Source organism: Colletotrichum orchidophilum (genome assembly GCF_001831195.1).
Source record: "Colletotrichum orchidophilum strain IMI 309357 chromosome Unknown Scaffold_97.1, whole genome shotgun sequence".
Lineage (NCBI taxonomy): Eukaryota > Fungi > Ascomycota > Sordariomycetes > Glomerellales > Glomerellaceae > Colletotrichum > Colletotrichum orchidophilum.
In genome coordinates, this window is record NW_019173053.1 from 46,635 (window position 1) to 178,436 (window position 131,802).

Genomic DNA, 131,802 nt, shown 5'->3' on the forward strand with positions numbered 1-131,802 from the left:
TCAAATCACCGAGTCAGACGCGCATATTGTCGTACACGACTTACTCGAGACACAGCTACTCGAAACATACACTACTTGAACGCCACGATCCAAGACTAGTTTCAGGCTGATGCAGCGACCTCGGTCAGTCTCGGTCAGTCTCGGTCAACTTAAAGCGTACATTGACGTCGTGGACAAGGTAGGGGAAGGATGGAAGCAAGGGAACGTGTGAAGAACCATTCATCAATCGACCTATTGAGTTCATGTACCTTACCGCGCGCCATGGATGTGCAAAGGTTGGTTTTACTTTTGTGAGTCACTAAGACTCAACCACCTGAAAAAGGTTTATACTCGACCTGGTCGTAGAAAGGGCAGGGCAGTAATATTCAAGGTATTCGAAAAAGGCTCTCGGTTCTTGAACAACAAGAGCAGGTCCTCAACCACTGTGATCATTTTGTGAACCTGCAACCCTGCCTATGACATGAATATTATCAATAAGATGCCCTGCTTCATCTACATCAACGGCTACCCAGGCGTCGGCAAGCTCACCGTCGCCAACGCCCTCTCCAACCTCATCCCGCGCAGCCGCGTCTTCCACAACCACCTGGTCATCGACCCCGTCGCCGCCATGCTCGACCGCGACGATGCCGACGCCGACGCCGGGGCCTACAACGACCTGAGGACCTCGTTCCGCAAACATGCCCTCGACGCCATCGCCACCCACCCGGCGCTGGCCGACAAGACTTTCATCTTTACAGATGCGCGCGAGTCAGGTCCCCTGGGCAGCGAAGCGGCGCGGGATCACAAGACGGCCGCCGATAGGAGGGGCGTGCCGTTCGTCTCGGTCGTGTTGCGTTGTGACGCGGATGAGAGTGTCAAGAGAATTGCAAGTCGGGTGGGTGTCGGGGATGGTGTGGCGGCTGGCAACACAAAGTTGACTGACGGCGAGGTTCTGCTAAGAATTCGGGACAAGGAGACCATCTTTCAGTTCGGTGATGAGAACGAAATGTGTTTGGATACCACGAGCCTAGGGTCGGAGGATGCTGCGCACTTGATTTTCCAACATGTCAACGCCGTTTACAGTCGTCTTGATAAAGACAGCCGAAGCTTATGCCTCGTTTCTGCCGCCAAGCTCCATCGTCTTAATCTCACCAGGCGTATACCAGATTAATCCTCTTGTCACCAAATGTGAAGAAGTCAGAAAAGGGACACATTATACCTCATCATTATTCAAGAAAAGACTCAAACAGCTAAGAAAAACTCTTTACTCATCAAGTCCACTTCCTCTCGCAGCTTCCAATCCACATACCCCAACCTAGAACTTTGCCTCGGACAGCTTCGGCGACCTGTTCCCTGGTAGCCCGTGCCTCCAGCATCTTCTTGTCCAGCGGCTCGCTCAAAGCCACGATTTGGAAGAAATCTGTCGATAGTCAGTCAATCCCGTCTGTCCGAAATAGAACAGAGATGAGACTCACATCTGTGGGTGCCGTGGTTCATGAGCGGCCGCGGAGGGACATACACGCCCTCCCTCCGCCCCTTGCCCCAATGAAAACCTCCCTTTAAGAGAGATTTGCTCTCATCTTCAATCTCAAAGTCTTTCGGGTTCACCTGCTTCTTCTCAGAAGCGATGCCGCCATATACTCTGCAAGAAACAACTCAGCATTTTTCTTCGGGATTCCAATCATCTTGTATTTGGACCACTCACCCGTGGCAGATGGGCGTCGGCAAGGGCGCATCCGGGTCCTCGACAACGATGAGCCACTCCTTCACCTTAGACTCGATGTCCAGCGGCGCGGTCCACGAGAGCGCGGGGATGCGGCCGCCGCCCTCTGTGATGTACTCTGGGCCCAGGGTCGCGGGAGACGCACCGCAGTCTGGGGACGTGACGGTGATGGTCTGCTCCGGGTGAGAGGCGAAGGCGGGGGATGTGTAGAAGGATTTAGCGTCGTGGGCGCGGGAGTTCTTGAGGAGCCAGCTCAGAGTCACTTCAACATACGGATTCATGCTGGCGGCTGTGAGAAGACTCTGATACGGAGCAAACAGTGATGACAGCTATGGTTGATTGATGGGTTGCTAGTGAGGTGATTGAGAAGCGTGATGATAATGACTACCAAGATGTGATCAGACGAGGAGGGGAAACATGGAGCTCTTTATCGACCGTTCTCAAGAACCATGTTTAAGCTTATTTCCGACTTCAGACGGTCTTACAGGCCTCAAGTCCGGGTGGCTTGATCTTGGTTGGTCTCGGTGCCGAATCGGTCACCATCCGGCCGATCAGTCAATCGTCAGGAATCTAGGCCTATGGAGTTAGTCGAATGACTTGCCAATATTTTTTCTTTTTCCTTTGTATTATGTTGAGACCTCTGTGTCGGCGATATGATATCGAGTGCTACGTCAACGCTACAACACGTTGAGTTGCTCAGAATGCGGCAGAGACGAGATAGGAGGGAGAGCATCACTGCAAGGATGCCCCCTCGCACGCCTCCGGCTTGGCGATGCTTAACGGCTTTTAGTGGCATACCACCCCTGCAGACGAACGCCACACACGCGTGGCTCAAAGTGGCCCAGGTACGGGCCATTTTTACCATTTTCCGAGATGGGAAAGAACATCATAATCATGCGGGAACCAACCGCAAGTGACCATCACCTTTCAACAACGTCGTCGGCAACAAACGCCATTTAACTATTGTATCATTAACAAAAGATGTTTCTACAAGCGACGAATCGCACCTTTTCACATAATATCAAGGGTGCTGCTTCTAGGCTGTCTATACTCTCCGCAAGCATGTCATCGACGCGTCCGTATTCGTCGCGGTCATTTCCCGCCCTATTCGTCCGCGGCGGGACGTCCAACGGCCTCGTCATCCACAGACACAACCTCCCACCAGAGAATGAATGGCACAAAGTACTGCCCGCCGCCATGGGCTCGCCGGACCCCTACGGCCGCCAGCTGAACGGAATGGGCTCGGGCATCTCATCAACGTCCAAAATCATTGTGCTATCTCCGCCCTCGCGCCCGGACGTCGACGTCGATTACACCTTTGTCCAAGTTGGCATCAAGGACGGCAGCCTCGACATGGCAGGCAACTGCGGAAACTTGTCGTCGGCAGTCGGTCCGATGAGCCTGGACGAGGGTCTCATCCCTAACCCTCGACTCGGACAAGACGACAAAGGCCAGACGTTCGCCATCGTGCGCATCTTCAACACGAACACGTCCAAAGTTATCTCATCGCGCTTCAGAGTCGGCGACGGGAGCCCCTCAAGATACTCCCCCGACGGCGACTACACCATGGACGGCGTCCCCGGCACCAACTCACCCATCACCCTCAGCTTCCTGGATCCCGCCGGCGCCAAGACGGGCAAGGCCCTCCCCACCGGCAACGCCTGCGACTGGCTCCTCCTCCCAGACGCGAGCACCATCCAGGCCTCGCTTGTCGACGTCAGCAACCCGGGCGTCTTTGTCCGCGCCGCCGACCTGGGGATCCCTTCGCCAGAGGACCTCACGCCGCAGGCCGTCGAGGCGGACACCGAGCTCAAGGCCAAGCTGGACGGCATCCGGCGCGCGGGGGCGTCTCTGATGGGGCTGAACCCGGACTTGGAGAGCGTGCCCAAGATCGTGCTGCTCTTCTCCGAGACGCGCTCTCCCGACGTCGATATTCGGTGTCTGGCGCTGTCCATGGGCCAGGCCCACAAAGCCGTGCCGTTGACTCTTGCGCTGTGCCTCGGCGCCGCCAGTCAGTTGCCGGGTACCATCCCGGCACAACTCGTGAATGGTCGCTCCAAAGAATCCGTCGTCATTGGGCACCCGAGCGGCAAGGTGGATATTGGGGCCACGTTTAACAATGGCGAAATCGTGTCTGCAGATCTCCACCGCACAGCTCGTGTCCTGATGAAGGGTGAGGTGTTCTACTAAGACCCCGGGAGATTGCTACAAGCGACGGCGAGCAATGGACGCGCAACAGCTCCTCCAGCCATTAATGGACAGACTCGACTCTCATACCCATTTGTTAGCTCGACGGCCAACGTGATCCCCCCGGCATCCCCATGCGTCCCGGAGGCGTAACGACCTCGGGTCAATGCATTTCCCCGCAAACACAAGTATTGGCCAGGGAAAGAAGATGCTATGTACCGCCTTAATCACTGGTTTCGTTGTGATGCCATCAATATCATGGTATTCAATGTATTAATATTGGCGCAGCCTCGGATAGACTCAGGAACCAAGGGTAAAAGTTCCAGCAACGCAGAATCTTCCCCCAAGGAGAGGAACAGCAGTCCAGGTCCTTCAGCCCAACCAAGCAGACCAGGTTGACAATCTCCCACGCACAGCTAGCGCTCTTGTCAAGTTCAGGCACGGATTTGCCCCGTCGGGTCGTCACACAAAGCTATCCGAAAATAAAATCTTATCACGCTGGGGATACGATTCTATGGCAACTGTTAGGGGCAATGCTCATTCGTCATTGTGGGATCGGGAGCCAGAGCAACATTGGCCTGCTGCTGTAGGACGCCAGATGCCGTCCTCTGCAAGCTTCTCGACGCCACTTAGGTGACGAATTGCGTACCACGACTTTATATGGACAAGACGAGAGGGCTCTTTTGGAAGCTTGACTGACGGAACACGTTTACAAAGTCCCGTTTCTGAAGTTGGCATACGCGTGAAAATGGAGAAGGTTTGAGGTGTTCACAGATCCATTCTGCAAAATCTAGGGGGTTTCAGGCGTGGACAGGACAACTCTAGGCGTTGCGGCCCGGCCACAGGAAACGGAATGGAGCACATGTCTCGACCAAGATGAATGCAAGGGTGCTCTCGGACCGCGGTTGGACATGCACGGAGCGACGACAAGCAATAAAAGTAGGTTGAGCTGTAGGGGTTGGTGACGAGTGCTACCGCCTAACGCTCGGCGGGACTTTTGCGTCCACTCCTGTCATAGAATGGCGGAAACCGGCCCGCCGTTAACCTTCAAGGCGTTGGTGCCGGGTCCCCGTTACGGGTGGCCCCCGTCCGTCTCATTAGGATTAGGCTGTATTGCTTGATGCGGGCCCTGCACTACTGTGTAAGAAGGCAAGGCACGTGGCAAGCATCCTAGATCGTTCAGCTTGGATACGGTGGACCGTTCCAGTATCAAAGTTGTAGAAGAGGCGGCTCAACATTGGGCCGATAAGTCATGATGGGCGGCTTTGTGCTAAAGAAAACCATATACGACAAAGCAGTCAACCCTCAAACCCCGATGCCTTACCGGACCCGGCCGCTCGGATCCGGAATGGCAACCAAAACAGGAAAGTGGAGAAAAGCAGCACGCCGCGCCGACGGGATGTACCTAGTAGACTTTCGATGGTTGCTTGGTCTGTTCATAGACCGCAGACGTCACGTTTCAGTCAACTTCATATGGGCTCACAGAGCCATTGGGTTCTCGGGATAGGCTTGATGATGACAGCCGCGGTGGAAAGGACGAAGACACGACGCCGACGCGAGTATTTGTCGATTTCACATGAAAGGTTATCACAACCCTTGTCACCCTCTTCTGCATAGGTAGGGCGGCAGTATGCACAGTTCAGCCGCACGTCTGCTTCGTATACGTCTGCTCGAGGCTTTGTGCTGCTGAGTCTTGTGTACTTGCACTCGTGACTTTCGATCTGCGAGCCGCACATCTCGCGACTCTAAAGGTAGCTTCAACCCCAACGCAAGCCATGTCGAACGATCTGATAAGTGGATAGATATATTGAAGCCGCCCATGGCGTAGTGCACCGTCGACGATAGTTTAACTAGGACGACAGTGGTACAGATCCTGGGACGGAGTAGCGGATGACCATGGATCCCGCTGACGTGAAAAAAACTAAGCTTAGTTCCCTTTCCCCCTGACCTCGCTCACAATGCTCGTCTTGCTCGTCACCAAGATCCCAACCTCGGAGCCCGAAGCATCATCCCCTCTCCCCTTGAAGTCCCTCACCACGCTGTCTTCCGACTGGTTCCCATTAGCCACCATAACCGCTACATCATGCCTCTTCTCCCGCAGCCTATCCAATTCCACGTCATCGTCGTCGCTGTAGGTCGAGGGCATCTGGCTGAACCTGCCTCCTCCTCCGCTACCGGCCGCGGCCCTGGAGAGCTTCGACCCGAGTAGCCCGGATTGGCCAATCGTCTGGAGAGTTGTCGGCTTCGCGGAGGCTGCCCCGGAGCCGCCGGATCTCGCCGTGGAGCCGCGGAGGGTCCAGAAGCGGCCAAAGGTGGCGTCGAATATCGGTTTCAGGAGGGGGCTGCTCGATACTATGATCGCGACGCCAGGCTCGAGGGTCCCCATCAGCACGACACCGACTTGGGAATAGGTCACGTCGGTGAAGTCCATTGACAGGACATTCTTCAGGCGTATGGCAGCGAAGATCATTGTTCTAGGAAATGTCACGGCTACTGTCAGCTTTCCATATCAAGGCATGGCATTTCGAGGGTGAGGAAAGGGGACTTCTTACAGAGCGCCGGCACCAAAGATGGCGTACAAAGCCACCTTGTGCGGCAATCGCAGTTGCAGATTGTAGACCATGGGGATCGGAAGCACGAGGATTATGAGGTCGGTCGCGAGGTCAAAGAAGCCCACGGCGGCGAAGCCGGCGTTCTGGTCACCGCACCAGCCACCGGGTGTCTCCGGGTCCCAGTTCATGGCCACGGGCTGGCAGATGAAGATGCCGATGAGGATCGTGAAGAGCATCCAGCAGACGCAGAGGCCCATGGTGATGCGGGCCGCGATCACGAACTTCCGCACGAAGAAGATGCGCTGGAGCATGATGGTGATGCCGATCTTGATGAAGCCGAGGCAGATGGCGAAGAGGGTCTGGACACCGTACGCGGCCTTTTTTTCCCGGGGGCATTTGTTAGTCGAGTCTCTATGGCAAGAGTCTTGGACGTTTTATGAGGAGGACTGGATGGACTGACCTTTGACATGCGTGTGATGTGGTAGGGCTGGAGGGTCAAGACATGATGCCCAGTTCCCCCTAGGTAAACCACTAGAACCACCTCCTTTAGTCCAGTTCAACGCTGTGGGACTTTTGAGATTCAACTTACTGACGAAATTACAGGCTACCAGCCCATAAAAGGCAATCTAGTATGTTGTCAGCAACTTTCGAAACGATTTTTCAACCGTGATCGTCACCTACCAGGGCAACAACAGTCATGTAATCTTCGACGGTGAAAGACTGTCCCTTCTTCCGCCGGCTGTAAAGCCGCATGCCCGTCCATACTCCTGTGAGCAACACGAGCAGCACGTTACAAACGACTATCGAAACCGCCCGGTCGGCGAGGGGCACGATCTCGGTCTGGATGACATCCTCTGGCCGAACAGTGCCATTCGTCGGCAGCGCCAGACGAGCGAAAAGTGCACCGTTGATTTTCATGATGGCTTGATTTGTCACAACGACAATTCAGTGGCTGCCATCCTGCTCACTAAGTACCGTGATTGCGCCACGCAACGGGAATTCTAACGGCTTAACAAGTCCGTCAACCTCCTTTCTGCAGCGGCACAGTAGCGGTTGATCCACATTCTTCAGGCGGACGGACTTATGCATGATCGAGTCAAGACACATGTGGGAGACGAGGGGAAAAGAGCAAAGACCTTCCTATCATGGGCCTCTTCCAGCGGACCAACCCGTCCTTGTTGGCTGTTGCTGCTGCTGCGGATGGCACCCAAGGCAACCCAGGTTCCAGCCATGGCTCAATATGGCAGGGAGAGTGCTCTGCGCTGGGATCCCGCGTGGCAATGATGAGATATCACAAGAACTCGAGAGGGAACGTGGAAACGGGCACGAGGAAATTCCACATGGTGATACGATTGGGTGGTGCAAGGGATGAGAGTCCCTCCTGTCCATTTACTCTACATGAAGCCGGGATGTCGAAATAGGGCCCGCTCCGAAAGGGCTATGGAGCCGCACTAGCCCGAGCGAAGACGACGGCATGCCGAGTTATCTCAAACGCACAAGAATACCTATCCCAAAAGAGAGTAAGCATAACCAATATTGGTTCTACCTGTCCGCTGGCAAAATCAATTATTTGCTACCGCGGCCGTGCGGTAGCAGTAGGCCCGCTTGACATGTTCAGTGACGGCGGACGGCGATCGCCAAGTCATATCACCACAATAACCTACCCGTGCAGTGGGGAACAGGGGATAATGGACCGCAGAACGAGTGGTCTCTGCTTTCGGAAATCTAGTCCGAAGTACTCCACAGCTCGGTATCCTTGAACACAGAACACTCAATCGATTCATGACTCGAGAACACAGAGGAGACCAAGAGTGCGAGAGCTTCGCCCGGAAACATTCCCCGTGGGAGGAAGATGGTGGAACCGTGAACGGGGGAGGGGGCCTCTTGGCATTTCAATATCGCTCACCCACCGTTCCCGAGCCACTTTCTGGCCCTGGCACACTGCCGACTGTGATATCAGATAATTAATCAGAATGCCCAAATTGCGCCGAGTTCCACATGGCAGTAGGTCCCGCAACGGCCGCATAACGGAGGGGCGATGCTGACCGACGATGCTTGCGTATGTGCCATGCGTCTGGCCTTAAAAAGAAGCGGTTGCAGCGTCTGGATGGTTTGCATGTGAGGTTTTCCCCCTTCCACCTACGCTCGGTTCTCTTTGCATTGCATCTTGCAACGGTCGTCACCCTTTCTGTCCCAGCCCCCCGGTTCCCGGCTGCAACGTCAATCATACCGCGCCAAGTTTCCCTCTCCACGTGCAGTATCAAGTCCTGTCCGTGCCATCACCCTGCATATGCCCATCGACACCATGCTGCCAACGGACGTCTGGGACTACATCGTCGTCGGCGGTGGCCTCGCCGGCTCCGTCGTCTCCAGCCGGCTCCTGGCGCTCAACAACACGGCCAAGATCCTGGTCATCGAGGCCGGCGCTAACGCTGCCGGCCGGACGGACATTCTCTATGTCAACTCGACCAATTTGATCCAGGGCGATTTCGATTGGAACTACTTCACGACGCCGCAGCCTCAGCTTAACAACCGTACCATTCAGAGTGCTGCTGGAAAGGGCCTCGGCGGCGGCTCCCTCATCAACACATGCAAGTTGTCCCATGGTCTGTGGTGAAATATGTCCAAAATGTTGACCAAAATTCAGGTGGATGGATGCGCGGTGCCCGTGTTGACTATGACGAGTGGGCCGAGCTGGTCAACGATTCCCGTTGGGGCTATGACGGCCAGCTGCCGTTCTTCAAGAGTTCCGAGGAGTTTTGGACCAAGGCGAACGCAGACGAGCACGGGTACGACGGTCCCCTGAAGGTCGAGGTCCCCTCGATCACGGGTCGTGTCTACCCCCTGAGAGACGCCGTCTACGCCTCGTACGAGTCTGTCGGCATCGAGGCCCTGCCAGGCCTGGACGCCAACTCTGGTCAAAATCTCGGCTTTGGTGAAATCGCAGAGAACCGCCGCAACGGTGCGCGTCAAATCGCCCCAAAGTACTACCCCCTCGACGGCGTCACGGTCATGACGAACACGCTCGTCGAGAAGATCCTGCTCCAAAGTGACAACAGCTCCGGCTCTGGTGACCTCGTCGCAACCGGTGTCCGTCTCGCCAACGGCACGGAGATCCTCGGCAAGGAGATCATCGCCGCCGCCGGTGCTTACCGCACGCCCCAACTCTTGATGCTTTCCGGCATCGGCCCGTCCGACGAACTGGCAAAGCACGGCATCGATATCAAGGTCGAATCACCCGACGTCGGCCAGAACTTTGCCGACCACGCCTTCTTCACCTACAACTGGCGACTCTCGCCCGAGTACCAAAACGTGACCGTCGACTCGGGCAACCCGCTCTTCTTCGAATCGCAGTACGGCCTGGGCCAGCCCAACAACTTTGTCGCCTCCTTCAACATCGAAGACAAGGCCGGCTTCATCGCCGCCATCACCGAAGAGGAAGGTGCTGCGCCCGACCCGGCGACGCACCCCCTCCTCAAGAACGAGCGCACCCTGATGGAAGGTTTCGTTCTCTACGTCAACACCGACCCCAGCCTCCCCTCCAACAGCACCTACCTCACGACCGCCAACGTCGCCCTCAACCCCACGTCCCGCGGTTCCGTGACTCTCAGCTCCGCGGACCCTGCCACTGCCCCGCTCATCAACCCCAACTTCTTCGCTTCCGGCGTCGACCGGTTCGTGTGGCGCGACTCGATCCGCCGCATGACTCGCATGATGATTGGGGGTGACTCGCCGCTGAGTCAGGGTATCGTCGAGGCCGAGGCGACGACGGGTGGCCTGAAGCCTTTCACACTCGAGTCGACTGATGAGGAGATTGAGGAGCGCATTCGCGCCTCCGTCATGTAAGTGAAACTACCACCACCCACATCTCCGATGCCATCCAAATTTTTTCCTCCAATCGACTGACACGTATTCTGTTTTTTTTCCAGCGGCACGTACCACCCCATGGGCACATGCGCCATGGGCAAGGTCGTCGACAGCAACCTGCGCGTCAAGGGCGTCAGCAACCTCCGCGTCGTGGATGCTTCCGTGTTCCCGACAATCATCACGGCTCACATCCAGGCTGCGGTGTATGCCCTCGCCGAGCAGGCTGCCGAGATCATTGCTTCGTCGTAGATCAACAACCCGGTCCTGGCGTTGACGACATGTTACAAGAGAAAATGAGAGAGGAGACTACATGAGTAATACGGTGGACGTGCATACCTAATAGTTAGATAATAGTTAATAATGACATGTTGAACTCTCCCCGTTTGTTTCTCGTGGCCTCTGGTGAACAGTTTCAAAGTTTGGTTCCGGCCGGACGTGAAAGGATTTCTCAACGTCGCCGAGAATGATCGGGCTGAGCTCATGTACACCAACTGCTGGGTTGCCTTTCTGGGCCTTGCTAAGGCAGGCTTAGCGTGTCAGCGTCGTTTGGTACCCGTGGCCCGCCTCGCACGCGGCCCCACTTTCGGCACCGTCCGTTGTCTCATGCTGGGCCCAGCCGACTCCGGGGAAAGAGATCCAGCTGCTGCGATTTTCAGGACCAAATTCCAAATTTGAAAGAGTGTCTTGGGGCTGGAGATTTAGAGACTGTCACTCGAGGGAATAGCAGCAACATGAAAGGTCGACCAAAAGGCCAGACCAGAGCAACGTTGTCCCGAGCGACTCAACAATTGTGGCCTACAAAGCGTAAGCAGAATCCACCAGTGCTTCCTTTCCCCCCGCATCTGAGCCCATCGATCGACCTGTGGCGGCCCGCTACCGAATCTCCAGGCACTTCACCATGTCTCGGGAAGTCGCGATTGTCGTGATGAGTAAGCTCATGCACAGAGAGCTTCGAGTCCGGCTTGTTCCCGAGCGCGTTTTGAAAGACATTCCACGACCTGCCAGAGACGGACACCTTGATAAAGGGGTTTCGGGATTCGTTCCTTGAGCGTTTGACAACCATTTATGTGAACGCTTTCAAATTCATCCAAACTGGCGATGAAGAAGATGATGCATGACAGGTTGTCCATATGGACCCCGATGAGTGTGAGCAAGGTCTCTGACTCAGACTGCCGCGGTGAACGTCAAGACCGCTCCCAAAGGTCTGGCATAAGTTTTGGGATAAGTGCGGGTTTCTGGGCTGATATGCCGAATAGAAGGGAACGCAACAGAGCTTCCAGTGACTGTTGAATCGGCACTCCGTAGATGGTGAAATAGTGGCCGACAACAAAGAGGTCCCGCGTTCCGGCCCACGTCTCCAGGCACTTCTTTGTCTCTTCACTGTTCGCGATGCATGTCGCAAAGGTCGAATTTCCAGATCCGGGCTTTTCAGAGACCCCAAAGAGTGTGTTATCATCCCTGAGCCAGTGCCTCAACTTGCCGTACTTGGCCTCTGTCTGCTCTATTTTTGCCAAGCTCCACTTGGAGGTTGTGAAATGGGTGTCGGTTATCTTTTCATGCCGGGTTGGTCGGTCCATGTAGTTGAGTTTGGTCAGCACCTGGACTTCCTTCTCGAATACTCGGGTTTCTAGCGACAGCTAAGAGATTCCGGAGCAGACGTTGGTGATATCTGCCGATATAACTATTTTCGTCTTGTCCTGTCCTTGAATATAGTCTTTAAGCCTCTTGATCTCTTCCATCATGAAATCCAACCGAGATTCGCTCTGGGGTGTCCAGATCCCTCTCCCGTGATCTCTGACGTGATTTTATAGGGCCAGTATGCTCTCGCTTTAGTCAAGATGAGCAAGCAGTCGCGAAATGAAGTGACCGGGACATTCTCACTTCGATACTGCGCACAGCAAAAGAGTCATTGTGCGCTGGCGGTCGGCGATCCGTATCCTGTATTCTCCGCTTTCACTCGATTGCCAGACTTCAGATAGGGCAGCTCGGAAGCTGCGCCAGTACTTCGGGTCATTGAACCCGATGACCTTGAGCTTGTTCATTTGTGAAGGAAGACTTTGTAGTCTTGCTTGCTGGTGGTCGCGAACTCGGCGAGCTGTTTACAATGTTTCGGCATATTTCTGCCGAAGCCCATCATCGAAGTTGCTTAAATTAGCCGTCAAAGTTGATAAGCATCCCGCAAATATCGTGGAAGTGGTTGTTGTAGCAACTGGTCCCTGTGTTGGATGCATGGAGTTTCCGGGCGTCATTAAAGACGAACTGGAGAAATTTCAGCAAGTTGCCAGTGGATGCCAACAGCCTTCGTGGGGTTGATGGCTGGAGATCATGAGAGACTTGAGTCTCAACGGTCTCGTAATCCCACAGGAGTATGGGGGCAAGATGAGATGGTTTAAAGTCATGATGGACATGGAAGCGAGAGGATCTAGGCAGCTCTTGGTTTCACAGAAGAGGTGCCCAATGAAAGAAGAGCATTGCCTGCAATTGGATTCAAAGGTGAAAATTCCACCCCGTGACACCAGGCGGACAACGTTGGTGGCCTCCATTGGCGGCGCCTCAATGTGGTGCAGGTAGCAGGACCATTCACCGCCACCACCACCACCTGCACCTCGAAAGCCAAAGAAAAAGAGCCCGGTTGTTTTTCTCAATGCTTGCAGTGTATTCATTAACAGTAGTCATATCATCACAGGAGCAAACTACTGAGTTACTCGGATACGTTAGCCGCGCAGCAGGCTCACCAAGCAAACGAGTAGGATGTAGCGTCATCGCACAGCCGTTTGGTGCTGCGACTTTGCGTAGAACGGCTGATACCAACAGAAAATGAACGCATCAGGTGGCTACTGATCCAGGAGTCTCAAGTATGTTGATATTACGTCTGGCCTGCGGGGAGTAGATTGATTTTCATAAAAATCAATGTTGCGATTCTAATACATAGGACCTATTATTGCTTTTTGAAACTGATGAAATATAAAAGCATTGGAAGACAAAACGTCCACCGTCCCATGTGCTGACGAAACCTCTGCATCTCATCACGCACATGGTCACACCGAAACGCCTCTCATTTCCCACTCTTTCTCTGCCAGCCCGACCATTTTGCCTCAAAAAGTTCTCACCGAATAAGAACGAATTTAACCCACGTCGACGAAGAGCCACTTGGCAAAACCAGGAATACCGCAATCGTAAAGATCGCCCGGTACCACAAAAATCCGCGAGAAACCCAACGAGTTCAATACTTGACTCACTTTCCAGCCCGAATCTCGGGATCTTCGTTAGTTGGTCTTATCAGTAGCCGCCGAGGCGCGCCCTGCATTCGCGATGCATCTGCCGCGCAAACGCGTGAAGGTGACCACCACTGGCACCCCCTGCCCCCCCCAACCCTTTCTGTGAGGCTGACGACTTGCCACCGGCCGGTCCCCCGCGCGCGGGGGTACATGTACCATGGACGCCAAATCAGATAGTTTGATGTCTCTGACCACTGACGATTGTGGCGCGGGCCGGACTTCACAGGGTTACCTCAATGTCTTGCGGAATGGGGTGGGTAGGAATGTTGAATCTATGAATAAAGATTGGGTTGAGAGTGAACACCATGTTTTGTTGAGCATCATCGTGCTATTTCGTAGAAATGATACTTCCGTACGTACTGCCAAATTAATCACAGAAAGGCAGACTCGGGGACTGGGAAATAGATTCGGTGTAGAATTTTGCAATTTTCATCTCGACCCGCTGTCTATATCAAGGTAAGACCTTTCTGAAAAAGGAATAGCTAAATAAAGGCTGGAAAAGGAAAAGAAAGACAAAAAAAGTAAAACTCCCTTTACAAGCCTGCACGCTTTCTATAGTGAGACCAAAATCTGAACAACCATTTTGATGAATCTCCAACCCATGCAGATATGGTGTCCGTAACAGAAACATGTCGGGGAAAGTGCATGTATACGTACACGGAACACCACGCGTCACAAGCAATCTTTAAAAAAAAAAAAAATAAAAAAACCCAAAAGGGGAAAAAGAGTAAAAAAACAAAAAAAAAACAACCAAAAAAAAAAAAATAAAAAAAAAAAAAAAAAAAAAAAAAAAAAAAAAAAAAACAAGACATATGCAAAGACGCCTCCATCCCACGCTAATCTCTCATAGTTCCGTCAAGAGCTCACCCGCTGACCTTGCTGATGCTGAGGCGGCGGCGGAGGCGGCATAGTGATTCCGTCGGGATAAACCTCAACCTCAAACTTGGGTATATCTTCCGCCTTGAAGTACATACCCAAGTGGTCCCCGCCGGCGCCCGAGATGGCGTACATGTCCTTGCCCAGTGCCACCTTTCGAACCTTGGCACCCAGCCCCCAAAGGCTGCCTGGCGTCACCTCGTGGGCTAACACGTTGTCAAACGTCTGCCACTGAGACCGTACGTGCGAGAGCGCCGTTCTCTGCAGGGCTCGGTGGCTCGGTTGGCAGTTCTCGATAATCTTTTTCTCGCCGTGGCCCCTCCAGCTGATGATGAGGCGGACGGGCTTAGAGGGCACCGTGGGAATGGCTGGGACGACGGCAGTGGTCACTGCCATGGGAGCCATACCTTGTGGTGGTTGTGGTGGTGAGGGACGCATGCCTGGTGGGCAGCTGGGGAGTGGGGGCGGCGGTGGTCCGCTGGCAGGTGCGCGAGGGAACATTCGTGCACGGTGGCCTGTCCAGCCTGGAGGCGGAGGGGGAGGTTGAGATACGGTGGCCATTGGGGGCGCGGGGATGTACGACGGGCGTGGCCCAGGGGCAGGGCGGCGCGTCCTCGTGGTATGTTCTGGTTGCGAGTCAATGTCATCTTCTTCAGAAGAGGACGCGGACTCGTTCTTGGTGGGCTTGCGAGACTTGCGCTTGGGGTTACGGCGAGAGCACTTTGTCTTTTTGCCCCTCCTGGATATGATGTCGTCGTCGTCACTGTCCGAGGAGACGGCGGAGAGGGAGATCACATCGGAGGCGTCCATGGTGGAGGCCTCACTGCCGGAGCTTCCAGAGTCTTCTGACCTCACGCTCGGGGGGAAGGCAAAGCCGTTGGCTTCGATGAACTCATAAACCTCCTGAGAGGATTTCGTGTGGAGGTTCTCAAAGGCATCCTCGAGATCGCGACCTGTTGCCGAGAGAACTTCCTGGCGTTTACCCCGGTGAACCTTGACGGCGTAGATGGTGTATGACTTATTAGGCTGGCGAGAGGTATAAATATCGATCAGAGCACTGCGGCCTGATATCAGGCGAAGATTATCTGAGAGGTGTGTTAGTCCCCTTATACTCTACGCGTCACGAGAGGAGGTGAAGATGCTGACCTATGATCTGCTCGCGCCACACGAGGCACAAGGGGTTGGGAGCCATTATCGTAGATGCAGGACGTCTTGACAATGTTGTGGAGTCGTTTGTATTGTTCAGCAGGACGAGCATGTGCCAAAAGAAGTGACAAGAGGCTTGAGAATTAAAGTTGATGGAAAGAGATGGTGAAGACGAAAGGCGAAGGGCACTTCTTATATATCTATCATGGCTGCATCTCCGGGTCATCGTCCAATGGGAAAAAAATTAAATTATAAGAGGACCCTGCATAACCCACGAGTTATGTTCTGGGACAGCATGGCAGGACACAGGAAGAAAATGAGGCGCGCACATTGGCGTGGAACGTGGTAGGAGTCTGTATGTATTTGAGATGTACCGAGTAATTCAGGAAGCAAGGAGCTTCAGCTCTTGTGCCCCATGCTCTTGGGATCATGCGGTCACCGGAAATGGAGAGGGAACAGGGTGAATATGGAAAAAAGAAACGTGTAAGGACAATCTTGTATTGGACTATAGCATTGAGAGCGGCCAAGCCCCTCGCTGGAAGGAGGAGGGTTAAAACCATGTAACCAAAAGAAAAAACAAAGACTTCGTTCAGGTCCAATACCTAGAAGAAGACCACCCCTTGGAGGCCACATTCGGCATCTGCCCTGTCTGAAGGAGACTTACTAATCGGTACTCATCTTCAACGCATGCCTCCTGGGCCGCCATGCATACCTACCTGGCTTTGTGGATGGGTGGCCAGTCAACTGGCGTGACTGGTTCCTACATCATAGACGCGACGTGCAGTCTTGCGCATTTTTTTCCTAGCCGTCCACTACTGACTGAGATGCGGCTCGAGGGATGACCACGACGACAGAACTCGTGGCTGACTAGACGACCTGCTTCCGGACCTGAAATAATATATAACAGCCAGCTGTTCAGGTTGCCCAGCGTTTTGTCTCGCTGGCACGAGTAGCGCAAGCAACCGAAGAACGAGGCCGAATGCCACGCAAGAGTCCTTTGTCTCTTGTCTGTTTTTCTCCTCGCACAAAACTTCAAACCCGAATACGCCGATTCGTTATCGTGGCCCGACTCGCGAGCCTCTTGTTGCTCTGATTGCACTACTTAAACTCTCATCAACAACGAAAAAGCCCGCTGCTTTGGCACACACACTGACCCACGCCCCGCCCTAGGCTCGTTGCTGGCGCGGACTGCTTCATGCTTGCCTGCCGTCATCGTTGCCCCCAGCGAGGGGATTTCTCTAGAATGCAGAAAAATATAAAGCTGAAACAGATGATTGGTGCTCGGATTTGCTGAGCGTTGAAGAAGCAGCCGTGAGCTCGCAACCCCACGACGACTATCGCACGGAGCTCTGGGGGAGAAACGAAACAAGAAAGAAAAGGGCTTTGCAATCCTCGCTCGTACGCGTAGACAGAATGGTACCAAACGGGACAACGTAAGACCTTCGCCTACTCTCTGTCGGCTTCATCTGAAGTTGGGAGATGCCGAATAGACGTGCGAGGAAGATGCCTGCCAAATATGCGCCCGATCCCCATGTGGTGAACGACTGGACCTGGCAGGGCAAGGTACGGCAGGGAGTGCCAGGCATTAGGTACGGTAGGTAGGCGCAATTCAACCCCATGCTGTGCGATGTGGAAAGTGGAACGTGGAAATCAGCAACCGCAACCACGTCGCATTCAAGCTTCGCCCACGAAGGCTCGACCGTTGTCGGGTACTGCCAAGAGCCACGATATCCGAAGCCCACATCAGGCACCCGATGGTCTTGAGAATTGGTGACGCTTTTCCAAACTCCCAATTAGATTCTCGTGTTCTGTCGGCAATTTTTCTTACACATAATGGTCGGGCACCCAGCCCTCGTAGATAATACTGGGCTTCGAGTGACGGGGATGAATTCCAAGTATCGCCTTTCTGATAGGTGAGATCTCCACGTATAGGTACCTAAGGAAAGTAAGGCTGTTTGATGATCACGTGCTTGATTGGATGACACTTGTACTATGTAGACCCACCAGCTTCGGGTACCATTTTTCGATTCTCTCACTGTTCTTGACTACCTTCATTTTCAAGGCTGAGTGATACCAGCATGTTCCTTGCCCAATGGCAACACCAAGACACGGTAAACGGGCACTAGGCGGCCCTAGAGGAAATCTTTTCCCGAATCTTTGATCCAACTTCGTATCATGCTACGGCGGCATTCTCGAAACATTTGTCTGTGACCCCCTATTATTTTTGTGTCGCCCTAAGCGCTGCAGCGCTGCGCTTGCTCTCGAGCCGATTGGCGCTTCCGTCCATTCGCCAACATGTATCCATCGCGCTCACAAGGCTCAAGAGCCAGAGTGATGGGCGCCTTTGTGTCGCTCTTGGGCATCAAGAGAGACGAGGCTTCAAGTACAAACTGCCTGATATCCTATCATCCCACCCTGTCTACCACAACTCCATCTTACTGCGTCTGGAGACGCTCCAGGCGCGAGGATACAGCCTCGACCAAAGCTGTCTCCCGTGAGAGAAGGGACATGACTTGTTGCAGCTTGGCCTTTCGGATCTCCGCCGGGATCTTGAGTTCGGATACCGAAGATGACGATAAGTCCTTCCCACCCTTGCCGTCTTCACTCTGTTTCTGTATCCGTTCCACTTGTACCACCAATTCGTCCTTGAGTCGTTGCACGTCCTCCAAACGTTTCCTCAGCTGCTTCTGCTGCTTCACCCCCGGGCTGTTCTCCGAGGATGATCCCAGGACGCTGGCCTCCATGTTCTTGACCTCTGCCACAAATGCCCTCTCCTTGGCACTAAGCTCTCTCGTCGCCGCCTTGCCAACATACTTGCGGACGCCTTCTAGCCTCTCATTGAGTCGTTTCTGTCGCTCTTGCGCCTCGGTGATACGCCTTTCGAATCTGACGTCGTCACTTTCGCCGTCTCCGGCCTTGTCGTTGCCCGCAATCTTGTCAATCTTCTCCTTGACCTCGTTTGCCTTCTTGATCTGATCCCTGAGCTCATCTTGGAGAGTCGCGCACCGGCGGAAAATCTCCGCCACCGCCGTGCCGAGCCGGTAGGTATCTTCGCCCAGGACGCGATGGGCGTCTGTGAGAATCTGCAGCGTGACTGGAGACAGACGAATCTCCTGGTTCAAAATGGTCTTGTGGCGGGAGCTGCGGAGTCTGTTGATTAGCTCGGGAAGGTCGGATTGCTGCTCGAATGCATGCGAGGGCTGGAAAGCTGGACGGGGCTCATAAAAGTCCAAAGGTTCCATTGTCGCAGGCTTCTCTTCAAAAGGCGTTTCGTGACGGACAGGCGAAAAGTCGTCCTCGGGCGTCTCGAAAGTCAAGGCAATCGGATCGTACGGAGTCGCCGACAGAAGGAAGTATCCCAAATCCGGATCGCGGATCGCGGCGCACGCGGCGAGCGGCACGTTGACATCGCTCGAAGATTGATTATATAGTCTTTCGCGGATAGAGTTCTGCCCATTGACCAGGAGGCCGAGACGGAAGTCAGAGCCCGCCTCCGACTCGCCCGAGAGCTCACCCTCTAGGCGGAAGACCCAGGGAGACAGGGAGAGGAACGTGACGCCAGCGTGCGAAGTGACAAAAAGCGAGTACCGTGACATGACATCCGACGAGAACGTCGGCCAAGCGTCGTCGTTCATTTCTCCTGCGGACATGGTGTCGATGCACTGGAACGTTAACAGTGAGGGTGGATCGGCAGCCGACAGGAGGCGTCCAAGCTTGGACTTGTTTCGTGGCGGCAACCATTGTGCTTCGACGCCCTCCATGTCCAAGTAGACGCGGACTTGGCCGGTGGTGGACAGGAGGCAGACGACGGATAGAGAGAGTCCCTCCTGATCACCTTCGTCAAAGTCTAGGTCTTCGTCCTCGCCCATCATCAGGTCGTCGGTATCCACCTTCTTCCCGATTACGAGTATGTCCGTCAGCAGGCTGTCCCCGACATCTTCGCTTTCGGGGTCGGCGTCGAACTCGAACGGGCCTTGCAGTCTTGGTATAACTCCCGGCCGGGAGGGTCGCGTGTAGACCTCCACGGTGTCTTCGCCCGGCGCTGTGTCGAGGACTTGGGGCTCCTGGGAATCCAAATCACCCATCCACTCGAGCTGCTGCTGAGCGAGGAGCTTATCCATTTCGGACACGGCAGGGTCATCCTCCAGGGCAGCCACCTTGGAGACGATGGACACGGAAAGCGACGGAATAAGAGTAGGAGGCGGTGCCCATTTTTGGGGCAGCAAGGGGCTCAATGCGTATACGTCGCCTTCCCTCATGGCAACCCAGAGAGTCATGGGGCTCCATCCTCCCGAGCCGCGGCCAGCGAAACAAGCCGAAGCCACCTGCATCTCCAGCGAATACTGCGAGAAGCTGGCATTCGTAGCAGCCGTGGATGCGCTGAAATCCTGGTCCAGCGTTGTACCATCTACAAGTTTCTTCAGGTCAACCGATAGTGTGGGAGAGTCGAATGACCACCGATCGGTGAGTGACAACTCCCAGATGCGTACAATAGCATCAGTCGTTACGGTAACAAGGCAAGAGCCCTTGACGCCGAGGGGATGCCATACAGCTGACGCAACTGAGGATCGCGAGGTGACGTGGGTCGTAGGTCCCAATGTCCAGATCTTGGGTCGCAGAGGTCCAGTGTCCTCGGCTGTGAGATGCGAAGAATCGGGGACTACACAAATATGAACGGTATGCGTCGTAAGAATAGCGAGGTAGTCGGAGTTTGGGGAGATGACGAGCTGCCGGATGTCATCTGCGACAGGCGTTTTGATTGTCTGGGAAAGTTGTTAGCATCCTGGTTCAGTCGTCCAATCTGAGGCCCGAACCTACCCTGAAGCCCTGGGCCGTAGCCGCCTCCTCCGTCGAGGGAACAGCTTCATCGTCGAACGATTGTGACGAGTCCTCCCGTTTGACACGGCTGCCCATGCGACGGTGTGCATGTTTCGTTGACCATTTCTCCTTCAGGTATGCCAAATCGCCCCATCGTAATTCCTTGCCAACAGCGACGAAAACCTCGGTCCCTCGTCTCGCAATCGTCCGTCTCGGGCCATGGATCTTCTTCTTCTTGGATCCATAAGGCGACGGCGCGCTCAACGCCTTGTTGGAGGCGTCGTTTGAGGGCGCAAACAAGCTGTGGCCGGGTCCATGCGAAAGCCAAGGGGCCGTATAACTCTTGACCTTGGGCATCGCGTCCCTCGTAGGCGGACAGGCTGTGCTTTTGAAGATCCTCAGCAGCGTCGCGGGTGATTCGATAGGTGCTGCAGGCTCAATCGAGCTCGAAAGTCGTTTGTGGAGATTTCGGTAGTGTTTGCTGGGTGAGCTTGTTGCTAGAATTATTCCTCGTCGAAAAACACGGCTGTTGGTAGCAGCCAACTCCGGACCCACTTCAAGCTTTCTGGGCGCTACCTGCTTTGTAGGCATGGGCGCTGCGCCAATCAGAATGGCTGGACAACCGACCATGTAAGTCTTCAGTTATTCGTGCTCAGAGCTTGAGCAATATTTTGGGCATTTTGGACGTCTGGGTTGCCAATTCCTTCCTCTCGCCGGAGCGATGCTTAGATTTCTGACATGAAATGTAGCGCTTATGTGAGTGTTTCGATGGACATGATATGGTTGATAGCCCATCGCAGCGCATAACTTGCCACCAGATCTGTCCAAAGGCTAAGACCTCAAACTACAAGTCATACCATCAATCTCAGGCTGAGAACATAACAATGACTTTTAAACTTGGCCCCAAACCACGAAAATCTCAAATTATTGTAACAGGATCGTGTGGCGAGAGTCATTAGCCCGGTCAAACGTAGCGGTATCGCAATAAGTGGTAGAATACTAATGCATTCCGATGCCAAGCCACTGATCCTCAGCTTCTGCCTGACTTACGTTGAATCTATCAACATTAATAAATTACAACAAGACTAAGACATCATGCCACTGACGGAAAAACAGCTCGACAGAAAATCTTAGCTACCTGTAAATTGAATGATCCGGGTTGATGTGAAAGCTATGCACAGACCATCAGGTTACCTGCAAGGTGCACCTGCCTGAGGTACCTAGGTACCTTCGGTCTCGATCTGCAGCCAGGCAAGTGCCGCTCCTCCAGACCCTCGCCCTTCAATTCACTTACACGATCGACGACGAACCAATTGTCCTCCAACACAAACCCCCAATTCCTCCATAATGCAGGTCCAACACAGGAACACAGTAGAGCGCCTCGATAGGCCGAGCGCATACTACCACAACCGGGTATGATCCCTAGCTCTGCTTCCCTCCAGCTTTCCCACCAAAGCTACTTATCCAACCCAATGTTCAAGCAAGAAGAAGCAATCCCAAAAGAAGCTAACCACCGACGCTTTCGTAGAACAAGCGCAGGAGAAATGACCACCGCGACGCGGCCCGTGACGCCCGCGACGCCGAAGACGAGGCCGCCTCCAAGAACGAGCCCCTCCCCGAGGACCCCCTCGCCAACGCGACGACGCTCTACGTCGGCAACCTCTCCTTCTACACCACCGAGGAGCAGGTCTACGAGCTCTTTAGCAAGTGCGGCGAGATCAAGCGCCTGGTCATGGGCCTCGACCGCTTCAACAAAACCCCCTGCGGCTTCTGCTTCGTCGAGTACTACACCCACCAGGACGCCCTCGACTGCATGAAGTACATTGGCGGCACCAAGCTCGACGAGCGCGTCATCCGCACCGACCTCGACCCTGGCTTCGAGGAAGGGCGGCAATACGGCCGCGGCAAGAGCGGTGGGCAGGTGCGCGACGAGTACCGCGAGGACTTTGACGAGGGTCGCGGCGGGCTAGGCAGGGCGATCCAGATGCAGAGGGATCGGGATGATCGAATGGGCGAGTACGAGGAGTCGCGATGAGCGTGGATATGTATGTGCAATGGGCTGGTAAATTTTACCCTCGTCTAAAAGAAGACGGCATCAAAAGTAAATGGGACGGACGTGCAGGGAGAGAAGGAAAGAGATTCAACGTTTGGGTGGTGGGAAACAATGCTTTTGCAACAACTAGGCAGGCTTTTGGGAATCGATACCCTCAATATTACATCATCAAGGACATTAAAAAGGGTAAACTTGGGTGCGTGATTGGAATTTTGTGCTTTTGGTTGATTTCACATTCAACATTCTATGCAGCTGTACGAAGAACTTGTCTCGTTAGCCCCCAACACAGATGCTATAATATACAGAGAAGCTGCTCTCATGTGCTCCTGTTGATTGCAGCGGCTTCAGCAGCAGCCGTCAATTGATAACCCTTCCCTCATCTTTGGGCCGCGTAGAGTACATATTCGTACAAGGGCCGGACTTCCCAACAAGGCCATCCCCTCTGCCCCGAGTATCTTGCTGTAAAGAGGCCCATCTGGTCAGTTAAAACCGTCTCTGACATGGCTCTGGTGGTTTAGTAACCCGGCGGGTTCAATCTCTGCGAAACTCTCGTCCACTTGGGAAGTTCTACAGGGACAAATTGTCAGCCGAAACCTCTTTACTTGGATGCTGCTCGTCTCCCTAAACAGACACATGGAAATTGAAAAAAGAGCGGAAAGACAGTAAATCAACATACTGTGAATGCCCTTGCGGTACTTCTTCTCCTTGCGGTCAAACATGGTATACTTGTCCCGCGGCAGCATCTCGGCCTCGGTGGGCATCTCGGCCTTCCACCGCTCCAGCGCCGCGACCGTCTCGCCCTTCTTCGTCAGCGCGGCGTCCACCGTGGCGATCACGTCGTCAACGGCGCGGAGGCGCTCGCGGTGGCGGCGCTTCTGGAACTTGGAGAGCCGCCAGGGGATCTTCCAGAGGAGACCGCCCGAGAGGGGCGAGGTCATGCGGAAGGCTCCGAACATTGTGTGTGCGTGGATGTGGATGTATTTGTCAAGGTGCGAGTTGAGTGGGAGTCGCCTGCGAAATTGGGCCGCTCCGTCCGTGGTAAGGGTAGCTGATCGTTCGGTTTCGATTCGGTATCTCGAATTCGGATGGATTTTGTTCGACGTTCCTTGATTATCTTCCTTCGACACGGGCCGTGGTCGTCGTGACTCACGGAACTTCGTCGCTTCGTCGCTTCGTCGTCAAGCAGAGGTCGTCGTCGGTTGTTGGCCCAGGAGCTTAGAAATCTCTCCTACCTTTCATTGACAAGCAAAACCGTTCGATGCGGTCGGGTGCTTCCCAGGGAAATTTTGGAGCTACGAAAGCCGGTCAAAGTGGGGACGTATCGGGCAGCTCAATTGGTTGACTCGTTGGATGGACGCCCGGCGCGCGAGTGCGGAATTTCCCATGCCCCGTCAGCTGGAGTGGCAGTGGACAGCAGCAGCCCGGGAGGAGTCTCCACCGCGTCCTGCAGGCCCGCCCGCCCGCCCCGCGGGCCCTGCGCTAAGGTTCCCAGAAAGGGTACCTTACCTTGCTGTCGCTGAGTGCGAGGTGCAGTGGGAACCCGGTGAGAGAGAGGCGCAACATCACCAACGAAAGCTCCAGCGATTCTCAAGATACCCCCCCGTCGTCCTCCCATAGCAACGAAGTCCGTCATCTCGGCGCAACGCTGCCGTGCCTCACGAAAGGCCCGACGCTCTCACCAGAATACCTCTTTACAGAGCCGCCTATCGTTTAGAACCCAACAACCGCACCCAAATCCCCGAAGCCGGATCCCCTCTTTCACAGCCCGCCGACTAATGTCGCGACGGTGAAGGGGGAAGTACCAGAAAGAGACAGGAAGAGACAGAGACAGAAGGAGGAACGCACATACAAACACACACGTGCGCAATGTCGTACTACTTCGCCATCGTCGGCACGCAAGACAATCCCCTCTTCGAGTATGAGTTCGGCACCTCAAAGCAGGGCGGCGACGGCCAGTCGCGCTTCAACGAGCAGGTCCGCCACATGAATCAGTTCATCCTGCACAGCAGCTTAGACATCGTGGAGGAAGTGCAATGGGCGCAGGGGCAAATGTAAACTCCCATAATATTCTTCCTCTCCAGCACCTTAGCACCACCCTATCGGTCCTTTACTCTTTTGACCTTTCAAGGTCAAGCTTGATCTACGTCAAACGGTCCAGCTCAACGCAGGACCTCGTAGGCATGTATGTAGCGTGCTGACACCGCTTTCCCCCTACACACAGGTACCTCAAGATCGTCGACAGGTTCTTCAACAACTATGTCTCCTGCTTCGTCACGGCCGGCAACGTGAAGTTCCTCCTCCTCCACCAACCCTCGGCGCCGTCAAACACGGCATCATCGCGCTCGTCGACGGCTATTGGCGCCAACCCCACGAGTCCCGCGACCGAGGAGGCCATCAAGAACTTCTTCCAAGAGGTTTACGAAAACTGGGTCAAGGCCATCATGAGCCCGTTCTACAGGGTCAACATGGAAGTCAGGAGTCCCGTGTTCAGGTCACGGGTGGCGGCGGCGGGCAGGAAATACCTCTAGATACTGGATGATGGACGGGCCGCTAGACTAATAGTCACACAACATCAAGCTGCAGCCTAGAGCTGCATCACTTCTTCATAGTGGATCATTTCATCGTCACAGTAAACAAAACACGCGTCACTAATCAGTCACGTTCAAATAATTTCATGTGTTCAAGTCACCATATCGGTGTGTTCCATTTCAGACAATGCGTCTTCCTGTCGACGCCATGAGAGCCCTATCATTCCCAGAGTCTCGTGATTCCCAAACGCCATAAATCAACGTGATGTATCCATATCCCCATTACCGTTGAAAAGACCAATGAATTCACAGCGAAAGCTCGCACATCGGCAACCAAGATGCCACGGCGCCATGGCATCCAAGCCGCGAAAAAGGCGAAGCCAACATTGAGAAACGCTTAACCACCGAAACCGTACAGGGTGCGGCCCTGGCGCTTGAGGGCGTAGACGACGTCCAGAGAGGTGACGGTCTTGCGCTTGGCGTGCTCAGTGTATGTGACGGCGTCACGGATGACACCCTCGAGGAAGGACTTAAGGACACCACGGGTCTCCTCGTAAATCACTGTGAGCATCATGTTAGCGAGCTGCGGATGACAGAGGCGTAGGTAGCTGTGCCAACTTACTGGCAGAAATACGCTTGACACCACCACGACGAGCGAGACGACGGATGGCGGGCTTAGTGATACCCTGAATGTTGTCACGCAAAATCTTGCGGTGACGCTTGGCGCCACCCTTTCCGAGGCCCTTGCCGCCCTTGCCACCTGGAGAATGTCAGTACAATAGTAACAACAGTGGAATGAAGACCTTGGGTGTTTGAGATGTGACCATAGTGAGACGCGCCTCCGCGATGGATGAGGTTGAGACGCGGTCTGAAGGCAGAGACGCGTGCCAACTGAGCCTCATCCAGGCCGCGGGGTTTCGCCACATTCAAGACACACCCCGACACCTCAACAAGGAACAGGGTTAGGTAAACGGAGGTTCAACTTACGTCCAGTCATTGTGAATGAGTTTGAAGTGGATGATTCTTGTGTGGGTTGGATAAGCGCGTCTTGATAGACGTGTCGTTGATGACGTTGGAAATTGTAGTGATGGATACGTTGGGTGTGGGAAAAGAGGAGAATCAGGATGGGGGGAAGAAGAGGTAGTTGAGGGGGTAAAGAATAAATAAGGCGGTGCAGCAAGTCCGGGGGGACGGTTACTGATTGTGTGGTGCAGGCGCTGATGGCTCGGATCAGTAGGCTAGTCCCGATTTGGCGAGTGCCTTTATTCCAAAGAAACGGCAATTGTCTTTATTTTCCGCCGGGGACTATGTGGCTGTTAACGAAGCGCTGTTTTGACAGGCGCGCGTTTTTGTTATGGGCTTATTGTTGGGTGGAGAGGTGGAACGTGCACGGCTTCTATTTTTCTAGATGGGAAAGGATTTGGAGCCTTGGAGGAAGGGGGCCAAGCAGAAAGAGCCGTTCTGAGCAGGGATGCGTGTTGGTTGCCAAAAGCAGAGGTCAAACTCAAGGCAAGTGCGGGTGAGTTGTGACTGGTCCGAGCTCTCTGTCCTCCCCTCAGAAGTCATTGTCGCGGTCACGCGTCAGCAAGTCTTTCTGCACTCCTGGTTTGCTGTCTGCTTTCGCCTTTTCCTTAGCCAGTCAGACTTAATTTTGATTGGCTGGGTTTCTCTTTAGCCCCCGCTGCCGGGTTTCTATGCAAGGGCTTAGGGGACCAACAAATCCCCATAAATCACCCTTCTTCTGCCGATTCACATGAGTTGTGGGCCTCCTCGAATTGCAACGACGGGAGAATCAATAAACGGCCCCATCTCCATCTCACGACCTGGGGTACTAGCGGCCGTTCTCAGAAGACTTTGGCGGCTCAAGACCACGAGTCCACAGTACGGATGGCGGTCGTCCCCGGTATCAATCTGACCCGATCTGACGCGACATGGATCATGGTCGACTCGGGTTAGACTTTGATGATCTGCCGTGGGTAGTGAGCCACTTGATAAACCTGGTTTGATTAGGAGCCTTGGATATATCTCGTCTCTTTACCTTTCGATTCGTTCCATCCAACATCAGACGTCATCAAGCATCGGCCAGTCCGATTAGGTGATGCATTACTTTTCATGACCAGCGATCTGTCGTACCAGTCACTACCGTGGCGCCTCACAGGGCGCTAATATACAAGAGGACCACCCGTTCAGCCCTCCCCAAGCCAATGTGCAACACTGCTTTGCTTTCCTAAACGCCGATGCCATGCAGCATGCAACATGAATCCGTATCATCGTGCTGTTATACCATGCCCAAATTCCAAGCTTGGCCAAACTCGCTGTCGTCTCGTCGTGGGTACTCGGACTTGTTACCAATTCTCGCACCGCCCACAGAAAATGCATATACAATTGCGGTTCCTCTCTGCTCCCATCGGCAGGCTCAAACAGCCTCAGTCGTAGACCATCCTTTTTCTCTTGCCATCCTATGTCATCATGGAGTCTTCCATGCCCATGTCATCCTCAATGCTCTCGATGGCGTCCTTGATCGACTGACTAGCCTGCTCAGACTGTTAGCTCAACCTCTACTTCTTTCACTGACCGACGCCATACCTTTGGATCTAGAGCAAGAGCATTACTGAATGAGCGCACCGCCATCTGCTTCTCATTCAGGCTTCTGTACAACTTGCCAAGAAGGAAGTGCACCATGGCCTCATCCGGCGCCACGTCCTTCAGAATGAGCAGTTCCTTCTCTGCGAGGTCGATCTTACCCAGACTCATCAGCGCCCGTGCCTTTTTGTACCGGACAATAGGCGCTCGTGGCGCCAGGTCTGTAGCTTTGGTGTAGAATTGCAGCGCGGCTATCATTTGCTTCTGCCTCTCCAGGATCGCCCCGATACGGCAGATGAGGACGGCATTAGTCGGGTTGATATCGGATGCCGTATGGAAGTGGACGTAGGCCTTTTCGTAGTTGCCTAGTTTCTCGAAAACCTGGCCAATGCCGTAATAGGCATTGTAATGACGCCGGTCGGCTGTGACAGCCTTGCGGAAGGCGCTGAGGGCCTTTTCGTACTCTTCGTTGGCGACGTGTTCGTGGCCTTGGAGCGTGAAAGCATAAGCAAACTTTGGATTCAGCTGTGTCGCTCGCTTAAAGCAGCGCAACGCCATTTCATGCTCTCGTGCCAACGACCAAGCGTTGCCGAGGGCGCACCAGGCTTGTGGCGATGTCCAGTCGGCGTCGACCAACTCATGAGCCAAGAAGGATAAGTCCGTCTCACGCTTGAGATGCCAGAGAATGGTGGAGTAAATTTCCATGTCGTCCATACGGGTAGGCGCCACGACACGGAGCTTTCTGAAATATTTCTCGGCGTCTTTGTACGACCCTTGTTCGTGATGCGCTCGGCCCATTTGCGCCAGTACCCATGGTGTATCTTGCTGGCTCCGCGGCAGAGAAGCGTAAAACTGTAGCGCCTCTTGACATCGGAATGCTTTGAGTGAGTAGTACCCAGAGGCGTATTTCTTGAGCAGCTCCATGACCCATCTCAAAGCCTCCTCAATCCTGACGATGTCAACTTCATGTGAGACGGCTTTCGGTACTGCGTGTTGCACCGTATGAGGCTCTCTCACACGGGTTGCCTCGGCGTGATCGACATCCATGCCGCCATCTTCGATTGGCTTACGATTGCCGCTCACAACCCTACCAACACTGGAGCCACTAGAACCAGGTCGCATTATCCGTGAGATCTGGGGTCTAGCCTTTTTCAGCTCGCGCGTTGCAGCGGCGCCGATGGTAGCAGCGCCAGAATTCGCTTTGGCAATCGAGGGTTTGTTAAACATGTTAAGCCTGGCACTTCTCCGTTGTGCAGGAGCATTCGCTTCTTCAGAGTGTTGCCTAGATACTGGATGACCCGAAACTGTCCTCTTCCGCTCCGTAGGTGCCATGGTCGACCGCAGAGTTCCGGTCCCAGTGTCGGAATGCAACTCGACATTATGCTGTTGATCCTTGTCTTGGCTTCTGGTGCTTCTTTTGGCGCCTAGTTTGTAGCTCATCTTCGGAGGGGCTTCTAGAAAGCCGGGGTCCACGGCCTGAGCTGTTCTAGTCCTCCGTGGCGGCGCCTGTGGTGGCTCCGCAGCGCCGAAAGCTGAACGCATAGTAGGTACCTCTGGCATGGACACTGGGCCGGTAGGTGTCTCCATGAGGTCAAGCTCACCGTTGCTCGTGGATGGTGGGGCTAGTCTTGATCTTGCTGCTGTAATTTTTGACATGAAATCATTTTCTTCTGCTTCTGCGGAAAAGACGTTTGCACTGTAAGGCATATCCTGATATGTAGAGGATCGGTGAAGGTTGAAGGGGTCGGATGAATCCGCCGTTGACCGAATCGGAGGCCGTTTGGGCTCGAAGGAGTTTGTCGAGCTCTCCTTAGGCTCTTGGGACAACCCTACCGGTTCCTGTTCGAAACAATGGACGAGGGGATCAGTGACCTGGAAGATATTTGGTACGCGCAATTTCACGCCCATGTCGCTAAGGGCCTGGAAGGCATCCCACATGAAAGGGTTGACTCTCACTGCAGTCTCGAAGCACTCGACTGCCCTCCGCTTGTCATCGTACGCACGGTACAGCTTGCCCAGCAGACACAGAACCGCAGCTTCATCTGGGTAGAGCGAACGAGTCGAAGTGGTGTGCTTGCCCATGTTCGTCTTGCCGATCCACTTCTCCCGTGCTTTTTCTAGGGCGTTGATGCCGTCCTTGTATCGTTCCATTTTTACGCATGCATGCGCAAAGACCCAGGCAGCGCCCAGGTTCGTTCCGCGGGAAGCTGATGGCCTGCTGACTTCGAATGCAGTCCTGTGGTCACCGAGACGGAGGTGGCATAGGGCCAAGAGATGTGCAGACTCGCTCGACTTGGGATCTTGGGCGCTTAGCCTTTCGGCGAAAAAGAGGGCGTTCTCGTAGGCATTATTGTCGACATGGTAGTAGACAACCTGCCGTAGCAGCCCTGTTATGGCCGCGCTGGTGGGTGCCATTCTCGGTGCGCGGTGAAAAGGTGTAGGCGGTTCGGTGGAGGAGGGTTAACGACCAAGGCAGTTTTTGGCCATGGGATCTCGCGGGTGGTGCACCAACTGCCGAACTCGAAGACTGGCAATCGCAGTTAACAGCAGTTTCCCGAGGCACTGGAAGTGCAGCCTTGGTAGGAAAGCGTTGGCTGAGCTCTGTCGAGCTTGGATATGGGATTGTGTGCCGGCGCAAAAAGTTGCGTCCGTGAATTTCGAGGTGGGCGGTTGCGCAAAGCCTGAGGCCGAGAGTGGCAAGGGTGCTGGAAGCGCGTTTGTACTGACTGATGGATGAGGATTAACAATTAAAGAGCAGCAGAAGGCGAGCGTGCAAGGTCGAATTGATCCGATAAATGCTGCAGAAAGCGACGGTGAGGATCGTAAGGTCGTTGAGGAGGTTCAATGGGCAGTTTGCTGATGGGTGCCTGTCGGAGAGACGAAGGCGTTCGTTGCGTTGTGGGTCCTCCCGTGGATTGTTGTTTGGGTTTGGGGAAACGTAGCGAGTGAACTCACTCAGGAAAGTGCAGCAGTATCGGCTCTTCGCAACAGCACAAGACAAAACTCGCAGCCCATCTGACAGGCTAAACAAAGCATGCCAGAAAATAGAGAAGAAGAAAAAAAGAGGCAACGTGGTCGCAACGAGAATGCAGCGAGACAGATACAGCATAGACTCCCAGGGAACGAGCGCATAGAAACGGAGTCGAATAGAGGGGAGGGGGCTGTCCAGAGGGAAGCAGCAAGACGGGAGGCGGGAGACGGACGAGATTGAGCGAGATGAGAATTCTCCGTAGCTCGTCAGGTCAACAGACGTCAGGCCAGGTCAGCCGTGCACTTTGCGTGGGATGGCAGGAGGGAAGGGGAAAGGCAGAGAGCGTCGTGAAAGCGTCACTTTAGGTCTAGATTTACGGCCATGTTGCGATTGTGCATGCCCAGTTAGTGTCTTCCTTCCAGGTCTGGGTGACGGCGTGTTGACCTGACTGCGGCGTTTCCTTCCTTAGGTCGCGCCTAGTATTGTGGTGCGGCAAGCCTGATTGGCTCATATGATGCCTCAGCGACCGCCCTCGCCTTTGCTCTGGTGCCCAGCAACCCGACAGACAGGATGAAGCGCTCACCTCTGCCTAGGTACCAACCCCCCCCCCCCCCCCCCCCCCCCCCCCCCCCCCCCCCCCCCCACGTTTGCCCCGGGGCCCGCGACCCCGCCCACCAGGGGGAGCCCCCTCCCCGCCCCTGCCCCAGGCCACCCCCCCCCCCCCCCCCCCTTGCCGCCAGCTCCCCTGCCTACCCGTCCACGGTTGCAGTCGCAACGCCTCCCCGTGCCTTCCACTTGTGCCAGAGACACCTACCCGCCACTTTTTGCTTCCATTCCCTGAGCTCCACTTCTCGCCGTCTGCCTGTTCCATTGGGCCCCGAGCACCTGAGCCACACCAGTAAGGTAAGGTAGCCATCCGCCTCAATTGCTTCGCTGGAATTTCGTCACCCTCGGTCCTTGCAGCCTCAACTCCCGCCAGGCCGCAACCTGTCTTTTACCTTCAGGAACGTTGGACTCCACCTTTGAAGACCGACATCATTGAGTTAATTCATTTGACCTCACCCACGTTCTTGGGCCCTTTGACCAGCATACCTTGTATCAACTGTTCCCCACGAATCAACCCTCAGGATCAGTAACAGCATGGCGCAAAAGGCAAAAAAGGACAGGGCCAAATCCAACGCCACCTCGTTAAACAACCTCCACATCGGTTCCGCCGTTGTCAATGTCGCCTTTCTCGTCTTCTACTTCAGCTTCAAGTCCCGCTCCATCTTCTGGTTCATTCTGCTCTCCGCCCCGGCCTTGATCTGCGAGTACGTGCTAGAGAAGTCTGGACGTCCCAAGTATGACGTGGGGGGAGGCCTCAAGACCTCTGGCGAGGACTTGGCCGCCGCCGGCTTGACTGAGTACATGTTCGACGTCGTGTGGGTAACCTGGGCCTCTGTCGTTCTCGTCATCTTGTTCGGCAATTGGGGTTGGTTCCTGTGGCTCGCCGTACCCGCCTACGGCGCCTACGCTGGATACGGCCTGCTCGGAGCCGGCAAGCGCATGGCCCAGATGGGCGCCGCGAACAACGACGAGCCCGCCCCGCCCGCCAACAGAAGGCAGCGTCGAGCCGCCTAGTCGCAATCACAGCATGCTTTGCCTAGGGCTCGGGTGGTCCAAGTCAAATGTCTATTTCTATCGAGACTGCGGCGACTAGGTCTTATCTGTGCCATGGATGCTCCTCAGACCACTTCCTGATGACTTCTGGGTCGACGTCTCGCACCAGTACGTGGATGTGCTCCAAGGCCCGGACGCTCTGAAGGGCGACCCAATTCTTGAACCAGACCACCCGGTCTGCTCCGCCCTCACCGAGACCTTTGACAAAATATCTGTCGATGAAATCCTGGACAATGCGTCTGCTCTCTGCGGTCATGTCCCCCGTCCCAGGATCTGTAGGGACGATAGTTCGCGACCAGACCACGATATGGGTGATGCCAGGGTCAAGTCCGTACGGCCAGTCGTTGACAAGAACCCGGTAGTCGGAGGGATCCTCAAAAGGCACGATGGACTTTGGGGTGAATGGCGGCTCACCCCAGTGCTTGGGCAGGCGATTAGTGAGGAGGAATTTGGTCATGGAACCATACTCGGCCTTGGTCTCGGCCGTCCATTTCATGTATCGACGAAGGTCTGAAGGCTTTCGCTTCAAAACTTCGAGCTTGTTTGTCTCTGGCATCTGATCAGGACATTGGAACAGAACATGTATAAAGACACAAGGCAAACGCGCTTACCAATGATCTTCTTGAGCTCCTTCCAGTCATGCTTCTTAAACTCCTCATCCGTCTGTGAGAGGACCCACTTATCAACGTCTGTGAGCGGGAAAGGGGCCTCCTCAGCTGGAACGTCACCCATATTAAATATCTACCTAGCCTGGGTGAAGTCGTAGGGTCTAGCTTGGGTAGGCGGGAAATGAGTGTTGAGGTAAGTGAGGCATTGATTACCTAGCGACGGGACGGGACCAAGTCTTTTTGGCGGATGGGAGTATCCGTACGGTTAAGCGTGTCACGAAGTCGAATAATTGGCTGCAAGGAGCGGCTGTCTGCTGCGGGCGGTCCCCGAGCAGCGGAAGATCAGCGGTCCGATTTCCCTTTTCGGATACGACCAGCCAAGGTGCCGTGGTATTAAGGTAGGGCAGGGCGGCCACTTCCACGTCACAGTTCATCCCATTTCTCGAGCATCGTTGTGGCGGCTTCCAGCTCATATCAGCTTCGTGGCCCTAATATGTTCGATGAAGAAATAGTTAGGAAGGAAGTCGCAAGTTTTCATTAGATGAGGCATCCACAAGTGCTTGCGACACAAGGGACTCGTGCATCTTGGGTCCCTAAGTTAGTTGAACGGGTCTTGACAGCTTCCGCACGAAGAAATAAGTAACAACGGGCCTTCTTCACGTTGGGTATCCTTGACTTCAAGATTTCATCTCCATCGCATAGAGTAATAGTTGGACGCCAGAAGTTGCTGTCTGATAATTGATAGAAGGTGCGTCCGGCCTTGGTCAGGCAGCTTCGACCCCGGTTCGGCAGTCGAGGCCGCTCAATCGTTTAGCGACCGCAGCTCTCTAAGAACGGAGAACACCATGCAATTTGAACCCAATTCAAACTCCAGCTCCTTACATGTAACCAACAAGACGACGACGACGACGACATTCCGGGTACGGTCGAAATAAAGTGTTACTCGACGCATGCAGACAGATATTCAACTCTAGGAAAATCGCATTGAGCGCCAACCCAACATGAATAATTCGACAGGCACCGCCGCCTTTGCGCATCCTTACTACCCGGTCACCGCCGCCCTACCTCACTACGTCGCCAACAAGACGTCCGTCTTCAGCCTTCTCGTATTCTTCGGGTCTATCATCTGCTCCGTTGTCTTTGCTGCCGTTGTGGGTGCTAGAAGTGCCTATCCCCAGCTGGCAGCCTCTGACCAACTTACCGTTGCTTGGTTTGCTCTTTGTGCGTGGTGCCCAGAACATCGCTCATCCGACTCTGACTAATAAAGTCGTCTACACAGGCGGATTCCTTCACTGTTTCTTCGAGGGTATTTTCCAACATCTCTAGTCCTTCTCATACTATATCTGATGTACGCATAGGATACTTCATCCTCAACCACAGACGCCTTGCTGGTGACCAATCTCTCTTCGGCCAGCTCTGGAAGGAGTATGCACTCTCCGACTCTCGCTACCTGACCTCCGATCCATTCATGCTCTGCGTTGAGTCCTTTACAGTAGTAAGTTGCGCAGCTCCTTGTCATTGCGAACGAGCCCAAGTTTAACAGAGAAGCCAGCTCGTATGGGGTCCCCTATGTTGGGCCATCGTCATCACCACTGCCAAGCGGGATCAGTTGCGCTATCCCCTACAGATCATCATGAGTATCGGGCACCTGTATGGCGTTGTGCTATACTACTCAACCAGCTTGATCGAGTTCTACTCCAACGGAGTGTCACACAGCAGACCCGAGTTCCTGTACTTCTGGGTTTACTACATAGGTCTCAATGCCCCTTGGGTCGTTGTACCTGCGAGTAAGTCAACGTGCTCCCACTCCTCTCATCCGATGTTACGTTCTTAAGGCCGGTCTACTCCAGTTATTCTCTACCAAACCACGATCCATATCAAGAAGAACCTCACAGATCGCGCGGACGTGGTGGCCAAGCTCAACAAGATTGATGGCATTATGGGTGACAAATCTTGGCAGACGTATGTGCCCAAGGACGACAAGAAGAAGACGAAGTGATTGTCTTGACAGCGGTATGGAAAGTGTTACACGCATGCCGGATAGTTTTGTTTCAAGATAGTTTGATGACGTTATGAGAATGATTTGATTGAAACTTTTTTGCGTCAACTTCGATACCCGTCGTATGAAGGACCTAAACGTACCCCTTGATCAAATAATGGATATGGCACACACACAGTCAGGTTTGACGCCAGGATGGAAATTGGAGAAATTGGAGAACCAGATTATTTGGAGAATAAAGCTAACCAATTAAGGTATGGAAGCAGCATAAATTCATCTGCCACCACCCAATCCCAATACTCTCTCACAGTTACTCCCAAGCTGCCCATCGTCACCAACCTCAACAAAATGATATTGTCTTCACAAAAGTTTCAAAAGACATACAACACCAGGTATTCGCTGGTCGTCACCGACCCAACTACTAATCCGGCCCTCATTAGCTTATCTAAGGGAGAGCGGACGGGATCCCGAGTTTTCCAATGGGTATGGTCGTATGTGAAGTTCATGGACAGGTGAAGTCGACTATGATGCAAAACAGTGGCCTTGAAGATGTTCCTCAGCCCTTCAAAATGACCATTGAGAGCTGAGACGTTAAGGAGATGCTGGTTTTACTCGGTCCCTATGTTTGTTTCAAAACTAAGGTGGTCTTGTTTAGGTGTTGTCACGATAGTCGAGAGGAGGTGGTCTGCGGTGACAGCCCCTCACCACGCCCGACGACAACCATATCTTTTGCAGTATATTTTCTCAGTAGTTTGTTGTAGGAGAGCACTGAATGAATCATAAAGGGGAAATGCCAGGTGGTAATGCAACCAGTCCCCATAGAGACTGTCCTCGACCCCTAATGACTTCCCTTCTCTTTGAGGCTTTGGGTCGGTAAATTTATCCATTGCGGATGGAACCACATTCTGGTGGTTCCTCCAAAGGGTTTCTCACTTACAGGCTCTTGGTGATACGAAACAAATCTCGGCGGCTATTCGAGGTTCTGAACAACGTATGTGTCCTATGGATTGTCGCCTTTGAGCCCGGTGCTTCATTTGGCGATTCTTGGCGAGGACGGGTAAAATCAGCCTTCTTCACATGATGCAGTGGTAATCTTTGTCCGTCGCGTTCAGCATCGTCTCCTCTTACCACAAACTTGGCAAGGAAACACTGAATAGTACCTCTTTCCGTGAGTATGATTACCGTTGCTCGAGCTATGCCCTGGATGGTCACACGGCTTAGGTGCCACCTTCAGAGATATCGACGATAGGTGAGGACTGAAATAAAAACTCTCTGACAGTTTGGGAAGTTTTACCGTCGAGGCATCCGTGACACAAACCACATTTCGCGCCAACATGACGGACCCGAGGTTTACGTGACCGGCGTTTGTGCAGCAAAGTATTTGGGACAAGACGCCAACTCGTTTTTTTGTTTTTTTTTTGGTCCACGTCCTGTTACGCATAGAAGAGCATCTTAAGTCTAATTAGTGTGGCCCTTGTCAAACTGATACTCCGGTCCGTTTTTCAACAATTGTCCCAAGATCAGCCTAAAGTATGACAACGGACTGATGATAATCGGCCTAACTTTCAAGTACCGGCTAAGATAAGACACTCAACCACGCATCGTTGGAATTGAAACTCCATTCAAACCTTACTCTTGGCTATCGAGGACTCGTTGCAGAGTTGTGCTGTTTTTGGAGAAGTCATAGTCCGGAGCCTGGCGACGTTGTGGCTACGGTACGTACACTCAATAAAACAACAATTGCCCGAAAAGCAAATGTTTTTGGACTGACGCTTCCCATTCCCCCTTCCCGTCATACGGTCATACGGACGCCGGGCAAGATGGGTTGTAACTGGCTAACACACAACTCTTCTTGTCGTCACGTATAATGCAAAGACCAAAGAACGTCTCCAGTCCCAGCAAGAAACGAAAGAGTGCAAGGCATTGCTCGCGGCTTTGCAGTCGTTGACCGTCCTGACGGAGACGCACCTACCGCAAGTCCTTAATGGCCCTGATCAACTAGCGAAACCATGTTTAAAGAGCCATCCGACTATTTGGTTCGAAAAGATTCAAATGATGGCCAACACTAACGCGCAGTCTGCATTACACATGTGTTGAAAAAGTCAGAAGAGTTTCCAACGATAAATATTATGGGTATCAATTGTATTTTCATTTATTCAGCTCGTGGTCCAGTCCTCACGAAGCCGGCTTCGGCTGGGGCTTGGCATAAGTCGCAGGATGCCCGTGCTTCTTGCCGTAATTCCTAATCCGCCTCAACAGGTCAGGCAGCATGAAGATCCAAACCAGGGACGAGAGGCAAATTCCCAACGTGTCGAGAACCCAGTTGTTGCGCATGGAACCGCCGAGGCCGCTCCACCTCATCAAGCTGCCCAGCCACGCCACCGTCACAAAGTAATCGCCTCGCTCGAGTCCCTTGATAGCTGCCCTGGCAACCTCGTCGGGGGACTGGACGGGGTCGAGCTCCTCCAGCTGGTGCGTGATCTGGGGCTTGGTCAAGTTCTCCTTCTCGAGGCCGGGGCTCGTGATGGTCCCCGGGAACACGACGTGGACCTTGACGTTTTGCGGGTAGAGCAGAACCTCCTGCGAGAGCGTGTCGGCCAGGCCACGGATGGCCCACTTGGACCCGGCGTAAGGCGCGTACCCGGCGACGGTGAAGAAGGCGACAACGCTGGTCGTCATGACCAGGTGCCGCGGCTCGTCCTCGACGGGGGCCGTGGGCGCGAGCCACACGCGCAGGATCGCGTGCGCCATCTCGGCGGTGCCATAAAAGTTGACGTCCATGTTCCTGCGGGTCTCGGAGAAGGGCACATCGGTGAAAAAGCCCGTGGAGGCCATGCCGGCGATGCACCAGACGACATCGGGGCTGCGGCCGCCGTTCCACTCGGTGGCCTCGGCGAGGAGGGGCGCGGCGTAGTCTTCCTTTGTAATGTCGGCGGTGATGTAGGTGAAGCGCTGCGCGTTCGGGTTCTTGGCGGCGGCCTTGCACTCGGCGACGAGCTCCTGGAGGCGGGCGGCGTTGCGGGCGATGAGGATGAGGTTTGCGCCCTTTGCGGCGAGTTGGAGGGCGACGCTGCGGCCCATGCCCTCGGAGGCGCCTGTCAAGAGGACGGTCTGGAGAGGTTTGCGGGTTAGTATCCGTGAGTGAGTGAGTGAGACGGGGTGTTGAAGGGATCGAGCTTACCTTGCCATCGACGGGCATGTGATTCTTCCAGTTGAACAGACCCATTGCGGATGCGAGAAGGGCAGCTGCGAGGGCGGGCAGGGCAATCCAGAGAGCTTGTGATGCGTAATCCATACCTCTCGGATCAGGAGGTGTAACGGGAAAAAGCAATTGGAAAGGGGGAGAGGGAGCCCTCGTGGCTTTACGTTCCGGCTTGGTCGGCGATGATTTGCTCGAAGCACGCGAGGCGCTCATACGGCACGCTACAAAGGTGATTCGGTCCAGTTGGGGCGCATACTTGTACGGTTTGGCTGGCGCCCTCGGGATCCAGGTCCCTGTTTCTGGTGGGGTATCTTGGGTCTTTTAGTGGCTATTGACGACCGTCCAGCTGGAATGGATGGCATGACTATTTGGTAAGCCTTGGTGAGCTCTCAGGATGCCAAAATTCTTTGCACTCTTCTGCAGCAGTGCTGACAGCGTCGAAATCTCGCAGGTCTTTGTGTTGCCACAACTTGTCTAATGCTTCTTTTCAATGAGTTGACCGGCTCTTCATCAATTGAACAGCTTGACCCAAGTAGAGCCGCTGAGAAAGTACCGAGTGTGACTTCATAGCTCAGCCAACCAGCTTGAGTCCAATTCACTTGCTTGATTTAAATCCATTATATACCTTAAAATTTTGAGCTGAGAGACTTGTTCTAATATCTCAACGCATGGTAGTAGCAACTAATTTGCCTTAGACGTCGTTGTTTGAGTGACATGTTGGTTGGCATCCATCGACAGTCTAACCGCCCCGTGGACTGCTCCGTGTGGACCCCACCGTTAGCTCGAGGCTCGCGACCAATGAGAACCACACCCGCCATGACATCTCCACTAAAAAGTTCTGCGTTCGACGGATGCAAGAACATTTTTCGTAGCCGTCAAAGTGCAGCGAGATTCCGCCCCATCCACCGCCCAATTCTCACCACCGATATCGATTTTCGTCCCAACCCTTTTCCGACACTTCGAGAGTCGACCAGTTCGGTCAAATTAGTCGGTCGCAATGGCAAAAAAGAGAAAGGCATCCGGCCAAAATGCGCGCACCGGTCCCAAGGACTTCGACCCCGCCGATGCCCGCCTCGGTCCCATCACCACCTACGAAGATGTCGCCGATTCTGAAGACGAGTACTTCCTGAACCGCGACAAGATCATGTTCGATGAGGGCCCCAAGTCCAAGAGGAGAAAGAAGGCCGAGGAGGAGGACAGGTTTCTGGAGCACTCGGACGAGGAGATTCTGGACCTCGACGACGGTGACGATTCCGACGAGGAGGAGACCAAGAAGCCCGCCCGCAAATCCAAGAAGGGCAAGGCTGCTGCGGCCGAAGCGGAGGAAGAGGGAGAGGGCGAAGTAGCGGAGGACGAGAACGATCCGAATTGGTGGGGTTCCTCAAAGAGGGAGTACTACGATGCCGACCAAATCGAGACCGAGGCCGATGCGCTCGAGGAGGAGGCCGAGGCCAAGCGCCTGCAGCAGAAGAAGCTGGCCAAAATGTCCGAGGAGGATTTCCTGTTCGACGAGGGCGAATGGCTGGCAGCCGCCAAGGACGACGACGAGGACCAAGACGTTGTCACAGAGGTTCTCAAGGACGTCGAGATCACAGACGACATGGGACCCGAACAACGCACAAAGCTCCTTCAAAGCAGATACCCCGAGTTCGAGCACCTTGTGAACGAGTTCCAGACTCTGCAACCGCAATTGGCTGTCCTGCAGAAAGACGCCCACGGCAAGTCGAGTCAATCGCTCGAGGCCGTCAAGTACTGGATCCTCGGCTGCTACGTCGCCGCTCTCGCGAGCTATTTCGCCATCCTCACATCTCCGGCACGCGACGGGTCAACAGCCCAAAGGACCCTCGATCCCGCGGAACTCCGCGACCACGATGTCATGGAGACGCTGCTAGAATGCCGCGACGCGTGGCAGCAGGTCAAGAACGCCGCGCCGGTGCGACCCGACGACTCGTTGGAGGTCTCCTCCGCCGAGGAGGATCTTAGTGCCGTCGCCGCCGATGCAGACGACGCCGCTTTCGCCGCAGCAAGAGACGAGATCAGGAGACAGAGGAGACTGGAGAAGGCGGCCAAGTCCAAGAACAAGCAGGCGCAGAAGAAGGCCGCAGCCATCGAAGAGTCGCTTGCCGACCTCGACGATCTCCTCAAGCAGCCCAAGAAGAGCAGCAAGAAGGCCAAGAAGGCCGCCGCCGCCAAGGCCGCGGTCGACGAGGGCGGCGACAACTCCGACTTTGGCGAGGAGGAGGCTCTCGACGCCCGGACGGCCGCGGACAAGGCGGCTCGCAAGAAGAGTCTGCGCTTCTACACCTCGCAAATCGTCCAAAAGGCCAACAAGCGCGCCGACGCGGGCGCCGCGGCCGGTGGCGACGTGGATATTCCCTACCGCGAGCGTCTCAGGGACCGGCAGGCCCGTCTCAACCGCGAAGCCGAGTCCCGCGGTCAAAAGTTTGGTGCCGATCTCGGCGACAACGGCGACAGCGACGGCGACGATGCCCAGACGGCGGCGGCGCTGCGCGAGGAAGGGGACGACGAGTACTACGACATGGTGTCCGCGTCGTCCAAGAAGAAGAAGGCGGACAAGGCGGCGTATAGCGCGGCGCTCGCGGCGGCCAGCAAAGCGGACCGCATCGTGGAACAGGAGGTGGTCGGGGAGGACGGCAAGCGCAAGATCACGTACGCGATTGAGAAGAACAAGGGCCTGACGCCGAAGCGCAAGAAGGAGGTGCGCAACCCGCGTGTTAAGAAGAGGATGAAGTACGAGGAGAAGCAGAAGAAGTTGAGGAGCATGAAGGCCGTCTGGAAGGGAGGCGAACCCAAGGGCGGCTATGGCGGTGAGATGTCGGGTATCACGACGGGCATTGTCAGGGCGAGGAAATTGTAAGGCTAAGAAGCTGCTGCTGTCGGGCTCCTCGAGTAATGCAATCGGATTTCAAAAGTTTCAAAATGAAGCGTTTATTCTTGAGGCTGTGTTCTCAATTACCTAGACTACCTACATCGATAAGTGATTGTGAGCGATACAACGTGAGGGAGTGAGACCGGCATTGTAAGTGAGATTGCTGTTAGCCGGGGATAAATTGCAGGGTCCCGAAGCTCAAGAAAGCCGGCCCCCACCAATTTCCATTCCATGTGGCCAGAACAGCTCCAGCAGCAAGCTCCAACAAACACCTACACACCTGCAATTGCCAACCACGAGGCAGGCGCAAGACCAGCGCAAAGGCCTCACGAACATCAAAGACTCGGCAGAAGGAATCCGCAAATGAAACAAACCTCAATGAGCCCGACAACCCACCGATAATACTCTACTCGAACCCACGCCGAAGCCGCAAACGACCAAAAGACATGGCGACCCCCGACCTCTCGACGCTCACCTCCTCCGCCAAAGTCTTTTCCTCAAACTACACCCTGCCGCAGATCCGCGGCATCCACAGATCCCTCCATGTCGAAATCGACGAAAAGGCGAGCCGCCTGCGCACGCAGGTCGGCAGCTCGTACCGCGACCTCCTCGGCACCGCCGACACCATCGTCCAGATGCGCAGGGATAACGACGCCGTCCAGAACGTGCTCGGCGGCATGGGCGGCCGCTGCGGCCGCGGCGTCGTTGGGTCCAAAGTGAGTGGGCTGAGCGGGTTTGAGCGGAGTGCGACGGAGCTGAGCGGCGGCGGGGCCGTCGGCGTGGCGGCGAGGGCTCGGCTGCTCGAGGCGTGCGGGCTCGTCGTCGGACGCGTGCTCCGGGGCTCCGGCGTCGGGAGCCAGGACCTGAGCAGAGGTGATAGGGTCGTGCTCGCTAGCAAGGTGCTGGTCTTGAGTCGGCTTCTGGTGAAGAGCTTGGAGGCGGAGAAGAGGCTGGACGGCGACGTGGCGCACACGGTCGAGGCCGCGAAGAAGAGTCTGGGCGGGCTGAAGCGGAGGCTGTTGCGAAATATCAAGAACCTGCTGGAGCGGACGGGGGAGTCTGTGAAGCAGCAGGACATACTCAAGGCGTTGTGCGCTTACAGCCTGGCGACCAGCTCCGGTGCGCGCGACGTCGTCGATCACTTCCTGCGTGTCAGGGGCGCCGCCATGGCCCTGGCATTCGACATCGAAGACAAGGGGCGGCAGAGGAGCACCGCGGATGTGCTCAAGAGCCTGACGCTGTACACGAAGACGCTGCTGGACGTGCAGGCCCTGGTGCCTTTCAAGCTGTCCGACGCGCTGGCGAATCTCAAAAAGAGCCCTTTACTGGCGGACGCGACGCTAAAGACGCTCGAGTGCCTGCGCCTCGACGTCTACGAGCGGTGGTGCGGGGAGGAGATACAGTTCTTCACGCCCTTTGTCCGGCACGACGACCTCGACGGCCCGCAGGCGAGAGACATGCTCTTCAGCTGGGCGAAGAAGGGCGGCGATGCCCTTGTCGACGGCCTCAAGACGACGATGGAGCGGATGACGGAATTTAAAGCCATCACGGAGCTGCGGACGAGTGTGCTGCAGCTGTGGATCCGCGAGGGCAGCAAGGCGCGGGGGTTCGACCCGTCAGAGATGCTCGACGAGCTGCGCGGCGCCGTCAACGGGCACATGCTCCACGTCGTCGAGACCAAGGTCAACAAGCTGCACCTCATCGGGTCCGAGGTCTCGGCGACGCTGGACTTGTGGCAGGACGGCGTGACGGACGAGGCCGTCGACCTATGGGACGTGCGGGGCTTCGACGTCGACCTGATCCACGGCGCGGATTACTTCCTCCAGGAGCTCGTCGCGCGGCTGCACGGCCGCAACGACGCCGTGTCCAAGGCCGTGAACGGATTCCAGTCGTGGCGGCACATCATCGACGAGGTGGGCGAGGTGGTGGAGCAGCTCAAGAGGCAGCGGTGGGACAACGATATTGATGAGATTGAGGACGAGGAGACGATCGAGACGCGGCAGCAGTTGCTGAGCAAAGAAGACCCCAGGATGCTGCACGAGAAACTCGATGCAACGCTGGTTAAGGCGTTCAAGGACTTGGACGGGAAGCTCTCGGGTCTCTGGCGGACCAGGGCGGATGAGCAGAACGGCGGCAAGGTGGCCATGTACCTCCTCCGCATCCTGCGCGACGTGCGGGAGGGTCTACCCAAGCTCGACGCCGTCCAGACGTTTGGGTTAGAAGTGGTCCCGTCGCTCCACGAACGGCTCTCCATCACCGTGGCCGCGCGGCCGTTGGAGACTTTCAGGAACAAGGGACTCACGCAGAAGACCGTTGTCGGGCGACCGCTGTGGGAGGGTAGCCCCGAGCTGCCCACGCAGCCGTCGCCTAGGGTATTCCAGTTTCTGCGGGACGTCTCGACGGAGATGGGCGATGCGGGGATGGATCTCTGGAGCGCGGTGGCTGTGGGCGTCATCAAGCGGCATCTCAGGGCGCAATTGGGGGAGTTGTGGCTCGAGGCCTTGGAGGCGCGTCTTGCAGAGGACGTTACCGGGGGTGTCACTGACGCGAAGTCGGATAATGTTACTAAGAGTCCTGGAGATGAGGGCGCTGATGGAAACGAGGCCGAGGCATCCGACGCAGGGAAGCAGGAAGACGCTCCCGGCGAGGAGAAGCAAGAAGATGCACCCACGGAAGATAAAGGAGAGAACGAGGAGGAAACGTCAAAACAGGAAACAGAGACAGCCGAGCTAGCGGATAAGGCAAAGGTCGACGACGGCCTCGCCCAGCAGCGCCGCGACCTCCTCATCCAGTGGCTCTACGACGTCTCTTTTCTCCGCTGCTACCTCGATGCCCCAACAGAGAATGGCCGGGGCAGCGACCTCGCGAGCCTGGAGGACAGAATCTTTAAACACACGGGCTTGGACGGCGACGCGGCGCGCCAGCGGATTGGCAAGTCGTCACAGGAATACCACAAGAAGACGAACCTGCTCTTCGGACTTTTGTGATAGAATTGTATATAGATACCCAAATAGAGTACAGATGTATTCAATCACATGCCAAGATGTGAGAGAATGACGGCCGTGATCTATAGCATGAGTCTTTGTACTGTGTCCACCTCTCTTGAGACGTAATGTTCTGTAAGCATCCGTCGTATAATCCCCAAGTCCTATCCAAACACGTTACAACTTGTGCCTCTTCTCACCACTGGCAATCTTGCGAAACTCCTCCTGCGGGATCCCCTTCATGAATCGCTCCAAGCCCGCAAACACCTCAATCGAATTCTGCTTATCCATGGCATCCATCTCGGGCCTCCGGATGAGCGCCTTGATCCCCGTCAAGCTATCCCCAATCAAATGCTCCCCCAGCCGCTCATCAACCTCGTTCAGCACCAACTCCCTAAACTTGGCATCCTCGCCCTTGCCCGTCTCGAAAACCTTATTCACGAACCCGGTGTGCAGCAGCTCCTCGGCGGGGATCCGCCTGCTCATGATGAGCGCCTCGTTGGCCTTGGCGAGGCCCAGCCGCTGCACGAGGGCGCGGGAGGCGCCGCCCTCGGCGACGAGACCTAGGGACGAAAAGGGCGTGAGGAGAAACGTGGAGGGGGTGGCGTAGATGAAGTCGGCAAAGGACACCAAGGCGGCCGAGAGGCCTATGACGGGCCCGTTGAGGCCGACGACGAGGATTTTGGGGTGCGTGTAAAAGGCTTGGGTGATGTTTAGGTTGAAGGCGACGAACGACTGGAGCCAGTGCTTGTGGGCTTCTGGGCCGGAGGGGGAGGCGCGGGCGATGCTTACGTCGGCGCCGCTGTTGTGGATTTTTGTTAGTTTTCCGGGTTTCTTTTTTGATTGTTTCTAATGGTGATGTGTTTGAGGATTTTTTTTTTCTTCAGGTTCATCGTTTCATGGGGATTGGTGCCAGACTGGGTATATACGTTGGGGGTGGGGGGCGATGTAGCTGAAGTTCTCATGAGAGTTTGTTGGAGGGGCGGGATGAGATTGAGCCGAGGTACCAACCATCGCGATAGGTTTACAAAATATGCAGTTTACTGCAATGAGAGAAAGAGAAAAACCAGGGAAAACCACATAAAAATACTCACGCTGAAAAGTAGCGTCCCTTGGCCGTGAGGACGGTGATAAAGACCTCGTCATGCAGGGCGATCTCGCGCAGCTTCTGGGCGAGGTCGTAGTACTGCGGCTGCGCGAGGGCGTTGAGCTTACGGTCGTTGTCGATTGTGAGCAGCGCGACGCGGCCGCGGTACTCGAGGGAGATGACAGAGTCCTCGGGGCTTGCCATTGTGTGTGTATATGTGTGTCGTGTCTGGTTTTTACGTTGTTCTTGTTTATAAACGTGTTCTTCTTTTCGTTTCCCTGATCAAGTCGTCTACAATTGGTCTGTTCTGTGGATGTAATTACGAGTAGAGGGAGTAGAGGGATCTTGTCGAACAAAAGTTACTTGAAAACCATATACTGAATCTCATGTTTGACTCAACCTGGGGGTGGCAGGTTGTCGGGTTTATCAAACGTCGAGTGGCCAGGGTGGGAAGGTCTGCTACCCCGGACCCCACACTGCACCGAGATGCCTCGGCAGGTCGGGGTGGCATTGCGGGGTGCTAGCGCTCAAGTTGCAATGCACGTCAAGAATCTGAAAAGGATCGTACCGAGAGACGCGACGAACGATGTTCGCTCCTTTATCGTCATATTTATTGTATGTAGTCAAAGAATTTTAAACGCCGTTCCCTAGGCGGTGAAGCGTGTGTAATTGTACGCTCGTCTACTTCAAAAGTATCGCGTAGGTTTGTATATCATCATCAGTGTCAGCTGCAGACACGCATCGTCTCTCGAATGCTCCAATAATGGCACCCGCGACCCCCAAGACTTGAATCAGGGTGCGGCATACGCCCCTTTTCACCTCCCACATAGCAAAGATACATAGACCGGCGAGTCGTTGCATGTCCTTCTGCAACAGCCTGCCTCTCAGACCGATTTGATTCTGATCGTCTCACGGAGTCCCCTCTCCGGCGTCCTCGGCTCGTAGTCGCCCGCTTCACCTTCCTAACGGCGCTTCGGCGCGACTGATCTGAGCTTGGGGAAGTTCAACGGCAAGGCAAGCTTAGCCACATGCGGGGCCTTGACGCCCTTCTCCTTGGAGGCACCCTGCTTCACCTTGGCGCCGATCTCGTAGAAGTAGTTGTTCATGTCCTTCTGGTCGAGGCGCAGGTCCTCGCGCAGCTTGGACGTCTCGACTTCAAAGTTGTCAATGATGCACGCGACCGCGCAGCAGTGCGTGATGAGCAGGTCGATATGGAACTTGCGCATCTCGCCGCCGTCCGAGAACTTGCGGCGGATGTGCTCGATGACGACCTGCGGCGCGGGCTCCATCCGTTCCTTGAGCTTATCCCTGGGCGGTATGCGCTTCGTGCCGCGCTGCTTCCCTGGTGCCGCCATGGTGTAGAATGTGAAGAGGAAGTAGAAGTAGCGCAGAAGACGCATCTTTGTGACGTTGCCCGAGTCGGCAATCTTTTTGACGCGGACTGCCACGTGCCTGGAATAGCAGAGTATCTCCTCGCCCTTCTTGGCCGGGTCGATCCAGTCTTTGACGGGGATCGCGGCCAGGATCTCGCGGCCGATGAATTCGTTGGGGTCGTAGACATCCTGGATCGCATCGGCTTCGAGGTTCGGCCTGGGCACGGGCTTGGCTTCGTCGACGACGGCTTGCAGCTGTTCGCGTGAAGCCATTGTCGCGGTGACGCCGCCAATCTCTTGCAAAATCGCCTTCGATGCGGTGTCGAGCTTCTTGGGTTCGCTGTCTCTTGTTTTGCTTGGGTCGATGGCGTTGAGAGCGACGGATTCGATGGCCTTCTTCGCCTTCTTCGTACCAAACGTCTGGCCAAGGTCTTTCTTGAGATCGTAGTAGCTCTGCTCGGAGTTAGTAAGTGTCTCGAAGATCTTTTGGCGCAAAGGGGCGTACCTGGTAGTCTGCCGGCGCTGTCATGGCCTGTTCTGACGCATGCTTTGCTCTGGCAACACCACGCACTACCATTTTCTTCGCCTCTACTACTTGAATCTTGCCGGTCTCGGGGTCGTATATGCCGACATAGTGCTTCAAGGCCTGCTGGCCGTCGCTAATTCCGTCTTCTCTCGCCGTATAATCCATCGTCTGGTGGCTGGCAGAGTGAAGAACAAGATCCTGCGACACTGCGGGGGCTTTTTGCCGTCGCTTAGCGGACAAGACACCTTGCTTGACATATGGGTTGAATTGCACGTTCTTTGCTATCCGAATACCGGGAGAAGAAGCTATAACGCGTCAGCGATTGTCTGCGACTGCAATTGAGAGGCTGAAAGTGCAAATAGTCGTACCTAGCACTGGCGGGCAGAGTTGAGGTCTCAGGACTGAAGACACAACAACTGTGGAAGGGTCGGTGGCCTGCTTCTTCTTGGACTTGGCTGAACCGTCGAGGTCGCGCTTCCTCTTCCGTACACTTGCGTCCGCCATATTTGCGGTCTTGAGTCGGCGATCTAAGGAGGTGTGCTAGGCTCGGGTGGTGATCTGCCGCTGGTGGGTTGGCGAAAGCCTCTGGAAATATTTTTTGTAGGGGTCCTAGGCCAGAGACAGCCGGAGGGGGAAAAAAAAAAAAGTTGGCAAATCGGCGTTGACCTATCCTTAAACGGTAGGCGGTGTGTGGCATAACGGATTCTACACACGATAGTGTGGGTGCCGACCTGAAGGGCCCCACTCGAGCTGCGTTGACAAAACGTCACAGCTCGGCTGTCGCACCCAAATGGATGAAATCGAAGAAATTAGGCACGTTGGCCATGGCTACAATTGAAGCATTGCGATACATGGACCGAGTAGACAGCACAAATTAATTCACGGTCACTCGTTAGGTTCTTTCCGATCTTGAAATTCTTTGGTTCACTTTTTGATTTTGAGGAAGCAAGTTTCTGCCTTTCAATTGTCATGCAAGTCCTGATCCCAGTTCCAAATCCGCGTTGCGTTTAGACATCATGCTTCCTGCGGCCTTGTTCCGTAAACACCGCATCCTCATCATATCGTCATCTCGACCGATCGTGTTGTCGGGTCCATCTTCGTCGAATCCTCATCTACGTCCCCAGACATGCGCGCTGAATCATCTAGTCATGACCCCAAGTCCCATTGTTCCAATCCGTAGTGTGAATGTAGAAGTCTCGTGCGTGCCGAGACAGACTGAGTCGCTGGTGACAGATGCTAGCTGTAGCAAATCCATTTTGCGAGTCGCGTGAGTTTGTTTGTCGTCATCTCAAAAGACGGTCAGGTCGAGGGGAGGGTTGCGAGTTGTTTATTTGCTATCAAGCTGTCAGACCACAATCAATGGGGAGAACCATTGGCTGAATAAACTTACGAGCGAGCCCTCATCTTTCTTCTCTTACGCTTGAGACGACGCACGCGCTTCTTTCTCCACTTGGCTCTCATCGTGAATGACGAAGCTGCGACGAGTTAGCGATTGGATCGCACGCAAATGCGACACTGCCAATTGCTTGTCGGGAGCTATCCAATCCCATGCGGGATTGATGCTGACGACACCGCAATGTGCGTGGCGGGTAGGGGAGAGGCGCTACACTTACTCTTCCTTGGTGATGAGAGATGTTGGTGATGAAGGTTCCTTCTCCGACAGTCACGCGCATGGAGGGGGAAGTTTTAGTGGTTGAGCTCTGTAGGGCAGCCAACCCTACTATGGTATTACATAATCCACACAGACTCCACACTCCCGTTTACAGCTCCTCGTCCCTCACCAAAGAACGTCCGTCAAAGGCACCTGCAGATGTGTACCTCACTGCTCCACTGCGGGCAGCCGGCGCCCTCTGCTCAGAAGCTCAACTTCAACTCAGGCACCGCGCCGCTGCACCACCGGCATTTACGTACCGGCCAATTCGGAGCTGACGAACTCCACCTGACTCCGAAGTGGGGCTATTTCGGATGGCAGCAGCACTGGATCGATGCAGCATCCGCCCATGAAATGATCCGCGCGTGATGAGGTTCTATATATATCAAAAAGTACCTTCCTTTCCATGGCCGACCAATTTCTGAATTCTACTAGGTGGCTCAGCCTAGCACATGATCTCAAGACTCCGAGTCCCCGACTATCATGCAGCGTTTTGACAACCCCATTATCGGCGTCACCATCCCAAAAATTTGGCCGATCATCTCAGTTTTGCCTATCCTTATTTAACGTCTCGAGGTCTTCGCTCATCCGCTCTCATTTAGGCTTCAGATTGATTCTACACAGCAAAAGAATTGAGCTTACTTCACTTTAGACGTCAACTGGTTTTTTGTCAATCATCCTCCGCCAAATGAATGTGATACTGACACGGCTGTCGATGAAGTAACCAGTTCTAATTTGTCCCGTACGAGAACGCCTTCGTGAAATCTGACGTCAAAGTCGGAAAACTACGAGAACCTGTTTCGCCAGGAATTGCCCCATTGCTCAGAGTCGTGCGGTGCTGAACAGCTCTAGCGACCCAATCTCTCAGCCGATGAGCAGAGGTATCCATTGCCTCGGATAGGAAATAAGTCATCGCACTGCGAAGCACGTTCAAGCACGGTCTCTCCGATTTCTGCGTTAAGCATAATCTGTCCTTCCAAATCTTCAAATGCCAAGAATGCTCGGAGGCTTAAGCAGAGCTTCGCTTCATGCATGCAGAACGTGAATCTTTGACACCTAGGCGCGCAGGATCTCTATCACACCTCGCCCAACGTGAGCGTAGCTTCCCGCAAGCCCCCAGGAGGAAATGCCAAGGGGCGCAACTCCGGATATGTCTTGTCTTGTTCCCCCAACAGAGGCTCGAGCAGTCCCATCACCTGCTCCGCCAGCCGTGCATCCCGCGCCGTCAGCTTCTCCAGGTCCCTCACCACCACGGCCCTCTCGTCATTCGTCAGCGGCCGCCTCCGCTCCCTCTCCACCGCCTCGGCAACCTTGCCCTGCAACCTGCTCGCCGTCGTCCCAGTCTTTTCGTCGGCGAACGCAACCAGGTTTCCCCTCCGCACGACCAGGATCCGGTCAACGTAATCCACCCCGTCGATCCATTCGGCCACGCTCATCAACCCGCTGTACGAATCATCGTGGATCTTCACCGGCGTGAGCCGGATAGGCAGGCCCACACTCCCGGCCTCCGGCAACCTCTCGTAAAAGCGGTGCAGTATGCCCAACCTGCTCAGCGCCGCGGGCACAGCCATGACGACGACCTCGACGCGGTACCCCGCCTCCCCAAACATGCGCGCCAATTCGCGAAAGTCGTCCGGGTGGCGGCACGCGCTCTCGAGGAGCACGTCGAGCTTGCGGGCGATAGCCTCTGCGACGGCCATGGCCAACCACTTGCGCGCGTCGGTCCCCGTGGCGGGCGAGGCGTGCGCCGGGTTGTCGGACTCGACGAGGGTGCGGTAGGACGGGTGGTGAGCTTTGTAGACGTCGGCGATCAGGTGTGCGGGCGGGTGGATGCGGGTCATCTCGTCGAGGATGACGGGCGCTAAGCGGGTTTTGCCGGCGCCGGTCTGGCCGACTATGAGCACGGCGAGGGGCCGGGATCGGCGGGGGTGCGGGGTGAGAGCCGGCGGGAGGTCGGCGGGGAGGATCTTGGTGGTGAAGATCTCCCGGGCCTCTTCGTCTGGGAGGACATAGCGGGATAGATCTGAAGGCGGCGGCGGCGGCGGCATGTTTGTGGAGTTTGCTGGACGTAATCGCAATTATCCGCGTGAGTTTTGATATCGAGTCTATCTAGTGAGTTTTGAAACCTCCCGAGTTAGGTTTATGGTGAAAGGGAGGTGAGGGGAAAAAAAAAAAAGGTGACTCGATCGTTTAACATGCAGAGGCGGAGTCAACGCGGAAATCTGTAAACCCGGCATACCCGAGGAGATTAGAAGCAAACAGGCAAAAGTCCGCTCGCCTTGCCCTGCTTTCCAACCAAAGTCTAAATCCGCTATCCTTGGCGCAGCGAGTCGCGAGCGAGTCAAGGGCCTGGAAGTGATAGGTGGCGTGGGTGGTTGAGATGAACCTATCGCCCCCTCCCTCGCCTGACCAGCGAGCGTCTTCCTCCAGGAGTCCAGGCTCCCCCACGGTAACTCGGTAACTCCACTATTGACTTCAGTAGCCCAATCACGATTGACAATGTCGAAGTGACGGCGGCTACACCCTGAACTCGTGGAGTGTGAACTTTGCCTTCATCCAGGGGTTGCTACTCGACCGGTTGAGCAGTAAGCGGCCCGAGAACGAGCACGACCTGGCGACATACAACAACAGAGTCGCATTTCATGCTTGGCAATTTGTCAGATTTGGCAGTTTTATTCACCCGTTATGCCGGCACTGAGTTGCATCGTTGGTGCCCGACCCGAGTTTCTGGTATACCCCGGGCGCCGCCCCGGCGCTGCGCCGAGCCCCTGCAGATCCGTCATCGGATGATCGGATCTCGGTTGCCATTTTCGGGCAGCCGCCCCGCGATGCGCAACCCGCATTCGCCTCATTCATCAGACCCGGATGACAAACTGTATGATAATGTCGGGACGAAGTCTAGTCCTCGGACTTTGCTAAGCCCTATAAGTGGGATATTAATGTTTCTATATTGTACAAGTATGGGGCTCTTGTTGAGCAGAGGAGGTTTGAGTTTCGAGGTCAGCGAACTTTGTTCATTGGGAACTCTGGTAATGAATGGTCTGGAACACTGAATCGGGACATCTTCTTGCGTCACTGGTTCAATGTCATCCCTAAATCAACCACGGTTCGAGGTTTTAGTCCCACTTCTTTGCACTGGCTGACTGAAATCTCCCCGGCAATCAAGTGCAGGACGAAACATGGAACGACACATGTCGGAATGAGCAGACGAGCCCCATTACTGATCACACCGTCGCGTAACTTGCCAATCGAATGCATTCTTCCACAAAGCTTGTTTTATAAGTATCTTCTTTTTGAATAAAAAATTCAATAATGATGCACTGCCGCATACGGCGCTTGTCAGTGCGCTCCATTCAGCTCGTCGCCCCAGTGTATTATTGCGCCTTGTTAACAAATGATGTTCTACGACTTATTCAAACTTGCTCACAAGACAGGAAAGCTGTTCTGTTGTTTTCGGGGCATCTTTGGGAATCAATCACAAAGTCATCTACTAATTTTTAGTTCTGCAAAGAGGGAATTTCCGAGACAAAAATCATTCGATGATTTAATTATAAGCCTTGCATACCAGCACCGCCTCGATCATGGTCATCGACACGTTCCATATTAGCATGCGTCTCCAAACTATAGTCTACATCACTAGCTACACAAGTTTCAGTGGCCCCGACCTAAACACAACATTTGTCTCTGGATTAAGTTCGTATGCCCCTCATGCCGTAAGCTAATGTCCGAAGAGGATCGCAAAGTCCAGCTAGAAGCCTGCCCGCTCTCCCACCCGACCTTGAACAGCGACACGCCTGCCTCACTCACAGCGAGAGAATGCCGATCCCGCTCCACAAGGCCGCAGAAGAGAAATACGTCTGCGACAGCGACAACTGCGCGTTCAAAGGTGAGACCGAGTCCTCGGCGGGAGCTCACCCCAAGTTCGGACCACCTCGTCAAGTGCCCCGGCTGCGACTTTGTCTTCTGCATGGCCACGTACCACCTCACCGACGAGGTATTGGGCGGGCTGCAGGAGTTGCTGGCGCGGCGGGCCTATCGGAGGGCGCCTACCCTCGACCCGTCTCTGAGGAGGACGTATTCGTGTACTCAGCAGGCGATGGGGTGTCTATGGAGGGTGGAGGCGGTCGAGCATGCTTAGAGTAGGATCCGTGATATTCGGGAGTACATGAAATCAGGCGTCGAAACGGCTAATGGACACACAGGCAGGAGACCAAACACAGCAGGAAATTCAAGTTGAAACACATCAGTATTTCCAGACACCACCACAACCAGATGTCCATACTCTTCCATAGCAAGAAGTTCCCAAGACCACGAAAACATCATAGTTGATGAAACGCAAGACACAACCGTCGTGAAAATAGAAGAGGAAATCGAGAAATGCCACCAGTTGCAAGTACTGGCGACCAATGGAGATTGACCCGCATTGGAGTGAGAAAAGAGGCTGAGGATAGGTAAGGGTAGGTGAGAATATAGAATGAAGTGACGCTTGTGTGATGAAGACGCTTCGTTGTGTACTGAAACTTGAAGTTTAACTTCAAAGGGTGTATTTCTAGAACGAGGAGGAAATGAGTCTCCATGGACGACCTACAATATCACATCTTCAAAGTTGTCCAAGCTGTACTGTTTGTGACAAAGTACTTAGTAAAAATACATCTGCCAGCTAGACCCTCCTCACTGATAATCACTATGCCCCTTCGGCTCAACGCCAGACATCTTACCAGAGCCCCCAGAGCCGCCAGAAGAAGCCTTCTTCGAGCCGCCCCCCTCCGCCTCCTCCTCAAATTTGACAACCTCAATCGTAGTCGCCACATTCCCCGCCGTAGCCCGGCTGTAAGGACAAACCTCCTTCGCCTTGTCCACAACCTTCTGCACCTCCTCATCGCTCAGCCCCTTCACCCGCACCTTCATGTCCACACGCAACCCCATATCGAGCTTCTTCATGTCCCCCACGAGGTGCACCGTCGTCTCCACCACCGAATCCTCGGGCCGTTTGGGCATCCTGATCTTCATGCTCGTCGCCGACGCGTTCATGGCGCTCTGGAAACACGCTCCGTACCCCGCCGCAAACAGCTCCTCCGGGTTCGTCTTTCCCTTGTCCCCGGGACCGCCCAGGGCCTTCGCCATGGTCAGGTCGACGACGAGGTCGTCGCCCTGGACATGGCCCGTGCGTGCGCCGACGACCTTGGCGCGGGCCGAATACAGGACGGGTGCGCTTTCCGTGTTGAGGAGACGTTTTTGCTGGGTTGCTGCTGTTGGTGTACTGGGGCGAATGGAGGCGCGTGTCGCACGCGAGAGTGTTTGCGGTGCTCGCTGGGCGAGTCTGAGGGAGCGGATTGAGGCTGACATTTTGGACAATGATCTTACTTTTGGAGGACAACTTCCTGATAGGCAAGGAAAAAGAGGAAGCGTGGAGCCGAATTGTGTGATGTGATTGGGGTTGCAAAAGAAAGGCGTATGGCTTTCTGCAAGCTTCTTTGTCGACCTTATAGCTGACGCTCGGAGCTAGCTCTGGAATCGCCTGGAAAATGTACCGGTCACGGTGACGTATTAGACGGTCGAGCATCGAGGTTGCCCTCCAGATCACAAGTCCTCAAGCTGACTCATCTGAGGCCTCTCATCTTTTTCATTTCAATCGAGAATTGCTGGGATCAAGATCAGCCTATTGACGTTTCCTGTCTAGTCGAATATTTGTTCCCGTTCATGCCAAGCGTCTAACTGTTCTATTGTCAGACAAGATGAACAAGGCAGGGAGGCAAGTTACCTAGCCAGGTGCTAGCTTCCGTTACCGTGTACGATAGAGCCAGGGGCTAGCATCAGATTCTTGGGCATCTGGCGGGTTTGCGTTGTCGTGAGAAACCCGTCTCCGCGCTTGACCGTCATTTGGAGTCCCTGATCGCGGTCAACCTCGCGCAATGTGCTTGTCAACTCTGGAGCAAGGTAGACCAAGCGGCTCCATTTCCACAAAAATAAAAATAAAAACCATCAATGGCATGCGAATTTCTCAATATTGACGACTATAAAGCAAAGACCAGGTTGTCTCCGCCAGCAGTACTTCAAAAGGTATTCATCATCCTCCAAAATCAACCGACGGCCGTGTTCGCCCATCGCCATCCTTCGATGAACATCCTAACCTAGCGAGAAGAACTTCGTGAAAGCCAAGCTGCAATGCCGCTTCAAGGTCCTGTGATTGCCCTTCCTTGCACTCGTGCGGACTCCAGAAACAACAGGATTGTTTGGCCACACCGCCAATGAGTTCGCTGCCTCAAATTCCCAACGCCAATGAGATGAGGTATGAGTGAATAAAAAATTCCATGTCAAGCCCTAGAAATGCCGAATTCCTGTTACCCTAACGCCGATGTATAAAAAATGCATTCATTGAGGTATTCCGGCCCGTGACACCCGCTGTGATATGTGTGCCAGATCCTCCTTTGTTGGCCAGTGTTCCTCGAAATCGAATAGTGAAGGTTCGTAGCCGCGAGGCTGTGATAGTTTTGGTTTTTCTTTTCCATTCAAAAAGAGCGATGCTCTTTTCATGCAATCCCCTGTGGCTTAGGAGGCGTGAGATGGCACGCTGCGGGGCGTCACATCTCCACTACGTCTGCGACTTTGGAGCTGCGCGGCCTGCTGTGACCTAGATGCTTCTGCAATCATCGCCATCTTCTTGCGGACAGTTGAGAGACGTGCCGTGATCATTTGAATCACTGCCAGAATGTTAGTACCGCGACAAAACGTGAACATGACTTTCCAAAACTTACTCCGATTCACGGCCTGCTGGTCATCGCTGTCTAGATCGCTAGAGGTCTCCTCGCGAGGCAAGTCCTTGCCTGAGCTCGAGAACCGCCGCTTGACTGCGTCCTCGTCATTATCCAGGACAGCCTCCAGCATCCGAATGGCTGTGACATAGTACGTAACGCAACCCTCTAGGTTCTCGTTCGTAATCTCGTCAATGGCTGCTGTTCTGCTCATTTCTATGGCTCGGTCGTACATCAGCTTCTCCGCACTGATACCTGGCGTGAGATAGACATCCGGTGTGCCTGAATTAGCCGACGAAGCTGATTCTCCACCATGGTTGCTTGGGTGGCTAGGGTGATCCTCAGGGAGCTTCTGCTGAACGGCAACGAGTTTCATCCGGACGACCTCGGTCTTTTCCAAGACTTCGTTAAAGCGAGTCCGAACCCATTGAACAGTAGAGTTGATCCGCTGAGCGAGACCTTCTTTGGAAACCTCCGCCGCAGATGCGCCAGTTGTATCGCCACGCGTTTTCTGTGTCCACCATAAACTTGCAGCGTCCATGGCTCTAGCTAGCAGCGTCAGGGCCTTGACATAGAGGACCAGGGCCTCTTCAGACAAAGAAACCTCAGCATCGATTGTTAGGCCGTCCTCATCTCCAGCGATCTGATCAGTAGGCGTACCGCCGAGTCCGTGCTCCATTGATGGGGCGAGAGGGAAAAGCTGCTTATACTTGACTTCAGCGAATCCATAAACGCAGTCGCTCCGGTGAGCGAAATCCTGGATCAGCTTGACGGCTCGTGCATCTTCATCGGCCAGGGCATTTTGCTTTCCATCCCCAATGAGGCCAACAGGACCCGAAGGGGTAGGATATGCAGGATATGGACTGTAGAGGGGGGGTGACGCCCCCTTGCCGCCCAGCACATGCTGCGGGACCTTGAACCCGAACAAACGCACGCTGGCGTCTGAAATAGCTTTGGCGATGAAGCCCTGAGTCGTCGGGCTGGCAGAGAAATTCTTCCCGTCGTACGAGTCGCGGCGCTCATGACCGGGACGTCCCTTGCCTGAAGCGATTTGAACTGCATTGGATGGCTGGACACGTCCGGCGCCGGTCGTCGAGGTCGGAGGTCCCTGTTGCGTGGCTCGGCGGATCATTTGGCCAGTCTTGGGTGACAGTGACGTAAGGCGTGGGTTTGCGGCCATTTCATCAGCAAACGCGTTCACCTCCACGTGCTTCTTTTCAACCACAACATAATCCCGCTCAAATGCCACATCCTGTGCCGCCTTTTCTTGCTCGGTGACGCTTCGCTCAGTCACTGGACGAAGTCTGTTTCTCGCCGGATTATCATTCAAATACGATGTCGGTGGTGACGCAGAGGCTCGTGCAGAAGGTCGGTTGAGAGCTGCGTTCGAGAGTCTGTGAGGCCGGGCTGGTGCAGAGGTGGAGGGTTGGGCCAAAGGTGGACGACGAATTCCAAGTCCCTCCCCGGGTTCTTGCCCCGGAGACTGCCCCGGACGTGGCGCAGCATCAGCAGCCTGCTGAGCTCGCCCGTCAACTGGGCTGGGCAGTTTTGGCGATCTGAGGGGTTTCTCACGGGGCGACTTTGCCGATTCGCCTTGTTCGCGTACAGACTCGTTCTCGGTTTGTCGACGAAGGGAGAGACGACGTGATAATGATGATGTGGAATCGGACCGGCCTAGAGATCGCAGATCCCGTGAGGCCTTTGCCTCAGGTTTCGGGGGTGCATCATCCTCAACAGTGCCTGGAATGGGTTCCGTCAAGATTGGATCGTTGAAAAAATCTTCGAATCTCATGCGCTCGACGGGGTTGCGAGTAAGAAGCTTGCCGATGAGCTTGACCAGCTCTTTACTGACCACGAGCTCTTTCGGGTACTTGACCCGATCTTCGGCGGCTTCGATCTTACGCAAAAGCTCTACGTGATTTCGGGCGCGGAACGGAGGACGACCAGTAATCATCTCGTACAAAACCGTGCCCACAGACCAGAGGTCAGCCTTCGCATCGTACCGCTCGTAACGAAGGATCTCTGGAGCCATGTAGAGGGGAGATCCGCACAGAGTATCGGCGAGCGACGTTGACGGGAGCACACGAGCGAAGCCGAAATCTGCAAGCTTCAACATCGGGAGAGAAGCCAGGCCAGCATTGGGAATCAGCGAATCCTGGCTGGCAGTCAAGATGGGGCGGGAGTGTGCCTCTCTGAACCTCGGTGACGGCAGAAGCAGGAGGTTCTGAGGCTTAACGTCGCGGTGAACGTAGTTCTTTTCTCGCAGAAATTTCAGGGCGCTGCCGAGCTGTTGGAGGAAGTGGCGTGTGACTACCTCGTGAAGACCCGAGTTAGGGGTAACGGGGTACTTCCTCGCCATCTCGTGTGTAGCAGGGTTGGTGCTGAGCTTGTCCCTCTTCTTGATGAACAACGACAAGTCACCGAGCTCACAGTATTCCATCACCAGGTTGATGTGTGTCGCTGATTCGACGCAGTCATGGAGGGCAACGATGTGAGGGTGTCGGAGAGTCTTGAGGATCTGGATCTCTCCGTACAAGTTCTCTCGAAGCTTGTTGTTCAGGCGTCCCATCTCTACTGATTTGATGGCCACAGTTGCCTTGGAGCTCTACAGGAGAGAATTAGCACATTATGAGCAACGCAATACTAGCCATGGTTGAGTCATAGCACTTTGAAGCACAACAGAGGTGGCAGAGGTTGGTACACATGCAACAAATCTCAAGGAAACACCACGGACAGGGGAACTTGCGAACCTTATGGTGACCGCTATACACCTGGGCAAAGCTGCCCTTGCCGATTTCACCTCCGATAACAAAGTCCCCGATAGAAGCGTCGCCTTCGCGTCGCCTGCGTCCTGAGGAGGACGAGGTTGGTAACCGTTCTGCCATTTTGATCGCCTACAATGTTGCTTGTGTGGGTGCGAGTTCGGGGAACGTTCAGTTCAGGCCTGTGGCCTATGCTATTCGAAAAACGTCGGCCGGGTGAGGTGTCATGTACACGATCGAGCCTGAGGAGATGATCGTTCTGATGGATTTGTTTGATAGGTCTGGCGGAAGAAGGGTGCGCCGAAGAGAAGCAAGAGATGAGCAGGCAGAACCGCGAGCAGCAGCCAGAACCCTGATGTTGATACTTTGAAAGACAGGGACTGGAAAGGCAACGACAGGCAGCTATCCGATAGGTCGGGGTGCACGCGGACCAGGTTGATGCAGAGGGGGAGGACCGTCGCGGTGTCCGTGGGCGGGTGCAGGATTGTATCAACGAAGTGATCGGGAAAGAAACGAAAGTCGAAGAAGGCAAAGACTGGCAAGGATGGGTGTATCGGGGGTCGTTTTGATCGAGCGGCGATCAGAGAGGGAGGAGGGAGGCGCTGGAAGTATCGAGAGTGATGTGACTAATACCGGTGGCCGGTGAGCGTTAGGAGGCAAGGCAAGTAGGAGGTACCGGGCCGTTGGAGGCTCTCGCAGTATATCAGAGAGTTCGGAGCAAGTTGGGAGGGGAAATGTACCTTGTTCAGGACAAGAGTCAGGCAAATCCAAGGTCAAGCTAATGACTCGGAGCTACCAAGGACGTGACGTTTGTACTCGACAGGTACCCTGATGGAGAGAAGCGGCTGCGGGTGAAGCAAACGGCGGTACAAACGGGAGGCGGTGGTGTAAGATGGAGGTGGTTGTGTGCACAAAGGGCTTTCGAGGAGCGACCGGGGGCAGAGAAATCGAGGGGTGTCGTGGATGTGGGAAGTAGGGGAGGCAGGAGGTAGAAAGAGAGAATGTTTGAAGAGCAAGAAGTCGAGGTTGGCGAAGGAGAGAGAGGAGAGTGGCGGTCGGGATGGGATGGGCAGGCGATGTAGAAGAAGGTCAAGGGACGCGCCGAGAGAGGGTTGAGTGACAGAGCCAGCCGGGCAGCGCAGCCCAGGACGGGAGTGAGTGACGAAGGGTGGATGGGGCGCAGAGTGGATAAGACCGATTAGATAGGGAGGTGCAGGGTGCCCGGAGGGTCCAAATGTTGATTGCGATAAAGGGTAAGGTACCTTTCCAGGTTGGCCGCGGTAGCAGCAGTACCTTAGTCCGTCCTGTACAGTGTAGGAGAATAGGTAGCGGCGCAGCAGTAGCGCCAGATGGGACGGGAGCCCAGTGTGAGTGACAGTGACGGGAATTTGAGTCCTAGTCGGAGCCGGGCTACCTTACCTGTGCACTGCGGCCTGCGGTCTGCCGTGTGCGAAGCGAAGCGATGCGCTGCGTTACCCTGGCAGTTGTTGCTTTTGCTTTTGATTGGAGACCAGTCACCAAGGGAAAGGAACCGGGGGAGATATGGGTCTGAACTGGGTGATGAAAGAAAGGGATGCCTCGGTGGTTGTTGGTCTCCTCCTGATTCGGGATGTTGAAGAAGATGCGAGCGGTGGATTGGTAGATTGGTGGTTTGGTGACGGCGCCGTGATGCTGCAGGAAGAGACAGCATGGAGTGGCGGCAGCTGTCCTCTGCCTGTCTCTCCTCTTTCTCTGTGTCTTCTCGTCTCTCCCACTCACACTGTGAGTTACACCACGATCACGGCGTGCCTCACTGAGGCCGACCGAGACAGACAGATCCGGGTGGCCAGGGTTGATGTCGATGATGTAGGGTGTCTATCTGCCTGACCGGGGTGAGAGCGGAGGAGTCGCATTATGCATAGGGCGCTTGTGTCTGTTAGTCCATATAAAGTACTGTGCAGTCAGAGGACGACAGTCATTTTTCCTTTCCAAGGCACCAAATTCTCCGAGGAAACGTCCTCCTTGTTCTTGACTCGAAGCAAATTATCCGTACACACACAGTGTTATTATTGTTGGAGCGGGCGAGTGGGCGAGTGACCAGAGAACGTGAGCTGTGCCTAGGTGACCAGCCCGACCCTTGGGTTTGGGGGCTCGTGATGCAGTGCACTGCGCTGCCCGGTGGAGCTTTTCCCCAATTGTGTGAGTGAACATGAGTGTCACGATGCGATACGTACCGATGTAGGTGCCGCCCACCTCCTGAGGTAAGGTGGTGCGCAACCTAAGGTAATCACCTAAACTTCCATTACCTGCTCGATCCTCAAGATACGTCCCCCCAGCTACATGCCGTTCCGGAACAGCCAATGCAGGTGCATCGCAACCACCCCCGCTCGTATCCTCGTGGTCACTGGTCAGGGGTCCTTTTGGTGGTGGGTGGTGGTGGGACGGGGGTCTCACTGGAGAGGGATACCTTGCCTGTACCAGTCCGGTCTCGGTCACGCACGCGAGGATTTGCTGCCTTCTATTTGCGTTGGGGTCCTTTTGGGCAAGGGCCAAGTAGGGGTATCGGCTGCTGTCGCACTCGAATTGCCATCATGGCGCGATAAGGCTCATGTATCGCGATAAGACTGCCACCCTCGCACCTCGAACCTCTCACACCTCGCACCTCGCAGCCCACACCCTCGGTAGCGCACCAATCCATCCACCGCCCACCACCGCCTTCCTCATCCTGCACTCCTTCGTTGTCGTCCTCGATGTCGTCCTCGTCCTCGTCCTCGCCCTGCCCATCTCTTCCCGGCTACCGCGTCTTATCTCCTGCTTCTGTCAATCTTGATGAGACTAGCGGCAGCGGCGACGTGCCAGGTGGTACCGTACAAGATAGGGTATTCTGTTTTTGGTGTTTGCATCTGCCCCCATGGCTCGCTCGTCTCGTCCAGACTCTAGACTCTCCAGACTCGTCTCCACTCGCCGAACTCGCCTAGCTTCCGTGTGTGGGAAAGCCCAAGACAACGCAGCCAGCTCCAACCTCCTGGGTACGATGTGTGGATGTCAAGGTCCTCTATTACCCCAGGGCCCAAGCCGCGGGATTGCTTTTGCCTCTGCTGCTGCTGCTCCTCCTGCGAGGCAAGAGCATGCAAACGCAGGTAGGGGGAGCACGGGCGTCTCGATACGGTCGACGATAGGACTCCCGTACTCCGTGCTCGAGAACACTTGAGCCTGAGGCACAAGATGGAGGTGATGCCTGAGGTCGTTGTTTGTTGTCGACAGTCATGAATCCTAGACTTTGACTCCAACAACAGTCAACAGCGCCTCCCAAGAGGCCCAGGGCCTGTTCGTCACGCCACGTTGCCGTGGACCACAGTTTATCAATATCAAACCTCCCATGCATTGCAGAGCATTTCACTATACTTCAAAGGCACGGCGGTGAGAGAACGACAACGAAGGCATCAACGCGAAGAACCTAAACTCACCGCGTCACCTCAACGTCGATTGTCTCCGAAGTCGTAGCTTCCACTGTGCAGTACGATACTTTTTTAGCTGCTGGAACACCTCGCGCCTGCTCGCTCGTCCCTGGTACTGAATTTCATCATCGCCTCATCGTCCTGGCAAGGTTCCCAGCAACGGCCACCCTCCCGTCCAATCCATTCCTCCAGCTCGGCCTGGTCTCCTCACCTCTTACACCTCGAACACACCTTTGGCCCGACTCCAGCAAACCCTCTTCTCCCCTGCAACTGCGTATTTGCAATGAAACCCTATCCACCTTGCTTTACCTTACAGTGTGAACGGAGCACGGCAACCCTTACTATCTAAACTTACCAACCTACTCCGTACACGCAGCTAGTTGCTGCAATCCACCTTTCCAACATTCCATCCGCCCTTCCAGATGCACGCCAGAACACCCGGACTGCATGAAAAACATGCCCGCCGTCCCCGGGTCGCAGACCTCTCTGAGTTGTTTCGACACGTCAGTAACGCTGTGTTTCGGTATAGCTCTCGGCCAACCAAAGTATCGTCTACCTCTCAAGTATACTACGTACACCGCTGTCCTCGAGTACGATTGATCACCCTTTCGGACCACCCACTGATCACCACAAAACAGAGTGGGCTCCAGGGACCGGTGGGCCATGCATCAGATCTGTTCCGCTGGCCAACCTACCCTGATAGACGGCAACTACCTACCCGCAATCTTCCTAGCAGCAGTAGTGGCGGCAGCTCTGCAAACACATGCCGCATCTCGTTATCTCATGTGAAAATCACCAGCCGCTTGGCTAGCCAGCTGTCAACCACCGTTGAAACGAACCATTTCCAAGCAGGTCGACCGGCTGAAGTAGGCCGGGGCCTCAAAGCTGTTCTCTGGCTTTGAGCCGTGGCCGTACCTACTCAACATACTACTCAACCGTCGTGTTCCCTCATTCCGGCGAGCCATGGCGCAATTTGGTGTCCCACAGCCCAAACGACACAGACACTGACGCCGCCAAAGTACCTCCATAGTCCTAAAGTCAAAAGTCGACGCTACGTCCTGTCCTCCGCAGCGCTTGTCATTCATCGCCTCCCGAGCAGCGCCCCCCGCCAGATGGGTATCTGATCCAATCTTGACTAACAGCAAACGCAAGCCCCATACTTTGCAACGAACCTTGCGCAATCAATAAGTCTTCGCCTGCAGCACAGCGCTCAACTTTCCTCGGGGGCTGCTCGTCCCTGCTTCGCCTTACCTCGCCTCAAGCTCGTCTCATTGCCCAGACTGCTCGTCATCCTGCCTGGCGCCACCTGTTGCTCCTTGTGCCAGCCAACCGGATCGCCAGACGGCAGATCCGTGCTGGCACTGTCTCGACACTCGAGTGTCCAGGTTCCATACTTTGTCCACTTCCACTTCGCGTTTCTTCAATATTAGCGCTGACCGTGGCTGTCGCCGTTGTCTCCTTGCCTGGCGGGCGGGATGAGATAAGACATGCGTCCAAACACCACGAGACCAAACCAGGACACACCCATCACCCAATAGTCGGATTGTCACCATTGGTCGGGGTCTCGGGAATCGTTGGAGCTGGGGACGCAATTGCCTTACTCGATATGCATGGCTCAAACAGCGCGAGAACCAACAGGAACGTCTCTAGCATCCGCTACCTTGCAGGAATGTACCGTGCCGCTTCGGTGACCACCACGACGCACAAGTGCCCGAGGCCGATACTTCTCCGGCGTTTTCAACCATGGCCTGCTTCCGCATCACCCTCTCATCCCAATCCAGACGTCTTTACCATGTGTGCACGTCTCAGGCAATCACTCGTCCAAACGAAGTCTGTCCTCATTTTCTTCACCTAGGATCCGCCTCCCAAGGGGCACGTACCATTCATCAAAAGAAACGACTTGACTACCCAGACTTCACTTGCGGTTCTGTTGATGCCCCAGGTCTCCACCAGCCACTCGAAAAACCTAGTTTGGCGTCAATGAAACCATTGGAATCGCATGTAACCCACAAGAAATCCCATGGGGAAAAGAGGCCAAAAGGTGAAGCTCATAGGACCAAGGCAGAGAGTGCTGTCCGCAATGAATGGCAACAGTGAGAACGGCGCAACCCACGCCATTTACGCCTCCGAGACACATGTCTCGCTAGCCAGCCCCCCATGCAGGTGTCACTCACCGTCCCAAAGGGGCAAACCGAATTGGGTGCCGCGCTCTCGGAGCTGTCATCCATTCTCGATGATCGTCCTCCACTCGAGAGATGTCTTTCATCACACAAGAAGTTGTATTATCGTCAACAGCCATGAGCGAAGGGTGCAAAATGTTCGGATTCATACGCCGGCCTTGAGACTAAAATCAAGGAGCAAACGTTCCGAGTCGATCGTATTAGACGGCTCTTTGTCCCCCCGGCCGATACTCGCGCTCTAGTCTATCCCTCCCGCGCACCACACGGGGACCCATCCCCGCGAGCTCCAACCTCGAGCTCCAAATCCCAGCCGCCTGCCGTCCACCCCCTTGGCGGGCGGATGCCCGCATCACCCGAGGTCCTAGCGCCAAAACGACAGCCCCGCCGGCAGCGATCAACAATCCTCCAACTGTCGTCGGGCCAATCACCAATATATGCACAAGGAAGCTCAAACCAGATGGGGGAGGGATGGAGTAGCACAGGCAACAAGGTGCGGCTGCAAAGTCGACAATCAAGTCTGGGGAAGCACAACTGGCGCCCCTAGACGAGAGTCGAGATTTGCCACTCCATCCCGTCCTATTGCCAAGTTGGGTGTCCAGACCAAGCCATTTGACGTGTACTGAGCCTGACGGTAAGGCATCTTATTCTTCGAGACTAGCATCATCTTTTCTGTTCCTGGATGACTTGATGCTTTCCTGACTGCACTAATAACGTCGTCACCGAACATGACATCCCCCTGGTCTGTTTGGTGCTGCACCTGTACCTCTGATACGTCATGACTGACATCCCCACAGAGGAAGCTTGAGTGCGTCCAAGTACTGATGCCGCCCAGATCTTGTCAGGGCTTCTGGTTACACTTCTCATCTGTGTCGCCAAAGGTATGATGGCTATCGCAGGCTTCGACTCACAACATTCAAAGAAGCCGAGCACGTCCCTGGAGACAGCAAGCCTAGATTCGTGGTTCTGCCGGTGGCAATCCTTCCCTATCCTACACTCCGGCCCACGTACGACATGAAGCAAACGCGTCTCGAATTACACAACCTAGGTCTGACAGGCAAAACTCATCACCGTTCCGCGAGAAGCGGGAGAAACCGTCGGTTGCGCCCTCGGAACGTCACAACCCCCGCGCTGGAAGCTCGGAGTGATCGAACGTACTTACACATGACGTCTATGCCGCTCAAAGAAAACGAGCTGGACCACGCTTCTACGGAGCACACAATAATCTTGTTCTCCATTATGAGTTTTTCGACACTCACAAGAGCCGCAGTCGACTGGATCGACCAAGACAACTGTCTCCCATTGCGCAACTACCGGGCTTCAACCCGCAGGATAGCCTCAGTGCATACTTTTTGTGTGACGGAGAAGGTCCATTGGACTCGGCGTCTCCCTTGTCTGCCTATTGACTAGTGTTGGAAAAAACTACGTAAATGGCATAAGAGAGTTGGGCACAGCTTTGTGTCTCCTGTAGCAGTTCCTGTGAGACGGAACCCACCCTCCAGCGACTTGCTCCGATACTGAGGTATCTCGCCATGGCAAATCGACTTCACCTGCCCTATCGTATCTTCTCATAGCATGGCGATCTCGTTGGTTGAGGCACGGTTCCAGGCTACATCCTTGTCCATTCGCTTGAATTCTGCCAAGAGGCAGCAGAAGTTGGTGTGAGAAACTCTCAATTTGTGTAAGCGCGACCATCGTCCTCTATCCAAAGGGGCATGAGATCGTAGTTGGAAGACAGCGGGCCAAAAAGCTACCATCAGTCCAGCGAGGACACCTTTTCCTCTCCGCGATGTGCGCGGACGCAAATTTGGAACCCGACCTTCCAGGAAGAAGATGGTAGTCCTATCGAATGGTTGCCTAGAGGAGCCTATCTACAGTTCTCAAGGTCCGAAAACCTCCCTCCACTTCTACATGACTCAATGTTCACAAGTAGCTGTGGATCCGCTACATCGCGCTATGGAAAAGATGTTGTTTTTTTGGCCTCAAATCTTTTCGAGCGCCTGAAGTAGTTAGGTATGTATTCCTGCCTGCCTGCCTCCATCGCCAAGGGAAGAGAGAGAGCTCTTCCTCCCAACTGACTCACACCCTGGAGTAATAGTCAAAAAACACATCTCCTCACGAAAATAAGAGAGGCATGGTAGCGTAAAAGTTGTAATATCGAAGCCACACATCCAATGAGAAGACTACCTACCTACCTACCTACACACATACATAGCTGTAATCTACAAGCATTGGGCACGCCAAAAGCTTCCTCCAAGTTTGTGACTGGAAGGCAACCAGTCGTCGAGTTAATATACAAAAACCTCATCACACTCCGTATAGAAGACAACCGTGGGAGAAGGAGACACAGTAAGGAGGTCGTTCACGGATGAATAGACTCAACGATCTAGATGCAAGGTAAAAGGTAAATATCATCCCAACCAGTACCAGTTTCAACTCTCGCCCACCCCCCTCCCACCTCGTGTGTGTGTTTCCGCTCTCATTCCGCACGGCATCCTGCCAACTCTCTCTTGAAAACCAGACCTCTACGGCCTCGAACCTGGGGAGCCTACGGAGCCCTGAACCGAAACAGGGCGTGCAAACGTGCAGGTGTAAGCCGTCCATCAGAGGCGAATGGGTGGGTGGGCTGGTCGAGGTCGAGGTCGCAGAAGCCGAAGTACACTAGACCATGCAGGAAACGTACGTTTGCCGTTTCTTCGGATGGGCGCTATCGCAAGTTACCTTGGCTTAGGCGCTGGGCGAACATGGGGGTGGGAGCATGGGGGTGATGAACCACTCTCGTCACGACAACGCCAATATCACCAATGGTTCACGCGTGGGAGGAGAGTCAGAGGGGGATGATGGGAAAGCTTCGATGCAGCTCGGCGTGTGTCCCCACCACTCGCCTGACTGTCTGTCTGCCTGCCGAGACCATGCATGCAATGCAGCTTACCAGATTCGTACAACTCCAGCATCTGGCCACACCAACACATGTAGTTTCACAGAAACAAGCATCTACCGGTGGTGTCAGTGGTGCGACTTCCCGTGTACATCCCATCACCACGAAAGAATTCTCCGTCAATATTGTCTTTTCTCTCTTGCTCCGCTCATTTTACTCTACTCTCAATGTATCCATGAACCAGTCCCCTTTACCGGGAACCCGCCACAGCGCCGTTGGGTATGTACGTCCAAGAAGTAACATGGGGAGCGGCGAATGCTTGTGCACAGTACGCCCTCTGCTTCCCCCGCGCCGATGGCTTATGCTCCGTATGCTCCATGCTCCGTAACCGTGTGATGATGAAAAGGATCCTGATGCTGCCTGAGCAAGGCAGATGTGCCCTGACCCTACCCTGAGAACCCCTCGCCGCAACCTTGGAGCTGCCTCCTTTTCCCCGCTTTTGAGGGCAGAGAAAACAACATGCGCCCCAAGGAAGCTATGCTCCTTGACGCCCCCAACTGACATCCAAATCAAGTCGCGAACTGCTGCGTCATTAAGGCTGTTCGTCCAATCCGTCATTGGATTTGACCACGCCAACCGTACCCCACACTTTGTGTGGTGTGACAGGACACCAGCCGCTCGACGATCATCGACAAGTACACCCGATGGAGAACGTATTTGTCTGTCATCACTACTATCTCAGTAAGCTCCACGTTCACTTAGTGGTGTGCTGCCTTCTCGACAGTTGGGAGCTCCTTGAGCGCCTCGCCGATGATGTTCACGGCCTTGCGAAGTTCGGTCTCGGTGATGACCAAAGGAGGCGCGAAGCGGATTATGTTGCCGTGTGTAGGTTTGGCCTGTTGAAAGCAAAAATATTAGTTCCATGTCGCATGTGACGATTTACGGGACAGCTTGCGACTTACCAAAAGACCCTTCTCCTTCAACAAAAGGCACAGATCCCAGGCTGTGCGGCCTGCCGTGGCCGACTCGTCAATGACAACGGCGTTCAGCAGACCCTTTCCACGCACCAGCTCGACGGCGGGCGAGTTCAAGGCTCTGATGCCCTCGCGGAAGATGTTGCCCAGCTTCTCCGCCTTAGCCGTCAGATCTTCCTCCTCCATGATCTCCAACGCGCGGATTGACACGGCGCATCCGAGCGGGTTGCCGCCGTAGGTGGAACCATGCGTGCCAGGCTCAACGACGAGCATAATCTCCTTGCTCGACAGGACGCAGCTGACGGGGTACAGACCGCCAGAGATGGCCTTGCCCAGCGTGATCATGTCAGGCTTAATGCCGGCCCACTGAGAGCACAGCATGCGTCCAGTGCGACCGATACCAGTCTGGATCTCGTCGCAGATGAAGAGGACGTTGTGCTTCTTGCAAAGATCATTTACTCTCTTCAGGTAGTCGTCATCGGGAACCACGACACCAGCCTCACCCTGGATCGGCTCGATGATGATCGCAGCAGTGTCCTTGCCATGCGCTTCGAACACCGCCTCGATATCCTCTACATTGTTGTAGCGAATGACCTTGCCTGTCGAGGGGTTCAGGGCACCGATGTTGGGGACATAGGGGCCATAGTTGTCCCTCGATTCGGGGTCGACGGACAGAGAAATCGCAGTCATCTGGGAAAAGGGTGTGAGGTCAGCCTCGGCTCAGAAGAGGCAGCTATCAGCATCAGCACTTTGATTATATACTCACAGTTCGGCCATGGAAGTTGTCGTTCACGGAGAAGACCAGAGCCTTGCCCTTCTCAATGCCCTTCACCTTGTACGCCCACTTGCGGGCAATCTTGATCGCGGTCTCGACGGCCTCGGCGCCCGTGTTCATGGGTAGGACCATGTCGTAGCCAAAGACCTGCTGGATCTTCTCGGCCCACTTGGGGAAGACATCGTTGTAGAAGGCTCTCGAGCTGAGAGTCAATCTACCAGCCTGCTCAGTCAAGGCTTTGACCAGCTCGGGGTGGCAATGACCTTGGTTGACAGCGCTGTAGGCAGAGAGGAAGTCGAGATACTGCTTGCCCTCGGGATCCCAGACATGGACGCCGCTGGCCTTGGAGAAGACGACGGGTAGCGGGTGGTAGTTGTGGGCGGCAAGCTCCTCCTCGGACTTGATCGCGGCCTGGGTCGAAGAGGCGTGGTATCTCGACTCTACCCCGCCATTGGACTGAGGGGTGCTGCCGTTTGCGTGGGGGGCCATGATGTCTGATTTACGTAGAGTAGACTTTGGGGGGTTGAGTAGCGGGTCAGGCAAGCTGAATTGGGACGTGAAACTATCAATTGGCTCAAGGGGATGTTCAATTGTTGTTAGAGAGTGTTTGCGACTCAGGACGAGTGGCCGTTGAAGTAGAGTTCGTGGGCACAAGCAGATGGAGAGTAGAGAGTGAGGAGCGTCGAGAGAAAGGGACCGGAACGAGGGGCAAATCGCGGGGTCTTGGGTAATTATACCCCCAGGTAGAGAGCCCGGTCATCCTTGACTAAAGGACTCAAGCGCGATACGGAAGCAGAAAAGCAATCAGTCGTGGAAAGCGGCGGCGGCGGCAACGTGGACAGGGTTCAAACATGGCCGAAGGCGGACGACACGAGCACACGGCTAAGGTACAAGACAAGCAGATGGGTTCTGGCCAGTTTGTGCGTGAAAAAAACCTTGAAAAACGCCCAGTCGACATGGACCTGAAGCCGAACATGGACCATGACCTGGAACCAAACTCTTGGTGTCGGAGTCAGAAGGCGCGCCACTATGCCTTTAAGTGCAGGTATGTTCCCCTAAGCGCAGGTATAAGCGGCTCAAGTGGGTGAGTGGGCAGGATGACGCCCGAGGGGGCCATGTAAGGGAAACCATCCCGGTGCCATTTCTGTCACATGGCCCCGGTGTGAAGGGGAGGGTGGCGCGGCCGTAGGAAACCAGTACGCTCGGTGGTTTCTTTCATCCTTTTCTCTGGTGTAAGAATCTCGTAATGGATATGAGAAGGATGCGGTTGCTTGGTGTTGCCGTGGGTTGGAGTTTGGGGAAGGGGGGGAAGATGACTGCCGGGTGTTGTTGATCAAGGAATGTCAATAGAGGTGGCACAAAACCACCAATCCCGCCAGAGGCAGCGACCGAGCCGAGAGCCTCTTGCGGCTTGCCAATGTGGCGGGGCGGCGGAAGCAACGACACGGACAGACGTGGTTGGGATGGAGGAGGAGGAGGGGAGAGACAACAAGTGCGAGGAATGCAAGCACCGACGCCGATAACGGGCATTTGTGCTTGCGGCGTTGGGGAGGCACAGCACGGTACGAATACAAAGCGAATGCCTATCTACGCTATCACTCTTCTTTTCCTACCTGATGTTGTAGGCTGCCAACAATCCAACAGTTCATCGTAACATCTCGAGAAACCACATATCAATTCAACGGCGTACCATTGGACTAAGAAGCAGAAGATAGGGAATGAAATAAACCGAGCGGACCGTGGAGCGTGGAGAATACAGAGAGTGCCATTGGGGCTGATGAAGAGGAGGGGGTTCCGTCAGAGAGGTCCAATGACGAAGTCGCTATTTCCATTGCCACTGATCGGATCCAATAGGGTCGTCCATTGACATGGAGACCCTCCAGAATCCAATGAACCTGACATCTGCCGTCTCTCACCAGATAAGTGGACACATCGCCATTTATGCCTGAATAGCAAGGCTCACGAGCTACCTTAAGTGTGCATGCAGGTGGTCTTGTGTCTTTTCATTCTTCAGGCTTTCGGCGACTCGATTTTTAGTGACCAATTGCTTGAGGATAGGGGCCTGTCAATGAAACTTAGCGTCTCTACGTCCGTCCACGGCCCTGCCGCATCATCCTGGTCTACCCGTCTCGACATTCCATTAGCGATCAAGAACACCGCTTTTCGGCATCAACTCTTCAATCAAGCCCACACACTCACTCCCCGTCCCTCTTTCCCCCCCTAAGCTGACGGCCACAGCAAAGCGCAAGAAAAGGAGAACGGCGGCAAAGCCTAGACTCGGTTCATTCAGGTCGACACACACACACACACACACACACACACACACAAGGAATTTTTGGCCCTTGTGAGGGATAGGAGTAGGCACAGAGAGAGACACACACGAGGCATCCAACACTCACACCGTCACACGTCCTGACTCGCTCCATCGCTCAAATCCATCGGTCTCCCCGTTCCATGCCGCTTCTGCAAGAGGTCATCAGCGCATCCCCCGTCCGACCGATGATTACGCAATAGCTTCCGTCCGTTCCTCCTCCTCTCCCACGGTGCGCAACCCCGCCCACCACCTCTACGCCCGCTGCCGCCGCCGGCCACGAGCCGTGTCCACAATGGCTTCCGTCGGCTCCCCGCCCGCCCCCGAACTCCTAATGGCAGTTCGTAACGAGCGCAACAAGCCCTCCGTCTTCCGGTCCCTCCTCGTCATCCGTCTCCTCAACGCCTGGTGGGTCCTCACCTTTTTCCAACCCGACGAGTACTTTCAGGCCCTCGAACCCGCCTGGCGCATGGCCTTTGGCGAGGGGAGCGGCGCCTGGATCACTTGGGTAAGTAATCTTATACCTATTTGGAATCATTTTTGTTTATTTCCTTGATTACATTTGTTATTCAAAAAAAATTATTCTTTCACTCCAATGAGGTGTCTTGTGCTTACGCGACCAACACGCACCCTAGGAATGGAGAAACCAGCTCCGCTCCTCGCTGCATCCCGCCCTCTTCGCCGGCGTCTACACCCTCGCAGACCTCATAGCTCGCCCCCTCCCCTTCATCAGGCCATGGCTCCTGCTCGCCGCTCCAAAGGCCGCCCAAGCTGTCTTTGCCGCGGCCGGCGACTGGTACACCTGGCAGCTGGCCGTCAAGATATACGGCGCCGATAGCTCCGTCTCTTGGTTCGCTGTAAGTCCGCCGCACCCTCGTGAGTAAAGCGACAACTGATGGAACAAACCCCATCTATAATAGCTGTTCATGAGCATGTTCAGTCCTTTCCAATGGTACTGTTCGACCAGGACCTTTTCCAATTCGTTGGAGACGACGCTCACCATCATGGCCCTCAACTACTGGCCCTGGGAGCTTCTCGGTGAACCCAAGACCGAAAAGGAGAACCCGAAGCCCGCAGTGTCCATTTTACACACGCCCGGAACTCTCACAAGGTGCGTCCCCCACCTCTCACATTGACAACGGGCCTGCCAGCCTAGGAGGAAAACCATCACTTACAGAAACAAATCACACAACAGCCTCCGCCTATCCCTCATCCTCGCGGCAGTTGCAGTACTCCTCCGCCCCACAAACGTCCTCATCTGGTCAACGATCGTCCTCGCAACGCTCTCCCGGCCCCTCCTGTCCCGCTCCCCCTCCGTCCTCACGCCTCAAACCACCCTCCTCCTCTTCCGCGAGGCCCTCTTCTGCGGCGCTCTTGTCCTCTCCCTCTCTCTAACCTCGGACCGCCTCTACTTCGGCGAGTGGGCCTTCCCACCTTACAAGTTCCTCTACTTCAACCTCTCCCAGTCCCTCGCCGTCTTTTATGGCCGCAACGACTGGCACTACTACCTCTCCCAGGGCCTGCCCCTCCTCTCAATGGCCTACCTCCCCTTCGTCCTCATATCCCTCTATAACCCTCCCCGGACGCCCTCCAAGATCCGCACCAGCACCCTCAGGACCTTATCCTGGACCGTCTATGTGACCATCGCCGCCCTCTCGTTCGTCTCCCACAAGGAAGTCCGCTTCATCTACCCCCTCCTCCCCATCCTCCACATCCTTGCCGCCGCGCCCCTAACCAGCTTCTTCACGACCCCGGCCCCGGCCCCGACCCCAAAATCCCCACTCCCGAAGCCAAGGCTCCGCCACAAGCGCCTCCTGACCTCCGCCCTCGCCCTCCACGCCGCAATCTCCCTCTTCCTCACTCTCCTCCACCAGCCCGCGCCCCTGACGGTCCTCACCTTCCTCCGGACCTCTTACGCCCGTCTCCACCCCGAGAAAGCAGCCACGGCAGCCACAATCACCTCCCTGGCGGCCTCCGGCAACTCGGCATCATCCTCATCAGCATTTGAGCAGGAAGAGCTCTTCGCCCTCTTCCTGACCCCCTGCCACTCAACCCCTTGGCGCTCTCACCTCCTCCACCCAACCCTCCGCGCCCGCGCCCTGACCTGCGAGCCACCCCTCCACACCCAGCCAAACACCCCCGAACGCCGCGACTACCGCGATGAAGCAGACCGCTTCTACGACGACCCCCAGCTTTTCATGTCGACCGAGCTATGGCCTCCTTCTTCCATGAAGAAAGCAAGCACAGCAGAGTCTGAGTCCGAGCCGCATCCAGCACCACCAACAGCAGAAGAGATCCCTCGCTACATCGTCGGCTTCGAGGGTATCGAACCCTGGCTCCTCGACTTCTTTGACGACGGCCCCAAAAGCAGCGGCCGTGCTTTCGGCGTCCGCCCGAAGCGCGTCTGGCAGGGCTGGAACGGCTTCTTCAACGAGGACTCGCGTCGCCGCGGGAAGCTTGTCGTCTGGGACACGGGGCTGTATACTACTGTGTCTTGAAACACAGTGGAAGAGTAAGAGTAAAGCAAAGACAAAAGAAACGTACTTGTAAAAATTAAAACGGAGCAATTGACGGCATACCGAATCTTGAGACCTGAACTATAGTAATCTCATGTTTTTCAAGCCAGACTCACAACCAGCTAATGCCAATAAGTGAGAAAACAATTGCAAAATCTACCTCCAGCAAGTCAGCCCACTCTACCTACCTACCTATCTTCATTCATCACGAAATTGGGTTGTCTTCGTGAGTTCGAACATGGAAATTCCTTTCTTTTCCTACCTAGGCCCATGGACAAAAACCAGATCCCATGAAACGTTAAGGGTGGCGGGCTGGACTACTACACTCATGACAAAAAAACGCCTACTTGACAGGATACCCTTCGTAGCGAGCGAGCCCGTGGGCAATGCGTCGCTTTACACCAAGCCAGAAGAATCGAACGATACAACGCCATACATTCATGATGATTCACAACAACAAGCACGCACATGCCTCCTTTTTTTTCGAATGTTCAAACGTGGATTCTTCGAACTTCGGGTTCAGCCTCGTCTAGGCTAACCCCCTTTCTCTCCCTTCCGCTGGCCTCGGAAACTCTTGAGGATGCATAGTGTCCAACAATGAGTAAAAGAGATGTCCCAGAGAAAAATTTGCACCTTAAAAATACACCCTCACATGGTCGTACTAGGATTCGGATCGTTGATGTAATTACCGCGCTGCTTCGGGGGCCGGCTGCGTTGGCGGTGCTATTTCCGGTTGAGATGCTGCTGCCAATTGAGACTTTGCCGGCTGGGCAGTTGCGGGCGGGTTTGCTACATTAGGAGCTGGCGCTATAGGGCTCGCTACGGGACTGGTGACCGGCGGAGCCGATGCCTCCTGCGCCGGTGCTGATGTCGGCTGAGGCGGCAGAGGTTGAGAAGATGCGGGTGCTGGCTGAGCCGACGCGTTCTGAGCCGGGGCCGCTTGCTGCGGCAACGGTGGCACGGGGTGCTGTGCCCTCTCGTCGGGTTCTCTCCGGATATCCAGACTCTTTCCCCTTCCTGACATGATGCTAGAACCTCCTAAAGAAGATTGCCGGTCCGCTGGTGGCGATTTATTTCGTCGCTGTTCAGCGCTCTCCTTGGCCTCACGGTATTTGTTCCTAATCCAACCGATAGGCCCTTTGGATTCATCCTTGCCGTCCTTGTCTCGAGCAGACTCATGACTGGTTTGTGCCTCGGCAGCATACATGCCAGTTTCTGAACTTTCGCCGGTGAAGCTCTTTCGAGGCCTGTATCCACCACTGCCAATCGAGGTCACGCTCACGTCGGCATTATCGTTGGATCCAAAAGCCAGACGCGGAGAGGTGATTGAGGGGTGATGTTCATGGCCTCTCTGTCGTGACAATCGCCATCTTCTCCTTCGGTCCTTGTCGGGCTCGCTGGCGTCTGCCGAAGTCGTCACGATGGACTCTTCAGTCTGATCAACGTCAGAACCTTCGTTAAATGATGAGTGGAGTGATGTTGGCGGCGACTTCTTTGCCTTGAGCATCTGCTCGGGGTGTAAGGTGTTGCTAGAGGGGACCTGTGATGCGCGCGGAGTGGGTTCCGATGGCGTATCAACTGCACTAGGTTGCTGGCCAACTGCAAGGGAATCGTGCTCTGGGATAGTAGCGTCCACCAGATCCATGGGGTTGAGGGCCTCAAGACTAGGGGACACAGTGGCTGAGTGCGTACCGGACAAGGATGCGGCCGAGCTTTGCGCGCTCGGATTCAAGCTCCCAGGAATCCGCTTCTTCTTCAGTTTGTTCGGCTGTCGCTTCTCGCCCTCTGCCGTGGGAGATCTTTGGAAGATGCTGGGAAGGACTCTTTCCTTAATGGGTGTCGTAGCCTCGTTCGGGTCAAGTAACCTCTCCTGGCTTCTCCCTGCGTTGCCAGCAGCTGTGGGTGCCAGGCTGGATGTGCCTATCGCAGCCGGCGCAGGCGAGATACTCGATGCAGCAGGGGACTGATCAGGTGCCTCGACGAGCTCTTCCGTCGTTGTCGGGATCATGGGCTCGCGGGGCGATGAACCTGGAATGGGTGAAGCATCGCGTCTAAACCTTCCTGTCTGAAGAGCAGGAGATTTCTTGGACGGGACTGTGTTACTTCTGCCAAGGCCGCTGTTCGGGGTTGGTACTAGTGCCGGGCTGTTTGGAGTCGTAGAACCCTCATGGTGCGAGTGCCTCGAAGATGTCGATCGATTTCGCCTGAGCATTCCATCTCTTCTTACACTGTCAGCGCCGGCACTGGCGTTGGACGCAGAACGGCCCAGACCCGACTTCCTGTTAGGGTTAGGAGTTACCGGCCCACTCGCTGCCGGGGGGGTGCCTTTTTCGATCAGCTGCTTTGTCTTCTCGTCAGTGGCCGTGCCCTGCATGCCAATCAAGAAGTGGTCCTGGTTTTCGATTAGGAAAATGAGGACGCATTGGTTCAAGCGATACTCTTCAGGCGCCATAGCGTGCTGTGGGTGTGACAGCATGCCAGGCTGGAAAATGGCTGCTAGGTTCTGCGAATTCATCCTGTTCTCTTCCGACTTGGCAGCGAAGACAGCCAGCAAATCCAGAATGTACAGCAGTAGCTGACGATTCAGCGGCGGAAGCTCCGTAATGAGCTTCTGGTACTTGACGATGGCTGCTTGATCGTCAAAGTTTTCGACAAACTGCGGGCCATCGGCATCCCCCACGGCCTGCCTCGTGGCGCCTCGCAACGGTTCCCTGAATTTCTCGTACAGATCCAGCGGCACAACAGGTTCGGGCAGATCGTTCAGGTATCGTCGGAGCACGTTGGCAGCATCGTGGACCGTATAATTGTCCCAGACCAAGCCTTTTCCGTAGCGATCGGGTGAGTCGAAAATTTGTTTTAGTTCCTTGATACGTTTCTCGGAACCGCTAAGACGGAAAATACCCTCCACCGTTGTTGCTGAGACGAAATATGAGCACGCAGCGTTGGACCTAGAGTTGCGTGTACTTACCCTTTTCTTTCAAGAAGACGCCGCACTTGGCGACAACAATCGGTACGTAGCCATAGATATAGCTCTTTCCGTTCTCGTCGACGAGAGATATCGCGACATTGGCGTAGGTAATGCTCTGACGGAGCGGAACGCCGAAGATACCGTGGGGTCGGTTGTCTGCTGCAAAACTTTTAGCACATGTAGTAGAGGGCGTTTTCACAGCCGCGCGAATAAGCTTGATACACTGGCGCACAGGCGTGGTGATGGACATGGACAGCCTGTTGAGCCGACGACTCGGGTTCAAGGTGTTGAGGGTTGTCGCATCACTTGAAGCGCAGACTTGGGGCAGAATGGAATCGCTGGACGCAACGAAGTGGGCATCCTGCAACAACAGGACGAGACTGAGAGGTGTAGCCGACGTATCGATTGTCTCTTCGACATCTTCACTGAAGAGGGTTTGTATGGGAGTTTGGGGCGTAGGTTGCGATGCGAAAGTAGAAGGGGTGCTACCATGATGTTCCTGGTGCTTCGAGGGAAGCTTGAAGCCTTTCCACCACGATTTCAAGTCTCTCTTATTCGGGGTTGAGGGCCCGGCGGGTGCGGTCGAGTTGCTCGTGGGCTGCAAAGCCTGGTTGGGGGGAGGAGCGGCGGACGTCATCGCAATGACGGAGCGCAAGTGGTCGGAGCTCAATTACCGTTTCGTAGCCAGCGTCCTTTGGTTGTCGTGGGAATCGAAGAAGAACAAAGTGTGTCAAGCGACGGGCAGTTGTCGAGCGACGGTCAGAGAAAGTTGGATGTAGGGAGCAGCGTCGGTGCAGCCGGTCCTCGATCTCTGGGTCAATCGGTCGGTCGCTCGGTCGCCTGGTGGTGTTTTGGCACAAGATCGAGTTGCTTGAAAGGTATTGGGGTGTGAGCATGCGCTAATACGAGATGCGACGGGCAGGCGGTGATTGGCCGTGGGTTTCTTTTGGCGCGCAAGTGTTCCTTTGTCGAGTGAAGCGCTCCAGGTGGCCGTCTCTGGAATTCCGCCTTGTCTTCTACTGCGAAAGTCCTGCTGTTGATGTCATGGAGAAGGTCCAACCCAGGTATGAGCAGGAACAAGAACGGGGGGAGCGAGTGACGAAAAACGTCCGTGTAGGTGAAATGGCCCAGGTGTTTTCGGGCAGCGTTGACCGGGGACAGAGGGCGGCGGGCGACGACGATGCGGAGCTAGAGAGGGGATGGCGGGAGTCGGTAAGACACGAGCTATGCGTTGGTGGGATTTTGACCACAGAAAACGAATGAAAGCGAGCGACGTTTCCGAGCAGAATAATGGGCGCGACAACGACACGTCGAAACCTCGTCGTCGAGAGTCGTCGGGCAAAAGAGGGCGAGGAGGGAAGTTTTGGCCCGGAGGAGAGAGTCTGGGAGTCGGGTAGGGTAGAAGGGGAAAAAGCGAGGTATGTGCACCGGTTCCAGGTAAGCAATAGGAAGGTAAGTAAGGTGAGGTGAGGCAGGGGCAGAGGCAGAGGCAGAAAGAGGGCGAAGCCGTAGGTACGAATAGACGAAGGCGAAGGGACGCAGGAGAGGTTGCAGGTGCCGGTGCAAGTCAGAGGTCCAGGTCCAGTCCAGGTCCAGGTTCGGGTCTAGGTCCAGGCCGGGCGTAGGTGTATTGTGCGTGTGTGCGTGAATCGGGCGAGGTCAGGAAATGTAATGTAAGGCAAGGCAAGGTGAGAGCACCTAGGTGAGGTAAGGCAGACAAGAAGAGGTGTGGAGGAAAGTGATGGGTGTGCGCTAGACGGGTTGTCGTCAGTGGTGATGAGACTAGATTTTTCCTTTCTTCTGATTTGATTCAAACTCGCAGGCAGCAACTCCAGGCCAGGCTGGATTGTCAAGGCCGGTCAGGTTGACAGTGCAGAGCGAGTGTAGTTGAGTATACGAGTGAGAGTAGAAATGAGAGTGAGTGTGAGGTTGTGCGTTGCGGCAGCACTAAGGTATCCGGTTGTGGACAATGAAGTGTGGCACCCAGAGTACGATGTTGGACGTCAACGATGCGGGAACAGTAGATACCTGGAAACGAGTACGGATATGGATAGAGGAAATGCAAAATATCCAGAGCTGGACGAAGAACTGCTACCGGCGGTCCACGTACTGGATAATACAAAAGACACGACAGGCAGCGGCAAGCAAGCATCAACAACACACACACACACAGCAGCAGCAGGAGCAGCACATTTCGCCAGCGCCGCGGCGGCAACCAGGCGCTGACAATACAGGACGGGATGGATAACCCGGGCCAAGGTAGCAGCAGTGAGCAGGGTTGGCGCCGGTCAGGTGGTCTGGTAGGGCCAGCAGCGACGAGGATGGATGAGGATTGTGAGGGGTGGACGGCAAGGTCCAATGTCAAATCAATATCGATATCTGATGGGGAGGTGAGAGGGTACCCAGGGACGGAGGGGAAGGGCAGGGCAGGGCAAGTCGCATCGCATCCATCGCATCAGACCTGAGGGAGCTGCTTGCGCTGGCGGCTGGCGGCTGGCGGCTGGCTGGAGACGTCGGGTGAGAGGAAATGGCAGTGTGGGAGCGGGAGTCGAAACATGCGGTACTTGGTCGCCCCGCTACTTCCAGCAGGTTGTCGAGGTACCTCTACGAATAGGTGAGGTGTGTTCGAAGCACCCAAGAGACCTAGCCGGGACCTTGCAACAGCTCCAGAAGGCCCAGGGACCAAGACAGGCCAGGCCCTCCCACGGTGGAGAGAAAGACTCGTCGAGGCCCGAAGCCTGCAGCGGCCAACGTGTGGTGCTGATGCGCAGTTACGTGCGACGTGGGACGTTGAATGCTGCTGGGCGGAGGCCGCTGGGGATGGGTCGTTCATGAACGGTCTGTCACTGGTCGTTCCATAAGGTAGGTACTGTCGCCCTGGCCACCGGGGCTCCTGGCCTGGCACGTTAGCACGTTGGCTATCAACTAGTTATAAAACAGGTGGCTCAAGGTAGGTAGTTGCCGATAGGGTATCGTCACCCGACGATCCAAGAGGACGTGGGCGAGGGGGAACCTGAGACTTTGGTCGCTTGTTGCTCGCTGGAGAAACGCTGACAGCATGCAAGGGGACGACGGCGCGGCACTTCCTGGCAGATGGATGGGGAGGCACAGAGGCGTGCAAGAGGAGAGAGAGGATGAGTCTGCAATTCACGGTGTTCCTCGTCTCCATATCCCAGGTACGTATACACAGGAAACGCTTAGTTTGTCCATCTCCAGTTGGCAGGTCCAAGTGAGTGCCGTAATTTCCATGTTGCCATGCACCCAGCTCCAAACATGGCCAAGTACCATTGGTATGTCCCAGATATTGAAAAGATACCTTGCCGCCTTTTTTCTTTCTTCGGCTCTGTGGGGCGTCGCCAGGAAGGATCAAATGGGTCGAGGCCTGGGCCAACCTGGGTTCTGGGGGATGGCAGAGAAGGGAAGGAGAAGGAGCCCAGCGCGGAAAAGGGAAGGGCTCCAAGACAAGGAGGGGTGGCCCTGGCGACGGGAGCTCTTGCGCGAAATGAGACTGACGAGATGGGGTGGGTCCCCAGTGACGGTGCCTCATCCCCGCTGGCGGTTTTTTTTTTAAAAATATTTATTTTTCAACACCGGATCAATAAAGCAATCACATTCAATCAATCCTTCATTTCACTACCACGCACGCTGCACGCCCATGGCCCTACATACGTACTCTGCATCAGTCTAGTGAATTCAATCCACAGTCGTCAGTCCACATCTTACATCCTACATTACGGTAACAGATACCTCACGTTCTATATACTGTGTAGTAGAAGTATATTGTACATACGATACGATACCGTGCAGTAGTGGTGGAGTGAAGGCAGAGATTTCAAACGACATCCGGCGAGGAACTTTAGGTTAAGGTATGGCAAGGGAGGCGTGCAGATGCCAGCAGCCACGCCTCGCTCTCACTTATCAAGATCTACCCATCTCAACGGGGATGCGTCACCCATCAATAAGTGATATCTCCTCGGCATCCTGAATTCTACATAGTACCCTTGCATGATTCCTCGGCCATTGGGCATTGAGCAGGAGCTCGCGTATTCCATCTTAGAAATGGTAACTACCGGCATGCGTCAACCCCTTTACCTTACACGGCTTATAACTTACAACACCTTCGCTACGTACCGTATGACAAAGATGCTTGTATCAAGGTGCAGACCCCTCTCCCCCTCTTCCGTCTTTTCGGCCGTTCGCGAAAAGCCTCGCGAGTCAAGCCTGGGAGACTGGTGTCGGTACTGGTGCTGAAGCCTGAGAGTCATTAATCCCTCCACGAAAGCTCAGATGCGGAGTGCGCTGACTCCCGAGAATTTTGATGCGGGCAGTCATGTAGTCCGAGGCATCTCCTGAGTGTCTCGAAGCTCTGCCTGGTCTAATTAAATGGTTTAAATGGTTCATCCATGGTTATCGTCTGCTTGTACGTGGAGACAAGTCTCCTTCTAGCGGCCCTAGCGGAAGCTCACCGGAGCTTGGGCGCTCAGACACGGAGCCGGGAGACAAGCAGTTCTGGAAATTGGCCAAAAGGGAAAAAAAACAAAACATGGACCGGAATCAATAAACAAACCATACAGAAAGAACTCGGCAGGGAAAAAAGGAAAACAAACACATGCATCCATCATGAACGCCTGGCCGGTTAAGTCTATTCTTTATTCGTATTGGAGGTCGTGATGCACAAGGTATATCTCGATCTATCTCTGCAATGAGCTCCTCTCTCTGATCGGAGGAAACTTGTTGCGTGTTTCCTCCAATGACATCCAGTACAGACAATTATCAGGCAAACCCTAAAATGAGGCTGGCGGGCACTCTTAGAATGCGCCTCCGAGGTACCTGCATTGGCATCTGTTCGTCTCGTCCAATCCGGCCCGGGCAGCAACTGACAGATGCACCCCGGGCACCTCTTTTCCCTTCCCACCATTCTTGCCTTCCACGGCCTGGAAGAAGGAAGTGTAACTGTGACACGCGACTACCGCGACATCAGGCCAGCCGTAAATCCGTTCTGCATGGACTTTTGGCCTGGATATTACCGCATCGTCAGCCGCAGTTCTCTTCTCACATCAGTCGAGGCCGCAAATCACCACATCTCTAGTCTACGCCCACCGTGCCCCTGTGCCGCTCCGTTTTCCTCGAGACTCACTGTCTTCCCCTCTTGTTTGTCTCTTTTTCTCGGGCTGCTTTACGTACCTAGACCGTGGTGGCCCTTTGTCCGATCTCACCGTATCTCGAACTCGGAACCTTGGCTTCCATTTCAATTTCTTTCCCGCAACCTGCTTTCGGCCGGTGGATCTGCTGTTATCAGTCTCGGAGAACCTGGCAAAGTAGCGTTCGTCTCCTTGCCTTGGTCGAGTCATCAATTGCTACCACGACGACATCATGTTGCTCTCACCCATCCGTTTCGAGCTTCTCCTGAACAGGACTTCGTCCTGTTTTGACCAAGTTGACCTCGGGACGGTCCATTCCCTGGTCCAGCCCGAATGCCCGTCTCCGAACAGGCAAAGGCCGCTGTCGATCACCTTGCCAGCGCCGAACTAAGCCTCCTGGCGGATGGAACTGTGCCGGTGCGGCCATGCTTTGCAACCATGGACTCGACCGACGACATCTGGCCCTGGCAGGTCTGCTCTTCGGGACGGCCCAAGTCTGTGACGTATCAAATATCCGATCTGATCATTTCATGAGCACAGCGCCGTCCTCTGCTTTTGGCTCTCTATTGATTTTGACCATAGATGCGATACACTATGGGTGACCCCCGGGGGTCCTGGAAACCCTCTTCTCGCAACGTCGGGGCCGAGAAACAACTCCTTCAGGCGGTCAAGTCGTCATCCGTGGCCAGATACCATGCCACTTCCATGCTTTGGTTCGCAGCACTCATCTGCAACCGACCGAGTCTAGTCTCCTCCTGCCCCCAGGCCAGGCTGCTCCTGGCGAACCCTGCGCTGTCTGAACGACACATCGACCGACGTTCCAGGTAATGTCTGACAGCTTTGACACCAATGTCTCGCATTTTTCCCGACATACCTCAGAAGAACAAGGCCGAAGACCACTCCGGTTTTCTCATCAGCACAGCAGCGTGGAGTCATGGACGACTGATTTACCCTTTTGAAGTTTAGGCGCAGAAAAGCAACACAACCCACCTAACACAACCCAATGGCACCCCAATTCAACCCATCCGAGCCGACAAACTCTGCAGAGCCCAGATACTGGATCTTGCCGAACATCCATCGGTCCAACCATTCATCTGCCTTTCCATGCTGGCATGCCCGTGCCTATCCCATCTTCAGGGACTGGCGGGTCACAATGGCTCCCACAATAGATACCCCATCGCTACCAATGGCCATGCGGCCTCTACCAATGGTCCGGCGGTAATCCGCATGTACACATCCATCTCATTGGCAGTTGCTCCCACCCCCATAGCTACCTGATGACGTCGTGTACCTCCGGCTTCGACGACGATGCCCGCGTCTCCGCCAGGTTTATGCCAACGGCCTTCAGTGCTTGAAAGGGCTTGTTGCCCCGACACCCTCCCGGCTTCGACAGTGTTGCCTCCCGCCTTCCCGCCCAATGTCGGCGTCTACCGCCCATTGCTACCGTACAGCACCACGCCACACACCACTACGTATCATCGTGAGGTCCCTTCAGAATGCCGTCAATGAGCTGCTCCAACCAATGCCGGGTTCATCCCGTTTCCATAATTAGCACCAAATCCTTCCATCATGCAGGGACATTCAGCGCCCGCTCCCCAAGTCAGAATGTCGTGTTTCCTCACCCGGACATGTTGTCCAACGCCAACCGAGTGGGATTTGCGGAGAAGAGCTGCTTCGGACACGGCTTTGGCATCATCTCTACTGGCTGTGTCGCATTTCTGATCTTCGACTCACATTCTGGTCCACCTTTGGGGGTGGCGCAGAGCCACCGAACTTCGTCATCAAACAAGTCATTCGCCTCAGCTCGCCCAATCATGACTTGGTTCCGCCTTGCCCTGTTTACCGTCGCATTTTCGGTACATTCACAACTGGCTCGTCGCCGAGAGATCCCTGATCTACGCCTATCTACAGCACAACTGCAGGAAATGAAACAGGCTAAATGTTGAAACGGAGGATTCTGTCTTGCAAGTGGTGTCTGCAGGGCTGAAAGCGTATGGCAATCCTGCCGCCCATACGAGCCAAATTCGACGCACCATGACAACTTCACCTCCTTGATAGGCAATGTCGAACCCATACTTTAACCTGTTGTGAGGTCCAGGAGCGCGGGGCAGAACACGGTAGAAGGAGGGCATAGCCACATTTTTCCTCAATCATGCTCGCATGACTATGTTCTATACGATGGCGTGCTGACTCTATGCCATCTTGACTATACAAGGTTGCGCAAATGTGGAGGTTCGGAGCTGTCGGGAGGACACACTCTCAACTTGGCAGCTTGGACTATATAGAGTACCTATTTGTGGACACGCAGCATTTGCGATTCCAAGTTCTTCGACAACACTTGACCGCGTGGCTTCCTGGTTCGGCTGCACTTTCGAGCCGTTTTTGGGAATGATTCGCTAGGATGGGTACGAGTGATCGGCAGCGATGATGGGGAAGGGTCTTGCATGTTCCTCGAGGCAAGGTCAACTCTCGGCTGCAATCCACGTGATCGTATGGAGTGCAGGGATTGGAGGCACTACTATTGATGGGTGAAGGCTCATCGATACGAATCCAAAGAGAGAGATTTTTGCTAGGCTAGGCATCAGAAGGCGAAGGTGGTTGCTATGCCTCTGGATTTGGTACTCTCCCAATTCGACGACGCGACAATGGATCGAAGCAAGCAAATCATGTCACTAGACAATGCTTATGATTTACTTGCTCCGAAACTTGTCGTGTTGTCAAGGACAATGCATCATGCGGTACTGCTATGATGCGTGCTCTGTCAGCTAAGTTACAAGCCGGTCGTAAAGCCTACCGGTGACATAAGTTATTGGATATTCCTCAGAGTAGATATTTCTCGGGAAGTGGGAGTGTGACATTTTGGTGTTGTGAAACCCCGGGAGATGTAGGACAATGATGAGTATCATCCACATCTTGGAGCATGCTGCAGTCTCGCACTAAACTCTGGCAAACATTGTTTTACAGGAAATGCTTCCCCTTTAGTTTAAGAATTATAAGCCATCTTTGGAATCTATAATTGTGATCTTTGGCCGCCAACAAGTCACGGGAAATTGTGGTCCCGGCGAGTCGAATTTAGGTTGGACATCTGGACAAAAATCATACCTGGCCTAGGACCGGGGCCGGCAGCAGATTTTCCATGATCGGTTGGCATGCAAGCGCAACTGGGAGGTCGGCTTAGGCTGAGAAATAATGCTAAGCAAAACCGCCAGTGTCTTTTCCCGTGATGCCACCACTTCTCTCTCCATGGAGATGCGTGGTGGGGGAATGTGTGAGAGTATCATTACTTTTCTCTGTTCCTATGGTCTGATCAACTTTTGAGGTGCAGAGAAGGTCCAGAAATATTGCCCAGCGATCCACATCATTCGTCTCGGTCAGTTCCCATGATGGCCGAAATGATACTAGACTTCGCTGCTTCTAATCGGTTCCGGTCACAAAGTTTTGGCGCCGCGTCTGTAACATATTTCTGAGGACATGAACAGTAGAATAGACGGAATCATGTTTTTCTTTGGCTGTCTCAGTCCCTACTGCTCTAGTACTTCATGGATGGGGACCCCGATGACATTGAAGGGGGAGAGGTTGGAAGTAGTGGAAGGTAGCCATGGAATGTATTCCATGGACCTTAGAGACGTGCGTTTGGTCCCTTTGCGCAGAGATCGACATGTTGCGAAACATACGGAATCAAGCTGCCAAGCTTATGGAGGGCCTCGTTATCCATGCCCTCTCATAATCAGTACAGAAGACAAGTGCTGATGGCAAATTGAGAAAACGCAGACGGGCGCACTGGCTGAGGTTCTCGAATTCTCTCCAAGAATGAGTGTACGAGAGGCGTGTGTTTTTTGTCGAAAGCAACCCAGCATTTCGGTTTGCGACCGGTGAGACACTTGGCTGGTAAACTTCTCTTTCACAGAAGACGTTTCCCAGTCAGGGGAGACTTGGACCATTGACAGAGGTAAGTCGAAGATGAGCAGTTGTCATCAGAGGTCACGTCACCTGGTATACTACGCCTCACTTACACCGCAAGGCAGCTTGCGCGCTGGAAAGACAGCGGCGGCGGCTGGGAATCCACTTTTGGGATCGGCGGGTTTGAGTGCGGCCTGTGCGCCAGCACTTGGAGGGGTGAGCTTCAGCCACCGTGGCTTGACCTTGCGACGACATCATCAGCTTCAGACACATGTCCAACAATTCCCATTTCCATATTCTCGCCCAAGACCAACCCCGGAAGCGCCGCGAATCTGAGCGAACGACACCGAAGAAGCAACCATGGCTCGATTATCATCGGCATCACCATTCAACCCCGTCACATCCCCCGAGAAGGGCGCAGCCGAGCTCAGCCAACTCCTGCGGCGACTCGACCACACGATCCTCCACGCCGACCCAGGCCGCGAACGCAAGTTACGGGCTAGTGAATTTGAGAGGGCCAGACTGAATTCAGTAGGGTTCTAAATGGAGTCCCATTGCACGCGCACTTGTGCTCACAAGATTCTCTACAGAACCTCGAATATGCTCGAAGTCTTCTTACCAGAGTAGAGCAGGAGGCGCTGTACGTCAAGCTACTCTCCCGGAGGCAGGATATGCAGGTCGACCTGAACCGCAAACGCGAGCTTCTGGAAAGGCTTGTGGATAGGATGCATGATCTTGAACAGGTGCGCTCTTTGATGCCTGCAGACTCTCAGTAGGATGGGAAGGCGAACCCACAGGTCATTGCTAATGCTTGCGTAATAGTTACACGAGGATGAGGATGACAATAGCTCAGATGGAGAGGACATCCTGGCTGATATCATTCCGACACCGAGCGAGAGCATGGATTCACGATCAACAGACATACCCACAGACAACACCCCCGAAGACGACGATGACGAACCAGAAATAGCGGACCTACCTCCACCAGTGTCAGCTGTCCCCAGAGAACCGTCAGAGACGCCACCGGCACCGGCACGGCCAGCAACAGAACCATCACCAGCGTTGCAAGTCCACACGACTACCGGTTCGGGTACAACGACGACCCAGACTCTCCGATCCCGCGGCCCTGCTCGCCCAGGCTCCCCGTCTGCGACAACCACAGCAACGGCACGCGCGGCTCTCTTCGCCTCCCGCCGCTCCAACACCCTGAAGTCCTCAGCCTCTGGGCCCGCATCATCGACGGCGACGGCCGAGGCGATCCTGGACCATCAGCGCGCGGAGCAGGATGCGCTGTCCGAGTCGATCCTGAAGATGGCCAGCGCGCTCAAGGCCAGCTCGCAAAAATTCTCGAACACCCTCGAGCAGGACAAGGGCGTGGTGTCACGCGCGGCCGATGGGATGGACAAGACGGAGAGGTCGATGGATGCCGCGAGTCGGAGGATGGGCACGCTGAAGAAAATGACCGAGGGGAAGGGGTGGTGGGGTCGGATGATCATGTATGCTTGGGTTTACGGGCTCATGGTCGCCTTGATCCTGTTGGTGTTTGTGATACCGAAGCTAAGATTTTAGGAAGAAAAGACAGAGGGATGGCGTCAAATTTTCTCTTTCGAAGAGAGTGAGAGTATACGACAACATGTCTACAGAGGCGTTGGGATGACAAAGAGCTCGCCTGCAAATTGGTCTCGAGGGGCATGGCATAAGCGGCACAACCAAATGCAAGATGATTGTTTGATTTAACGATATTTCTCATGAAATCCGTTGATCATATGGTATCTACCTCACTGATTCATTCAGTCACCCAGAGCCCGTATCCAGAAGCTCCATCATAACCCGACCCAGGCCGCACAGAAGACAAAGGCCAGTGCAGCAAAAACCTCAGCGATGACGCTCTGTGTGCTTCCCACCGATGCTGGCTGCTCCGTGACCAGAGTGGACGACAATGGTGACGAAGATTCAGGGAGTCCGGACGTTGAAGACATTGATGCCGTCGAAGATTCCGAGAGGGTCGTCGCCGTCGGCGTGGCGCACGGCTTAGCAGATGCGAGCGCAGGCCTGGACGTTGTCGAAGGCGGCGGCGGCTCGGTGATGAACGTGGGCCACCTCACAGTCGCGAGAGCCTGGATGGATTTTGTCTTGAACTCGGAGCCGAAGCAGGCCAGGCCCGTCCTCTGGTTCTCCCCTGAGCCGCGGAGGAGTGTCCCGCAGACTGGGCTCTGTGTGTTACTGCTCGAGGCGGTCAGCAACCCTCTGTGCTTTCGACCGATAAGAGAGGCATGCGAGGGAAAGGATGAGATCGAATTGGAAAGTCGAGCAACATAACATACCAGCAGAGGGTCCTCACCCCGTTCTCTGTCTTACCATTGCAGACTGGCTCGGTAGGGCCTAGGCAGGTGGTGTATAGACCTCCGCAGAGCCATCTGCCTGTATTCTGGCAAGCGATTCCTGTGGTTCCCGTACCGCCTGTGCAAGTGACCGTTGCGTATTCTGACAGAATTTTTGACACAGCTTTAGTGATGCTTCTTGTGATACCCTTCTGATCCCATGAACCGAACAACTAACCTCCGCCCGTGCTAAAGAACCCGCACGTTTCTTTCCCGACGCTCTCCGAGAGGGCAGGATCTGGAACTTCTTGCCTCGGGGTCGGGATCGCAGGACATTCGTCCAACGGACCGCTGTTATTCAATTTGTCGAGGGTTAGACTAGCGCTCTTTGTCGGCCTGATAATGTCAAAGCCGCCAGCTTCCGCTGTCGTCGAGGACAGAAGGATGCCGATGAAAGTGAGCAGAACAGAGTGGTCGCGCATGTCGAAAGGGGATGGGAACTGCAAAGTGAGAGATTGTGGGAAGTTGCCTTCAGAACGACGGAGCCATGGAAAGATTTTCGCCGGAAGGAGACGCGAAAAAGCATTCCAACGTGGTACTATAAGTAAGTAGGTTCTCGGCATCGATCTGAGGACGGACTTGCGTGTTTTCTCAAAAAAGGTGGTCTAAATGTGATGGAACGGAGCAAACATGTACGACGAAGACACGAGCGAGGGGAGGAAGCCCTTGGATGTGTTCGAAACTGGGACCGACATGACCGGGACGGCGTCTCTTTGTTCGCCTTTTATCGCATCTCTGTCTTTGCGCGCAAACATTCGGCCGAGGCCTCAAGGGCGGATATCTCTCTGTTACATTGCATGATTCCATAACCTCTATGAATAGGTGTCAAGGTTGCGAGGCAAGACCACGCCCCCTTGAACTAGTAGTAATGAGAATAAGACGAGTAGCCCCGACCAGGAGGGCTGTAACCGTGGTTCTGGAACCGTCACTGTGATGCCATGCTCAAGCGCGCGAAGTTCTTGACTTTTTTCAACATCATAATTGCAATACACAAGTCTTCTCAAGAGTTTATGGAGACAAATTGACTAGTCATATCCCGAGAAGTCTCAGAATTGATTTGATTTCGGAAACATTTTCCTCGAAAGTAAGATCAAGGGTTCTTGAAATGACACCCTGATGAACCGTGGATGCCAACCGATTTCCACCGGGATGGTCGTGGAGGAAAACGTTCAAGAACTCCATCCAGCAGAATCAACGTCAAATAAACGTTGGATGTTCTGAGAAGAACTGTCCCGGCCGTTATATTGTTCTGCCCCCCCTCTGTAGTGTATTCAAGATATTCACGGCACTCTCCTTGGGACGAATACAGCAAGTCATCCGCATACGTATGTCCATTATCAAGCCTCGTGAGAAGCGTTGTTACATGTGACTTCCACGAAAACATAACCTGATTAACTTCTCAAAGAAGTGGTATCTCTGTTAAGAAAGAAACCGGGCGACTCATTCCCAAACGATTGCCCGACCCGACAGATCCCGTGTGCAGAATTGGATGTTGAAGGCCTGTCAAAAGACCACTGCAACGTCGAAATCATTCAGCCCAACTCAGCCGGCTTCATTGCACTTCCTATTGCATCGCTCGCTGGGGCCTGAAACACCTCTCGCTGCGCAGACGAGGACGCGCACGCAGACACCGGCGACATGGGCTGGTAACCGTACTGCTCGCCGCCTCCCTCTTTCGGAGACACACACGGTTGATCGCCGGCGAGCTCGTGACTAGGAGACGGTGAGACGTGGCCGCTTGACCCCCGACCTGACACCGCCCGCCTTCGTCTCACGACAAGCCACGTCGCGACGCAGCCGGCAATGGCCAAAATGGTCAAGCTACCGAGGACGCCGCCGACAATGGCCCCGGTCTGCGAGCCGACGGATGGAGCGCCGCCGCCGGTAGGCCCTGACGTCGGTGCGTTTGTCGAAGAGGCCATCGACAGTGTCGGAGCCGATGGGACGGAAGGGGTGGGCATGTCCGAGGGCGTCGAGGAGTCTGGGGTTGGTGTGGTCCGCGTCTCGGCCGAAGAAGTGGATGAAGACGTGATAAAGTCCCTTACGATCTGCAGATAGACGATGGGATCCCAGGCAATGTCGTCTTCGCGACATGCTAGGAGCGTCTTGTCGCCCAGGGCACCTTCACTCCTGATAAAGGTCTGGCACTCCCCGTTGTAGCCATTCGATTTCATGCTGGAATGTTCAGACACTGTCAGTTCGTCCACCCCCAGTAGAAACCAATTCACGGCAATCCCGAGGACGTACCAGCAGAGTGTATTCTTTCCGCGAACCTGGGATTGCCCGCACAGGGGATGATTGAACGCTAAACAGGTAACAATGGCGTTCCCTCCACAGCCCAGATAATCATTTGAGGCGGTGCAGTCTTTGGTTGCGTCGCAAACGCGTGTTCTCGGTACTGAGGAGCCCAACGAATGATGTTAGTCTTTTTTATCATAGTCTAGATTTCGCATGGTGGTCTTCTATTAGAGCGAGGCTGTTAATTTCAAAGTAAAGAAGAGACTGACTTCTCGGGACGTCTTTGGAGAGGGTGAAGAAACCACAGGTATTCTTGCCCAGGGTCTCGACTTGAAGAGCACTCATGCTCTGCTCTAGTCTCTTCAAGACGGCAGCTGAATGCATGAATGCTGGCGTCGGCTTCGGCCGCGGCCATCCGTTCGCCCTCGGTAACGCGGGGATGCTGCCATTGATTCCAAGATCTGTTGATAGATCCGGCAGGTTGGCGCGCCAGAATCCGAGACTTTCCGCCCATGGTAGGCTGGCCGCAACGACGAGTAGCAGAACCGGGAGGGTCTGCATCGTTGAAGCCGACCAGGAAGGTGCTATTGAGGAAGGAAGGAGAAGACGGTTATGTAGCGACGATGAGGAAGAAAACGGGTATGTGACGAAAGAGATGGGAAATCGAGGCGGAGTCCCAGCGAAAAGGGTGCCCTGAGTGGTTTTATTCGCAGCTTTGGCCATTGCCTTTGTCCACGGTCTAATCAGAACATTGACCATTTAGGATGGATGGATTAATGGAAGAGCTGTTTGTGATATGTTCGTCCGCGAGCTTGTGCCCCAGCTGTGCTAATTTCCTTCTCCAAGGGGGAGGGGTGGTACAAACACGTTCTCATGGTGTTTGCTCCCATGGTGTTTCTTGTCGTCGGCTGGGACACAAACGTCTTTTCATCCAGTCACTCGGTTCTCGCTTTGATTTTCATACTGTAAAGTCCGTTTGGTCCTATGCTTTTCAACAAGTTTGTGTACCGGAACCTGGCCTCTCCACCCACCCCTGCCCCCCTTGCTGTTGCGAGACTCGGTCAAATAGTTCCTCTTGCTTTGAAGTCCGTGGTATTTCAACATGAAGCCGAGTCTCCCTTTTCAGGAGGAAGAAGGGGGGGGAACTCTTCAACCTAACGGCGACCGTACTCTGAATCTTCCTGCGGCGAGATGGAGCATGTCTAAAGCTGTATCACGTCACGGGGGTGTTTTTCACAGCCACTCCCACTGTCATCAATTGCGAAGCAGTTTTTTCAAGACCTCTGTTGATAGAGAGGCTTATAGCACTATTTCGTGCTACGATTCTCTTTACCATGGCAATCAATGGTAGGTCTTCAGTCTCCTAATCCTTCTTCCCTGCCACCTCGCGCTTTCATCCGGAACCACTCACATCTCATCCTAGAACGCCGCATCCCCCATCAAAGTCTGCGATGCCTAGAGACATAGGAGATCCACTTACGTGGCTAAAAGATGGAGAAAAACTCAAGAGACTACTCATAGTGGTCCCAGGAAGAACCCTCACCTCCAGCCTCAGAATTGGCTCGGGTGGCGGCCGCGGGGTCGTAGGTCGTGTCGAACTCCTCTTTGGGGTAACTGGCCAAGCGCTCCCTGTCAGCGTAGATTGTGCGGGTAAATGCCCCGCCGGAGGTTTTCAAGCAATTCTTCGCTCGGTTGACGGAATTGGGATTCTTGGTGACGACGATCTGGTAAGAGTTGGCGCTGCCTTGACGGAAGATGATCGTCATGTACGCTAGAAAGAACTCAAAGGTCTATGAGGTAGATTCAAGGTCAGCGTCATCTCAATCATATATATAGTTTAAGGACGGAAAAGAAAGACAAAGTCGAGAAACTAACCCGGAAGATTTTCGAGCCGTACGTGGCCTCCAAAGCCTTTCGATTGCAGACAAAGTTGTTGTACCACTTGCGGACCGTTGCGGAGTGGTGGGCACTGATGTTCTCCACGCTCTTGACTTGGAAGCCGGCGTTCTCGAGCTGGTCTGTCAAGGATCCGAGAGAAGCGTACGGCACGGCGTCAGGGCAGACGTACTTTGCCGTCAGGAGTCTCCAGATGAGGTCCTCGTACTGCCAGGACTTGCGCGCGCCCGCGACTTCAAGGAACAAGACGCCGTCGTCGTCGAGAAGGCCGTGGAGGAGTCGGAAGAAGCCCGCGTATTCTCCGGGACCCACGTGCAGAGCCATGAAGTTGCCGGGGCCCTTGTGCAGGGCAAGGTGCATGCAGACGATTTTCTTGTAGCCGCCTTTGATGGCGGGGATGTTGTGGTACTCGCCGGTGTGGGTGAAGCCGGTGAAGGGGATGTAGGGGAAAATACCGTGTATGTAGTCGGCGAGCGCTTCCCAGCCATAGCCGATGCTAAGGATGCTGTCTTGCCGGTTGAGACGAATCTTCTCACAGATGACGCGGAGCTTGTTGTCCTCAAGCCCCTCGAGGGACTTATCCTCGTAGATGTTGCGGACGATTCCGGAAGTGTACATCATGCGGGGTCCCAGGAAGCAGCCCATCAAGCCTAGATCGAGCTTCTCGAGGGCTGGGTGGATTTCATCGTCGTCTGGATATGAATTAGACTTTGGTGATGGGATATGGACAAGCATAGAGAGAAACATACCATGAGAATAGAAATCCATGACGATCTTTGGGATGAGATGGAAGAGGAAGTAGTAGATGAGATGGAAGGTCAGACGGAAAGAAGCCCAGTCATGTCTCATCTCGAGGACATCCAGTGTGTCTCCCATCATCTCAACGTCTCCGTCAATGTACATCTGACACAATGTTGCCATCGGAATCTTCCTTCTGTTGCGATACTTGACCTTGACCGAATGCTTGAATGTCAAGTAGGCTTCGATAGGTAAACCGGGAAGAAGGACGGTCTCGTTGATACGAGGGCTGATGGCAGAGGTGACGAGCCAGAAACCGGCGGCGACGGGAACAGCTATAAAACTGCTGAGAATGAAATCCATGACGACCCCTCCTCCAGTACTGAAGGAGAGGTAGAGAAATGGGAGTACGAGGGCGTACCCCAGGGCCAGGCTGCTGAAAAGTTCTGGCATCTTGGCTGCGATGATGCTTGTTGGATAGGAAGTATGAGATTTTGAGAGATGGGCGAGGCAGAGAGCTATTTAAAGCAAGATCCTCTAGACACTGCTTAGTCGCTCGCACGTATTCGAGACACAATACGGGACGGGTGCTGGCGGGGGGAGGGAGGGGGAGACGTGAGTTGAATAGGATCTCAGATAAATAGGAGACGTAGCTAATGTTCGTTCCCGAACCTCTCCAGAATGGCGTCTTTAGGAGCGCCAACAACAGTCAACGGCCAACGGTCACCCTATAACTGGTGTAAGCAGCCCTGCTTTATTGTCCGCCCGTAGTTGAGGCACAACATAAGATTAGCACTGGGGCGGGACTGAAGTTAAACAGGAGAGGCAGTTAATGTTCATTCCTGAACTTCTCCAGAATGAAGTCCTTAGGATTGCTAGCAACAGTCAACGGCCACTGACTCATCTTTGCTGGACTGATGTCAGCGGCCCTGCTTTATCATCTACCCGTATATGAGGCATAGTATGGGACTGGCACCGGGGCAGGACCTACGTTGAATGGGAGAAATAGTCAGTGTTCATTGCTGAACGTCAAGGCTCTGCTTGGTTGTCTACCAGTGTGATTCTCTCTAGATTCAGGACACACCATCTTAAGAAGGGAAAACGAAAGTTGAAGCCCACGGTCCCTGGAAACTCCTCTGAAGGCTCTCGGCCTCACTGCTCCCCTTAAGGATCCTTGAAGTTGGGAACAAGGCGGGTTGTCCCACAAAGCAAAGAACGGCTTGAAGTTGCTTTCTCATCATGTCAACTTGTTCTTGTTGATACTGGGTTGAGTCTGTGGGTGTGAAGTTGCTTAAGTCTTTTCGCCATGGAGATTTTGGGTTCAAAGGGTTATGACCCTCGTCTCAGTTTGATGTAGCAAGACCACCTCACATGCCGTCCCATATGGATGACATATAGATGAGAGCCACCTTGGAATAGGGACAGCGAAGATGCTCTGTGTGTATATAAGTCTACCATCACAATGCCAGTCTCTTCTCGGATAAAGACCTTTGGTTTGCCGGACTACGAGCAAGAACAACAAAGGCTGTGGGGCCTCCAGTAATACTACTCTCAGTCGACTAAAGGGAAGAGAAAGATTGTTGCTTGGAAGAGAAATGACTGGGCTCATCTCAGAAGTCTGGAGCTACTGAACACTTTGGCTCTGTGTTGTGTGGTACTGTAAAGATCTCATTCCTTTTCTTGACTCTCCCACACTTCACAATGCCGTTCTAAATTAGAACTCAGCGCAGAAGCTTTCTTGAAGACTGGCAGCAGCACAATCATCATATGACAGTCTTTCCTTCTGCCAAGGTATGTAAAGGCCCATTAATGAATCAAATTGGCTTCTCCAACGCATCGCTTACAGGCACATTTGGGCGAGAAAAATTATCGAGCAAGTTTGGGTGTCAAAGGATTAAAGATGGCGTGCAGATGTAAGCGAATGCGGGGGCCCAGGAGAGAAAGCACGGACCCTGCAAGGGAGCCTACCCCAACTTTTGGGGGGCTATTGAAGGGGCTCCAGGAGAATACCTAGACATGATCGGGGTAAAGACGCTTGTGAGGAGTTGGGAATAGCTTCATTTGATATCCTAAACAAGAAAACCCCCAAAAAGTCCAGCCACCGTGGGCCAATCGTCTCTCTATAGACTTTGGACCAGTCCACAGTTCGCCACCTGCACCGGATGTTTCTCCGACATCTCATTGCATCCAAGTTTTGCCCCTCCCACCAGGTATATCCAGACACCCCACCTCAACCCTGCAAGTACAACCGTCCCTCCCAAGGTCTCAAAGCCGTCTTCCCGCCCTCGGAAGCAACCCGCTCCTTGACGTCGTCGTAGTTTCCAACCCGGATCTTCAGGCCCTCGCCGGGCACCGTAACCTCCTGCTCCTCCCCTGTGAAATTCAACACCACAACGGCGCTCCGGCCCCCCCGCGTCTTCTTGTACACAAACGTCTTTTCATTCTCCTCGTCAAACAGCGCAAACGCCCCATGCGTCAGCAGCTCGCCCTCCTCCTTGCGCAGCTGCAGCATCTCCCGCCAGAAATTCAGCACCGACCGGGGCTCCCGCTCCTGCTTGGCGACGTTGATGGACCGGTACTCGTCGTGGACGCGCATCCACGCGCCGTCCTTGCTGTCGGTGAAGCCGGCGAACGCCGTGTCGTCCCACTGCATCGGGATGCGCGCGTTGTCGCGGCCGAGCAGGTTGATGCCGTCCATGACGTATTTCAGCATCTCGCTGCCCTCGCCAAACTCCTTCTTGATGTCGTCGTAGTAGTTGAGCGCCTCGATATCCTTGTAGTCCTCGATGCCCCAGCTGCGCGAGACGTTGGTCATGCCAATCTCCTGGCCCTGGTAGACAAAGAGCGTGCCCGTCTGCGAGCACATCATGAGCGCCAGCATCTTGGCCGACGTCTCCCTCCACTCGGGCGCGTCGCTGCCCCACCGCGAAACGGACCGCCCTTGATCGTGGTTCTCGCAAAAGGCCGTCGTCCACCCGTCGGTGCCCTCGATGAACTGCTGCCATTTCGCCACGATGCGCTTCAGCTCGGGGAGGGTCCATTTCTGCGCCTGGTACTTGTAGCCGACGCCCTGGCCGAGGTCGACAATGTCAAACTGGAAGACCATGTCGAGCTGGCGGTCGGCGGCGCTGATGAATTTGAGGACGTGCTTGGGGTCCGGGGTGTGGGGGAGCTCGCCGACGGTGACGGTGTCGTAGTGGTTGAGGACCTTGGCGTTCATCTCGCGCAGGAACTCGTGTATCCGCGGGCCGTTGCAGTAGATCATGTAGGCGGGCTGCTCGTAGGCGTTCTTGTTCATGATGGGGGCGTCTTTAAAATCGACGCCCTTGCTGTACATGTTGACCGTGTCGATGCGGAAGCCGTCGACACCCTTGTCGAGCCAGAAGCGCATTGCGTTTTCGTAAATGGCCTCGCGCGTCTCCTCGTTCTCCCAGTTGAGATCGGGCTGCTCCTTGGCAAAGAGGTGGAGGTAGTACTCGCCCGTCGACTCGTCCCACTCCCAGGTGCTACCACTGAAGTGGCTTCGCCAGTTGGTGGGAGGCAGACGGGTGCCGTCCTCGGCGTAACGGGGTGGCTTCCAAATGTACCAGTTGCGCTTGGGGTTAGTTTTTGACGATTTGGACTCTTGAAACCACTTGTGCTGGTCCGAGGTGTGGTTGACGACCAGGTCGAGGATAAGCTTCATGCCGCGCTTGTGACATTCCTCGATGAGAACCTCCATGTCGCGGACGGTGCCGTAGGGGCGGTGGACGTCCTGGTAATCGGAAATATCGTAGCCCATATCGACCTGGGGACTGGCGTACATGGGCGACACCCACACGATGTCGGTGCCCAGGTCCTTGAGGTAGTCAACCTTGTCAATCATGCCCTGGACGTCGCCGAGGCCATCTCCGTTGCCGTCTTTGAAGCTGGCGGGGTAGATCTGGTAGATGACGGCATCCTTCCACCAGGCTCTGCTGGCGTTATTCAGAGTTATCGAACCCATTTCGGAAAACCTAGTCTGATGAAGCTTTTGAAGCCAGTCTAAAGAGATGTCGTTGGAGGGTCAAGAAAGAGAAAGCAAAGAAGAAGGGAGGTAGTGGGACATTAGGCTCAGAACAGAGCTGGAGCAGAGCAGAGCAGGGCAGAGCAACGACTAGCATCAAGGCTCGAAAGGTCGCGGTCGCGCTTCTGGAGCTCCTCGCTCTCGTTTATATACATCCTCACAAGCCGGACCACAGTCGAACTAAGCCCAAAAGCTATCGTCTTTCCCCACCCCCTCTTTTTCTTCTCTCCCTTTCTCTCTCTCTGTTTGTGTGTGTGTTTGTGTCTATCTCAAGTTCCATGTCCAAAAAGTCGAAAGACAATGGCAATAACCGAGGCGGGACACGAAACGTCGTGCATGTGTGGGCCATGGTGCGCAAGATCGTCCACTCGATGACAGGCCGGTGCATGCAAACGCCGCATGCGGTGGTGGCCCTGGAGTCAGTCCCGAGTTCCTCTGCCCGCGCGGGGTGAGGAGTCGTGGTGGAGGTGGTGGTGGTGGGCGCTGGGCCGACCAATGACAGAAGTTCAAGGGAGCTCAATTCTCGCTGTAAAGTCTGGCAGAAATACCATTGGTTCCCCTGCGTGAGTTTTTGGTGTGGTGTGCAAATACCGGCGAAGAAAAAGAGCGAACTACCTTAATACACGCAACCCAGGGGCGCGGGTTGGGTAGCGGCTAAGATAAAGATAGGCGTGCCGGGCAAACTCTCGCTAAATTGTCGATCGGGGCCCTGCCGACCTTTCTTGGAGTCTTGGAGTCTTCGAGTCTCGGACCTCTTTCTCATGTTCATGTGCCCCTCCACTGTCAACTAAGCTTACCGTCCACTTTACAAACCAATTACAACGTATCCGTCCAACCAACCCAACACACGCTACGTAAACTTGCGCACACTTATAGCAACAACCCCCATGGATTCGCACGTACCTTAGCAGGGCGAAACTTGACCTGAGAACAAGTGCCTAACATTGCCTTTCTCAGTCAAGCGGTGTCATTTGCCGGATGGCCCGAGGTGGATGCTGTGCCGCTCTCCCTGAATGGTTCCAACTTCCCGAGCAAAAGACGTTGCCCGTTTGTCCAGAACTCCAGACTCTAGGTATCCGCGGCCATCCATTATCCGCCCCGTCGTCCTGTCGCGCTATCGCACTGTCGCCCCCGTCTGATCTACCGTGACGGGGGATTCTCCGACGACAGCTCCGACAACATGCGTTCAACCGCTTTTCCGATTCTCCTTCTTTGTCCTGTCCTGTCCTCTCATATGTCTCTCTTGGGACGAGTCGGTCTCTGAGAGCAGAAAGAGCCTGAACGCTCCTCCTCCTCCCCCGCCGGTGTTCAACCGCTTCTGCCACACCGTTTCTTCGCACCTGATGCGACAACACTTCGCGACGACCACCGTCCCGATGGAGGCGGGGTTGGTTGTCGCGCTCATTCGGGAAATATTCGGGGCGAACGCTGACGACGAAAGGGGCACATCCCCGAACCTCAAGGTAGGACAGGCGTGGCAGGTTGCCAACCGCTGAAAGCTTGTCGGCGACGCCAAGCGGGAATATGAACCTTCGTCCTAAACTGTGCCCAACTTTAAATGTATAACAAAGTAAGCCAAGACCCCAAGTAAGGTCGCCAACGGCGGGCGGCAGTGCGGCGGCAGTGGGTGCGTGTGTAGCCCTGCACCGCATCGCAGGCCCGTTTTTCTCGGACTTCGACCGTCCCTCGCAACCAACCTACCACCCGGCTTCACGGCTTCAGAGGCCCGGACTGTGGGCAGCTCAAGCTCGCCTACTTTGGTCTTGCGGCTTGCCCTAGTCTGGTGGGAAATCCGGTATTAAGTGCAGACTTCCGTTCAGACTGCGGTCCACCCACGCGGGGTACCTTACCCTGTACACGTGTAGCACCGACGTCCCAGTCGGATATCGAGCCACACTATCGAGCCTCTGGGTCGACTCCGGATAGATTCAGGTGGGGAGAGATAGGAGCAACTCTTTATCTGCACAACAGGTTTGGCCGACTGGCCGCTGAGCTGAAGCGGGCAAAATGTAGGTCAGAGTTCCGGATAAGTTTCATATCATGTGCCATTTTTGTGTAATTCCTGTCCTATCATACTTAATACTACAACCGCCAGAATAGACGCAGACGCTTTTGGAGCTCCCGATTCCCAGGCGAACACATTGGGGATGCCCTATTGTCGCCATAATGACTAGGCTCCCCTTTCGGACCATTCCGAACCTCTACTCCTCGTCATCGTCAGCTTCTGCCATGCTGGTGTCTGCAGCGGGTTTCGCCCTGTCAGCCTCATCATCGGAGTCTGCACCCGCGCCATTCTTCTTGGGGGCTTCATCCTCGTCCTCATCCTCGTCGCTCTCAATGACTCTGCCCCGCCTGGAACGTGAGCTTTGCTGCCGTCTACCAACTCCTCCGTCGTCCTCGTCATCGTCGACGTCTCTGTTGTTGTCAACCTCCATCTTGTCCTCGTCATCCCCGGCCTTTTCTTCAGCATCGGAGAGAGGAGAGCTAGCCTTTTCGAGTGCTCTCTCTGCACGATCCAGGGGATCGTCATCCTCATCCTCGTCATCGCTGTCAACGATGATCTCGGCAGACTTGTACTTGTTATTAACCGTAGACTCCTTCTTTGTGAGGCGGCGTTTCTTCTTCGTTGGGCGTTCCTCGCCTGAATCTTCGCCGTCGGTCTCGGTAGCCTTCTTCTTGCGTGATCCTCTCTTCGGACGACTCTCACCATCGCCCCTAGGTGCCACCTTCTTCTTTCTCTTGACCTTGTCACCAGTCTCGCTGTCAGTCGTCATTTCAGCCTCTTGTCGGGCTTTCTCCTCCTCGGCACGACGCTCTGCAATCTCTCTGTCCCTCGCTGCGATTTCTTCTCTCTCCCTTCGAATTTTCTCTTGCCTCTCACGCTGCTTCTCGAGAGCCTGTTGTCGCTCTTCCTCACGTTTCCGGAGCTCTGCTTGGCGCTGCTCGAGAGCTACTTGCAACTTCTCCTTGTTCTTCTCCTCGTACTCCTTTTGACTGGCAATGGCTCTCTCCAGCTGCTTGCGTTGAGTGTTGCGGGCCATGTTGGCGCGCTGCTCGACATCGTGCTTGGGGTAAGGGGTCTGTGGATGGCTCGCAATCTCATCGAGTGCAGAGATGGCAGATTCCAGGCCAGTCGCAGCCTCCTGAAGTTGCGCCAATGTCCGCTGATTCTCGTTCAGGGCGTAAACAGTAGTTGCCATCTGGATCTGAACGAAGGCCACATTGAACTTGTAGTGAACCTGTTCCGGTGCAGCTTCGAGCGCCTGGGCGGTACGTTAGCAGCTGTGGATAGAACTCTCTGAAAACTGTGACTTACCTTTTGCGCGTACTTGAGCGCCTCGTGGTACGCGTCCAAGAGTTTCTCAGACCGGCCCTTGTTAAGCCAAGTACGACCCAGACAAGCAAGGATGACGGGATCGTTGCCCTTGCCCTCTTTGGATAAAGCAACCTCGTAATTCTCAATAGCCTTGGAGTATTGTCTGAGCTCGGCGTAAATGTGACCAAGGTTGACGTACACATGTGCATCCTTGATGGTGTCCCGAATCTTGACGAAGATGCCCAGGGCCGTCTTGTAATCCTTCTTGTCCTCAACCAAAGCAATGGCGATACCCTGTGCCGCGTACGCGTTTTTGGGGTCTAAGGAAAGGGCCTTCTCAAAGAACTCAACCGCTTTGCTGTATGTGGCACTCCTCTTGGCCTTGTCACTGTCGCTTTCACGCCGCATTTCTCGAGCTTGGATCAGATACAAGTTGCCCATGCCGACCAAGGCGTATCGGTCATGCTTGTCGTAGTTCTGTAGTGTGTGCTTGTAATGACGAAACTCGTGGTCCTCATTGATGTTGTGTGGGCGCTTTCGGGAGTGCACCTTGCCCATGTACCATCCATACAAGGCTCGGACCTCGAGATCCTGAGGATTTTCTTGGTACAGCTTCGCCACGGCGTCAGGTCCCTCCTTGTTGGGGTTCCTGCGAAGCTTGATGTATGCAAGTCTCGTCCTAGCATCGGTGTAGTCATCGTGGCGTTTCAGCAAACCTTCGTACACCTCGGTGGCTTTGTCGTACAGACTCTGAGACTCGTAGCTTCGGCCCAGGTTGAAGCTAATCGTGGTGACCAAAGCATCCGTGTCAATCTCTTGGTCCTTCTCGCCAATCTTCATGCAAGCACCCAGGGCAGCCTCGAACATTTCGCTGGCCTGTTCGTGCTTCTCAGACTGAGAATAAAAGCAACCGATGTTGTTAAGGAGCTGCGGTGGCAGGAATTTGCGGAGGGTTGCGCGGTTCTCAGCTTCATCTTCGATTCCGACCGGGCGTTCTTCCTCGGGAATCTGGTCGAGTTCCAGCTGCTCGACTTGAAGAAGACACTGATGGGCTCTCTCGGGGAACTCGTGCTCATACAGACGAGCCAGGTTCAACAAAACCGCAGCGTCTGGAGACATCCCTTTCTTGCTGTCCTTCCAAGCACCTCGCACACCCTCCAGAAGGGAAATCGCCTTCTTCATCTCGGCCGACTTGTCCTCCTTGCCGTCCGCGTCTTCATTCGCGAACACCTCTTCCGCGTACAAAGTGCCCAGCAAAATCATAGCTTCGTGGTTCTTAGACTGCTGAATCATTTTCTCCAACCGCAACTTCGCTTCGCCTAGGTCGCCTCGGAGAACGGCTAGCTGGGCGGCACCGAATTTTGCCGGCATGTAGCCCCGCTCGGCACCGCCACGCGCATCGTCAGCTCGGCGATAGAAGTCGCTGGCACGTTCTGGGTCGCCAGTGTAGTGCTCCTTTCTTGCCAAGAGATACCAGCCATCACTTGCGATCGCATTGACATCGGTGTACTGAATAGCTTTGTGTGCGAGCGAGTCTACAGTGCCGAGCTGCTTGCGCGACAAGAAGTAGCCAGCAAAGGTTGCGCATGTCAGCGGCATGTTTTTGTCGAGTTTGAAAGACTTCTGGGTGTACTCGGTCATTGCTTTCTTGTAAAGGTGAAGGAACTCGGGGCTGTTTGTGGGGATGCGGCTGCTGGCGTCAAGGTGGTAGAGACCGAGAAGAATATTTCCGACCTTGTGCTCGGGATTGATCTCGGTGCATCGCTCCCAGGCAAGTTTAGCATCGTCCTTGAAGCCCAGTTGCCAGAAGCAGCAGCCAATGCCTATCCTGGGATCGGGATCAACGAAGTCAGGCTTCTTCTGAAGGACTTCTTGGTAGGAAGCCAGGGACTCCGGGTACTTTCCGAGTGAGAAGAAAGTCCGCGCCTTGCCCATCACCGCAAGCATGTTTTTCCCTTGCGATACTCGAATAGCGTCTTCGAAAGCCTTGAGTGCTGACCGAAGCAGATCCGCCTTTTCAGAGTCCACCTGCCCATGGCCTGTCGCCTTGGGGGTCTGCAATGACGCCCTAAGCAGCTGCAGAACTCCACGAGCCAGGAACAGAGGAGGATACGCGGGGTTAATGCGCGACGCATCGTTTAGCGTAGAAGTCGCCAATTGCAGGTAGTATTCCTTCGTCTTGGCTTCAGAGGCCAACTCGCCATCGGGTGGCACTCTCGGGGCTTCGCGACTCTTCCAAAGGTACATCCAGCAGAGGCATCCAATCATGCTCAGCTTTTCCCTGGGGTTGTTGTCGCGCATCGCATTTCCGCCTCGGACCAGCATCTCGATGGCATGCTCAATCTTCTTCTGCTTGGCGTAGGCCAATGCAACGGTCATCCAGTAGGTTCGGGCGGCGCGCTCGTTTTCGAAAAGGGTGCAAAGCTCGGTGGGGTCATCGAAAAGCTCGAGGAGATCGATTTCGACAGCTTCGTCTTCGGCTTCGCCTTGAACCGGGACGTCGATGGCGGCTGGGATGTCAGAGAACCGCTTGCTGACTGGCGCGCTCGCTGCGCCATTGGTGCCATTTATCGCGCCGTTGCGGAGGGCTGACATTTTGGCGGATGAGAGGCTATGACATGCCTCGGATAAGTTTGTTGATGAAGTGGATGGAAGTGAGGCAATCCAGGTATTCGGTGGAAGCTGGGATGAGGCTGAGGAAAGATCAATCCGTCGCGTAGCACTTGCCCACTCAATTGGCCTTGGGCATGTGGATCCACAAAAGACGCTAGCGTAGTGCTCTTGCAGCTGTCGACGACCTAAGCGCTTGGTGGCCGAGTTTTGATTGGTCTATGACACTCGTAGTATCGGATACGGGTCTACATAGCATGCTCAGACTTGGAAATATGTACTGAGTACTTCTAACGTCACTTACACGCTTCTCAAATCTCCTCTGCCTACCTTCCTAGGCAAAGTACTTGCCTCGCCTCAAGGTGAATATTTTACAAAAATAGCTAGCCATTCTGAGTGCTTACTTTATGCCTCATAATTATAAATGTGACCGTACTAGTTAGTCTATAGCTTTAAATTTTGCGGTGTGGCATGATGGTCGCATGGGTGAAGATCTTGCACCAATAACTTCAGTACAGGCAAGACCTTTAATATTTCTAACGTCTGCATGAAAGAAGCAGACCACTCTGAAATTCTAAGTCCAGGCATATTTTATTTTGAATTTATAATAGTTGATCTGTTCTCTTGGCTTGGAAACGGTACAGAAAGTTGGCTTGCAATCAAGGAAGGAGTGAGTGAAGCTGCCATGATCAACTAACTGGGGCAGGTGCACCCTCACCACCAATTTCTCAGCCAGCCATTCCCAAACTTGTGTTCTTCTCACAAAACTTTCCACTTGTGATTTTTTGTTTCACGAGAACTTGTCACCCGATCCTCTTCCTTTCTTCTTCTTCTACAACTGGAGTGCCGAGCTGGCATTCAACCATATTTTCCACTTTCAGGACAGCCTTTGTCTTTCACATAACTCACCATGCCGGCCATCACCAAAGCTGAGAATGGTCCGGGAGGCCTTTGGAAACATCATTCTTCTTATGAGAGTAGTGGATTTCTGACAGAGCGACGACAGGTTGAAGAACCAAGCGGTCCATTACCCCCAGTGTCGCCAGCACCGCCAAATTCTGAAGTTCCATGTTCTGGATGGGGGTGCCTTAGTGAAGCGCAGCAGGCTGGGGTCCTCGTGACCATTGTTGTGGTCTTTCTCTCGCTCTTCCTCGGTCTACTATTCTTTCTACGATCCAAAAAGAAGCAGGAGAACTGGATTGATGGTGATCTCGTCCTTGTTCGACAGAGACGCCGCCCCAGAGCCAGAAGCCAAGCGACCTCTATCAACTCAAAAGGTCCACGATTTTTCTTCAGACATGAGGGACTGACGGGCACACAGCAACCTCACCAGCTCATGATCACTCATCCAACAATTCTTCATATCCCCCCCCCTCCACCTCTGCCAGTCCCGGTTCCCCTCCCAATGCCTATGCCATTGCCGGTGCCATTCCAACAACCTCAACCGATTTACCCTTATCCGATGGCTTACCAGACACATCAATATCCTTCGATGCAGACGCAGGCACCTGGCCACCATCAGGGACACTCTGCGATGTCAGGGTCCCCTATCAATGTCCAGCACCAACAACGACCGCAGCCCTATTCTCAAGCCCAGAAACGCGCTCACCATCGATGGAGTCAGATGCCCGACCACCAGCAGACTCAGCAGCGCTCTCAACAGCCATCGCGAAGAAGGCCGTCGCTTACCCGAAGGCTCTTCAGCCTGTTTAATAATCCAGTCGGTAGAGCGTCAACCATTGCCAGCTCCGAATCCGACTCAACTCGAGCGCCGTCCATAAGGAGTAGCCATCACTCGCGGACTTCGGCAACTTCGATCATCACCCCCCCATCTCCAGAAGCGCGAACCAAAAAGAATGCAACCGATGGAACAAACGCAACGAGACAGAATGAGGTGTCCCCCGCTGTGGCAACTGTCCAAAGTGACGACTACGTCGCGACTGCAACTTTGCGGAACGGGTCTCCTGAACGCCACAAGCCTGATTCGGTTCTGTCGGCGCCAGCCAACTTGAGTAGCAAAGTCCATCATGAGGCGCGAGGGAAGGCCACAACAACCGAGTCTCCGATGAAGAAACGAGACAATGTTGAGTCTGATATTGCAAAGATGTATCCGATTTCCATCCCAGTCTGCCAAGTCGCGGAGAGTATTGGAACCAGCCATAGTCTTCCCAACGTCAAGCCCCTCAAAAGGTGCGTAGTCTGAATCACAGTCACGGATTTGAAGTTAACAAAACGTAGTGCCCTAAAGAATGGAAATAAACCAATCATAGGAGCCAGAGGAGGCAACGTGAGCAATGATCAGAAGCTCTCGACTAAAGCAGACACTAGGTAGGGTGCCTCATCAGCAAGTCTCAATGCATACTGACTTGACCAGTACCCAAACGGAATTCGCGTCCAGTCGTACGATTACTTCATCAATGGCGGCGGAAGCCAGCCCGAGAAGGGGTCCGGAGTAAATTCACTTCCTGAGTCTTTGACTACTACCACAAACTGATACGATTGATAGAAGAGACCAACGGGAGAAATTCGTCGACAAACGCAGCCCCAAGGAGACAGCCCACGAGGTTAGACATAATCATCCAGACGTCATGGGTACGGTCACTCGTGCTCCTGAGGCGACTAAGATGCCAGTAGCGGATTGTACACATAACCCACTCAAAGCAATGGAGAAGAATCAAGACCTGAGATCGAGCCCCAATCACCACTTGTGGGAAACCTCGAGCAGAACTCAAGGACTTCGGTGAGCTACATGAAGCGGAATCTCAATATTTTAGCAAACTTGTGCTGACTGGTCTTGAGATCCTGCGTCTCTTGCTCCGATGCTACGGGGAGCAATGAAGCAATGAGCGACTACTCGCCGCCCCCGTCCCCTCCAAGACCAATCCACCAGGGCGGCGGGAAGTATGCACCTGACCAACTGCGAAAGAAACGATCCAGAAGAGCCAACTAGGCTACCGTGAAAGTTGCGTTGACATAAGCCTCATCACGGATGGAGGGTGGGAAGGAGCGACTGCTGGATGAAAAGGATTCTGAAATGAGCACCTCATGACATTAGGTTTGGACCACATGAAGCATCATAGCCATGGGACTGATGACTGTAAATGATGGCTCTGAACGTGGCTTTTTGGTCTCAATAAAAGGGATCGCACGTGTACTTGGCAACTTGCCTCAAAGAAACTTGTCGGGGCCAAGTTAGATAGTTAAGTCAGGACTAAGGGTTCAGATGTGTTGCAAGGATGTAAACGCATAGGAAGAGACAAACGGTTCATCCATGCCCAATGAAGCGATTGTGTGCAACCATGGTTCATAAAATGTGCCGAGATATGCACAGCCTGGAGAGCACACAGATGCGCAGCGGGGTGCTAAAGCAGGGGTAAGACAGGTATTTGTGTCACTTTGGCCCGTGCGCAATCGAGGTGAGATACCTTGTCCGGGTGCGTACAACAAAAGCAGCAACCAGCAGGGCCCCAGGGGAGGTGGCTTCGTCATTGCCTGCTTCTCCGGCCGGAAAGGCACTTGCTGCACCCTGGAGCTTACCTTAGTCCAACCTCACGCAGCCCCGATCACCTCTCCCCACGCTGCCACCCGACGAATCTGCTTGTCTGTACCTTGATTCTCTTTCACCTCGACCATTATTCTGCCAGGATCAATCCCTTCACTTCAGGATAGCTTTCACCATTTATCGGACACTGCGATTATCAACCGCATGCTTGTCGCATGCCGACAGACAAGTACCCTCCGTCACTTCCACCCCTCAACCCCCCACAGCTCCCGGCTCAGCTGCGCATCCCCGATTGCGCATTCTGATTGAGATTGCAAATCCTTCTGGGCGATTGATTTCCGACCTATAGCTTTGTTTGCTATTCCTTTCAATCCGAGGCCGACACGATGTGGAACGATGAGGATAACAATCCTTATGGCGAGGGCTTTGACCGGAGAGATAGCCTGACTTCCTCTTCGGCCAACCCAGCCTCTCCTACTACTCGTGAGTGTATGTTGCGGTTCTTTTCCAGTTCAACCCTCGTCGTTTGAAGGATTCAGAAAATGATGGAAACCATAGATCTGGATGATTCTTCAGACAGTACTGATGCCGAGTGGGAGTCTCTAGACCAGCGATTCGACATCCCTCAGACCCCATCGACTACAAGTGATGAGGCCCCTCAGAACCGCTCCCATACCCTCGAAGACAGCGATGTCGAGAGCAGCGACAATGAGCCGATTGCTAGAGACAGAGGCGATCTTGTCCCGCGCCCCAAGCCCGGCGGCTACGAAAGCCGCGTCGAACAGATCCTCTGGGAAAATCCGGCCATGACTATCCTCATTACTGATGCAGGAAAAAGCGCGGAAAGCGGAGGAAAATATATCGTGTACACCATCCGGACGGGCGTATGTGACTTCGCCAAGGATCGCCCTCCTAAGAATGAAAATACTAACTGTGTCATAGAACCTCGAAGTACGCCGACGATACTCGGAATTCTCGTCTTTGCGTGAGGCATTGACCCGACTGCACCCTACTCTAATCATTCCACCTATCCCCGAGAAGCACACCATGGCCGACTACGCCGCGAACCCTACGAGCGCAAAGCAAGATCAGCAGATTATTGACCTGCGCAAGCGCATGCTTGCGGTGTTTTTGAATCGATGCCGACGCATGGAGGAGGTCCGAACAGACGGTGTTTGGTGGAGATTTCTTGACCCCAATGCCAGTTGGGTGAGTCGGTCAGATCTTCTTCATCGTGACTCGGTCGCTAACCTATCGTAGAGCGAGGTATTGCACTCTCACCCAGTGGCTTCGGTGCCCAAATCAATCCTGAAGGCGCCTCCTCTGGACCCCGCGAACCCTACCCCTGCTCACAACTTCCTCCCTGTGCCATCGACTTCGGCTAAGCTCAAGACGACGGGAGGTCCTGGTGTCGATCCTGGAGCGATCTCTGGCACCGGTTCTCACGTCTTTGGCCGGTTCCCCCCCGACAGCCACACCCTGAGCGAGCAAGAACTTGACCCCTACTTCATTACGTATGAGGCATCAATCAAGGAAATGGAGCAGCTTTTGTCCGGTTCTATGGAAAAAGTCAATCGCCGGACCTTGAGCCACCTGTCCGCGCTGGCGGCTGATCTGTGTGAATTGGGTTCCAAGTTCAACGCTTTCGCGTTGTCAGAACAAGCTCCTTCTTTGGGTCCAGCCCTTGAGAGAGTAGGACAGGCAGCGGATTCCTCCTACATCGCAACCGAGGAACTCTCTGGCTCTCTAGGTGCCAGTTTCGCGGAGCCCATGCGAGAGAATGCGCAGTTCGCAGGCGTTGTTCGCAGCGTGCTAAAATACAGAGTGCTCAAGCGGGTACAGCAGGAGCAGACGAGCGATGAACTTAGCAAGAAGATCACGCTACTGGACCAGTTGGAGCGCAGCGAGCAGGAAGCCAAGCGCATCGAGCAGTACTTGAGCAGCAGCCAGCAGATTGTACCGGCACCGAAACGATCTACGAGCCTTAGAGAGGCGAATTCATCACACCATCAGCGCGAGGGCAGTGCTGAAGACACGGCTTCCATCGACTCCGACTTTCCTCCTACTCACGGCGAGCCAGTCCCGACCGCAACTCAAGGAGTTCCACAGAGAAGCAACTCTACCCCAGGCCATAAGAAGGCCGCGAGCAGCAACTCCATCACGAACAAGATTTTCGGACCAATTCGTCACGCTATTCAAGGTGTGGCTGACGTCGATCCCGAAAGAACTCGTCGTGACATGATCGGAAAGACCAGGGAGAGTATCGAGCAGCTTGAGCAGGCGAAGGTGGTCTCTGAACATGATGTGAAGGAGGCCAGCGCAAGTATTTTGAAGGACCTGAAGAGGTTCCAGGGAGATAAGGAAGAAGACCTGCGTCGTTACATGGTAAGTCGAGCGTTCATTAAGGGACTGGAAATGATGAAATGCTGACCCGGTTTAACATAGTTGGCTTATGCCAAGAGCCAAATTGAGTGGGCGAAGAAGAACAAGGAGACGTGGGAAGATGCCAAAGCCGAAGTCGCCAAGATTGACGAAAGTTAGTGGCATAAGCGTATTACGTAGAAAGGGAATTCGGGCAATGATATCAGAACAGACGGGGCTCAGAGGCCACGAGCTGTTCCCAATAATTTGATGAGGCGTTGAGTCTACCGAGCTTGCTGGGCGGCTGACGTGGGACAGCAAGACTCGTTTGGCGTTTACGAGGGATTCGACATTCGTAAAAGTCACGGGATAGTTACAAGCAATTAATTAACTCAGTTCGAATCAGAGCTCTCAAAATCCGCGATGTTTCCCGTGTTTGACCTCACTTGGCGTTTTTTGGCCTCATCTGCCACAGATATGGCCTTGACCTGTTTCCCTAGGTCGATCTTGCAGTTGCCTTGTCGACAAGGTTTTCAGTCTATGCCCCTAAAGAAAGGTACCTGCCTACTTCCCCAGGGGTACCTTAACCTCTCAGGTCTCACTTGGACCCATGAAACTTGACCATCAACTTTTTAAGACCCCGCGGAACTGACGTTGATGATGCACAGTCATTTCTCATTATCTTATCGATAAGAAACCGATAAAGCTCCGAGACTTTGGCGTCGCAAGGCTACCTACCTAGACCAACGGGGGACCGAACCCGACTTGTACATCCTTCTCTCTCCTTTTGCGCAACACCAGAAAAAAGTCCACCCACAACCATGGATGGCGTACAGGGTCCCCCCCCCGAGGGCCCGATTGCCTCGATCGCAGAACCGGGCATCAAGGCCGACGGCCAGCTGCTGTTCGACCTGCGGCGCGAGGTCGCCAATCTCTTGCATCGCAACCAGACCAGCTTCCCTGGCGCGCAGCCCGTCAGCTTCGCGCGGAAACATGTTGATGAGCTACGGAATAAAGAGTGAGTTGCTGTCGCGTTGTCTCCCTCCCCCGGCTCAGCATTCGTTGTATCACTGGCTTCGGCCACTCGACTTGTCAGATGGAGCTGAGCGATGATTTCTTCTTGGCTGACAACCAGCGCGCCTGTGCGCGAAACAGCTACTATGTTTGCGAAAAGTCAGACGGCATCCGGTATCTGCTGTACCTCACGGAAGACGACGGCCGGGAGATCCACTATCTAATTGACCGCAAGAACGACTACTGGTTCATCAAGAACAGCAGCTTCCACTTCCCGCGCAAGGACGACCTGACAAAGTTCCACACGCGCACGCTGATCGACGGCGAGCTGGTCATGGACGACACGGGCAAGGGCACAAAGGAACCGCGCTTTCTAGTGTTTGACTGCCTCGTGCTCGACGGGCAGGACCTCATGTCACGGACGCTCGACAAGCGCCTCGCCTACTTCAACGAGAACATTTACAAGCCCTACCGAGATTTATTCAAGCAGTACCCGGAGGAGCGGGACTTCCAGCCGTTTTTGGTGGAGATGAAGGCCATGCAGCTGAGCTACGGCATTGAGATGATGTTTCGCGAGATTTTGCCCAAGCTGCGGCACGGCAACGACGGGCTTATATTCACGTGCGTGAGCAGCGACTACAAGCACGGCACCGACCCGCATATTTTGAAATGGAAGCCGCCAGAAGAGAACACGGTCGACTGCCGGCTGCGGATGACCTTCCCCACGGTACAGCCGGGCGAGGGGGACGACGACGTCGAGGGGCCCTTTGTCGATTATGAGGCGGTCCCGCGGTCCGAGCTGTGGAGCTTCATGGGCGACGGGCGGTACCAGTACTTTGCCGACGTGCACATCACCGAGGACGAGTGGGAGGTCCTCAAGGGTCTGGGCGACCCGCTCAACGACCGCATCGTGGAGTGTCACAAGGACGACCTGGGACGGTGGCGCATCATCCGGTTCCGCGACGACAAGTCGGAGGCTAATCACATTTCTACGATCAAGAGCGTCATGGAGAGCATCGAGGACCGCGTCACGGAGAAGGACCTCGCTGAGGCGGCCAAGGGCATCAAGGATAATTGGAAGACGCGGAATGCCAAGCGGTAGTCTGTTGTGTTTCTGCGCGAGATGGAGAGGAAGAGGATTTGACCGTGGTGCGTGACCGAGGGGGGGATGGGTTTGTGCATGGCGTGGATGTGTGAGTACTGTATGTGTGCGGGTCGGAACTGACGAAGGCGTCTTGGTGTTTGTTTTTGCAAAGGCCCCGAGCAAGAAACAGAGAGAGAACAAGGAGGGAGTTCAAAAACAACAGACAGGGAAGGATATGGCCCCTTCTAATCACCCTCATCATCACCCTCTGCACGCATTCATAGGGGTGACTATTTTGGCGTTTTCCAGCTCTGGGATAGCGGGGGGGCATAAAGGGCTACAGGCATGGGATACTCGGATGGAAAGAAGTCTCTGTACTAAGTAAGTATCTTGAAATAAATAAGAGTATATTAATCGCTAAGATGGACCGTTACCCCGACTCGAGACCAAATATCGACCGTTCTCTGCCTAGCCCCGAGTCTCGCGGAAAGGGAGGTTTCTTGATTCCCTTGTGTTTGATACTACGGGCGGTCGTGGTATTTCTCTGAGACCTTGATAGTTTTTGTTCCACAGTCACAAGCCAAAAGAAAGAAGGAAAGGGGAAAAAACGTGTGGGGTCAGCCAAGGGATGTTTCGCACGCATTGCTTGCGTGCTTGCTACCCTTTGCTCTTCGTCTTCGTGCCCCAGATCAACAATGTCTCGTTCCTCGCTGCTGGGTTTCATCGTCAAAAATGTAGGTAGGTGCTGCCCTGATATTTGGCCTCGGAATCCTGGGTGCGTAGGCACAAAATGGACGGACGAACGTTCCGTGGGTACCTTAGGCGACTTGGGTAAGGTGCGGAAGCCCCCCCCAACAAACCTTGGGTGCCCGCTTACAGGTAGGTAGGCACCTTACTCATAGGTAGCTCAAGCTCAGGAACATGCATCCTTTCTCCCCCGCACCGCCCGTCTGGACCTCTGGGTATGTCTAAGCAAGCACGGCCACGGCCATCCGTAGCCTCGAAGACGTCACGAAGCAGCCAAAGTTTCTCAATCTTACGTTAGCCCACCGGGAAATCGACAACTGGCGGCCAAGGGAGGGAAGGAATGGGTAGATGGTGCCCATCGAGAGAAACCACAATCTTGACATCGACCTCAGTCCTTGATCCGATCGCCAATTGCTTTCTTTGATTCCCTGCTTCCTCTTGCGCTCTTCTTCTTCTAGACTTGTCCTTTCGCTCACGATTGACTCAATTGACGCCATTAATAAAGTACGACACGGCATCATTACCTCAACTTACCTTAACCTACGACACGTCAAGTTGGGAAAATAAAACGTCTCACTGTTCCGTCCAGCATCATTTGCAGCCACACTGCCGCCCGCAATGATCCTCGGACCGGTGTCGCTGCTCGACTGTCTAGTCTTTGTTATTTTCCTCACGCCGCAGCTCCTCATCCATGTCGGCTTCTTCCCAACGGTGCTCGCCACCCTTAGGATGCTGCCTTTCCTCGTGTTTCAACTGCCAACCTCGCTGTTCCACGAGCGATACCTCCTAAGTCATGACGAGCAATCGCCCTTTGTGCAGCGAGCGAGCATCTTCGAAGACCTGGTCATACGCTGCGTGCGTTACGCCTTTGCCAACCTCCCGACCAATATCGGACGTGTCTTCTTTTCAAAGTACATATCTCTGCCGTTTTTGCGGTTTCGTATGTTGCGGCATGGCTATCTCAGGTCACCTGCAACCTGGAGTGAGCACAAGGAAAAAGTGAGTGTAACCTACGCCCCAGTGCACAATGGCCGGTGGCTCAACTGAATGATAGGGCCAGCACGGCTTCGAAGGTGTTTGGATCCAAAAGGATGCATCCAAACCGCCCGACATTGTGCTTTACTACGCTCACGGAGGCGGTTTCGCTATGGGCTCCGCGTACTTTTACCTCGAGTTCCTTCTTTCGTGGCACTCGCTGCTCGTCCAAGCAGGTTACCGTAACCCCGCCATATTCGCCCTCGAGTACACCCTCGTGCCCGATAAGATGTACCCGAGACAGATGTACGAAACTATGAGGGGCTATAAGCACGTCCTTAACAAAGTCGGAGACTCCCGAAAGGTGGTCGTTGCAGGAGACTCTGCGGGAGCAACCCTGATATTGACGTTGTTGCTGGAGCTAGGCCATCTGAACGAGGCCCGGGCATTTAAAGAAAAGGGGGACGATTCCACCGCATCTGAAGGCGGAAGCCAGGAGCACTTGCGCCAGGCCTCAGAGTCTGGGCTTCCAGGGCTTTGCGTCTTGATTTCGCCGTGGGCCAAACTGATATCTAACAAGCATGAAAATTCGGCCAGCGATTTTCTTGATCGCGACACGCTCTGGGAATATGCGTTGCAGTACGCCGGAGCGTCGCATGCCTACGACAAGACCGCGTCGCCGGGGCAGTGCGCCGATCCTCGGGTGTGGGCGGAAGCTAGTCCACTTTGTGGCTTCTTCATCACGTACGGGTCAGAGGAAGTGTTCGCTCCCGACATCAAAGACCTGATTAACGTCTTGGTCAAAAGTACCGAGGTCGACAGTCGCAGCGAGGACGGGGGTATCCACGCCTGGCCTGTGGTTTCGTTGTTCTTGTCAAGCACCGAGGACAAGAGACTCAAAGGTCTGCGGACACTCACGTCAGCCATAAGAAAACACATACAGTAGAAGTCCGCCAGAGGCAAAGTGTCGTCAAAAGGAAAGTCTGATTAGATCAAGTAAAAACTGTCATAGACCGAGGCACGCCAACCTCGAAACCTGAGTTGGGATAACTCGGTTTCTACGGTCGTGGCCTCTTTAGCTGGTCTCCAGCTATTTCTCTTTGTTATCTTCATCCTTGGCCACCAATAGGAGGAAGCGCAAACAATAAAATTTAGTGGTTTGATTACCTGCATGATTGAGCTGCGTTCCTGCATACCGGGCCGTCCGCCGACGGTATATTGCGACGGTAGTAGGGTGATGTCTGTTTTTTTTTTGTTTTTCTTTTTAAACAAAAATGGCGATAAACATTTCGCGAGGACGCGTTGAAGGATGCAGACAAGTTCTTCGTAGCCCCGCTACCTTATAAAGCCGCCCCGACCTTTTGCGACGGGGCACTCAAGGGCCGTCGCAAAGCTCGGACGGGCAGGGAGCTGTAGTGGGTCTCGGATGAAGTCATGTGTGGTTCAAACAGTGACGAGTCGAGGGGGGCGATGGCTTTGCGACAGAAAACATCTTCTTCGGACGACGGGGTTCCCTGATGACGACGTGCTGCGAGAAGGGCTCGTCTGTCTACGGTGCAGGGAGGGTGCCAGCTTTAAACAGTCTTGAGGGCAGATGGCGGCGGGGTTGGACGATGTCCGGTGTCTCATGAAAACAAAGCAAGCTCGTCGATTTGTGGCCGCGAAGTATGTCGAGAATGGACGAGTAACGAGACAAGATTCTCTCGCGCTCAACCTTGCGCACACAACTGGTTTAGAATCTGAAAACAAGGCCGAGGTTGATGAGGGGAGCTGGAGCTGAGACGGCGAGCCGCAAAAGAGATCAGCCAGCCCGCAGTGCCCTACCTTGTGTGCTTGCTTCGGTTGAGACAGCCTTTTCAGCCTACCTCACGTTACTTCGCGCCTCGAGATGCAGCCACGTCTGTGATGTTGCGACATGCGGCAGGGGGAGACCTTGGCCATGTGGCGAGATGAATGATGACGCCAGTAGGCTGCGTCTTGGAGCAGGGCTTTCATTCAGCGTCGGGTGGCGTACAAAACAGCCGCGAATGTGATAACCGGAGATCTACAAGACGAAGATGGGGAGGAGAAAAAGAAGAACGAGAAGAAGCATAAAAGCGTTGTTCAAGAAGCGACATGGGCGGAATGTGAAAATTCGGGACGCCTTGTAGGCACCTCACCAATGAGAAGGCAGGTAGGAGTCCGGGACAGGTACCGAGACAGCTTAGCTAGCGTGGAAAGGTACCCCCCTCTCCATCAGGCAGGGGACTATCCGTAGCGGCTGTGCTTATGCAGGATTCGGGAAGGCGTGGCCACAGCTCGGGCATCCTGGGCCAATCAGCATGGCAGCGTGACCCCTGCTTAGGCGTGTTTTTTGGGGTGGGAAAGCAGAAGGCAGCAAAAAGGGGAGTTGGGGAGGAGCTCTGACCCGCGACGCGCATATAAACGGTGGACATTCCCACCGTGATCCATCGCCTGGACTGAGGAACCCGCCCGCTCACCGCGACAAGAAGGAGCCCACCCAGTCGCTGGCTGCACCTGCCACCGACCGCACCCGCACCGCACCACCGCACCGCATCGCCGTCGCATCGCCGTTCGCCGTCCTCGATCCGTGGCATCCTCCCACGGCCATCTTCCCATTCCCTTGACATCCACTTTCTTTCCAATCCAATCATTACCGTCCGTTCCAACTCAACCACCAACTGCAACAAGGTGCACATTTCCAGGTGGCGTTTGCGCCCAGTGTGTGTCTGCCTGTACCTCCGGGTTGTGTGTCTGCGGCTACCTGCCTGCCGCCTGGCCTTGCCTTGTCTGCCTGTCAGACCGACTGCATCCTTCCCATGGACGCATGCCGACTTTGAGGCTCGACTGACCACATCTTGCCACTAGGATTTGGAAAAGGTTGTCATCAAACTCTCCTCCAGACTCCTCCATCAGCAATCTACAATTCCGTTCAAGCATAGACCCTTTTTTCGTTTTGAATACCTATCTCCCACCGCTGCTTCAGAGCATTGGCCCGCTTCCGAAAGTACCGATGCTGGCCGCCCCGCACAGGGACACCTTACCACACCGAACACCCACCGCATTCAGGACTAAACCCCGAAATCCCAAGCTGACCGTACTCCTACCACCCCTGGCTCGCTAGACACACCGAAACCTTATCGAGTGTCACTCGCCAAATTTTGAGGTCTGACTCAGCAAGACGCCGCCTACACAACTAATACCGAGAAACTGTGGCATACGCTCATCAGGATCTTGGACGAGCCTTTCTCACAGCCACGCCCCCAACATCAACCATCAATCAACACCCACTCAGGCCTTATCCAGTCCAGAGGACTACACAGTCTCACTCTCGCGCCGTCTGCAAAGCCTAGATTCCATCGCGAAGCGACACCGGGATTGGCCATTTGCAACGCTGGGTCTCAATGTACATGCAGACTCGCTGTGAGCTCAGTGAGCCTGATTCTTCTGTACTGCAAGTGGCCGGTTCAGTTTACTGAATCCGAGGGCGGTATCATCCTCAACTTCCAAGCCTACAGGGAGACTACTGTCCTGCGCGACACCCTGCCATCGACCCTCTAGGTCTAGCACACTGTTGCAAACACGCTAGGGTGCTGAAGACATCACGAACCCTTCATGTTGTAGGCCGTGTATTGGCTTTGATCCTTTTCCATCGTCAATTGCTCCTGTATTGCGGCCCTGCCCAACATATTGGCTGAGGCTGTCCTACACACGCAAAACACTCACACTTCTCGCAAAGGTGTTTGTGCTCTGTCTCGTCTTGTTATCATATTCAAGCCAAGCTTGGCAGCAACTTCTTGCCTCGACTTATTGTCATCAACACCATACCTTGCCTTGGTTCTGCGTCTTTCGAAAATTCACGCCATCTGACTCCCAAGGGTCTGTGACGGTGGGACAACCTATCACCGCATTCACCGCACGCAGCAGCCCAAGGTGACTCAGGACTTATACGCCGTCTACCCCGGACCTAAGCTGTTCAGCGACTAGAGACGATCCACACCTATCATCATTGCCAGACGGAATCACACAAACGTTGCAGAATTGTTCGTGCTGAGGCAGTCGATATCCCAAGCGCGGATAAGAAGGGGGGGTGTAGGCTGATTTTGTATTCAAAAATCAGTCCCTGCTCTTCGCTTAATCATCCAGCGTCCCACGCCCACCAAACTTGGGTTGGAACCTTGGCCTTTTTTGGGGGGGGGCACCAGCCCGGGGGGGGAGGGGGGGGGGGGGTAGGGTGATTTTGTATAAAAAAACAAGACCCCTGTCCTCGCATATACAACCGCGGGCCCACAACCCACAATACTGGGTTGAAACATTGGGCTGTGTGGGGGGGGGAGACCAACCAAGGCCCCTGTTGGTTGCTCCCCCCTACCAAAAAAAAAAAAAAAAAAAAAAAGCGGCCATCAATTTTTCCAGAAGGCCCGGCGGTTGAGAGGGGAAAAAATAATAAAAATGGCGGACGACACGACCTACGCACCAAAGTCGCCGGACCTCTCTTCTTTTTTCTCGGCAGCACCCGCCCCGCCTACACCTCCACTGCACAGTCTGCAGCACTACCAGCAGCAACTCGGCAAGCTGCAAACCACTCCGACTGCTGTACCGCCGGTATATGAATACTCCTCCCCCTCGTCGCGCATCTCCCATCCAAGCCAGTCGTCTTCAACTCCTGTACACATCAAACAAGATCAGCCCCACTATCCGTCACCGGCGGCAATCAAGACGGAATTCTCTGCCTATCAGCCACCGCTGCATACCCATCAAGGCCAGCACCAGCACCAGCAACAGCAGCACCAGCAACATTACCTGTCTCCCCAGTACCACCAGGCGCCGCCACAACAACACCCATCTCCGCAACATCCCCCACGACTCATGCAAAGCGCATATGGGATTCAGCCCGCCGTCAACTACCAGGACCAGCAACCTCATCAACCCCCCACACCACAAAGCCAGGGATTTTTAGACCAGAAAAGCTTCAGCGTCACGCCCCAATTACACGACATTCCGTACAACCCGGATTCGCAACTTCTACCACAAACACCCGGTTCAGCAACCATGCCTCCCAGAAAGAACACAAAGCAGGCGGACTCGCCACCTCCAATTGACCCTTCCCCTGTCCGGACAAAGTTCCCTACAGCGAGGATAAAGCGCATCATGCAGGCTGATGAGGAGGTTGGCAAAGTTGCCCAGCAAACTCCCATTGCCGTCGGCAAGGCTCTTGAGATGTTCATGATTGCTGTTGTCAGCCGAAGCGCGGAAATCGCCCGGGAGAAGAACTCCAAGCGAGTCACGGCTCAGATGCTCAAGCAAGTCATTGAGACAGATGGACAGTACGACTTCTTGGCTGACATTGCCGCCAAGGTTGGTGAGGAAGAGAAGAGAGGTGGTCGCTCCAAGGCCGAGTCGTCGAGCGATGAAGAGATGGAGGTTGAAACGAAGAAGAAGGGCAAGGGTGGCCGTAAGAAGAAGACTGCTGCATGAGCTATCTCACATTCAGCTTGGGGCTAGGGAAAATCTCCCATGATGAGAAATATGACAAGGATTATGAGGATTGGCGTTGGACCGGCTAAGGTAGCATCTACATCGGCGTTGGGTGACACGGCGATAAACTCGTCGAGCCGTCACCTGGAGGGGTTTACATGGTTTATGGAAATGAGGAACAAGCGCTGCTTCCTCGACTTGCATCCCATCATCGGCTTGTCTTCTGTATGTGCATCGAGCCTGTCTTGGACATGCCTTCATACAATTTTAGAATGAGAGCATATTATTATTGTCTGCGCACCAGGACTACTGGAAGGAAGACTGGACGGCTATGAAGCGCATTTTCAACCATCTTAACGAGGTACCTTCACCGGGACACGTCTCATGTGGAACTCACTTTACACTCACTCAGACACCCTGCCCAACTGAGGAGGCTACTTCTCCCTCGCTGCAAAGTTGTACTTACCTCACTTAGTTACTCAAAGTAAGACAGGAAAGTATCGTCTTCACTGCAGCTCCCTCATTGCTCTCTTTCCTCGTCTGTCAATGAGACTTTTGCTTCTCAGCCTTACACTGAAAAGAGAAGACAGTAAACAGATGCAAATAACGTCACATATGTACATAAAACGATGCTGCCCCGCAGACAGGGATTCGGCCGCCGCCCCCATTTGTCCTAGCGCAACATTGATCCTCTCGGGTCCGGCACTCTTGCTCTCGAGGAGTAAAGGTGCGGCTGCTCCCCCCTCCCTCCCTTTTGGTCACCGTGGCTCCGCCCAAGGTTCATGCTCGCTGAGGTAACCGGCGAAGTACTCTAATTTGAAGCCAGAAATTTTAGGCACTAGTACTGGGAAACGGCGGGTCGTGCATGGGGCATTCCTCCCACCTTCCAAGTCATGCCCTCAGATTAGTGGACAAATCGACTTCCAATTCACGGCGGAGAGGGAGCTACCTATCTGCATCGAGTAACCGGCCACCGTGTGTACCAGGGCGTCCGTCTTCTCTTGCGTGCTGCTCGAATCAATTTCCCAAAGTCTTCTGAGCTTCCCGCCATGCGAACCCATCCCTCGACCTGCGAATCCCATTCATGTCCATGATCAAATGAGGCACCGAGCCTCGCTGCACTTGCATCCTTCTTTCAGCTCCGTGGCGTAACCAATGTCGTGGGACCTGCTCAAGCGATTCCTTGAGTCCGACGTCTTCAATTCGAACCCCTTTCTCTCGGTCTCCTACCTTTCGTGAGCTCCCCTTTCTTTGCGCCGAACCCGTTGCGGCCATGCGCCATGCTTCCAAATGACGCTGTCACGGCAATTGGCGATTGAGATGCTCTCTCTGCTAACCCCTGATCTCTCCTTTATTTAGTCGCTACGCCGACCATGTGGGCATTCATTATGTCCTGTGCAATAAGCTGCGACAATTCCCCTACGAGGATATCGAGTTCTTCTTGCCGCAGCTATGCCACCTTATAATCAGCGTCGACAACGAGTCCATGGCCTTGGAGGAGTTCCTCCTGGACTTGTGCGAAGAGTCCGTCACCGCTGCGCTTCTGGTTTGTGTAGTACCCCTACTGTTGCGCTGCCGCGTTCGCTCACAAGCTCCCAGACTTTCTGGCTCTTCCAGACGTACCTTCACGATTTATCATCCAATCCGCAGTCCAAGGCCTTTCAAACATGCCGGAGGGTGTACAACAAGGTGCAGCATATTGTGTTCGGCCTGCCAGATGCCGCGAGGCACGACAAGATCAAGGAGAACATCTTGCCCGTCACAGTCCTAGCGAGCTTCGTCTTGGCCAGTGTCGCGGTGCCACTCGTTCCCCAGTGGGCGGGACCGCTCGCCGTGGCACAGGCTAGGAAGCCTCAGCCGTCCGATGACCTTATTTCCGATTCTCGAGAGAGCAACCCCAAGACAGCGCAGGTGACGCGAGCCCACACGGTGACGGCTGGGAGCACGAGGTCTAGGCGTACGAAGGATGGAGGACGGATGGTCAGCGCGCCGGATCTGGTATCCCCGGGTGTCGCGTCGGCTAATTTGCAGCATCGGTCGACAGATCCCTCTCCGTCGAGGCCGGGTTCGTCTGGCTCCAAGACGCCTATCGAGGTCAAACGTCTGCCCTCTCATCTTAACATGAAGAATGACGACGCCCGTCTAAGCTCCTCCTCACTACCGCTTCCCGAGCTACGATCTCCGAGGTTGGCCATCACGAGACCGGCAACCCCAGTATCGGCAGGATTTCCCCCACGCCCTAATGATGCTCTGAACAGGAGACATTCCCTTCACTTCAAGAGCGGGGCGGCTGGTTCTGAGTTGACCATGTTGCAAAAGACAAGACTGCTGCGCCAACACTACTTTAGATGTGAGACGCAATTCCTGACCGCGCTAGAGGGTATCTCCAACAGGCTTGTGATTGTGCCAAAACCTGCTCGGCTCAGTGCTCTTCGTGCGGAGCTGGCTCTCATTGCGCAAGACCTGCCGGCGGAAGTGGACGTTCCAGTCATTTGCCCACCCACGCTGGTGGATGGCTCCCCGGCAAAGAGTCGGCATCATCGAATTGTCCGTTTGAATCCAGGAGAGTCGACGGTACTGAACAGCGCGGAGAAGGTACCATATCTTCTCATGGTTGAGGTATTGAGAGATGACTTCACATTCGACCCGGATACGCCTGACAACAAGAGGCTTTTGGCCACTCTATTGTCCGACCCCGGCCACACCCGACGGATTTTCGACCTCTCCGACTCCCCCCGCATACATATAGCGCCCAAAACTCCCGAGACCATCATCGACAGCGTGTTTGAGCCGGTCTCTGGAGACTTGGGAAGCTCTCCCCTGATCAAGCCCTACGATGACGATCCTTTCCAGAAACCCCAAGGAAAACAGAATCCGCCTTCGCAATCTCAACGTCTTCCTAGCGCCGGCACATCTGCAATGTCGACTGTCATGTCAGAAATCGCAACTCCGCGCAGTTCTGGCACATCTACCTCGAGATCGAGCAGCCCAACCGGCCCACTCCGAAAGATGACCCTTACCGCGCGGCCTAATGCTGTGATTGATCAACCAGATTTCTCCGCATTAGCCACGCACATGCGCACCGCTTCACAGATGTTGGCTCAGCTCGAAGCTACGAGCGGCAAGCGACCACGACATGAGGTACAGGCAATCAGAGCCAAGATTATTGCGAGCATGCAAAGTCTAGAAGAGCAGAGCTTCGACATGGACGAGCAGGGCCCGACCTTTGACACCATCATTGCCAAAGCCTCTGCCGCACAGGCGAACTCTGTCGTACCCACCGAACCCCCGGAAGCCGAGAGTGAATCTCCTGTTGAGCCGGGACCCAACGCTGGTGCAGGATTGGCGAGAATGGAGAACGATATCAAGACCGGTGGTATCCAGAGTAAGGGCGACCGCGACGATCCTAGCGCGGCTGTCTTCGGCGAGGCGTGGCAAGCGAAGAAAGAACGCATTCGCAAGACTTCACCTTATGGATGGATGAAGAACTGGGACTTGGTCAGCGTCATTGTCAAGACTGGAGCCGACTTACGCCAGGAGGCGTTCGCTTGCCAGCTCATTGACGTCTGCCACAAGATTTGGGTTGACGCAAAGGTCAACGTCTGGGTTAAACTCATGCGGATTCTTGTCACAGGGGAGTCCTCCGGTCTCATCGAGACGATCACCAATGGCGTATCGCTGCATTCCATCAAGAGGAGTCTCACGTTGTCATTGGAGACGAGTCCCGGCCAGAAACGCCGGTTTGCTACGCTCAGAGATCACTTTGTGAAGGCATTCGGTGCTCCGGATAGCGAGCCGTTCAAAGCGGGAGTAGACGCCTTCAAGCGCTCACTGGCCGCATACAGCATGATTTCATACATCCTACAGCTGAAGGATAGACACAACGGCAACGTTCTGATCGACAGCGAAGGTCACATCGTCCATATAGACTTTGGTTTCATGTTGTCCAACTCGCCAGGCTCTGTAGGTTTCGAAGCGGCACCTTTCAAACTCACGCAAGAGTATATTGAGGTGCTGGGTGGCATCGGGTCCGATGATTACGAAGACTACAAGAAACTCTGCAAGCAGGCTTTCCAAGGTAAGTTCTGCATTTAGCACCGGCACACGACATGGCTAACTCTCTCTCAGCTCTGCGGCGGTCTGCGGATAACATCATCGACTTGGTGGCCATGATGGGACGTGACTCAAAGATGCCATGCTATTCAGCGGGAGTTGTCCAGGCCACCCACAATCTTCGCCAACGCTTCCAGCTCCAACTGAGTGCGGACGAAGCGGAGCAGTTTGTGGAGACTGATCTGATTGGCAAGTCCCTCGGCAGCTACTACACACGGCTGTGAGTTTGATTAGTGTTCCCACACCAAATTCTCGTACTAATGTGTCTCTCCAGTTATGACACCTTCCAGTATAGAACGCAAGGCATTTACTAGACAGGTTGTGACGACGGAAGAAACTTCGATCAACAAGCTCTCGAAAGCATTGGGACATGAACGTGCATCTAGGCATCTGGGCGGCGTTGCGGTTGAATAGACGACTGAACTGACTAGGCTAGTAATGACGAAGCCGAGGAACGATCCTCTCGGTCATTTTTTATGATTTGATGGGGAGGGAGAGTAGTTATCAAAAGAGGCACAGCAGATAACTGGCCGCTGAGGGGTTGAGCATGATGTATAGGATACCGAAATAAGCTGAATAACACTATATATTCAAGACGTGATGCGATTACCTACGCTGAGGTCTTGTAACAATTTGTAGCAGAAGCTGCACTTTGTGAGGCAGATGGGAGTGGCTCGGATCGAGTCCTACATGGGCGGAGTAGTAGTGGGCTGGTACTAAGTTAAAATGGTGGTTTTCTTTTAAAGGGAGACATGAGTAGTTTTACAGCTTGATGGCTAGAATCCACACGAGAGAGACATGAACTGACTTGATATCCATGTTCGACCGATCCTTTCGCACCAAGTGTCAGCCGCCATTCTTTCATTATCCTCAAGAGTATGCAGCTGCAGATTCAGTCCCCCAAGTTCGCCGCGCCTGGAGAAAACGGTTGTGTCTTTTAGGCTGCTAGCCTCGGATAGTCTCGGGATACTACGCGCAGGTCACTCACTTTGACTGAGTTGCTGAGAGAGTTACGGTGATGAAACGCGCGACCTAGGGGGACATTCAAGTACGTTGTACGTTCTACTGCCATAAAATGTGCATCTTTATTGCCCTCTCACCATCGCCCTTGGATTCATCATCATACGTAGCACCAGAGACGTCCGATGATGGCCGTTGGCGTTATATTAATACCAGTGATCTTCGATCTTCAATCTTCACGTAGTTGAGGGATTTTGTGACCAAAATCGTCTAGTTCGCGAGTCTAGGGCGAAATGTCTGGTCATGTATGTGCTGCTCCTCAAGACGGTGGACTATATAGAGTAGATCTAGTTCCGACGACATGCGAGTTCCCTTGGTGTAGCTCAAGACGTTTAGTTATGGGCTTTTATCTTTTGAAAATCTCCCTCTTTTATTCCTCTACGAATAAGAGAAAGGCAACGCAAGAGGAGACGGGTTAACGATTTCAAATCGTCATTGATGGATTGTGTAAACGGGTTTTGCATATTACGCTAACACTGGCAGAGAAACCTGCCAGGTCTTGGGCGATGACGGCGCTTACTGTACCGCTGAAATTCACTAATCATCATTTGCGGCAAATACCGAAAAAGTAGAATGGCCGCAGGAAGCCAGATATGTAGGCTGATATATAGGCCTGCTTGTCAGTGCTATCTGGAGACACGTTGTTGCAGAGAGCAACAAGGAGTGGACTTACTATTGCCCCACCGGATCTCGTTGACAGCTTGCCATTCATTCCTGAGAGTGCCATCGTTCTGAACTAGGCACTGTATACCGAGGCCAGTAAAGAGTCGATACCCAGACTGCTTCGGAGGGTGATGTAATGAGCTGATGCCGGCAGACTTGCTCAACATGGCTGCCAGATTCTAGATCCTACCTTCGTGTCATATCCCAGGCTTTCTCAATCCGTCCAAGAGATGTACTTGCGGAAAGTTGAATAAGCTATTCACTGAAAGGGGGCATGGGTCAACCCTGATAGACCGGAATATTTCCTCTGCTTCCCTTTGTCAAGAAAACAATAGTTCCCATCGTACCGCCATGCCTCGAACAACACCCAACACCTAACCCCATGGGCCTGATCCAGTTACTAGGCTTTTATGCCCCCTCTTCTACCCCAGTCAAGTACGAGGGCGTAGTTGCCCGAGCCCGGGCAAGAGAGAGAAGGGGAATAGAATCCATCGCGATAGGCCCATGGGGTTGGGTGGAGTGGTCCGTGGCATGATGATGCGATTGGAGGCTTGATTTTCTTGACCAAAGGTGGTAGAGGAAAAGAGCAAGGACGAGGCAAGAAGAAAGGATGAGATCAACTTCCAGCTGCAGAGGGGATTTTTATGCCCGTTTTTCAGCATGAAGGCTTTCTGGAAGCGAAGGTCTTGGGGCAAGATATGTTGATTTAGTGTGGTTCCGTCGACGAGGACATCTACGGCATGTTAGTCACGCCGTGGCTCAGCCTGATACCAGCCATAAGGTTGAGAAGATATACCGTCTTGGATCGTCACGGTATATAGGCCATTTGGTAGCGCCACATGCGGCGTATCGTTTTGAAACGATGCTCGGCCGCTTCGATCTTGGGGGTATGGCTAATTTGGCCGAGTGGGTAGTTTGCCTAAGGTAGAAACACATAAGAGACCCGATAGCCTCATCAAGTGACACTGTCCTATTCTGTTGGCAAGGACTCTTCCTCATCGGATCTCCATTACCATGGAGACATTTTCAGGGCAAACGACTCACCGACGCGGAGAAATGGCTCTAACCTCACCAGGCCAGACAGTCGTTGAGAGCATAACGCATCCAGTATGCTGGAATCAAAAGTATAGATGGTCTTTGAACAGAATGTTGCATTATGTCTAGGGTATCTTGCACACAGCCTCCGCCAATTTTGTTCTCTCCGTCCTCCTCTTACACACCACTCCACTTGCCAAATTTGGTGTACCTCTTGTACATCTCCCTCAGGATCGCCCTTCCACTGGCGTCCATGCTATCATTCAGAATCTTCCTCACCTCGAGCGGCGTAATGTCGAACACGGAGTTCATGCCCGGCTCCAACGCCTCGCGGACCTCCCGCGGCACGTCCACATCCAGCTGCAGCTTGACGTACGCCATGAGGACGAGGTACATGTGCCGGCCAGCGGACCGTTTCGCCGCGTCAGTCGCTGAGTCGAGGGCGCTCAGGTGCTGCACGCGTGAGACGGCCGCCGCGGCCGGCTCGCACACGAGGGTGACGAGGCGGGTGAACTGCGCGGCGTGCTTGGCGCGCAGGGCTGGTGATGAGGGGTGAGCGAGGGCGCTGAGGAGTGCCTCGAGGGTGGTGATGAGGATGTGGTAGTGGCCCTCCAGACGGAGGCGGTGCTTCTTGATGATGACCTCCATCAGCTTGCAGAGCCACTGGTACACACTCAGCGATGCGTCGAGGAGGTGGCCTTGGTCCTTTGCCACGATCGCTGCCACCGTGCTGAGTGTTGTCTCTATGTTCCACTGGGTCATGGAATCAGACTTGACATCGAGAAGCTGCTGAAGTACTTCGGCGGTTCTGATGAATTCACGCACAGTCCCGGCCTGGACGAGGTACCTGATCAATTTGCCATGGGCCGTGGCCAAGTCAAACGTGTTGGACTTCTCGAGACCGACAGGAGATTCTGGAATTGTAATTAACATCAAAATCGATGCGAAGAGAGGAGAACACCTACCACTCATCTGGGCAACCACACGGCGGATGGCAAGCAGCTGGCCTTCGGAAGATGAGCCAGCCGCAGGGGCGGCGTCTGCCTCAACACCTACAAGGAGGCTCTGAACATACTGAACCTTGCCATTATAATCAAGACCAGCGACAGCGGCGTCGATGATTTCTTCCAAAGCGGACTGTCGGTTAAAGTCAGACAGGGGATCGAGAACTGCGCCACTCGACAGCGGTGTGGGCAGCGTGCTGCTGAAGAGCTGGCCGAAGGACGTCGGCCGAGAGTCTGCTACTTTTGACGGGAAATACTTGATGAGAAACGCTTGAAGTTTCCAGCCGCTGAAGTATCCGCTTGTAATCGCCTGCTGGCTCACCTCCTCCAACTGAGAAACCTTGATCTTGAGCCGCTCGATAGCGGGCTTTGGCAAAGCTTCAGCCGCGTCAAGTGCAATCAGGGCGCGATTGACAAGATCGCCTTTCACCTTCTGCTTCCGCCATGCTTTGGAGAAGTCACCCAAGGTGTCTTGAATGAGACTTCCCAAAGACGAAGCTATCTGATCGCTGTCGATGACAGCAACCTTGTCATCAGAACCAGCTTCGGGTAGCATGACAGAAAGCAGCGCCTTCAGCAGAGTCATTTGCACAGGGGAGACATCGCCACCAAGGCCCGTCAGAAGGTTGGGAATCTTGTCGAAGTACTGCGTGCGCCATTCCTGGTGATCGTTCATTTGTCGCACAGTCAATGTCGCCAATTGGAAAACAAGCTGGGTAAGACCTAGAGCCGTCTTCGAGCTGTACTCTGCGCAGACTTTTGCCAGGGAGTCGGCAATCTTCTGAAGGTCGGAGAACGCCATATTCTGGTAAAAGGTTGGCCTTTGCATCAGTTTGATCAGAAATCCCAGAACCAAATGCCAGTCTGAAGGATCCAGTTCGCCTGCCATGTGGACTTTCGGAATCAATATGTCCATGAGACGCTCCCTCTGCTGTCTCGTGATGGATTCATGGGGGATTCTTGACAGCTCAATCATGGCGGTCCTGCTTCGTTGCTCAGCCCAGGGCGAAGATTTACTCGAGGCCTTGCTAATCACGTCTATGGCGTGATCCACCACCTCAGCTGTGAGCTTCCTTTTGCAGAGATTGTTTTCGTTTGACGTGACCGCGTGCAGTACATTCCCTAGCCTTACGTCGCCGCCCTTGGGAGAGGTCTCGTCACCCAGGGCACGCCGTAAGTAGTCTGGCAAACCGCCCGAGGATTTGACAAGCAGAGCCATGAGCCTCGACGCAGCGAGGGGGAACTCTGCACAGAACTTGGGGACGTCAGAGACATATGAAATTGCAAAGACTCGAGAATCGAAGAGACCCTGGAGGTCTTCTACCTTAACCTTCTTCAACAGCCTCTCGATGAAGCTTGTGAGCAAAGAAGAAAGAACAGTATGGTCACGTCCATCTGGATACATTGACAGCCAGAGGCCATATGCGCACTCTAGAGCCTCGCACGTATCTTCGTCGTCAAATTTGGCTTTTTGTAATGACTTGGTGAGGTCGGTCTGGACCTTGTCCCAAAGAGCGGTAGCCTGTTCGTAATCTAGCCAGGAAACAGTCTTGGAGATGATTCTCCAGCGCAGGGAACGTATGTCCGAGGGTGTCTTGCTGGCTGACCCGACGTTCAACGCGATGTCGGCAAGCTTGCTTCCAACCACATCGGCATAGTCGTCCTTGGTGATTGCAGACGCGAGAGTGTTAAGGAAGATGAAGACTGCAGCCGGACGAAGTTCCTCTTGGTCTTCAACCCATTGCAGCAGATTGGCCAACTGCTTGGTGGTCAAGGACTTCTGGATGCCTCCAATCAGCGTCGGGTTGCGGTGTACCATGGTAAACCAAACAGGCCTGTCTCCGGAGCGCAGTCTTTTGTCTTCGAACTTGGAAATTTGATCGAACCACTTCTTCAAGAACGTCGACAAGTCGCGGGCGTTTTCAAAACCAGTAATCAACGACTCAATCAGTTGGCGCATGGCGTCCTCATCCGCCTCCGGGCCAACTGCAGTGATTCTGTCGCACACTTGGTTGAAGAGTTGCGAGCCCTCTTCGGATTGCAAGAAGATATCCGCGTCACATTTCGCAATGAGAGATAAGACACGCCAGTCGGTCTCGCTTGGGCTACCAGAAAGCGCGTATGTTTCACAGACTGAGAGAAGGTCACTCGGAGCGATGCGAGACTTGTTCGCGATTGCTTCGTCGAGGATTTCTCCCATCGCTTGCGACTTTTCGCCACCGGGCAGCTTTCTGATGGTACGCTCAGACATCTTGAAAATCTCCTGCATCCAAGCCTCTTCGGCCTTGGTTGTTGTGAGCCCACCAACCACTCTCGGGGCCGATGAAACAAGACTGTAAAGAATAGGAACTGAGGATAAAGCAATGCTTTGCACCATCGCGAAGCAGCGAGTAATGATCTCGAGATCCGTCTTGTTAAGGTACGCCGACCTCGCAGGCAGAACAAGGTTGCGCTGGAGGAACTTCTCGAGGTCGCGCGTCCATACTCTGGCCACTTGGTCATCTGTGCTCGACCGATTCTTGATCTTGCCAAGAATAGAGAAAGAAGTTCGTGAGAAGTGAGTCGCCACTTCGAGTGCATCGGCGCCGACCTGAAGATGCAAGTTCCAGGCGGATGCGAAGACCTTCACCCATGATTCTTGCCCCTCGAAGACTTCGGTGTCTGACGCAGCCAGAGAGAAGTCGCAAAGGGACAGCAGAGGCGAGAGCAACTCTACCGCCTCAGTCGCAGGCTGGGCAAAGAGCGCCTTGATATGTTCTGCTCCCATCCTGTCGTGGGCAGACCACTGTGCCGCCGGATCCAGTCGATCAAAGAGGTTCCTCAATGCGCTGAAGATAGCCTCCCCCGTTCCTAGGCAGCCCTCAAAAGATTGCAGAGTTTGCAGCTCGAAGACGGCGGCATTGGTCCTCTTCCTCTTCTTCGACGTGGAACCTGAGGTCTGGGCTTCGGTGCTCGGCTTCGCAACGTTCTTGAGGGTTTGTTGGAGAACCGTTATGAACTTTCGATCGGCGAGAGACTTTGCGAGGGAGAATAGAGGTATTCTCTGGAATGCGCAATCGAGAATGCGCCATGTCAGAGGAAATCGTCGGATCGTGTCGGCTTCGTCGTTGTTCGCTTTCATGACTTTGAGTAACCATCGAAGGACGCTCTCCTCAGCGGCAGAGAACGGCCCCTGGCTGGCAGAGGTAAGCTGCTTCCATACTCGATCGAGGTTTTCGCCATTGGCTCCGGGGCCGGTCTGGTCGAGAGATCGCACTGTCTTGACCAAGTCCCTATCTGACGTCTTTGGTAATGGTTAGTAGACAAGGATGGAGTTAAGTACATGGTCGATGAAACTTACAACAGTCTCAGAAGACCGGCTGGGGCTTGCATCGGTCATTTCGACATCCATGATAGGCAACCAACCACCGGAGACTTCGAAAGACGTACAGATCTTTTGAGTGCGCTCAGGTGTAAGTCGCATCGACTCCCCGCGATTTTTGGCTGGAGCTTTCCCAAAATTTCGGGATTCTGCCGCCCCACCTAGGCCAAAGGGGTCACCGAGAGTCACACCGAGACTTACCGCCCTCGGGTGTTCATCATCAATTTGCCGGCTCTCTCCGAAAACATCACTTGGTTCAATTCCATAGCTGAAGCTCCGATCTCGACAAAACCATTGCGCATCGAGTCAATTGTGTAAGCGCCGCTTCCCACCTCTTCGTTTGATCCGTTGACGCTGACGACGAGCTCCCCAGGGTATCGACGACCATGTCAGACACCTCCGTTCCCCCTCCCCCGAGCGCCGTCGCGCGGCCCGTCAGTGAGGCGCTTCTCAACGAGAAGGTAGCTACCCCAAGCAGTCACCAAGTTCGATAGCCCGAGATCTCTGACAGTGCTCTAGTGGGACCACTGCCTGTCCAACCTTCTTGTCAAATCCACCCTGGGTCTTGGCTTCGGCGTCGTCTTCTCAGTCCTCCTTTTCAAGCGCAGAGCGTGGCCCGCTTTCGTTGGTGTCGGTTTCGGAGCCGGACGCGCATACGAGGAGTGCAACTCTAGTCTGAAGCAGGCCGCCAGAGAGATCAGGAAGCAGGCATAAGATGCCACGACTGTCGATTCGATAGACGACGCGATCCGGATCGGAATACAGCTGTACAAACATACTACGTCACACGCACGTGAAGCTCGCTAGGGAGCCAGAAGCCGGCGGGCCCCTATGCGATCACCCTGAGGAGCCGGTAAACTAGGTTAGGGCGGAGACGAGCGAGGGAATAGAGTCTTTTTTATTTGTCTGTCCAACCTTGACTGTCCTGTTCTGCTCGCGTGCTACAACTCAGCTACCACGGATGGGGCGTCTGTCTTGCATTTGCGTCCTTCAACCACTTCTCGCCAAAGCGCTTCGAGGGTCTCCGAACAATGTGGGCGAATATTCTTTCATCATTCGAACACGTCGAATCTTCTGTGTCGGCCTCAGAGTGCTGGTTCTAGTCCAGGGGTGCATCGCTGAGTACAGTCGATGTGCCATCGAACTTTCCGATCCCACCGTTGCGCTCATCGGCGGCGTCTCTCTAAGGCCTAAAGATGTGCTTCGGTGCGAGGGAAGCCGTCTCATCTCTTTCCAGGAGATGGAGCTCGTTTCTCTCTTGTCCCGCCACCGAATCGCTTCGTCGCTGGACGCCGTTGATGAAAACCTGTGTCGTGTCGTGTGAATTCCATCTTTCCCGTCCAGTGCTTGCCGGAAAGCTGTTGGCCTCATGTTGGGCCCGAGAGCGTCTGGTTTTGATGCCGATTAGAACAATGAAACCAAGGATGCAGGCAAGAACGAAGATGGCAATGGCGAGACAGAGGACTTCTAGGGGTGTGGCCTCGGGCGTGTATGGTGACGGTTCAGGAGAAACTCTGTGGTCGTTTGGTAGACCTTTGCTGGCAGCCACATCTCTCGCATGTTTCATGAAGCTCGACATGTCTGCCGTGCTACCGGGATTTGGGACTTGAAGCCCTCCACGGCCGAAGTATGGCCTTGCTGCTCTGTGTCGTGTTGGCTTGAAGTTGTTGGCAAGGCCGAGTTTGTGAATTACAAGTGACATGGAGGACGGATGTAATAAGTAGGTATTTTAGGTGAGTCTGAGTTGTTCTCGAGAAGAGGTCCTAGGAGCGTCGTGGAATTGAGGTTGAGGAATGACTTGCGCGATGCACCACTCATGGTCTCATGCATCGCTGCTCGTCAGGGGTAGCTTCTGCTCAGCTTAAGCCAAGCAGCGCATACCAGCAGTTGCTATGGGCACTTGGAGGCTAAGCGCAGGTATATCAAGTCAAATAGTAGAAGGATGGAAAGCGCGGTCCTGTTCAGCCTTATCAGAGTCGAGGGATTCTGTCACCAGATCCAGTCGGAAAGATCGGTATCTCTTGCCATGGCTTTGACATTGAGAGCCTCGACTACAAAACTTCATGCGACGAGAAGGTACTGGGGACCTTAGATGGCCCATTTGGCTAACCCCAAGTCTTCCAATACTCTCAACAAATACTTATATGCTGTAGATTTTTTTTTCGACAAGTATAATAATAAAAAGGTAGAAACATACACTCCTTCTAATTGTCCTGCCAATTCAAATGCACACACAGTGGCCTGTGTTTGCGGTAGGTCACTGAATTTGAGATATTGAATGTCGCATTAACCTTTACGAACAGTTCAGACATCCGTTTTCGAAAAACATCAATCAATACTTGGGCGCCTATACAGATGGACCGTAAGGAGTGACAGCTATCACTACATCCGGTTTCCAGCGGCAATCTGATCTTGGCAGCTGCTTGAGCATTTGGTCGTACGATCGTCAATCAGGGCAGATTGCAGGACTAGCTGAGCAGACATGAAGAACCGTTGTCTTGAAGATGAAGTCTTGATAACGACAGGCACTGGATGTGCACAATTCAGTCCTCAAGTGGCTGACCGGAACCCGTCCCGAAAGCTCGGCGATTGCAGCTGCGTGCTCCGACAGATCCCCACATTTCCGAGGGACCGGCTCCGACGGCAGAGATGGCCGAACCGACCTGATGTTCCGCAAGGATTAGCTAACCGGCCAAGGCAGTCAGTCACTACCGAAAAGAAAAACTAGATGGTACAATGACAACTAAAGGAACGCAAATATTTACAGCCTGTCGCAGAGGGAGAGAAATTGAATAACAAGGTATCGAAGGCCTTGGTCAGGGAGTTGAAATCCGTCTACGACCATTGGACGAAGGCCATCAAGCTCCCCAGGCTGACTAATACCATAACCTTGCAAATGCCGCCACCTACCGCCCACCACCTTTTACATCATAAGCTACCTTGTTACCGAACATCAGCATCTTTACTTTTCTCTATCGCTGCCCCCGTTCAATAATTACCCGCTGTCACGACTCCAACAGCGAAACGGTACAGCCCAAAATGGCCGTTTCACTCCGATGTTTACACACGCCATCGAGCGCAACTATCTTC

At 54.3% G+C, this 131,802-nt stretch overlaps 50 protein-coding genes across 50 annotated transcripts in view; 26 read left to right on the forward strand and 24 right to left on the reverse strand.

The window, feature by feature from the left end:
• Positions 1-478: 478 nt before the first annotated feature.
• On the forward strand, positions 479-1,150 carry CORC01_10095 (uncharacterized protein; the record flags this gene model as incomplete). Its single annotated transcript, XM_022621724.1, has 1 exon — positions 479-1,150. One exon carries the CDS (start codon positions 479-481, stop codon positions 1,148-1,150), a length of 672 nt encoding a protein of 223 aa, XP_022471729.1.
• Positions 1,151-1,250: 100 nt separating this feature from the next.
• Positions 1,251-1,983, reverse strand: CORC01_10096 (uncharacterized protein; the record flags this gene model as incomplete). The annotated part of the gene is made up of 3 exons (XM_022621725.1): positions 1,251-1,399; positions 1,455-1,621; positions 1,685-1,983. 3 exons carry the CDS (start codon positions 1,981-1,983, stop codon positions 1,251-1,253), a joined length of 615 nt encoding a protein of 204 aa, XP_022471730.1.
• A 781-nt stretch (positions 1,984-2,764) lies between these two features.
• Positions 2,765-3,892, forward strand: CORC01_10097 (uncharacterized protein; the record flags this gene model as incomplete). The annotated part of the gene is made up of 1 exon (XM_022621726.1): positions 2,765-3,892. The coding sequence occupies one exon, from the start codon at positions 2,765-2,767 to the stop codon at positions 3,890-3,892; it is 1,128 nt and encodes a 375-aa protein (XP_022471731.1).
• Positions 3,893-5,816: 1,924 nt separating this feature from the next.
• On the reverse strand, positions 5,817-7,359 carry CORC01_10098 (uncharacterized protein; the record flags this gene model as incomplete). Its single annotated transcript, XM_022621727.1, has 5 exons — positions 5,817-6,363; positions 6,442-6,818; positions 6,902-6,972; positions 7,031-7,067; positions 7,123-7,359. The coding sequence occupies 5 exons, from the start codon at positions 7,357-7,359 to the stop codon at positions 5,817-5,819; spliced, it is 1,269 nt and encodes a 422-aa protein (XP_022471732.1).
• A 1,273-nt stretch (positions 7,360-8,632) lies between these two features.
• On the forward strand, positions 8,633-10,557 carry CORC01_10099 (uncharacterized protein; the record flags this gene model as incomplete). The annotated part of the gene is made up of 3 exons (XM_022621728.1): positions 8,633-9,047; positions 9,089-10,283; positions 10,371-10,557. Coding segments are annotated over 3 exons (1,797 nt in total), but the record flags the coding sequence as incomplete, so codon positions are not given.
• Positions 10,558-11,492: 935 nt separating this feature from the next.
• On the reverse strand, positions 11,493-12,350 carry CORC01_10100 (uncharacterized protein; the record flags this gene model as incomplete). The annotated part of the gene is made up of 2 exons (XM_022621729.1): positions 11,493-11,945; positions 12,198-12,350. 2 exons carry the CDS (start codon positions 12,348-12,350, stop codon positions 11,493-11,495), a joined length of 606 nt encoding a protein of 201 aa, XP_022471734.1.
• Positions 12,351-14,441: 2,091 nt separating this feature from the next.
• Positions 14,442-15,720, reverse strand: CORC01_10101 (uncharacterized protein; the record flags this gene model as incomplete). Its single annotated transcript, XM_022621730.1, has 2 exons — positions 14,442-15,547; positions 15,609-15,720. 2 exons carry the CDS (start codon positions 15,718-15,720, stop codon positions 14,442-14,444), a joined length of 1,218 nt encoding a protein of 405 aa, XP_022471735.1.
• Positions 15,721-18,043: 2,323 nt separating this feature from the next.
• On the reverse strand, positions 18,044-20,783 carry CORC01_10102 (nuclear pore complex protein An-Nup82; the record flags this gene model as incomplete). Its single annotated transcript, XM_022621731.1, has 2 exons — positions 18,044-20,371; positions 20,427-20,783. The coding sequence occupies 2 exons, from the start codon at positions 20,781-20,783 to the stop codon at positions 18,044-18,046; spliced, it is 2,685 nt and encodes an 894-aa protein (XP_022471736.1).
• Positions 20,784-21,773: 990 nt separating this feature from the next.
• On the forward strand, positions 21,774-22,461 carry CORC01_10103 (RNA recognition domain-containing protein; the record flags this gene model as incomplete). Its single annotated transcript, XM_022621732.1, has 2 exons — positions 21,774-21,839; positions 21,955-22,461. 2 exons carry the CDS (start codon positions 21,774-21,776, stop codon positions 22,459-22,461), a joined length of 573 nt encoding a protein of 190 aa, XP_022471737.1.
• Positions 22,462-22,993: 532 nt separating this feature from the next.
• CORC01_10104 (54S ribosomal protein L31) lies at positions 22,994-23,648 on the reverse strand (the record flags this gene model as incomplete). The annotated part of the gene is made up of 2 exons (XM_022621733.1): positions 22,994-23,046; positions 23,156-23,648. Coding segments are annotated over 2 exons (546 nt in total), but the record flags the coding sequence as incomplete, so codon positions are not given.
• Positions 23,649-24,345: 697 nt separating this feature from the next.
• CORC01_10105 (trafficking protein particle complex subunit 2) lies at positions 24,346-25,007 on the forward strand (the record flags this gene model as incomplete). The annotated part of the gene is made up of 2 exons (XM_022621734.1): positions 24,346-24,530; positions 24,701-25,007. 2 exons carry the CDS (start codon positions 24,346-24,348, stop codon positions 25,005-25,007), a joined length of 492 nt encoding a protein of 163 aa, XP_022471739.1.
• Positions 25,008-25,404: 397 nt separating this feature from the next.
• Positions 25,405-26,004, reverse strand: CORC01_10106 (histone H4.1; the record flags this gene model as incomplete). The annotated part of the gene is made up of 3 exons (XM_022621735.1): positions 25,405-25,568; positions 25,630-25,767; positions 25,995-26,004. The coding sequence occupies 3 exons, from the start codon at positions 26,002-26,004 to the stop codon at positions 25,405-25,407; spliced, it is 312 nt and encodes a 103-aa protein (XP_022471740.1).
• A 1,462-nt stretch (positions 26,005-27,466) lies between these two features.
• On the reverse strand, positions 27,467-30,005 carry CORC01_10107 (tetratricopeptide; the record flags this gene model as incomplete). Its single annotated transcript, XM_022621736.1, has 2 exons — positions 27,467-27,541; positions 27,594-30,005. The coding sequence occupies 2 exons, from the start codon at positions 30,003-30,005 to the stop codon at positions 27,467-27,469; spliced, it is 2,487 nt and encodes an 828-aa protein (XP_022471741.1).
• A 1,696-nt stretch (positions 30,006-31,701) lies between these two features.
• On the forward strand, positions 31,702-32,181 carry CORC01_10108 (uncharacterized protein; the record flags this gene model as incomplete). Its single annotated transcript, XM_022621737.1, has 1 exon — positions 31,702-32,181. The coding sequence occupies one exon, from the start codon at positions 31,702-31,704 to the stop codon at positions 32,179-32,181; it is 480 nt and encodes a 159-aa protein (XP_022471742.1).
• An 82-nt stretch (positions 32,182-32,263) lies between these two features.
• CORC01_10109 (uncharacterized protein) lies at positions 32,264-32,952 on the reverse strand (the record flags this gene model as incomplete). The annotated part of the gene is made up of 2 exons (XM_022621738.1): positions 32,264-32,769; positions 32,832-32,952. 2 exons carry the CDS (start codon positions 32,950-32,952, stop codon positions 32,264-32,266), a joined length of 627 nt encoding a protein of 208 aa, XP_022471743.1.
• An 877-nt stretch (positions 32,953-33,829) lies between these two features.
• Positions 33,830-34,827, forward strand: CORC01_10110 (emopamil binding protein; the record flags this gene model as incomplete). The annotated part of the gene is made up of 5 exons (XM_022621739.1): positions 33,830-34,049; positions 34,108-34,134; positions 34,187-34,323; positions 34,381-34,615; positions 34,679-34,827. The coding sequence occupies 5 exons, from the start codon at positions 33,830-33,832 to the stop codon at positions 34,825-34,827; spliced, it is 768 nt and encodes a 255-aa protein (XP_022471744.1).
• Positions 34,828-37,002: 2,175 nt separating this feature from the next.
• CORC01_10111 (short-chain dehydrogenase) lies at positions 37,003-38,122 on the reverse strand (the record flags this gene model as incomplete). The annotated part of the gene is made up of 2 exons (XM_022621740.1): positions 37,003-37,938; positions 38,009-38,122. 2 exons carry the CDS (start codon positions 38,120-38,122, stop codon positions 37,003-37,005), a joined length of 1,050 nt encoding a protein of 349 aa, XP_022471745.1.
• Positions 38,123-39,026: 904 nt separating this feature from the next.
• Positions 39,027-40,907, forward strand: CORC01_10112 (Sas10 domain-containing protein; the record flags this gene model as incomplete). Its single annotated transcript, XM_022621741.1, has 1 exon — positions 39,027-40,907. The coding sequence occupies one exon, from the start codon at positions 39,027-39,029 to the stop codon at positions 40,905-40,907; it is 1,881 nt and encodes a 626-aa protein (XP_022471746.1).
• Positions 40,908-41,365: 458 nt separating this feature from the next.
• Positions 41,366-43,906, forward strand: CORC01_10113 (uncharacterized protein; the record flags this gene model as incomplete). The annotated part of the gene is made up of 1 exon (XM_022621742.1): positions 41,366-43,906. One exon carries the CDS (start codon positions 41,366-41,368, stop codon positions 43,904-43,906), a length of 2,541 nt encoding a protein of 846 aa, XP_022471747.1.
• A 174-nt stretch (positions 43,907-44,080) lies between these two features.
• On the reverse strand, positions 44,081-45,194 carry CORC01_10114 (enoyl-CoA hydratase/isomerase; the record flags this gene model as incomplete). Its single annotated transcript, XM_022621743.1, has 2 exons — positions 44,081-44,705; positions 44,998-45,194. The coding sequence occupies 2 exons, from the start codon at positions 45,192-45,194 to the stop codon at positions 44,081-44,083; spliced, it is 822 nt and encodes a 273-aa protein (XP_022471748.1).
• Positions 45,195-45,952: 758 nt separating this feature from the next.
• On the reverse strand, positions 45,953-47,393 carry CORC01_10115 (A49-like RNA polymerase I associated factor; the record flags this gene model as incomplete). The annotated part of the gene is made up of 3 exons (XM_022621744.1): positions 45,953-46,816; positions 46,869-47,194; positions 47,258-47,393. The coding sequence occupies 3 exons, from the start codon at positions 47,391-47,393 to the stop codon at positions 45,953-45,955; spliced, it is 1,326 nt and encodes a 441-aa protein (XP_022471749.1).
• A 2,223-nt stretch (positions 47,394-49,616) lies between these two features.
• On the reverse strand, positions 49,617-50,588 carry CORC01_10116 (zeta toxin; the record flags this gene model as incomplete). Its single annotated transcript, XM_022621745.1, has 1 exon — positions 49,617-50,588. One exon carries the CDS (start codon positions 50,586-50,588, stop codon positions 49,617-49,619), a length of 972 nt encoding a protein of 323 aa, XP_022471750.1.
• A 1,768-nt stretch (positions 50,589-52,356) lies between these two features.
• Positions 52,357-52,683, forward strand: CORC01_10117 (uncharacterized protein; the record flags this gene model as incomplete). Its single annotated transcript, XM_022621746.1, has 1 exon — positions 52,357-52,683. The coding sequence occupies one exon, from the start codon at positions 52,357-52,359 to the stop codon at positions 52,681-52,683; it is 327 nt and encodes a 108-aa protein (XP_022471751.1).
• Positions 52,684-53,211: 528 nt separating this feature from the next.
• On the reverse strand, positions 53,212-53,886 carry CORC01_10118 (organic hydroperoxide resistance protein; the record flags this gene model as incomplete). The annotated part of the gene is made up of 1 exon (XM_022621747.1): positions 53,212-53,886. One exon carries the CDS (start codon positions 53,884-53,886, stop codon positions 53,212-53,214), a length of 675 nt encoding a protein of 224 aa, XP_022471752.1.
• A 1,203-nt stretch (positions 53,887-55,089) lies between these two features.
• CORC01_10119 (uncharacterized protein) lies at positions 55,090-58,177 on the reverse strand (the record flags this gene model as incomplete). The annotated part of the gene is made up of 3 exons (XM_022621748.1): positions 55,090-55,241; positions 55,296-57,897; positions 58,043-58,177. The coding sequence occupies 3 exons, from the start codon at positions 58,175-58,177 to the stop codon at positions 55,090-55,092; spliced, it is 2,889 nt and encodes a 962-aa protein (XP_022471753.1).
• Positions 58,178-61,913: 3,736 nt separating this feature from the next.
• CORC01_10120 (uncharacterized protein) lies at positions 61,914-62,393 on the forward strand (the record flags this gene model as incomplete). Its single annotated transcript, XM_022621749.1, has 2 exons — positions 61,914-62,055; positions 62,125-62,393. The coding sequence occupies 2 exons, from the start codon at positions 61,914-61,916 to the stop codon at positions 62,391-62,393; spliced, it is 411 nt and encodes a 136-aa protein (XP_022471754.1).
• Positions 62,394-62,689: 296 nt separating this feature from the next.
• On the forward strand, positions 62,690-63,346 carry CORC01_10121 (uncharacterized protein; the record flags this gene model as incomplete). Its single annotated transcript, XM_022621750.1, has 1 exon — positions 62,690-63,346. A coding segment is annotated over one exon (657 nt), but the record flags the coding sequence as incomplete, so codon positions are not given.
• A 3,958-nt stretch (positions 63,347-67,304) lies between these two features.
• Positions 67,305-68,784, reverse strand: CORC01_10122 (ornithine-oxo-acid transaminase; the record flags this gene model as incomplete). Its single annotated transcript, XM_022621751.1, has 3 exons — positions 67,305-67,442; positions 67,509-68,210; positions 68,287-68,784. 3 exons carry the CDS (start codon positions 68,782-68,784, stop codon positions 67,305-67,307), a joined length of 1,338 nt encoding a protein of 445 aa, XP_022471756.1.
• Positions 68,785-70,901: 2,117 nt separating this feature from the next.
• Positions 70,902-73,104, forward strand: CORC01_10123 (Alg9-like mannosyltransferase; the record flags this gene model as incomplete). Its single annotated transcript, XM_022621752.1, has 4 exons — positions 70,902-71,114; positions 71,242-71,463; positions 71,527-71,717; positions 71,802-73,104. 4 exons carry the CDS (start codon positions 70,902-70,904, stop codon positions 73,102-73,104), a joined length of 1,929 nt encoding a protein of 642 aa, XP_022471757.1.
• A 703-nt stretch (positions 73,105-73,807) lies between these two features.
• CORC01_10124 (RhoGAP domain-containing protein) lies at positions 73,808-76,727 on the reverse strand (the record flags this gene model as incomplete). Its single annotated transcript, XM_022621753.1, has 2 exons — positions 73,808-76,038; positions 76,091-76,727. The coding sequence occupies 2 exons, from the start codon at positions 76,725-76,727 to the stop codon at positions 73,808-73,810; spliced, it is 2,868 nt and encodes a 955-aa protein (XP_022471758.1).
• Positions 76,728-77,212: 485 nt separating this feature from the next.
• CORC01_10125 (uncharacterized protein) lies at positions 77,213-78,611 on the forward strand (the record flags this gene model as incomplete). The annotated part of the gene is made up of 4 exons (XM_022621754.1): positions 77,213-77,302; positions 77,357-77,508; positions 78,225-78,424; positions 78,481-78,611. 4 exons carry the CDS (start codon positions 77,213-77,215, stop codon positions 78,609-78,611), a joined length of 573 nt encoding a protein of 190 aa, XP_022471759.1.
• A 1,882-nt stretch (positions 78,612-80,493) lies between these two features.
• CORC01_10126 (uncharacterized protein) lies at positions 80,494-80,730 on the forward strand (the record flags this gene model as incomplete). Its single annotated transcript, XM_022621755.1, has 1 exon — positions 80,494-80,730. One exon carries the CDS (start codon positions 80,494-80,496, stop codon positions 80,728-80,730), a length of 237 nt encoding a protein of 78 aa, XP_022471760.1.
• An 834-nt stretch (positions 80,731-81,564) lies between these two features.
• On the forward strand, positions 81,565-81,765 carry CORC01_10127 (uncharacterized protein; the record flags this gene model as incomplete). The annotated part of the gene is made up of 1 exon (XM_022621756.1): positions 81,565-81,765. The coding sequence occupies one exon, from the start codon at positions 81,565-81,567 to the stop codon at positions 81,763-81,765; it is 201 nt and encodes a 66-aa protein (XP_022471761.1).
• Positions 81,766-82,335: 570 nt separating this feature from the next.
• On the forward strand, positions 82,336-82,783 carry CORC01_10128 (uncharacterized protein; the record flags this gene model as incomplete). The annotated part of the gene is made up of 2 exons (XM_022621757.1): positions 82,336-82,449; positions 82,502-82,783. 2 exons carry the CDS (start codon positions 82,336-82,338, stop codon positions 82,781-82,783), a joined length of 396 nt encoding a protein of 131 aa, XP_022471762.1.
• Positions 82,784-85,491: 2,708 nt separating this feature from the next.
• On the forward strand, positions 85,492-86,700 carry CORC01_10129 (synaptobrevin; the record flags this gene model as incomplete). Its single annotated transcript, XM_022621758.1, has 3 exons — positions 85,492-85,662; positions 85,722-85,874; positions 85,954-86,700. The coding sequence occupies 3 exons, from the start codon at positions 85,492-85,494 to the stop codon at positions 86,698-86,700; spliced, it is 1,071 nt and encodes a 356-aa protein (XP_022471763.1).
• A 254-nt stretch (positions 86,701-86,954) lies between these two features.
• CORC01_10130 (uncharacterized protein) lies at positions 86,955-87,934 on the reverse strand (the record flags this gene model as incomplete). Its single annotated transcript, XM_022621759.1, has 3 exons — positions 86,955-87,354; positions 87,456-87,615; positions 87,691-87,934. 3 exons carry the CDS (start codon positions 87,932-87,934, stop codon positions 86,955-86,957), a joined length of 804 nt encoding a protein of 267 aa, XP_022471764.1.
• A 1,110-nt stretch (positions 87,935-89,044) lies between these two features.
• On the reverse strand, positions 89,045-90,311 carry CORC01_10131 (uncharacterized protein; the record flags this gene model as incomplete). Its single annotated transcript, XM_022621760.1, has 3 exons — positions 89,045-89,687; positions 89,760-89,910; positions 90,020-90,311. The coding sequence occupies 3 exons, from the start codon at positions 90,309-90,311 to the stop codon at positions 89,045-89,047; spliced, it is 1,086 nt and encodes a 361-aa protein (XP_022471765.1).
• Positions 90,312-91,261: 950 nt separating this feature from the next.
• On the reverse strand, positions 91,262-92,837 carry CORC01_10132 (cyclopropane-fatty-acyl-phospholipid synthase; the record flags this gene model as incomplete). Its single annotated transcript, XM_022621761.1, has 3 exons — positions 91,262-91,540; positions 91,626-92,338; positions 92,396-92,837. 3 exons carry the CDS (start codon positions 92,835-92,837, stop codon positions 91,262-91,264), a joined length of 1,434 nt encoding a protein of 477 aa, XP_022471766.1.
• A 1,777-nt stretch (positions 92,838-94,614) lies between these two features.
• CORC01_10133 (alpha amylase) lies at positions 94,615-96,369 on the reverse strand (the record flags this gene model as incomplete). The annotated part of the gene is made up of 1 exon (XM_022621762.1): positions 94,615-96,369. One exon carries the CDS (start codon positions 96,367-96,369, stop codon positions 94,615-94,617), a length of 1,755 nt encoding a protein of 584 aa, XP_022471767.1.
• Positions 96,370-98,630: 2,261 nt separating this feature from the next.
• On the reverse strand, positions 98,631-102,340 carry CORC01_10134 (tetratricopeptide; the record flags this gene model as incomplete). The annotated part of the gene is made up of 2 exons (XM_022621763.1): positions 98,631-99,692; positions 99,746-102,340. 2 exons carry the CDS (start codon positions 102,338-102,340, stop codon positions 98,631-98,633), a joined length of 3,657 nt encoding a protein of 1,218 aa, XP_022471768.1.
• A 925-nt stretch (positions 102,341-103,265) lies between these two features.
• On the forward strand, positions 103,266-105,193 carry CORC01_10135 (uncharacterized protein; the record flags this gene model as incomplete). Its single annotated transcript, XM_022621764.1, has 4 exons — positions 103,266-104,545; positions 104,594-104,683; positions 104,862-104,947; positions 105,081-105,193. 4 exons carry the CDS (start codon positions 103,266-103,268, stop codon positions 105,191-105,193), a joined length of 1,569 nt encoding a protein of 522 aa, XP_022471769.1.
• Positions 105,194-106,243: 1,050 nt separating this feature from the next.
• CORC01_10136 (PX domain-containing protein) lies at positions 106,244-108,398 on the forward strand (the record flags this gene model as incomplete). The annotated part of the gene is made up of 5 exons (XM_022621765.1): positions 106,244-106,346; positions 106,416-106,741; positions 106,800-107,066; positions 107,118-108,242; positions 108,303-108,398. The coding sequence occupies 5 exons, from the start codon at positions 106,244-106,246 to the stop codon at positions 108,396-108,398; spliced, it is 1,917 nt and encodes a 638-aa protein (XP_022471770.1).
• A 641-nt stretch (positions 108,399-109,039) lies between these two features.
• Positions 109,040-110,334, forward strand: CORC01_10137 (mRNA capping enzyme; the record flags this gene model as incomplete). Its single annotated transcript, XM_022621766.1, has 2 exons — positions 109,040-109,236; positions 109,374-110,334. 2 exons carry the CDS (start codon positions 109,040-109,042, stop codon positions 110,332-110,334), a joined length of 1,158 nt encoding a protein of 385 aa, XP_022471771.1.
• A 1,347-nt stretch (positions 110,335-111,681) lies between these two features.
• Positions 111,682-112,984, forward strand: CORC01_10138 (uncharacterized protein; the record flags this gene model as incomplete). The annotated part of the gene is made up of 2 exons (XM_022621767.1): positions 111,682-112,062; positions 112,118-112,984. The coding sequence occupies 2 exons, from the start codon at positions 111,682-111,684 to the stop codon at positions 112,982-112,984; spliced, it is 1,248 nt and encodes a 415-aa protein (XP_022471772.1).
• Positions 112,985-116,490: 3,506 nt separating this feature from the next.
• CORC01_10139 (histone-like transcription factor and archaeal histone) lies at positions 116,491-117,516 on the forward strand (the record flags this gene model as incomplete). The annotated part of the gene is made up of 1 exon (XM_022621768.1): positions 116,491-117,516. One exon carries the CDS (start codon positions 116,491-116,493, stop codon positions 117,514-117,516), a length of 1,026 nt encoding a protein of 341 aa, XP_022471773.1.
• A 1,155-nt stretch (positions 117,517-118,671) lies between these two features.
• Positions 118,672-121,943, forward strand: CORC01_10140 (phosphatidylinositol 3; the record flags this gene model as incomplete). Its single annotated transcript, XM_022621769.1, has 5 exons — positions 118,672-118,751; positions 118,876-119,062; positions 119,116-121,594; positions 121,645-121,849; positions 121,904-121,943. 5 exons carry the CDS (start codon positions 118,672-118,674, stop codon positions 121,941-121,943), a joined length of 2,991 nt encoding a protein of 996 aa, XP_022471774.1.
• Positions 121,944-124,380: 2,437 nt separating this feature from the next.
• CORC01_10141 (Urb2/Npa2 family protein) lies at positions 124,381-128,814 on the reverse strand (the record flags this gene model as incomplete). Its single annotated transcript, XM_022621770.1, has 4 exons — positions 124,381-124,424; positions 124,533-125,261; positions 125,313-128,634; positions 128,692-128,814. 4 exons carry the CDS (start codon positions 128,812-128,814, stop codon positions 124,381-124,383), a joined length of 4,218 nt encoding a protein of 1,405 aa, XP_022471775.1.
• Positions 128,815-129,098: 284 nt separating this feature from the next.
• On the forward strand, positions 129,099-129,426 carry CORC01_10142 (uncharacterized protein; the record flags this gene model as incomplete). The annotated part of the gene is made up of 2 exons (XM_022621771.1): positions 129,099-129,173; positions 129,232-129,426. 2 exons carry the CDS (start codon positions 129,099-129,101, stop codon positions 129,424-129,426), a joined length of 270 nt encoding a protein of 89 aa, XP_022471776.1.
• A 469-nt stretch (positions 129,427-129,895) lies between these two features.
• On the reverse strand, positions 129,896-130,291 carry CORC01_10143 (uncharacterized protein; the record flags this gene model as incomplete). The annotated part of the gene is made up of 1 exon (XM_022621772.1): positions 129,896-130,291. One exon carries the CDS (start codon positions 130,289-130,291, stop codon positions 129,896-129,898), a length of 396 nt encoding a protein of 131 aa, XP_022471777.1.
• A 1,460-nt stretch (positions 130,292-131,751) lies between these two features.
• CORC01_10144 (iron-sulfur cluster assembly accessory protein) overlaps positions 131,752-131,802 on the forward strand; it is a gene marked incomplete at both ends in the record, with an annotated part of 798 nt that continues 747 nt past the window's right edge. Inside the window, one exon of the mRNA XM_022621773.1 lies at positions 131,752-131,802. This exon is cut by the window's right edge and continues 300 nt beyond it. Coding sequence (XP_022471778.1) covers positions 131,752-131,802 — 51 coding nt within the window.